This window comes from Leptopilina boulardi, unplaced genomic scaffold (genome assembly GCF_019393585.1).
Source record: "Leptopilina boulardi isolate dan_hultmark-lab unplaced genomic scaffold, ZJU_Lbou_2.1 LbouV2_193, whole genome shotgun sequence".
In the NCBI taxonomy this organism is placed as follows: domain Eukaryota; kingdom Metazoa; phylum Arthropoda; class Insecta; order Hymenoptera; family Figitidae; genus Leptopilina; species Leptopilina boulardi.
This window is the reverse complement of record NW_026137744.1, coordinates 1971724-2100110: the sequence shown is the minus strand read 5'-3', so window position 1 is coordinate 2100110 and position 128387 is coordinate 1971724. Positions and strand designations below refer to the sequence as shown.

At 25.6% G+C, this 128387-nt stretch overlaps 9 protein-coding genes across 12 annotated transcripts; 6 read left to right on the top strand and 3 right to left on the bottom strand.

The window, feature by feature from the left end:
• The first annotated feature begins 32705 nt into the window (after positions 1 to 32705).
• On the top strand, positions 32706 to 34907 carry LOC127278002 (uncharacterized). The gene is made up of 2 exons (XM_051299484.1): positions 32706 to 32968; positions 33116 to 34907. Exons 1-2 carry the CDS (start codon positions 32777 to 32779, stop codon positions 34736 to 34738), a joined length of 1815 nt encoding a protein of 604 aa, XP_051155441.1. The 5' UTR covers positions 32706 to 32776; the 3' UTR covers positions 34739 to 34907.
• Positions 34908 to 34979: 72 nt separating this feature from the next.
• Positions 34980 to 36501, bottom strand: LOC127278003 (uncharacterized). Its single transcript, XM_051299485.1, has 2 exons — positions 36276 to 36501; positions 34980 to 36171 (listed from the first exon to the last, which is right to left on the bottom strand). The coding sequence occupies exons 1-2, from the start codon at positions 36413 to 36415 to the stop codon at positions 34980 to 34982; spliced, it is 1332 nt and encodes a 443-aa protein (XP_051155442.1). The 5' UTR covers positions 36416 to 36501.
• A 17949-nt stretch (positions 36502 to 54450) lies between these two features.
• On the top strand, positions 54451 to 73770 carry LOC127277970 (chitin deacetylase 1). 2 transcript variants are annotated; one of them, XM_051299440.1, is made up of 7 exons: positions 54451 to 54588; positions 58620 to 58749; positions 63666 to 63778; positions 69765 to 69914; positions 70338 to 70778; positions 71462 to 71943; positions 72566 to 73770. In XM_051299440.1, the coding sequence occupies exons 1-7, from the start codon at positions 54540 to 54542 to the stop codon at positions 72797 to 72799; spliced, it is 1599 nt and encodes a 532-aa protein (XP_051155397.1). In that variant the 5' UTR covers positions 54451 to 54539; the 3' UTR covers positions 72800 to 73770. The 2 variants fall into 2 exon arrangements, with proteins under 2 accessions (XP_051155397.1, XP_051155396.1); XM_051299439.1 differs by lacking the exon at positions 63666 to 63778 and adding an exon at positions 63480 to 63610.
• Positions 73771 to 74395: 625 nt separating this feature from the next.
• Positions 74396 to 97623, bottom strand: LOC127277963 (myb-like protein X). Of its 2 annotated transcripts, none has more exons than XM_051299429.1 (8): positions 97484 to 97623; positions 87703 to 91407; positions 87403 to 87475; positions 86815 to 87077; positions 86379 to 86534; positions 85939 to 86252; positions 84761 to 85811; positions 74396 to 82606 (listed from the first exon to the last, which is right to left on the bottom strand). In XM_051299429.1, exons 2-8 carry the CDS (start codon positions 91381 to 91383, stop codon positions 81992 to 81994), a joined length of 6153 nt encoding a protein of 2050 aa, XP_051155386.1. In that variant the 5' UTR covers positions 91384 to 91407; positions 97484 to 97623; the 3' UTR covers positions 74396 to 81991. The 2 variants fall into 2 exon arrangements, with proteins under 2 accessions (XP_051155386.1, XP_051155387.1); XM_051299430.1 differs by having other exon boundaries at positions 87445 to 87475.
• Positions 97624 to 97915: 292 nt separating this feature from the next.
• On the top strand, positions 97916 to 99663 carry LOC127277967 (probable 39S ribosomal protein L49, mitochondrial). Its single transcript, XM_051299435.1, has 3 exons — positions 97916 to 98210; positions 98862 to 99048; positions 99305 to 99663. Exons 1-3 carry the CDS (start codon positions 98109 to 98111, stop codon positions 99586 to 99588), a joined length of 573 nt encoding a protein of 190 aa, XP_051155392.1. The 5' UTR covers positions 97916 to 98108; the 3' UTR covers positions 99589 to 99663.
• Positions 99664 to 99933: 270 nt separating this feature from the next.
• On the bottom strand, positions 99934 to 103506 carry LOC127277965 (elongation factor 1-gamma). The gene is made up of 8 exons (XM_051299433.1): positions 103339 to 103506; positions 103061 to 103210; positions 102305 to 102368; positions 102086 to 102228; positions 101473 to 101775; positions 101095 to 101382; positions 100822 to 100974; positions 99934 to 100729 (listed from the first exon to the last, which is right to left on the bottom strand). The coding sequence occupies exons 1-8, from the start codon at positions 103348 to 103350 to the stop codon at positions 100574 to 100576; spliced, it is 1269 nt and encodes a 422-aa protein (XP_051155390.1). The 5' UTR covers positions 103351 to 103506; the 3' UTR covers positions 99934 to 100573.
• Positions 103507 to 103960: 454 nt separating this feature from the next.
• LOC127277966 (26S proteasome non-ATPase regulatory subunit 8) lies at positions 103961 to 105434 on the top strand. The gene is made up of 3 exons (XM_051299434.1): positions 103961 to 104124; positions 104408 to 104480; positions 104704 to 105434. The coding sequence occupies exons 1-3, from the start codon at positions 103978 to 103980 to the stop codon at positions 105321 to 105323; spliced, it is 840 nt and encodes a 279-aa protein (XP_051155391.1). The 5' UTR covers positions 103961 to 103977; the 3' UTR covers positions 105324 to 105434.
• Positions 105435 to 106118: 684 nt separating this feature from the next.
• Positions 106119 to 111523, top strand: LOC127277964 (protein AF-9). The gene is made up of 3 exons (XM_051299431.1): positions 106119 to 106774; positions 108837 to 109102; positions 109203 to 111523. Exons 1-3 carry the CDS (start codon positions 106636 to 106638, stop codon positions 111093 to 111095), a joined length of 2298 nt encoding a protein of 765 aa, XP_051155388.1. The 5' UTR covers positions 106119 to 106635; the 3' UTR covers positions 111096 to 111523.
• A 5858-nt stretch (positions 111524 to 117381) lies between these two features.
• Positions 117382 to 124164, top strand: LOC127277949 (peroxisomal multifunctional enzyme type 2). Of its 2 annotated transcripts, XM_051299411.1 has the most exons (17): positions 117382 to 117541; positions 117633 to 117747; positions 118303 to 118440; positions 118547 to 118699; positions 118882 to 119154; positions 119439 to 119555; positions 119632 to 119762; positions 119836 to 119892; positions 119972 to 120029; positions 120123 to 120286; positions 120459 to 120582; positions 120689 to 120864; positions 121177 to 121353; positions 122077 to 122194; positions 122746 to 122943; positions 123134 to 123228; positions 123308 to 124164. In XM_051299411.1, exons 2-17 carry the CDS (start codon positions 117690 to 117692, stop codon positions 123425 to 123427), a joined length of 2157 nt encoding a protein of 718 aa, XP_051155368.1. In that variant the 5' UTR covers positions 117382 to 117541; positions 117633 to 117689; the 3' UTR covers positions 123428 to 124164. The 2 variants fall into 2 exon arrangements, with proteins under 2 accessions (XP_051155368.1, XP_051155367.1); XM_051299410.1 differs by having other exon boundaries at positions 117383 to 117747.
• The last annotated feature ends 4223 nt before the right edge of the window (positions 124165 to 128387 follow it).

The following is a 128387-nucleotide window of genomic DNA, read 5'->3' as shown; positions in this document are numbered from 1 at the left end:
CACTTAACAGAATTTTTATTTTCTCGAATTTTCATTTGACATAACTAATAGCAATTTTATTTATGAATTTTTATTAGCGGGCCATCCATAAATTACGTAAGACTTTTTTGATTTAGTGAAAAATTTTATAACTAATTTTCAGTCATTTTTCAATAAAACTTTAGTAAAAAAAAAAAAAATTACTAAATCGAATAGTAATATTTTAAAAATAATTAGTGAAAATTTTGACTAATTTGAATAAGTGAACGAGTTTAATTATCGATGATTATCGACGAATAATCAAAAATTAAAAATAATAAAATTTTATGTAGGGTTATGTTATGGTTCTGTTATGGTTTTGTTATGGGAGTCATAAGGAATAAGAAAAAAATTTGGTATGATTTTTAAGTCTGTTTTTTTTTCAAATGCGAGACAAAATACTGAAATGAAAAAAAATAAAAAATTTTCAATTTGTTCAACTATTATATATCTACTACAAATTTTTTTCAAATTTTTTCATCCCTTAATACAGTAATATACTTAAGGAAACTTTTTTTTTAAACTTTCTTAGAAACTATGCTGTCCCTATTTACCCCGAATTTTATGAAATTTTCTAAATTTTGGTGTAAATGGGGACAGTCAGTTTCATGTGTTTAAAGCTTCTTTAAATTTTTTTTTGTTGCATAAAATTAATCCTGGGAACGGAAATAACAATTTAAAAAAATATAAACCCGCAAATATTACCTTTTAAAGGAAGAAACTTATGTAATTTGTGAAAAATAGCAATTTTGTCCCCATTTACCCCAACTGACCCTATTATGAAGATGGTGGGTTTTTGAGGAATTCGAGGCGCATCACAGTGGTGCAAATCTACAATTTACTATTCAAAACAGGCTACAGCTTTTATTTATTGACAGATTTTCAGATTTTTTTTAAAAATTACTCAGGATAAAATTATTAACAACTCTGTTTTTGGGGTCGCTGATTACGAGTCTTAAATCCATAAATAAAAGCTGTAGCCTGTTTTGAATAGTAAATTGCATATTTGCACCACTGTGCGCATCTTTATAGAATTGTGCGTAGGATAAAATTCCTTGACTGCCTTCAAGAATTTTTTTTTCTTCTTTCTCCATTTTTTTTTTTTTTTAATGTATACATGTCTTGTGATGTTCAGAGCGCCTACGAATTCTCTTTTCGCGGAAAACAATGAAGATTTTGTAATATGCACCGGTAAATCTCGGTCGAGTACGAGTGATGTATGGAGGACGAGTGCCTCTTTCCGGAAACCTCATTGAGCTTGGGCGTTGAAAATGGAGAGGAAGTGAAAAACGTAAGAAAAATGGCCATTAACCGCGGTCACACCGCAAGATTGATGATCAAATGAAAAATTGCGAGCACAAAAATGCTTCCAAATGAAGATAATATCGTTTGAAAAAAAATTATAATTTTCTTTGTTTTAATTAATAAATTTAATTTTTTACTTTATAATATTTTGTCATTTAATTTGAGTTTAATTTTTCATGTTTAAAATTTTTTTTTTTTTTTTAATTTATATTATTTAATATGTTTTTCATATAATTTTTTAAAGCATATAAAAAAGAATAAGAAAAATTTATATTGAATTTTATTTCAATAATGACCAATTATTGAGATGTTGGAAAGAAAAGAAAAGGTATATAAAATGTGGAGCGAATGAAAAATTTCTATTATAGACTTGCATTTATAAGTCGTCTGACTAGCAGATTGTCTGTCTCAATAATAATGAATATATGAAGGCGAAACTTTGAAAAAGAGGACGATGATACGATAAGAAATGCATCATTCCCCTTCGTCCCTCAATATGAATACATACATAGTCTCGCTCTGCAAAGTACGCTTAAAAATCTCGTGTCAGCGAAAGTAGAGAAAGCTGTCGATATAGCAAGGCCGTTTGTAAAACTAAAACAATTTCATCTGCCGCATCTCGAATGAGCGCCAAAAAAAAAAAAAAAAATATCAAGACTCACGTGATCAGTTTTATAATAATCAATCATTAACATCAATATTCATATAAAAATATTCCTTCATCAATTAAAGAACAAAAAAAATACTTATCTTCCTTAAAAAGACCTTGAATTTTTTTTTTATTCAACAAAATAGTATAAATCAAAAATAGCTTGCAGCAACCTTGCGACAAGTTTACCACGCAATATTGCCAACCTTGCACGGCAAACTAGACTCAAGCTAACTGCAAGCTTCAAATGACCCACCTGACCCAAGCTTGCATGGTAAGTTTACCGAAAGATTGCTTGCACGGTAAGCTTGTAGCAAGGTTGCCAAATAACCTTGCTTTGAACTTAAAAAAATTGCAACTTTACACCATCCTTACCGTGCAAGCTTACTGAGCAAGCGATAATCTTATTGTACAATCTTTCAGTAACCTTACACTGCAATCTTGCAGCAACCTTACATTTGCAATCTTTCGGTAAGTTTACCATGCAAGCTTTTTGTCAGGTGAAACGTTTGAAGTTTACGTCAAGTTTACAGTGCAAGGTTGGCAATATTGCGCAACAAGCTTACCGCAAGGTTGCTGCAAGCTTACGTGCTATCTGGGATTTTTCGATTAAAAGGAATGAACTGGGGTAATTATATACACACAAGAACGCAATTTTTCTTAAAATTTCTTACTTAACACGTCATTAAAATTAAGAATTTAAAAAAAAAATTTAACTATTGCGTTATGTTGTTGACACTTTTATGAAGACTTCCTATAAATTGGGCGACAAAAAAATTTTTTTGTCATAGTTACAGAAACTTAAATTTACTGTAAAACAAATTTTTCGAAAAATAATTAATTTTAAAAAAGGTATAATTACCCAGAAAATTCTGGTTTTTCAGTTTTTCGCTAAAGCCTTTCCTGACAAAATCTAAAATTAAAGTGTATTTATTAGTATAGAATTGGAAAAAAGTAAAAAACAAAAAAAAAACAAATGGCGTACTTTTAAAGCAAAAGTTTAAAAAATGCTTTATTATTTTTATAGTTTTTGGTTATAAAAAAAGGGTAAAAAATTAGATTAGATTATTTACAAACGGTGGCACTGCAAAAAAATTAAAAATTTTACACTCTTACTTGTTTGTCACTCTCTGGAAATAATAAAAAAAATAATTTAAAAACACCAGATCTAAAATATTTTGCAAAATCCTAATAAAACTTTAGGAAATTCAGATAGATTTTTGCAAAGACAGAAAATTTTTGAACGACTTTACGAATTTTTTTCTATGACAAAAAATTAAGTAATTACAGTGCACAATATTTACACCAAGTGGCATATATTTAGGTAAATTTTTTTTTTGTAATATATTTCCTTGACAAAAGAGAAATAATTTTTTTTTTCATCTTTAATTGCGTGGTGTCACGATTATTTTTTAATTTTCGCCAACCGGGTAAAAAAAAACATTAATAAAAAGTCACAATTCTTATCATAATAGCTCTCGCAGTTATATGAATAATTCATAATATTAGCTTGATAAGTAGATCGTCGAAATTCATATGCCCGAGGCGCTGAAACGCCTGAATACGTCAGAATAATAATAAAAAAAAGACTCAAATTTTCTTTGTCATAAATCTGATAATAAACTTTAAAAGAAGTCGCCCTATATATATATATATTATAATTATCAAAGAAAGAGAAAAAAAAATATATTTAAAAAAAAAAATCTAAATCTCCGAAATAAACATTTTGATTTAATGAAAGGTTATATTGACAAATATATTTTTTTTAAAAACCAACAAGCCTATCTTTTTCATTTAATAGTCTTTTTGCTTTCACTATTTTTATTTTTCATACTGATGTGTCTCTAATAATTTTGTTCGACAATTTTACGAGCTATTCAACCACTAGTAACCTTTTAGGAGTGACGATATGCCTTCCAAGAAGTCAATCATGCTTGACACACAAAATTATAATTTTACTAATTATCAATCACTGTAATTGGCAAATTTAATGAAAAACATTATTTTGCAAAAAAAAACAAGATAAAAAATTGATACTACTGAAAAAAAATTAAAATTTTTTCCAGTAAATTCAAATAATCAAAATTGACAAGTTTCTTTTTAATTGCTTTTTTAAATTGTAATGAATTTTGTAAAAAAAATTTGTCTCGTGGTTAGACAATTTGTTGATTAGGTTAATAATTATAAAAAAAAATAAAATAGAAAAATAAATAAACATAGTGAGGTAATAACTTTATTTGATCAAAAAGGAAAGATCGGTTGTTAGATGTATAGTTGAAAGAGAAAATGTAATATAACAAATTTTATAAAATTAATTAAAAGAAAATTGTTTTAATTGAAAATAAAATAGTAAAGTCTGTCTTGTAGTTTTAATTCAATTTTAATTTCGCTTTTTGTGCGCTGTGAAAATTAGAATTAAATAGTGTATAGTTAGTTGTTGGTGAGAAAAGGAAGTCAGTGTCTATTAGGTCAGTGGGTGACGGTACACTGAAAGAAATTTCATAGGAAAAAATAACAAAATGCGTATTACATTTTAATATATTCTTTTAGAATTTAGGGAAAAGTGTACTTTTTATTAAAATTCAATATACTTTATATTAAAGTTCCAGCTTAAAATCTTTTTTCAAATATTAATAATTATTGTAGAAAAAACGTAAAAAGATTACCAATATTTGAAAATATTATATTAAATTCTCATAGAGTTGTTGCATTATATGGAATGTAGCGTTCTAATATTTGTAAAACTTTATACGAAAAATTCAGAATGTCGGAAGAAAAGGGAAAAAAAGTGGAAACTCGGACGTTTCCGTTAATTCTCGGGAGGAAGAGGAGTGAGACTAGGAACAACACATTCACACTTACGATACAGGTTAACACACATACTAATGAACACGCACGTTCATTTCGCTTATACATAGACATTACACGATCGCAACGAAACCTACACTTACAATTCTATACGCATAACGATAAATTTCGCTGGGGGTCGGCATATATCGTTTTCTTATATACTAACTACTGAATATTTTTACCACTTGCGAGAAAGAAGTTTACTTATAATAACTTAATAATAAAAAATAGTTTACTAGTGCCAATGGTGTAATTTTATAGAGGTTACGCTGGGTTCATTTTTATTATTAATTGTTTATATAGATTTTTCTTTTTTTTCAGATTAAAAATTATGATTGTTATAAAAATTTTTATTGCAAATAAAAATCAAATAATTGTAAAGATGACATCAAAAAATAATAATTAATAAAAATAATAATAAATTTAATAATTATAAATGTTTTCTGTGGCACTATAAACATTTGAAACACGTGTGTTGACAGTTGATAGGTACGTTCTGCTGGTTAACAACACTTTCGAAAATCGGATCAAATCGGATCAAGTCGTAGAAGTTCGAGTAGGACACGAAGCCGCAAACAGACAGAACTTCGGTTAAATTCGTAGTCTCTCGGGAAAATCCGTGACTTTTAATATAAAGTTTTACAAAATGTGAAATAAGTATACGGATATATGTTATTTTTCTTACTATTTTGTGAAATTATTTATTATAATATTTCGTATTCTGTGAATTCATAAAGAAAATACTAATTTTTAAAATAAATATACTAATTTTTATTTCTTAAAATAATAGTTACTCTTAAATTCATTATATATTTTCATAAAAACTGTAATAGTAATCAGTATAGGTGCACTTTTTCCCTAAATTGTAACATTTATATTAAACTCTAATATGAGTTTAATACTTAGTAGTATGAATTTTCTTTCAGTGTAGGTAAGTAATAAAAAGGTAAGTAAGGCTGTCTATTCCTCATCTTTTTCAACAAGACACGCGTGTATGCAGTTACAAAAAAAAAATAAAAAAAAATAGTGTCATCATTTCTATTCTCACTGAAATAAATTGTCAGATTCACTCTAAATTAATTCATCAATTCTCGTCTTTTTTTTTATTTTTTCATTTACTATTTACCTTTTATCTCTTGCATTCGCTTCATTTCTTCGTCTATTTATTTTATTTCTTCCTTTTTTATTACTTTCTTTTTCTTTCATTATTTTTGAAATTATTTAATTTAATTCATTTTAATTTATTGACAACAAAATATGTTTAAAAAATTATTAATTATCATTCTTATCTTTTTTGTGAAGAAAATTCCAAATTTTAATTACAAATCAACACATTTAATTGCTTCCTTTCTATTCTTTTATCTATTTTTTTCCTATGTATCTCGTTTTTTCTTTTTTGAAGAATTTCCAATTTTCGTCAAATTAATCGACCGAGAGGATTAAAATCTTACCGTATCCATTTTATTTGATCCAATTGAAAACTAATTGTTTTGATAAAAAAAAAAAATTCAAAATTTTTAATTGTTTACATATTAACGGGCAGTAAATATTAGTAAATTAAAGTTTTTTAAAAGAATTTTTTGCAGAATCGGAAAATTTTTTTTCCTTAGGTAATTTACAATGTAATTTACAATATCCACAACGATCAACATAGAAAATAATTTTTTTTTTTTTTAAATAGAAAATTATAAACAAACTTTTATTTGGAAAAGTGTTTTTTACAATTTGCTGTTTAATAAACATTATTGCAAGATAAATATATCAGAATTTCTCAAACGCGCACGGAGTAAAAAGAATTGTTGTGGTTACTAAACATTAAGTCTACACAACAATTCCGGATTGTCTGTATAGAACAGTATAAAATTAAAACTATTTGTTTTTGAAACAGAAAAAAGTGTTTTAAATGGGATTGTTATTAAAACTATTTGGATTGTTTGATGAACAAACAGAATTGTTTAATAAACAAAGAAAATTGTTATGGAACAGTTGAAATAACAAAACTAAATTGTTAAATCGGCAATACAATTTGTTGTATTATTAAAGCTTTGATACGTGTACTCTCTAAATCTGAATTAGTAAAAAATTAACTAATTCATTTAGTAAATTAAATTTTAACTAATGAATTAGTTATTTTTGGAAGTTTTACTAATAAAATAGTAAAAAATTAGTATTTGAACATTACTAATTTAAAATAGTAATCAAATTAATTAATTCTATTAGTTATTACACCCGAGTTACTAAATGAATTAGTAAGTTGAACGTACCCGAGTCGAAATTTAAAGTTGGTTTAGATTCTAATAAAGTATAATAAGATCTTAGTTAATACTTTTAAGGCCTATATAGTCTGTTTAGAATCTACTAGAATTCAGTATGATATATTTAGAGACTTTTTAGTTCTACTATATCTAAGCAGGCAATAAACGTAAGTTCGATTTAGAGTCTAACAAATTCTGGAACAGAATTTGTGGTTGATTTAGAGTCTAACAAATTCTGTGTGGTTGATTTAGAGCCTTACAAGTTTTTCTTTATTTCTTTTTTCGTCACTTTTTTTACATGCGCTTGCGCTGTAAGGTTTATTTTATACTTAGAAAATTTTTATTAAATGATGAACTTAGAATAGTTTCAGCAATGTTTGACATATAAATTTTTTTTTTATAATTATTAAAACATGAACTTTCGCCCATTACTTTTGATTTTAAAAATAAAATGTGGATTTATATAGAAAAACAATTAGCATCTTTATATATATATATATAAATTTATATATATTTATTTCATAAATATAAATTATTTATATATATATATATATATATATATATATATATAAAATTTTTTATTAAACCGTTAAGTTATTAAAATTATTTATTTTCTTCATACGGAAGAACAAAATTTTAACATTTACAAAGAATGACTGAATTTGGTTATTATTAGTAGAGTCGGTAATGGAGAGAGCTATATATATATGTATATTCAGCTCACTACTGCCCTCTTGTGCCATGTAGAGAATGAATGTAAATTCTTATAATTTTTAAAGAAATATTTCTCTATGTTCTGAATTTTTTTCCAATTTAACCTTCGCTGGACGGGATACCCACCCAGGGTGGGTAAGAACGAATGGAAACTGATATACCTTTTAAATTTTTGCCTAAATTTAATCACTTATATTGCATTTTTTATGTGTTTAAACAATTTATTGTTGTTATTTACTAACTTTTTTTGTATTGCACGTAGAAAGACGCAGTTTTTTTCAAATTTTCTATTTATCAAACCGAATATAATGAATGATAGATTTGATGTTAAATTATTAATTCAAAAATTGTTTAAACAATTTATTGTTGTTATTTACTAACTTTTTTTGTATTGCACCTAAAAATACGCATTTTTTTAAAATTTTCTATTTATCAAACCGAATATTATGAATGATAGATTTGATGTGAAATTATTAATTCAACAATTGTTTAAACAATTTATTGTTGTTATTTACTAACTTTTTTTGTATTGCACCTAGAAAGACGCAGTTTTTTTTTAAATTTTCTATTTATCAAACCGAATATAATGAATGATAGATTTGATGTTAAATTATAAATTCAACAATATTGTTTAAACAATGTATTGTTGTTATTTACTAACTTTTTTTTATTGCACCTAGAAAGATGCAGATTTTTTAAAATTTTGCTATTATACATATTATGCTTGTTAAGTTGCAAAAGTAGGAAAAAATTGTAATTTTCTTAAAAAATTATGAAAAAAGTTAATAAATAGCAACAATTATTTGTTTAAACAATTGGTTTAATAGTAAATTCATATAAAATCTTTATGTTATTATATTGTGCTAGTTAAGGATGCTTAAAATTTTTTGCCAAAAAACAAGTACGCTCCTGGAAACTTGTCATTAAAATGACATGTACTAATTGTCTTTTAATGACATTTATACTTCCTTACATTTTCATTTAAGAAAGTGTATCTTTAGTCATTTTTCCTTTCGCAAAGTATCATTCGATTTCAAAGATACATGCGCGCAATAAATTTGTTATTCTAATTGTAAAAAAATAGTAAAAAAAATTTTAATTCTTTTAGAGCATAGACACAGCTGTTCTGCAATTTATTTGTGTTTCTTTAAAAGTTTTGAAGTGAAAGTGAATAATAATTTAGATCTTATAAAATGCCGTACAAAAAATTTGATGATCTTACTAGACGTCAACAGTTAAATAGATTAAAAAATATAAGATTAAGATTACGACTGAATCAGTAAGTATAAAATATTGTTCATAATACAGTAGTCCTTCTAAATTTATTTTATGCCGCTCAAAATATTGTATTTAATCCACATAATATGCATATGAGCACCTGGATATAATAACTCGCACTACGCTCGGCTGTACGCTCTCAAGCTAGTCAAACAAACCTACAAAAAGAGTAAGAAAATTCAAATTCAAAATTTTGATTTTTGAAAAGTACTACCTTGTAGGAAATAAATAGGCGCATCTTTTTTTCCTTTAACATTTTTTAGAAAAACGAATATTTTAAATAAAAAATCCAAAAAACTAAGAAATCTTGATTCACAAATTTAATTAAGTTTTAAAACATAAATCATCGTATCTTTTACAATTATTAACGGATTTGATTAAAAATTAGTATACACACGCTCTTGGGTCTACGGAAGACGACAATATAATGAAAAATTAAAAAATCACTAATTGTTTATTAATTTTTTACTATAAATAGAGACCTGTCGGAAATCACGTTTTCTTACATTCGGCGACAAAAAGTCTGCAGGGAAGTTTACAGTTGAAATAACTTCCAGTGAAACATTTGTTTATTACTATATAAGGAAGTTTTTTGGAAAATTTTAAGCCGATTCATTAAAAACTTTGGAAAATATTGAAGTTTTAATAATGCGCGTGCGGCACGCTAGCGCGTCACCCGGCTCTGTGCATTAAATATAACTTAATTAAATTTGTGAATCAAGATTTCTTAGTTTTTTGGATTTTTCATTTAAAATATTCGTTTTTCTAAAAAATGTTAAAGGAAAAAAAGATGCGCCTATTTATTTCCTACAAGGTAGTACTTTTCAAAAATCAAAATTTTGAATTTGAATTTTCTTACTCTTTTTGTAGGTTTATTTGACTAGCTTGAGAGCGTACAGCCGAGCGTAGCGCGAGTTATTATATCCAGGTGCTCATATTTGGACAAAAGATATATTTCTTTTTTTTTTTGTAACTCATGTGATATTTTTTTGTCAACCAATATAGGTTAGGAGAAAATGAAATTAATAATGAACATCTTAATGACAATGATGATGCGAATGAAATGTTAGAATCGTCAGACGAAATCAGTAATGAAATGCATCATCAGTAAGTAAAACTTTAAAATGAATATACATGTACAATATACAATGTTGGAAATCGCACTAAAACTTAGAATCAGAGGAATTGAAATTATTTTCAATCTCGAAAGTGCAAATGTATACAGTTGTAGTCCCATTTCTAACAGTGTAGCTTCATGCCAGCCCTCGCTCGTGAGTAGAAGTGAGACACCCTTATGCGGAAAATATTTAGATATGACATTTTTACGTTTACTTTCCTAAATATACATGTTTTATTATAAATTTTAGATATTTATAACCGTAATATATTATAGATTCAATATATTTATTTTTTAAAATCTAGTTATTAAAATTGTGTATTTTTTAAGCAATAAAACTCGGGTTAAAATTATAATCCTTTAACAAAGGACTAAGGTTCTATTGTGCAAAGGACGGATGGCAATATAATTTCGAAACTTGACCGAAATTTTCTTCTAAGTATATTATGTTTTTTGCTCTTTCACAAGCATATTGGGAGTAACGGTTTAGTACCACTCTTTTGGCAGGGTATATTTTTTTTTATTAAGTTTATAAACCATTCATGGAAGCTTACTTAAATTCGTTTGTAAGCATGAGTGCCAATTGTTTAACATCAAAAATTTTTTTATTTTAGATTAATATATGAGGAGGCAGAAGATATTGAAAATTTAAGAGGAAATGATGATGATGATTTAAATTCTTCTCAAGAATATGGAAGTGAAGATGACAATGAGGATAACGATGGTTATGAAAATGAAAATGCAGTTGAGGATGAAAATGGCGATGAATATGATATATTAGATGCATTGTTAAATGAAAATAATAATGAACCCTTATATCAAGGAGCTCCATTAACAGTTGTTCAAAGTATGCTGTTAATATTGTCCATATTCTTACATCATAATATATCATTATCCTGCATTGCGGATATTATTGCAGTTATTAATTTTCATTGCCTAAATCAAAATTTAAAAAAAAATAGCTTATATAAATTTCAAAAATTTTTTTCTTTAATAACAAGAAATGATTTTGTTAACAAGATTTATTACTGTTCTACGTGCATGAGGGAATTACAAAACGCATCAATACATTGTCCATCATGCCCGAGAAAAAAAAATTCATATTTTGTCCAACTGTCTTTTCTTGAACAATTAAAAGAAATGTTTAAGCGTGAACATTTCTATAATCAATTGCAATATCGTTTTCATAGACCTAATACTTCAGATATCTATGATGGTTCCGTGTATAATGAATGGATTGAGAATGGGTTTTTATCTAATCCTCATAATATTTCACTTAGTTGGTATACCGATGGAATACCAGTTTTTAAGTCTTCAAAAATTAGTGCATGGCCCGTATATTTAACTATTAATGAACTACCCCCAAAAGAAAGAAAAAGAAGAGAAAATATTTTACTTGCTGGCTTATGGTATGGTGATCAAAAGCCAAATATGAATATGTTTTTTTACTCTTTTTATTCTGAATTTCAAGAACTTAAAAACGGAATTGAGATTTATGTTCCTCAAATAGATACTAATGTGAATGTTAAAGGAATTTTATTAATGGGAACGTGTGATTTACCAGCCAAAGCTGCTTGTTTAAATTTTACACAATATAATGGAGACTATGGATGTCCAACATGTTTTTTGAAGGGTGAATCTTTTCTTTTACCAACAGGTGGTAATGTTCATGTTTATCCTTATAGTAATCAATTTGATTTGAGAACGTTTGCAACATGCGATTTACATGCACGTTCTGCAACAATTGATGAACCTGTAATGGGTATAAAAGGATCTACCACACTTTCCCTTTTAATGCCTGACTTTATAAAGGGAATGGCAATAGACCGCATGCATGGGGTTGAAGGTGGTGTAGTTAAAAAAATACTAACTTTATTGTTTGATACAAAATACAGGACATATGATTTTTCATTAATTAATGCTATAAATGTAATTAATGGTAAATTAACTCAAATTAAACCACCAAAATTTGTTCATCGAATGCCTCGTACTGTTAATGATTTAGTTCACTGGAAGGCTTCTGAACTAAAATTGTGGTTCTTTTATTATTCAATTCCTGTTTTTCATGGAGTAATGGAGCAAAATTTTTTTGAACACTATATACTTTTAGTTACTGCTTTATCTATTTTAAATTCAGATATTGTGAGTTATAACAAAATTGTAGTAGCTCGCAGTTTATTGCATAAATTCGTTAAAGAGTTTCAAGATTTGTACGGTTTAAAATTTTGTTCAATTAATGTACATCAACTGTTACATCTACCTGAAGAAGTTTTAAAATTTGGTTCTTTATGGGTACATTCTTGTTATGAATATGAAAATATAAATGGTAAATTATTACAACTTGTACACGGAACTAATCATATAGATACACAAATAGTTAGGTCACATAACTTGTTTATAAGTATGGTAAATAAACTTGAACAAATAGAGGATGGTGCTATTAAAAATTTTTGTTTAAAAAAAAAGCAACAAGTAAAAATTATAGAAGAACTGTATCCGAATTGTTTTAGTGTAGGTACATATAAACGTCTTTTTGAACTGACTTATGTAATAGAAGAAGCTTGCCGAAATTCTAATATTATGTTGCATAATTTTATCATTTTACAGTACTTACGCTTGCTAAAAAATAATAAACTGTATGTAGCGCATACATACAAAGAAAATATTCAAACCCACTCTTTTGCAGTACAATACATGGATAATAATGTTCTTAAGTATGGCCTAGTACATTGTTTTTTGAAAGTTATTAATTGTTTTTGCAACCAACATATATGTGAATGCCCCCCTCAGAATTATGCGGTAATTCAATTATGTGATAATAAACAAGTTTTTTATGCTAATGGAGAGAATTTTGTATGGGATAGCAGATCATTTTTATTTCAATGCAATGTATCTGATATATATATGTTAATTTCTATTCAACATATAGTAAACGTTTGTATTTACATGAACATTGACGATAAAATATTTATTGGTGTTCCGGTAAACGAAGAAGAACTTGAATAACCCGCGTAAAAATGAAAGTATGTAACAGAGTTGATTATTTATTATGACGAGGAGTTGATCACTGTCGAGTCGCCTCGACGTTACAGACTTTAGTTCGTCTTATTTCGTGCTGACTCGCGTTAACTCGCACTATTCGTAGATACTTGCATTATTTCCTTGATATTGAAAATTTATTTGAAATTGAAACGACAGTGCGTAACTAATGTGTTGTTTATGTCCAAAAAAGGTTTTAAAAGGGGGAAATTTTTCAAAAAACATTCTAAATACTAGAATTTTTATACTTATATGTGACATTTAGGTTAAGTACTCTAAATATCAAATTATATGCATTTTTACAATGTAAATTGATTTTAACCTGTATTTACATGAATATACCAGTTTCTTAAATTTAAGTACTTTATGTATATTAAAACTACGAACATTTTTAACAGTGTACCCAACGTTTATGATCAACGATTTGATATCAATTTTTAATGAAAACGAAAAATTATAAAATTGTTTACCTAAAACAATATTTTTTATATAACTTGTTGATTAATAAAAACTATAAGAAATATTTTGCAGTCAATAAATTATATAAATTATTATTTTCATTCAAAACAATTATTTCTTTATAAATCGTTTATCATAAACGTTGCGTACTTCAGTATTGTTAAATAATAAGAATATGTATTTATTTATAATTTTAAAATCATATTTATATTTTAAATTGAGGAGCTGGATCGAAGAACCGAAGCTTCGCTCGGACCGGACGCTTTCATACCAGTCAGGTAGCAGTGTGTGGCCCAGAGGCGCTCACTGCTAACCGACTGGTATGAGCGCATCCGGTCCGAGCAAAGCTTCGGTTCTTTAATCCAGCTCCTCAATTGATTATTTAATATTAAATTTATTAATATTTTTCTTCTTGATTATTTATAACTTTTATTAATGTAGGGAAGACCGGGGCTGAAAGTAACGAGATTGAGAAAACTAAATAAAATGCTAGTAACATGAGAACTTTTTGTTTTAATTGTATCTATACCTAGTCTATCTATTTTAAAATTTAATGTACTTTTTAAATCCATTATTATTTTTAGATAATTTTGAACAGTTTTTTTGTAAAAAATGATTTTGTGTAGCGAGGCAACACGGCGCGTTGAACTCCGCGCTAGGGAGAGGTGTGCCGACGCCGGGGTCGGTTGTGCTGCTCAGATTTTTTAGTTGTTTCAGTTGACGCAAATGATTTTACGCGTAAGAAATAAAATAATTATTCACAATATATGATTTACTATTATTTATTAATCATTTGTCATAAACTTTTAAAGGTTTTTAGGAACAATCTTAAGATTTCTAGATTTTAGTAAGTAAATACAAATAAACATTTTCTGACTTATATTCTATAATTGCATAGTTAGTCAGTCACTTGAAATATAGTTTTCGTAATAAGTATTTTTATTATAAACATTCAAAGGATTTTTCCAACAATCGTCACATTTATAGATTTTTGTAAATTATTTGGGCGATTTCCAAGTTAGCCTTGAGTGAACAAGGCACCGCGGGGGGCCTGAGCAGCGTTCTCGGGCCTAATGACATTTTCTATTTATGGCCCCTAATGAGTTTTTAATGAAAATTATAAAATTTTTTAATATTAACAATTTTTAATTTTTTTTAACATATTCACATTCCTCATAATTTCACGATTACGAGCATGTGTTGTCCCAATTAAAAATGTTAATATTTAAAATGTTTATAATTTTTATTGAATTATGTCGCCTGAATCTCCCAGTATCGATCTAGTTATGATCCCGAATACCTTTTTTAATAAAAATTAAATATTTTCAAATATGAACATTTTTCCCCCTCATTTTTTTGCGATTCAGACATAATTTTTTTTAAAAAGATGTTAAAATTTGAATTTTTTTTATATACAATTTTCCAAGGCTTAGGACTGGCAGATACACTGAAAGAAAATGTATATTAGATTTTAATTTTAACAACTTATTGAAATTTAATATGTGTTATTTAATGTGTTTTTTTTTATTTTTTGAAAATAAAAAAAAATTATTGTGCTTTTTAAGCGCATTTATATATATATATATATATATATGAATTTAAAAATGACTTATAATTTTTTTTTATTTTTAAAAAATAAAAAAAAACACACACATATATATATATATATATATATATATATAAATGCGCTTAAAAAGCACAATAATTTTTATCTATTTGAAAGCTGGTGTGTGTCCTAAGCCTAATAAAAATTGTGATTGAAAAAAAATTCAAACTATTTAAATTTCAACATTTAAAAAAAAAATTATGTCTGAATCGCAAAAAACTGAGGGGAAAAAATGTTGATATTTGAAAAGATTTAATTTTTATTAAAAAAGTTATTCGGTATCATGACTAGATCAATACTGGGGGATTCAGGCGACATAATTCAATAAAAATTATAAACATTTTAAATATTAACATTTTTAATTGGGACAACACATGCTCGTAATCGTGAAATTATGAGGAATGTGAATATGTTAAAAAAAATTAAAAATTGTTAATATTAAAAAATTTTATAATTTTCATTAAAAACTCATTAGGTGCCATAAATAGAAAATGTCATTAGGCCCGAGAACGCTGCTCAGGCCCCCCGCGGTGCCTTGTTCACTCAAGGCATTAGTTCGGTCCCGGCCGGTAGAGTGGGGGTATAGTGCTTCTGCTCACCGTGCTAACTTGGACACTGCCCAATTATTTGTATCGTTAATTTATTGTAAAAACTCTACTCTATTTTCTGTAAGCAATGCATTGAATTCACTTTTCTCTTGATTTCTGGTTGGAATGACTATTTGTTGTTCTGACAGTTGGCCAAGCCTCACGTCATTTAAGAAGAAGAAGAAGAAGAAGGAATGACTATTCGAACAAACGAGGCAATAGTAGATTATGGTTATGTAGCGATTGACAGCGGCACAACAAGCCCCATATATTGTTGTTGTTTAATAACTTTTTTTCTTCTACACCTAGAAAGATGGAGTTTTTTTCTAATTTATCAATTTATCAAGCCGAATATAATAAAACATAGATTTGGTGTGAAATTATTAATTCAACAATTGTTTAAACAATTTATTGTTGTTATTTACTAACTTTTTTTGTATTGCACCTAGAAAGGCGCAGTTTTTTTCAAATTTTGCTAATTATCAAACCGAATATGATGAATGATAGATTTGATGTAAAATTATTAATTCAACATTATTGTTTAAACAATGTATTGTTGTTATTTACTAACTTTTTTTATTGCTCCTAGAAAGATGCAGTTTTTTTTTAAATTTTGATAATTATCAAATCGAATATAATAAATGACAGATTTCATGTAAAATTATTAATTCAACAATTGTTTAAACAATTTATTGTTGTTATTTATTAACTTTTTTTGTTCTGCCCCTAGAAAGATGCAGTTTTTTTTAAATTTTGCTATTTATCAAACCGAGTATAATAAATAATAGATTTGATGTAAAATTATTAATTCCACAATTGGTTAAATAGTAAATTCATACAAAAACTTTATGTTATAATATTGTGCTTGTTAAGTTTGAAAATTAGAATCTTATTTTTCTGGCAGGTACTTTTGCATATTCTTTATAAAAATAAATACTTGCAGAAAACTCAAGTTCAATATTTTTTTGGGTTTAGAAACGATTTCTAGTTTTTAGAAGTTATAAGCTGTTTATTGATCGGAACCCTCAATTTTATGACAATAATTTTTTCCTCTGGTCCCAAAACACAATTTTGAAAGAGGAAAATAATTTGAAAATATTTTATGGTACTTTAAGGATTTGGTAGTTGTCATTGTCTCGCCACCACATCTGGAAGTAATTTCGAGAGAAACCTGAGCGCGCCTGGCCTTTCGAAGTTTATAAACACTAAGCAATTTTTTTTGTAAGGGTTTTAGGAATCTATGTTTTCTATTTTGTTAAAAATCATAAAATTAAAATGCGACGTTGTCAATTTTATGTCAAAATGAAAATGCCATGTTGCCAGGTCATATAATTTGTATTTCTTTCCTCTGGTTCGAAAACATTAAATCTTTCAGTCATACAAATTTGCTTGTGCAGTAAAGAAGCAAAATAAAAAGTGTGATTTTAAAGCGACAAAAACTAAAAAACGGAGAATTAATTACATTTTTTAATTTAATAAAGTGAAGTTTATTTATAAATTAATTTCATTTTTTAATTTAATTTCAGTACACTGAAATATATATACATATATATATATTTATTTAATAAAATAGTGAATAAAGTGAGGTGTAAAAAACATAAATTCTTAAAATGGCTCCGCGAAAATTAAAAAAAAATTTTGCCCTTATTTGGTGGATGAATACATCCTTGCGAGATGTTGTGCCACTAACAAGTTTTCCAAAGGGAAATAGGGAAGTTCATAGTATTGCGCAAATCCCATGGAAAGATTTCAACACATCGGAAATAAAACATTGTGCTGCTAAAATTCTAGCAATAAACGGTAAGTGACATTAAATAGTAAAAGGAAGAGAACGAAAAGCAATTTAGAATATATACTTGGGACCTATTTTAAAATATTTTATATTTGAATTTAGTATATAATATTCCTGAGATTGTAATATATTCTTTGTACTTAGTATATATTCTTAGTATTTAGTGTATGGGTGATTCTTCGCGTAGCGCACGATTTGGTGTCTGCAACTTTAAAAATATTTTCGAGGTAATTTATGGAAATTTATGCGGTAATTTAAAGAAATTTTATCTAAAATTCATCAAAATATGTAAAGCACCCAACCAAAAATTTCAGTATTATACCAGAGTTGACTACTGGCGCAGTACTGGTTCAATATTGGGTGCCGAGGTTGGGCAGTCTCTACTGAACCAGTACTGGTATTTTCATTGTATCCGTACTGGTGCAGTATCACCCTCCCAGTACTGGCAAACCAATACTGAGCCGATATTGAACCAGTACTGGCTCAAATAGATTTTCTTTTTGATTAATACTAGTTTACAAAAAGTTCTAGAGTGAACCCGATGAATCTTTTTGTTAAAGTATTTTGTACATCAAAATTTTTTCAACTTGATTTTATTTTTCAAAATTAAAATGTAGTTTATTTTGCTTTTCTGTAGGTAAAATTATTTAAACAAAAATTTTCTTGAGACCAAATCTAAAGCATTTTGCAAGATTTTCTTTTTGTTTTCAGATATACAATAAACCAAAAAAAATTTTAAAATATATAAATATATATCATAAAAAATGTCATTTGCAACAGAATTAATGTTTTTTTTAGCGAATACACGAATCTCAAGGGTGCCAATAACTTAAACAGTATGGCCATCTCTCCTAATGTCAGGAGACAAATTGACACAACTAAAATATAATTAAATAAATAAAATTTTTGAATAAATATATATTTATGACAAAGCTTGGGTCATGTACTTTACAGAAAAAAATAAAATTTAAAATTATTCTATAAAATAACATGGCACCAGTGAGAAAAGTAAACTCATCACTTTTTTTCAGAACTAGTCAAAATAATAAATCAGTTTTTTACTTACTTCTTCAATATTTTTCGTGAAGTTTTTTCTTTTAATAGTGTTTTGCGAGAAAATAAAGCGAACTAATCTTTAATAAGCGATACCTAGCAGCAAATTCTATAAAATATTTGAATTGGCCATCTCTCCCGCATGGCCAACTCCCCCGGACTAACCCTATTTCAGTGGTCAATAAAATTATTGTAATTTGTTTCTGGATGTTATTCTTCATTTTTTTTCAAAAGTGAATTATAAACAAAAATTTAATGTTAATTTAAAAATAATTTAGATAATTTTTTTAATAATTACTTAATTTCAGGAATTTAGTATTCATTATTTATAAAAATCATTACCCAAGTAGCACGATATATCAACCAGATGTCACGGTGATATCACCGGGAAATATCACCGTGACATCAGGAAAATGTCAAAATGTCCGCCTTACGGTGACATCGAGGTGATATCAAGGTGATATCACAGAAAAATCACGGTGATATCATGGTGATATCACCGTAATATCATGTTGATATTTTACAGGGACTTAAAATTTTTAAAAAATTATTATTATTTTTATTATTTATTATTATTTTTTAAATTATTAAAAATTTTAAGTCCCTGTAAAATATCAACATGATATCACCATGATATCACTGTGATATGACTGTGATATCACCTTGATGTCACCATGATATCACCTCGATGTCACCGTGTGATATCACCGTAAGGCGGACATTTTGACATTTTCCTGATGTCACGGTGAAATTCCCCGGTGATATCACCGTGACATCTGGTTGATATATCGTGCTACTTGGGTATATATTTGTGATAAATTAATTTGTAAACTAATTTTGTTTTATGTAAATTGAATTGAATTCAATGTTAATTTATTTATATTTGATATAATAATTAATCAATTAAAGTGAATAATAAAATAATTAAATAGTTAATTACATAATTATATACATTATAATTATTTTATAAATATTTTTATTTTTACTGAACTGTTTTTATATATTATAAAAACTTTGGTTTTATAATAAACATATTTTTATATTTATTTTTTGATTTTTTAAAATAATAATTTGCAATATATATTATAAGAAGGAATGAAAATTCTTTGTGTTTTCGATTATATGTAATAAAATATTAATTAGTTAGTTGACTAATTTAATTAATATTTAATTTGTGTTAGGTTACTAAAAATTTCAGACACTTTTTCCTAAGTATACCAAAAAAGTATTATGGTAAGTCCGGGGAAGTTGGCCATAGTTTTTTTTAAAGGCCTGTTAAAATAAGAAGATAGTGATTTATGTATTAACTTTTATTGCTAATTAAACATTGAACATTGAACTTACAAATAATAATAGAAATGATAAATTTTTTAAATGTAAACAATCTTAAAATTAATATTTTTTAAAAAAACACGTTTGGCCATCTCTCCCGGATTGTACGGGGGAGATGGCCAATACTTTAAAATCATTCTTTGGCTTTTCGCTGTATCAGAATTCTTTATTTAAAGTGATTAATACTTCTTTTCTTCTTCTGGCCATATTTCGAACATTTATCATTAAATTCAGTGCAATTTTCATGAAACCAAAAGTGACAATCATTGCACTGAATATATATATATAAAAAAGTGTTATTTTGTAGACCTGTGTTATGATTGTTTATAAATGTTTTTAAGATTTAATTACACAATAGTGATTATTTTATTTGATCATATTTAAATTTGAAAATCTTTGTTGGAGAGTCTTGTTGCAATATATGTCATAAAAAATGTCATTTGCCACAGAATGAATGTTTTTTTTAGCGAACACACGAATCTCAAGGGTGCCAATAACTTAAACAGTGTGGCCATCTCACCTAATGTCAGGAGACAAATTGACACAACTAAAATTTAAATAAATAAATTTTTGGAATAAATATAAAGTTATGACAAAACTTGGGTCATGTACTTTACAAAAAAACATGACATTCAAAATTATTCTATAAAATAACATAACACCAGTGAGAAACGTAAACGCATCACTTTTTTCCGAACTAGTCAAAATAACAAATCAGATTTTTACATACTTTTTCAATTGTTTTCGTGAAGTTTTTTCTTTTAATTGTGTTTTGCCACAAAACAAAGCGAACTAATCTTTAATAAGCGATACCTAACAGCTAATTCTATAAAATATTTGAATTGGCCATCTCTCCCGCATGGCCAACTCCCCCGGACTTACCCTACCTGGAGAGAAACTTATCTCTGTTACAGTTAAAGCTTTCTTTTCGTATACAATAAATTACAAAACTGCCAGTACTCGGCCAGTACTGATCCAGTAGTGGTGACCAATACTGGTGCCAACTCTGGTAGCCAATACTGGTAAAATAATATCATCCCAAAGTTACGCCAACTTTGGCGCCAATACTGGGTGCCAGTACTGCGCCAGTATTTTTCAGTACTGCACCAGTACAGCGCCATTAGTAAATTTTTGATTAGGCATAAATCACAATTAAAAATTTTAACTTTGGTAATTTACGGAAATTTCCGCTGTAATTTACAAAAATATATATAAATTATATATATATATATATATATATATATATATATATATATATATTTAAATAATTCAATGTTTAATAATAAAAAGCAGAATAACACACGAAAGTCCAGTCAAGCATAAATATCAAAAAAAAAGAAAATAATTATTTTTTTGATCAAAGGTTTTTTTATTCAATTACACTAAAATATACAATACTCAAATTTCAATAGTAATTGTATTTATTAGTGCACATTGCAAAAAATATTAACTTTTTTGTTTAAACATCCTGTGGGGACAGGTGAAATTTTGACGTTTTCAGCCTTAAAAACCACTTTTCACGAAAAATTATAATGTTAAATATAAAAGTAACTATTGGTTTTTGTTTGTAATCACAGAAATTACCTTTTACATTGGAATCGAAACATTATGTGAACATTATTTGTGATTTTTCTTTTCAAAAAAGCAAGTTGTGCGCTACGCGGAGAATAACCCATATATTCTAAGCATTTAGAATATATACTTAATACTAAGAATATATTCTAATTTTAAGAATATTACATACTGAATTTAAGTATAAAATATTCTAAAATAGGTCTCCATTATATATTCTTCAGTATATTTTTTTTGGTGTAAAAACTTTAAAATTTTTATTTTTTTATGACTATCAGAAATATTTTTTTTACAGAGGATGAAGGAATACTTGATAAGTTAGTTGTGACTACGTCAGGTGAACTTGTGCCTCCATCAAACAAAATTTTTTCTGAAGAAGTGTTGGAAAAAAAAAAAGTGTTGAATAAACAAAAAATATTTCAGGAAAATGTAAAAAAATCAAATGCTCGCCGAATAAATGAAGTCATTAAAAATGGCGAGTCATTATTTTCAGTTCCATTAAAGCGACAGAAATTAAATGATTTGAACGAAGGTAATACAAATTTTATAATGTGACGCTTCATGAGAAAAGGGACCTACCGCGACAAAACAGGGATAATTTACAGGAAAGGCGAACGTTCTGATAGGCTGAGACGCGTCAGAGAAAATCAGCCCCACTACGTTCCCACTACATCGTTCCTACAGCTCACCGATACAACAAGAATACTAGTAGTAGTGGTGGTGGGGATGGTTTCCGTATTCCACACACACAGAAAAATTTTGATGTGGCAGAAAACTATTTGTTGTGACAACAAATTACGTTAGCTAATATAGGGACAACGAACAAATTTGCTGTGGGGTCAAAAAAGTTTGCAGTGACAGTAAATTTTTAAAAATTAAGATAATACAGCAAAAAATAGTAAATTAAAATATGAAGTTTTTAAATAATAAATATGTTTGCAGTATAAAATTATTTATTATAATTTATTTTACTTTATTATTTTTATTTTTTTTTATTTTACTTTTACTTTATTATTATTATAATTATTATATAATTATTATGGCAAAAAATTTAGCTGTGGTTACTAATGTCGATAGATCCGATAGCAAACATCAGTTAGCATCTGTAAGCAATTCTTTTCTTTCCGTGCATGCTGAAACGCAATTAACATGGTTATGTTAAAACTTTATTACAAAAAATGTAATTAAAAATACAATTTTTGACTTTTTTATATGAAAGAGCAACTTAAATACTATAGATTCGCATATAAAACTGAAAATTAATTTTTTGTAGCTTTAGGTCCCTGTTTCGTGGAGCGTCACATATATTCAATAATTACATTTTTATTTAAAACAATATATCTCTATGAATTGATAATACTTAATATTTTTTAAAATAATTAGAATTGGAAACACAAACAAAGCTTGTAGCAGAAGAAGAAGACGAGGAAGATGAATATGTATCGATTGCGTCACCTAGGGCAGTTGGTCAAAGGACACTACAACCTTGGACACCTAAATCTAAGTCTATTCAATGTGGACTTAGAACAGATGAACCTAGGACATCCCGACTTGGAACATATGGTCCTAAGACAATACATCCTGCGACACTCCAACTAGGAACAAACAGACATAAAACAATTCGCCAAGAGTCAGAAAGATGTACCACAGTTGGACTTAGGGAAATTCAACCAGGGACACTCCTACCACGGAAAAATGAACCTAGGACAATTTTCCCCGAGTCGGTTAGACTTATTAGAAATGGACCTAGGACAATTTTGCCCAAGTCTAATAGACTTATTACAGTTGGACCTAGGGAAATTCAACCGGGGACACTCCGACTAGGGACAAATGGACCTAGGACAATTTTACCCGAGTCAGGGAGACTTATTACAGTTGAACCTAGGGAAATTCAACCGGGGACACTCCGATCAGGGACAAATGGACCTGGGACAATTCGCTCTGTGTCAGATGGACTTATTGATAAATCTTTCGCAGTTGGGCCTAGGATAATACAACCTGCAACAATTCAATCCACTACAAATAATCAAATAAAAGTTGCAGCAGAATATGAGAATAGTAGACCTACTTATTCGCAGTAAGAAAGAACAAATAAATCTTTACCACTGTTTCTCCTCATTTACTTTTGAATAACTACTTTTATTTACGTGTTTCAGATCTGTCGAAATGTGTGATAGAAGTGAAGAAATTCCAGATTTATCTGATGACGAGTCATCAAATACTTCTTCTTCAGAATCTGAAATGGAAGACTTCACCGAAAGCGTTAAAAAAATCTCGTCATTTCTACCTATGAAAAGTATGATAAAAAAATAGTTGTATAAAATATTTGTTATTGAAAACTGTGATTAGTTACTGTGATTTATAAAAAATTCTCTTTTCTTTGCAGTCAAGCGTACTCACATACAATGTTTAAAACTTTTTCTTGCTAGTATGGAGTATTCTTACGAATTAAGGAAGAAGAGCAAGTTCACTTCAAAGAACAAGTTTAAAGTAAGTATTTGTAAATATCTTTGGCTGATACAACGTATTTATAAATTTTCTAAAAATTATTTTCTTTTTGTAGATCCCAGTGGAATTTTTCGAATCCGGACCAGACATGGTAAAAAATAAAATTAATTTTTTAATTGAAATAATGTATAAATACTTTTACTTCTTGAAGTTGGCAAATTTTTCTGTTTAATATTAATTCATTTGATTTTGTATTTAATATGTTTTTTTCAATTTAGGAGGAAATATCACCACTGTGTGGATTTTTCGTCAAGGCAGACTTATACAATTTCATTTTACTCAGTGCAAAGACATGTACTGGGTATGATTGGAAGGAAATTGTAAAAACAACCTTGGTCGAAATATATGGCCAAAGTCTCATCCATTACTCGGCCAGTGGCAAAAGAAGCGAAAGACCAGGGATTGATATTCGTCTTTACAAGGGCTTGCATGGTAAAAGTTATCATTTTACTCAAAGCAAACCCACGTGAAAAAGTTCACGGGAATTGACCACCGGAAATTCTTGCGGAATTTATTGCGGAAATTCCGTTTGGAAATTCCGATACATTTTTTTCATATAATTTAGCACAAGAACTCTGTTTTTCAACATAACTGAATTAAAATTATTGTTTATAATGAACAAACACATTTTGTACATTGCACTTAAGAAAAATTTATTAAAATCGTTTTGTTTTTACTATTTATGAAACTAAACAAACAAAACTTTTAGGTTCGGAACTTGTGAATTGACAGGCCTGAATGCCAGCCATGTATAGATAATGGTGCCAAATTTAAAATGCGTCAAATTAAATGCAATAGTTTTTAAATTTACATTATTTTATAATAATTGAAAGAGCGAAAGTGTATTTCAAAATATTATAAGTTTCCATATTTTTACCTAATATTAATTCATGTCCAGTTTACATTTTGTCAACTTTTTTTAAAATTCAATTAATTATATAATAATATATTGTTATATAATTATAATAATATAATATAATTAATTAATAATTATATAATTATAATAAATAAATTTTGTAAAAATCTATAACGAAAAATTTTCCGAGAGTCAACCTTTATTATGTCACGTTATTTCTTGAAATTTTCTTCAGAGAATATAAAAACTTTAAAATTCAACGAGACGTAATTCAATTAATTATATAACAATATATTGTTATATAATTAATTGAATTACAATATATTGTTATATAATTAATTGAATTACGTCATAAAATTTTTTTAATTCCATGAAGTGTTTTTTCTAACGAATTTGCATCTTCTTATCAATAAATTATTGTACTCATTAATCTTTCACCAAATAAAAAACAGCACAATGGATAAATATCTGGGGAATTCCTAGTAGCAAATTTTTAAAAAATAAGTCAACATGCCTAAAAACGTTAGCGAAAAATAAAAATAAATTGATTTTACAAAATATAAAGTTAAACAATTTGACAAAATAGCATTTATAATATGCACATTAGTTTGATACTCGAGAACTTTCTCGTTGTCGAATTTTAGAGTTTTTATATTCTCTGAAGAAAATTTCAAGAAATAACGTGACATAATAAAGGTTGACTCTCAGAAAATTTTTCGTTATAGATTTTTACAAAATTTGGTTAATTTCTCTAAAAATTTGACAAAAGGTAAACTGGACATGAATTAATATTAGGTAAAAATATGGAAACTTATAATATTTTGAAATACACTTTTGCTCTTTCAATTTTCAAACATTTTAATTCAGTTATGTTAAAAAACAGAGTTCTTGTGCTAAATTATATGAAAAAAATGTATCGGAATTTCCGGTGGTCAATTCCCGGGAACTTTTTCACGTGGGAAATAACTTTTAGAACTTAAAGGGAAACTTAATATCCCCCTTCAAGGACAACTTTTTTTAAAAATATTTTTTACATACTATTATAATTATTAATGTATATTAAAGTATTCATAGTGCAATATATAATTATCTTTTTTATTTTTTTAGGTTGGTCGAATCAAGTTTCCAACGGCGCAGTTAGCCACAAAGTTCTGAAATGCTTTATTAATAAATTAATTAATAATAAAATAAGTAGCAGCAAAAAATCAATTAGACCAACTGCAGGTAAAGGAAAAGTGTCAGGAAAAAGTAAAATCATCGACAAAAGCAAACCAGACAACGACAACCAGTTTGCGGAAATGGTCTTTTCAAAGGAAGATCAATTGATCTTTGATGAATCAATCAATCAATCAAATGATGAACTTGATTCAAATTATATATATTTGGAGAAAAATTATCTTTTATCCAATGAAGAACAAGTTTGAAAATAATTTCATACTTAGGCCGACTTTTAATTTTTTAAGTAATTTAAATTTTTTTTAACATGTCAAATTACATAACTTTTTGTACTTTTATTGTTTATAATAAACATATTTTACGCTTATAAAAAGTTTAAAAATTTTTATAAAATAACTAAAATTACTGTACTTATTAGAATGTCTAACATGATATCACATTTGTTCGGTATAGTCCAAAATTTTACTGAAATATAAATAAAAACAAATATGTAGTACAAAAATTGTTTATCAATATTTAAAAAAAGAATTATTTCTATGTAATTTCTAATATAATTTATTGTAATATTGGAACTTTACGACTTTACCGGTCGAGTGTGACGTCAAGTTATACATCTTTGTAAGTACAATAACTCGCAAAGCGCAAGCGCATATCCTGTAAATAGTAGACTCTACTAGTATATAAACAGGTCTTAATTATGTTCTGTATAAGTACTAAAGTTGTACTAGATCGGAAAATGTAAGATCATAAAAGAACTTACGTAGGTCTTAAGGTAACATGGAGTAAGAACTGCATAAGTACTAATACGTACTACAAATTTAGTACTTAGTAGTTCCTACTCAGACTTTAAATTTCGACTCGGGTAACCTCTATTATTTTCATGACGTATGTCATCTTCCATGGGTTTTTTTTTAAAATATTTTTTTGTTTTTTTTAGTATTATGTGATACTATAGCTTGTACTATGTTCAAAATATTTTGTTTGGTGCTTTAAATATTACTTTTGAAATTATTTATTTTTCAAAAAATTTTTTGATATAAACTATCCGTTAAAATTTTTTTATTAATTTTATTTCACCAAAAGTAACTATGTATGTGTATATCTAAACTGTCTTTAAGTAAATTAATAAATTACTATAAAGTGAAAATTTTAATAAAATCTTTAGTCAAAAAAAAATCGGAAATAATATATCAAATGAACCACCAGAACGTAAAAAATTTTATATGAATTTTGCCAGTATTATGCAATTTAACCCATGAAAACTGACTTTTAAAAATAAAATATTTTTTATACAATCATGAAGAAACTACATGCGAAAAATTTTATCTTTGAAACTCGACTTTTCAAATTTAAAATTTTAGTGTGAATAAGTTGATAAATTTTTATTGATTATTTACGATTTGGCGATAAAATTGTATAATGACTAATGAATTAGTAAACAATTAGTAGTTTTAACTAATCAATTAGTAATTTGCGCCCCCGGGAGCCGCATTAAAAAGTTACTAATTCAATTAGTTAAACCAAAATAACTATTTGAATTAGTAAGTTTTTACTAATTATTAGTGACTCACTTTTTGCTTTTTGAATTAGTAAGATTCTACTATTAATTAGTTATTTTTAACTAATTCAGATTTAGAGAGTAATACAATTTGTTCAGTTTTTTCGCCTTCTAAAATAATCGATAGCAAATTTCCGTAGGTCATATCACCAGTTTCATTAGCATTAAAATCTGTGGAACATTCAGCTTCTGAATCAAATTCTATGACCTGAAACAAAAAGACTTGCACCCCCCCCTATCCCAAACTTTATAAAGCAAGAATTATCATATTAAAGAATTTCATTTTTTATAATTTATTTTTTTCGAATGTTGTTAGAAGGTTATTGTATTTTATAAGAATTTTGATTTGTTTTAATTGTGAATTGAAAAAAAAGTATTTAAGATAAGTATATTTTACTAGATAAATAATAATTAATAATTTTTACTTTGCTGAATGCTTAAATTGTAGAAGTTTAAATTTTTGAAATGTTTATTAATAATATTTTTGAAGGTTAAGTAAAATGGAATGAAGGATTTTTTTTATTGATGGAATTTTTTTAGTATGGATTTTTATTTACATAGGGTCAGCTGGGGTAAATGGGGGTAAAATCGCTATTTTTCATAAATTACGTAAGTTTCTTTCTTTAAAAGGTAATATTTGCGGCTTTATTTTTTTTAAGTTGTTATTTACGTTCCCAGGATTAATTTTATGCAGAAGAAAAAAATTTAGATAAGCTTTAAACGCATGTAACTGACTGTCCCCATTTACCTCAAAATTTAGTAAATTTCATAAAATTTGGGGTAAATAGGAACAGCATAGTTTCTAAGAAAGTTTTTAAAAAAAAGTTTCCTTAAGTATATTACTGTATTAAGGGATGAAAAAACTTGAAAAAAATGCTATTTAATATTGAAAATTAAATTCATTATTTTCAGGTGATTCGTTTGAGAAATTCTATTCCATATAAATGATATAAAAAATAATTTTTTTGAAAAAATGGAAGATAACAGTAAAAAAATTAGAAATTATTAAATATTTATATATTAAATATTAATTAGTAAATTTCAGGGACATAATTAAAAATGTATCAAACATGTATATATATTGCGGTTGTAAAAAAAGAAATTTCTCCTCTAAAGGATCGAATGCTTGTTCGTCTATACATCGACCTTGTTTCTTTTAAAGCGGCTTCTATTTTCTGTGACTCCATGTCTTTGCTTTATTAATAAGATATATATTCAGAGAGAGAGAGAGAGAGAGAGAGACGAGAGAAAGGAGAAACACGATTAAATTAAACTCGCGAGACCCGCACGAGTTTATCCTGATGCAAGAAAGTAGTATCACAAATGATTACCCGGCTACCAGCGTTACACAAACGTCACGCTTCATCGAACAAAATATATTCTTCTCACTCTAATTCCTTCATCTTATTGATCTCCATTGAATATTGACAAGATGAGGTAACTTGATTATATATGATTGTTATGAATTGTGCATTACTTATCAGTTCCTGTCACGTTTTTATCACATTATCCTCTATTTATGACTTTCAATTTTCTCGAGACAAAAAAAGAACCGCTATAATAATGAAAATATCATTAAATCAAGTACCATAATTCATATTTTATTACTGCTTAATGATAGTAATAATATTGACAATATTGCTAATTAATTTCTTTAATTTAAAAATTATACATATAATGAAATTATTTTCATCTATTGGAATCAGCTGTTCTCGACGAACGCCACCATCTTGGTGACTGTTTCCAAGAAATTGGTTCAAGTTATTTTAGACCTAATGGCGCACTCACACCTTTTTGGCTGCCTGCCTGCATGCAGGTTACTATGGCAACGCACAAGTGTGAGTGAGACAGAAAATTTGAATATTCTAATTTTTAAATTTTCTATCGCACTCACTCTCATGCGTTGCCATGGTAATCTGCAGGCAGCTAAAAGGGTGTGTGAGGACCTTAATAGTAATCTTTTATATGAGAAAGTATTTTTGTAATTGAAAAATTAAAATTATTAATTTATTATTTAATTTTCATTATGAATCAAATTATATTAAATAATTAAATTGTTTTGATGTCAAATTAGTAATGAATGTAAGAAACAAAAAAAAATGTGTAAGATATATATATATATATATATATATTGAAAAATTTTTTTCAAAAAAGAAAACCCAATTTTATATAATTTACTTGTAATTGCAAATTCTATCCTGTAAAATGTGCGTTACATATTCTATAACTTTCGAATCCTGTTTCTTGTCCTTATTTCTTGCATATATGAGCGTATCGGGTTTAGTTATTACTCGAGTTGGATATTTAACTCAATCACACGCACGACTTTTACTTCAAATTTAATTCGAATTTACACTTATTCCAACAAAAATAAAAAATAAATTTTCCAAAAATACACAAAACTAAATCAAAAATTTATTATCGTAAACTGTAAACAAATTATTGAAAATATATATATTAAAAATTCAACTTACTTAATGAAAATTAAAATATAAAAAAAAAAACGAAAGAATTAAGTAAAAAGTTATAAATTTAAAAAAATATATCAAATTATTTTTTAAAGTTTAAATAACTTGAAGCAATCAAAAAAATTGAATTAATTTTTCTCGAAAAAGTGGAAGTTGTTATTCTCCGCTATTAAGGAGAAAAGTGAGAAATCTGTGACATATGTCAAAGTAGAACAAACTTATTATCAAATTGTTAAAAACGTTAAATCAATTTATTAAAAAAAAATTGGGAAATTTTACTTTCTTTTTTTTGTTATTTCTTTTTTATCCATCATATTTAAAATCGATACCTAATTGGAAAATATGATAATAAAAAGTAAAAATGATTTATAAAATGATTTATAAATTGAATGAAAACGAAGCTAAAAGACCATTACTTTCCAACCTTAATAAATCATTCAAATTTTTTTTTTTTTTCGAAAACGGTAATACAAGTGGCGCCGACACAGTTTGTCTATTTGATAGGCGTCAAGTAGCATCAGGTAGAGTAATTTATATCCTTCACTATATTATATATATATATATAAAAGCGAGAGTCGTCGACCGCTACCAAAGTAGAGCAAACCTCACCTTTAAGTTCTTCTTTATTTTTATTTTTTGATGACTTACAATTTCCTTTGGCGAACAAAAAAAGAAAGATTATGATCGACTTAACGCGTCATCGCGGGACAAATGAGCCGCCTCTTCGTTGTAAATTTATTTATTATTTATTTTTTTTTTTTTTGTAATTCATGCACTTATACAATTAGTCATTATACTGATTCTATTATACTCTCACTTTTACCATTAAAGCATTTCCTCGAAGGAAGCTTGGGCAAACAGGACCGCACCTTTCAGAACGCCCATGCTTTATACATTCTTTGCAATGTGGAGAGATAAAGAAAATTATTTTATATTCGCATTTATTATTAAAAAAAAAAGTCTCGCGATGTTGATCCTTATATAGACGAGGACTTCCGGGTAAATGTTCCTTGATGTCCTTCAAAAAAAAAAAAAAAAAACAAGGACATACTCAATTTCTTGTCAACTTGATATACCTTTAAACGCACTTATATATAGGGATTTAAGACAATTTTTTTTTATAATAGATTTGAAAAAATTTCCAAGTTCTCTTTCTCTTTTCAAGGCGTCTCACATTCAAGGGAGAATTTAATGGATTTTACTTCTTATTTTAGCGGAAATTTTGTTTTTTTTTTTGCATTCTTTTTGTATTTTTTTTTTTAATTACCAAAGAGTGTTCTAAAAATTTTATAGAGAGACTCATGATTATTCCATAAAAATCATTTATTCAAATTTTCATTTTAAAGAATTATATTAAATATAGAAATAATAGACGAATTTTCAATTTTCGAATTAAAATTTTAAAGAATTTCTTTTTATACAAATTTTTACTTAACAACATTTTTAGCTACCAATTTTTTGTTTGGCAGAATTTTTATAGTAATTTAATTATTTACATGAATTTTTATTTAAGAATATTTTAATTTAACACAATTCTCATTCAATTGAATTTTATGTGATTCGATTTTTATTTATTTTATTTATATTTATTTATCATTGTTGGCTAAAAATCTCGATATATGTTTGAGAGAATTTTGATTCATTAAATATTTTTCGAAATTTTTAATTTTATTTTTTTTGTAAAATTCTTTGAAATCCTAACAAAAAAATTTTACTTAGATGCAAAAACTTCCAACAAGTAAAAATTATTATCTCTAAAAAAATTATTCAAATGACTGTAAAATAAAAATTCTGCTAAACAAAAATTCTATAGGTAAAAATTTTGTTATATCTAAGATATAATTATTTCTAATAAAAGACAAGAAATAAGTCAAGAAAAAATAATAATAATAATAATTAATTTTTTGTAAAAATAGAAAAAAAATTGAAAACAATAGAATAAAATAAAATAAATAGAAAAAATAAAAAATATCGGAAATATTTCTTTTTAATCCATTACAAAAGTAAATACATATATATGTATATATAGAAAATGAAAAACAACAGCCAATGAAAAACCATAATACTGAATTTTTTTTCACAAAAGTAAAAACAATGAAGTTGGTTGCAATAATTCAATTTCTGTAAGAAATTTTCTACTTTATAAACTTATTTAACTAGAGAAATTATATTAAAGAAAGATCCTCTAGGGACAAATGCAATTTCCTCTTAAATTTCTATTTTATGAAGACAAATGAAAATATTGTTTATGGAAGTTTGAAAATTGAAATTCAAACAAGAAACGTATTTAATATATGATCTTTATTATTTTTATTAATAATAGGGAATTTGCATCAATTTTTTTTTAAATTTAAATCGATAGATTAGGTCAGATTTATATAACAAAATTTTTTTCCCATAATTTTTTAGTGACAAATAAGCGCAAAATTAAATAAAAACAATTTACATAATTTTTAAATAACGAAAACGCTCCGGAAAGAGCCGAGTCTACCCGAACTCTGCGTGACGTCACGGGCACGAATTTACAGTAATGTTTTAATGTATGATGGTAGTAAATAGTATTAATTAATTATTATTTATAAAAATGAGCGAGAATAAAACATTCCAGTCATGTTTTGTGCCATTATGTGGAAGCACCAATGTCAAAACACCAAATAAAATATTTTTTTGTGTTCCAAAGGACGAAAAAATGAGGTTAAAGTGGTTTCAATTTGCTCGTCGAAAAGATGTTCCAAAGGATAAGTACACTTATTACTGTTGCGACGATCATTTTAATGTAAGTAGTATATTACAATCAGTTTTTAATTAATTATTTACAATAGTATTAAAAAAAATAAAATATAAACAAATGTCATACTACATTTATCATATATACCAATGTGAATAACATAACCTCAAATTTGATTTGTTTTTTTTAATGCAGATAAAGGATGACATGGACAATTATATTAGATATTGTCTTATGGGAGGACCAAAAAAATTGAAAAAAGATGCGATTCCTCACAAATTTGCTTGTCAGCCTAATAGGTGTAAAATAAATGAAGAATCACGACCAGCTTTTATAAAATTGAATAGAAAGAGAGAAATTCAAGACATTTTATCGGAAACTGAAAATCAAGAAAATTTCACATCAAAACAAAACGATCAACCAGCGTCAAAAAATAGGAAAATTTGTGATGTTATTGAAAAAGAGGCTTTAACTAATTTAACAAATATAGCAGAGTTAAGTAAAATTGAAAGTCCCCTTGACGTCCCACTGTCAAACAATTTGTCCTCTGTAACACAGGATGCCTTACAACCAGGCTTTTTTATGGAAAAAGAAAACGAATCCTCTGTAAATTTACTACCTACAGAAAACTGCGATCAAAATAGTAAAAAATCTGTTGGTACACAAGTGCGGAAAAGTTTTACAAATCCTCATGTTCGAAGTAAGCACACTACATGCAAGCCTGACACCCGTGATGCATCTTGTGAAACTAAAGTAGAAATGGTTGATAAAATGTGTTCACCGATCAATTTTTGTGGAAAAGAGTCTGTAAAATCTACTTTGCTTAATTCCGATTCAAGTGCAATTGTGTCTTCGTCTAACGTTACCAGCGAATATAAATATACGTCAATATCCAGCGAGTATAAAAAATCTTCAACTTGCAGTGAGGAAAAAAATGAAAAACAAAAAGCAATGAAAAAATCAATTCTTGATATCACCCTATATTTAATAAGTGTAGATCCAAAAAAATATGTTGGTATTAATCAGGAATGGTTGTGGATTTTACCTATGTTGAGTTCTTCTACAAATTGCAGCGTTAATAATATTAAACTCACTTTGCAAAAAATTAAAACTGATGACACTTTTAGTCGACTGGGTGATCAGTATGGTATCTCAACTTCGCAGGCAAGCCGAATTTTTGATAAAAATGTAGATCGATTAGCTCACTATTTAAAAACGCTTGTATACTTTCCTGATGAAAAAAGTATAAAAAAAAATTTACCTATTGCATTTCGAGCTAATTACAGTAATGCATGTGCTATTATTGATGCTTTTGAAATAGAGATTGAAAAACCTTCAAATCCAGTTCATCAGGCGCTAACGTGGTCAGATTATAAGAAATGCAACACAATGAAGTATTTGATAGTATGCTCTCCGGATGGATTTATTACTTTTACATCTAAAGGGTACGGAGGAAGGATAAGCGACACCTTGTTATTTGAAGAGAGCAAATTAATAAATATTCTCCCTGCTGGATGTGGAGTTTTAGCTGATCGAGGTTTCAAACACATTCAGTCAGTTTTAAACAAACGAAAATGTAAATTACTTCGTCCGCCGTCAGTTTCGACTACTTCAAAATCGACAAAAGCAGAAGTTTTAAAAACAAAAAGCATTGCAAGTATAAGGATTCATATCGAAAGAGTCATTCGAAGGGTTCGAGAATTTGAAATATTAAAACCTCATTCTTGCCTTGATCTAAATACAGTGGTGAAGTTAGATAGTATTGTAACTATTGTTGGAGGTTTGATTAATTTACAAAAACCTATAATAAGAAAATAAATGTTTGCTAACAAATGAAGTTCATGTACAAATCAAACAGTAGTAATAAAATATAATAAGTATTTGTTTATTATTTATGATTAATATATTTATAAATTTTTTACTTATTAAATATTGTATTTAAAATTCTATCGATGGAAAATAATAAAATAATATATTTATCAGAAAATACTCATTTATTTATTAATAGTCCCAAATAAAATAAATCTTATTTTAAAAAGATAATAATTATTATACATTTTCATCTTTTTATCGAGTTTAATAAAACAGGAAAAATATTTTTTTCCCAGAAATCCACAGAATCTTTTACTATTTGACTAGTGAAATTTTGATCATATTTCACCCACACAAATTGAAATTTTTTATTTCTTTCAAAATTCGGATCTGCAACACAAAAAAGTCCTTTCTTCTTGTCAGTAGCCATCATTTGTAAATTAATTTGAGCTTTGCACTTTTGACTGAGTTGACCATTTTTTAAATAATTTTCTACAGTTTTTTCAGAGCTTGGACATTTAACTTCCAACACAAATTCTGAACTTATTCCGTCTGGTGAAGCACCTATCATAGGTAATGATGGAATTAGAAACATACCGCACTTATTTATTGATAGTTTTAATATTTTCTCAATCTCACTTATGACTTCTTCTTCCAAGTTTTTGCCGCGTTGCATATCAACACTGTTATAAACTTTTGCTGCCCCTATGATTCGATTTACTAAACTACCATTTGGTGTGCGACATCGACTAGCTTCAAAAACATTAGATGCAGTAACCCTTCCGAATCTCAGTTCGTGCCACAGAATATCATTTGATTGACTCCTAGTTTGTTGTTCAGCCTGAAGACATAAATCTTGCGAGAATTTTTGCATTGAAAAATTTAAAAAATTATCAACTGAAATTTTTTCATCGGATTGTATGAAATTAAATATAAGTTGATGTATGGACAAGGCATGAACTTTTCTCTCTTCTAAATCAAATGCATGTCTTGATAATTGGCTATCTAACTGTTTGGCTGCAGCTTGTTCAATTACTTTGTTTAAAAACGTCGAATTATCACCGAAATCTTCAACTGAATCGTTCGATTTTTTTTTCAATTCACTAGTCAAAACAAATTTGTGTGTATCTCCGACTTTGGCTAAGGCTGATTTCCTCCAGTAACATTCCACTTCTGTTGGAGATGGCGATTCATATCTTCTGTTTGCCCACATTAAAAAAGCAATTCCGTGTTTACATCCACCCAATGACGCAGCGCAATCAAGACATTCTACTTTTTTAACTTGTTCGTTAACTTCATCTACAGTTAACGTTACAGTGTAATTTTTACTTCTTACTCGGTGTTCAGGACAAATTCTGCCTTTCAATGTGCATATTGACCCTACACGTTTTACGCAAACATAACCTATTGCAGAGTCTCCGTAATTCTCTCTTGAAGATCTACAATAATATAAACATAAATAGTAATCAACTATATATAAGTTGTTAATTATTAATTATTTAATTAAATAATTTTATTAGTACAAACATTTATATTTACTTACAATGTTGCTTTCACTCCACGAACCTCAGGTGCATTATATCGCTCATTATTTGTAATATATTCATATACCATAAACACATTTATTTTTGGCAAATTAGTGGTATCAGCTTTTTCAAAACCGGGATCTAATTTATTTACCATTTTTAATCAAAACAATGTATTCAATAATTATTGCGAGCCGATTACAAAAATATCACGTATGAATATACACAGCATACACTTCTGCATTTATGCCCGTGACGTCACCAATCTGAGAGCCAATTAAAATCGTTTGCTCTCAGTTGAGAAAATTTCAAATAATGTTAAAGTTTAAATTAATTTTTTAATGTTATTTATGCATGAAAATTGTAAAAAAAATTTTTTAATACTTTTGAAATCGCATTAACTTTCGTTTTATATATAAAAAAACCGTATTTATTTTTAATGCAAATTCCCTATTCTTTTTTTTTAATTGTGTTAACTTTTAATTAACTTTATTGCATAATCGTGAATTCATATCCGATCAAAAAGAGAATATTTAAAAATAATTGCGTATTCTCAATTCATTAATTAAAAGCGTGCTTTTTTCACTCTATATAAGTCTAAAAAAATATTCTCAATCGAATATATAGAAAAATATTTAATTATTCATTATTTTCATTTAACACGATTAGTTATATATTTCAATTATACAAGAATTAAACACATTTTTCTCTTATTATTATAGATTGATAGCTTAAATATAAAAAATTTTAAAATGAAATGAAATAATAAAAGAAATAATAAAATAATACCTACAAATTTAATGAAAGTTATGAAACTTATGAAAAATAAAAAATCTTTAAATTCAAAATTAAAATTGAAAAATTTCGAAAAATATAATCCAACTCACTGCTTCTATAATAATAATCATCATCTTCTATTTATATTTATAATTTCATTGCAATAAGATGATGCATTATATTTCTTAATTGAATTATTTATATTTATATAGATATAAACTTTCTAAACTTCTTTTTGAATGAATACGAACTTTTATAAATTATGCATGCAATATAAGTTTTGACTATATACAAGTATGTAAAACATATGTTTTATACATGTTACATAGTAGTTTCGTAACAATATAAAGAAATTGTAACATATGGAAAAGTCCTGAATCTATTAATAATTATAAATAGATTCATAATAAATTATTAATATGAATTTATTTAAATATAAAAAAAATAATTTAATGAAATTCTTTTTTTCAAATGTGTATATGGTAAAATGTAATGTTACAATTAAAAAAGAATAACATTAAGTGTAAAATTAAAAAATTATTTGTCATTAAAACACTTTACATAAAAAATTTCGGTAATGACAGTTATTCAAAAATTTGCGACTTCTCAAAATTCATTTCGTAATCTGCATACGATGCGTCAACCTTCGCCATTTCATTGGAAATTATTGACATTTGCAGGCAGCATTTATAGATTGAGAATTAAGGTGTAAATCATCTAACACATTCAACAATTTAAAAAAAAAATTATATATATATATATATATAAAGACGTTAAAAATATTCCATGGAAGAATTATAGAAAGAGAAATGTATCTTTGGGCGTGAATTGATCATAAATCAGATGAATATAAAAAAAATCTTGAATGATATTCAAATAGATTTGTTCCTTGCCATGTATATATATATATATATATATATACTTTCTAAAGATAAATGTTACATAGAATAAAAATTATTAAATATATATAGGTACTAATTTTCTTTTCAATTATTGAATATAAAATGAAAAATTTACTTTTGAAGTAGATAAAGTACAGCTTTGTCAAATTAATAGTTTCGTAGGAACTAAATACCTAAATTTAAAATTTTTAGAAAACACAGAAAAAAATAAACTCGGATTAATTTACAATCATTAAAATTAATGGTAAAAATTTAATAACACTTTGCAATTTGTTAAAAATTGAGTTATTTAGTTTCAAACTTAAATTTTTTACAAAATAGTTTATATTATGTGAAAAATTCTTAATTTTAACTAAAATATTTTATTTTCTATTTTTTGCAAAATGATTCTAAAATTTTTACCTTTAAATTTCGCTGAGTAATTTTCTTTTTTGTTATATTTTTATAATTTAAGTACACTGAAAAAAAAATTTATTTATTTAAAATAATCGATTAGGTTGACTTTATCAAATAAATATTTCCTTGAACTAAATAATTTTTATTTGATTCAATTAAATTTTATTTGTTTCAAATAAAGAAATTATTGGTCCAAATAGTGTTTATTTTATTCAAATAAAAATTATTGGGTTCTTTGTCAGACAATTTTCCCATTTTATAGATAAGTTTTAATTATATATGTAATTTGAGGATATATATATTTTAAAAGCAGTAAATTTTATAAAAGTTAATAATTATTTTTCTTTTAAATAATGTCCCCTTTTTTTAAATTAAAAAATTGATGCGACCCTGCATATATTGATGCAAAATTCGACAACGACTTAGGAGCCTCCTGTCATCTATACACATTTACATCTTCGACGAGTCGTATATTATGAAGCATTTGACAGTGAAAGTTATTCAAAGAACCCCGGGGCCAAAGGTAGCATCCAAAATTTGATCACTCGCTTCATAAACGACCACTTTTTGTAAATTTCATTTCATTAATACTCGATTAATCTATATATATATATATTATATTACATAAATATAAATTAATCATAATTATTTCAATTTTTAATCATTTTCATTTCATTTAGTATATAATTATTAAATATTTTTTAAATTTACAATATAATAAACAGTATTACGAAAAATCAAACAATGTATAAACTAATTACTGTAATAATAAAAAAATTTATTTTTATATGAGAATGAGAGATCTGGTAATAAATTAACGTGATCGGTTTGAAGATTATTAATGGGAAATAAAAGAAAGACCCGTGCCTCTTTCTACTCCTTTCATTTTCGATATATTCAAGACCAGTTTGCGCACGTCGTGTTCAGGGAAAGCGAAACAACATACCAAAGTCGCGAAAGGACCGCAGACTCCTCAGGATTGGCCCTGACCTTGCGAGTCACTCGCAACTCCCCATTTACGCGTGTATAATATGATTCTCGCTATATACTTATAACTTCGTTAAGATTTTTTTTTATCAAGTTTTTCTTTTCACATGTGCACCCATCAAAGTGGTCCGATATCACTTGATCCGATTCTTTCGAGCGGCAACTGGTGAAAGTAACATGGGACAAGGTTGCCAGCTACTGTACATATTAACATTACAAAATTGCATATAATATATTGAGAATCAACTTTGTTGGATTTTTTTCATCAAATTATTGATTACTTCTATTATATTATATTTTTTATTTATTTTTTTTTTTTATTAATGTTATCGTCATTTTTTCTAATTTTAACAACCTTCTTTATTAGTAATCTATTTTCCGATATTATTTATTTATTTTTAAATATTATATATTTTTTAAAATACTATTTTTTATTTTTAAATATATATGGGGCATTCTTTGTCAAAAACTCTGTCTAAAATAGATTTAATTAGAAAAAGCTCTACATGGGTTTAAATTTTAGCAAATTTTGTGTAATTTTTGATGCCATATGGCATTTTTTAAATATTAAACATTGGGGAACAAACCTTCAATATTATAGAAAAAAGTAATTTTTTTAATATAAGGTTAAAACTTATTTTTTAAAAAAATCGATTACCGACATAGAAATCTACATTACCGACTGATGGTAAAACAGTAAAATAAAAATATATAAAATTACCGACATAGAAATCTGCATTGCCGACTAATGGTAAAGAGGAACAATTTTTGATTTAGAAATATGTTTTACCATCAGTCGGTAATGTAGATTTCTATGCCGGTAATCGATTTTTTAAAAAAATATGTTTTAGCCTTGTATTAAAAAAATATTATATCCCCCATGTTTAATATTTAAAAAGTGCCATACGGCATCAAAAAATAGACAAAGTTAATTAAATCTAGATGACAAAGAATGCTCCATATATTTCTTTTTAAATATTAATATAAAATAATTTGTAATGTTATATCAATTTAATATTAAATATTATTATAATTCTGTACTTTTACATAGTAAAAAGAATGATGATTGACAGTGTTAAATTTAAGATTTATCTTAAAATAAGACTTTCACTTTACTGTGTAAATCCGTAATTATAGATAATTTATTTAATACATTTTATTAATCATATTATTAATGTTATAATATCACAAAAAAAAAAGAAAAGAAAATTTGCAAACTTGTTCTGCATATATAATATTCACAAAAATGAGATGAAAAAATAATAAATTTTCTTTTTCTTATTATTATAAGTTCCGGAATAAATTCAATTTGACGTCGTGTATTAGTGTTACTTTAATTATAAATGCTGATGAAGAGCTCCATCATCTGGATAATATAATTTCATAAGAATAACTGACTTTATAATTTACAATCTAATCTACCATTGCCGCTTATGTATATAATATCGTGACGCAATCAGACTTTTGTCAAGAAAGTGCAAAGAGAAAGATTAAATACTATGGCAATTTTTTTTTTCCCCAACTGTTGATGTTGTAAATTTTCAGCTAATATAATATTTAAAAATAAAACTCTCTAAACTTTTTTTTAGAAATTAATTCTCAGTCTCTCAGAAGTGTGATATATTGCTTTAGGCGAAGAGAAAATTGAATAATTCCCATAAAAATTTGACATATTCTTTCAAAAAATAAGATTAATAATCCTTAAAGTATGTTAAATTGTTATTAAATATCAAACTAAACAAAAACAAAATTAATTGCGTGCAACAAGAAAATAGACAAAAATAAAATTAACCAAAAAAAAAAAAAATAAAATTGACAGAAATTAAAACAAAAAAATTTTATAAATTTTTTTAAAATAATTTTTTTTTATTATTACTGCTTGATCAAAATTCCCAAACAAAATCTCAAATTAGGTTTTGAACTAGAGATACTCTTATATGCCATTTTTAATGTTGTTCGTGAATATCCTATTCTATTTTTTAAAATGTCATAATTTGAAAATCAAACTGGCTGTGTGGTCAGAATACACGACTTGCGTCTCAAGGGTCATGGGTTCGATTCCCCACACGTGCGAGATTTTTAAAAATTATTCTTTAGTGTTTTATATACTATATAAAAAAATACATTTAAATAAATAATTAAATAAAAATTAGCATTTATTTAAAATAAAAAATAATCTTCCAAATTGAATTCTATTTTTAAAAAAAGGAGATTTTAATTCACAAATTTGAAGATAAGAAAATTTTTCAAGATAATTCAAAAGTTTATGAAAGGATATTGAATACCTCATTTTCTTTGAGACAATATGCATTGTATAACAGAACTGTATGGAAGTTCTATCTTGATTAAATGCAATTTTCCGCATAAAAAGTATAAAACGTAATTGAGAAAACAAAGCAAGCTTCCTGCATTTAATTAAAATCTTGTTCAACCCTTGTCTCGCTTGATTCACCTGCATCTACCTATATATATATCGACTCATAAAACAACCTTATCGTAAAAGTGCAACGACGTGTCTGAAGTGTCTAAGTATAGACAAGCGCTATGCGTCATGAGGTGTACGCCATAATTTTCTCTGCTTGGAATTTGTCTTTGTCGAGGCACCTACACGAGTCAATCAATATTTAACGCTAAATATTTCCATGTGATATAACTCTATCCATATATACAATGACGCAGATGTGTATTTTCATATATATATATTATATATAATTTTCATAAACCTTTCATTATCAATTAATAAAAACATTTATATAATTTTCTTTAATTAAAAAAATTAGTATTGTAATTTTTAAAGTACAAAAAAAAATTTAATTAATTAATTCTTATCTCCCTTTCTTTAGAGAGTGTCACATATTAATAATAAATAAAAATATAAACTAATCCAATAATGTAAATGTTTTTTTTTTTTAATTTGTTAATAATAAAAAAATTAATTACAATAAAAAAATGATGATAATAAATTAAAATTAAAACATAAATCGCGAACAATTTCCATTTATATGCAAAATGCATATATTACAGCAACTAATTATTTTATCGTAATTTCTTCAATTTCGCATTTTGAGCTCTAAATATCATCTTTATAAAATGCGACACCATGAAAGCGTGACACCTTGCATATTATATATGAACTCAAGGGAGAAATGTGTCTGTATGTCTCCAATTTTGACACATAACTTTCAGTATAATAAACTTATAACGAGATCATAACCAAAAAGGAAGACGTAAAATAATATCATTTCTTACATTTATTCTGCAAAAGTTTCAATAAAAATATTTGACAATATTTTTATATATAAAAACAAAACTTTACTTTCAACAATTTAATAATTAATGAAAAAAAAATATAATAAATAATACAATTTTTTTATATTTTTATAATATGTTTTAAATTTTGATTAATAATAATAATGATAATAATAATAATAATTTCAAAATTCAAGATTTGCATCGCACATAGAACAAAACTCAACAATATATCATTTTTATTGTTACTAAAAATAATTAAGTGCAAAATATATATAAATTCAATTGTATAAGTACAAAGATCCATAAATTGCTAGCTTTTTTTTATGATTACAGAATCTATGAGATTTATGTTGGTCGCTTATAGCCATAAAAAAGGGTAATATTAATAAAAAAAAAAGTGATAATAAAAAAATTGTTCTTCACGAATACGTTTAATGGTATTATTTCATGTTTTCAGTGAAATATGGTGAAAATTTCTTTCATAAATATGTATAAAAGTTCTTAACAAAGAGCTCATTTTTTTTTGTATCAAAAAAATATCGATTTACAAAGACAAAAAAAAATAATTTTTCATATATAATGTTAAATTAGCAAATAAATTTTGCATAAAAAAATGTTTACCAAAGAAAATTATTGGCCATTATACAAAATTTACCCAATATATATATATATAAATGAATTCAAATAAGAAATTCAAATCAGAGAAAGGTGACATTTAAAAAGCGTATGAATAAAAAGAACAAAATTTTTCATATTACTTTTAACTATAAAAATATGATAAATACCGGAAGATCAAGTTATTGGACAAGGTGAACTACATTATGTACTTTCCTATAAATATAAAAATTTATATTCAAGCGCATATATACAAATTCAAAATTTAATCGAAATCATCGGTATAAAGTTTATAACGGTTTCTTTGCACGTTTTTATCAAAGAGTTTTAATGAAAAAAACCCATCCAAAAGTTTTCCCCTTTTTCAAAAAGTTCCCATTTCCTGAAATCAGTTACTTTAGAGAAAGTTTTTTTTTTATTAGAAGTCACGTATATATAATGAAAAGTTATTTCTCTATTTTATTATCCAAAAGAGGTGTATAGAATTTAAAAAAAAATTATATATATAATTTTTATAATTCATAACTTTAGTTTATTTTTATATAAAAAAATATATATATGTGTGTGTAATAGAATAATAATGATTCTATTAAATTGTATAATGACTACACTTTTTTTTCGTGTGGCACACATTTGTAAACAAGTTTATAGTGTTCTATTCTTGGAAAGTATGATAGTAATATACTTTCACGTATATATTTATTCACGCTTGATTGTGATCAATCAAAGAATATCACCATATAATATATAAAGTCTACAGATGAAAAGGTCAAATCCATAAAGTTCCTTTTTTCATTTTTGCCACAGGCAATTGTTTCTGAATGAAAAAATTTCTATTTTTTGAAATTACTTTATACGTATATATGCGATATTAAAAAAATAAGTTGAGCAAAAATAATAATTCTTAAAAATATGGAAGTATTTATATCAACTTCTGCACAGGAAGCCAAAAATTTAATGTAGATTTTGTTATCGAATAAACGCAAAATTTGTTACATATAACAATTGATATATAATTATTAGTGAATAGATAATATAAAATTAATCGTGGCATACAAATGGTAAATTTCAGGAGAATTACCAAATATTTCTTATCAACGGCAACAAATTTTTTGTATACTTTGAAAGCTTTTTTTTTTTTTTTTTTTTTGTTCACAAAATATTTCGGCGATTACGACTTATTCCCTTTTCACTTTTGCAGTTGTCAGTATTTTTCACGGATTTGGTAGTTATTATTCCAATAAAAGTGAAAGTGTTGAAAAATTTCTAAGTGAAAGGAAGAAGACACTCTCCTCTTCATATAAGTCGAGAAATTTATTTATACGAGCGAGTTCGAAATTAAATTCATCCGACGACATGAGAAAAGTCGCTATATATGCAGTATATATATATACAATATTTGTGAATCACTATTATAAAATAACTAAAAAAGTAAAAAAAAAAAAAAAAATAAAAATAATTTAAAAATTTTTTAAATCTTGGAATATTTAATGACATCACAAGTCTTTCAAAATATATAATTTTTCTTTCATTTTCTTCATTTTGCTCTTATTTCTATAATTTTCAATATATATATATTTTTTTTTTTTATTTTAGTATAATATATTTTTCTTTCATTATCCTGATATTTTTTTATTTTTTCAACATTTTCATTAATTTTTTGATATTTTATTACTATTTGATTTAGTAGTTTAAAATTTTAGTAAAAAGTGACTGAAAATTAGTGAAAATTCTTAATAATTTAAATTAGTAGCTCACTTTTTACAAATTCAGATTTAGAGAGCATATTAGTTGAAAAAAAATAGAACATATTTCGTGACTTTTTCTTAATTTTCTAAACAATTTTAAATTATAAACATTTTCGATAAGTATTTTTTAGCCTATGCAAAAAAAAAAAAAATTACCGTTACTTTGGTTGATTCTTTTAATGTATTATGCACCTGAGCATGTTTAATAAAAGATTCTAGCCACGTTTAATTGAGAGGGTTCGATTTGTATGACAGACGCGACACTTGGACAAAGTGGTTTTCACCTTGACTGTGTCCAGGTCATTGTCCAGCTTCTGGTTCTCAGCCAAGTCTTTCATTATTTACTACTTTATAATCTATTCTACTCTGCAACGCATCTTCTACGAGTCACGTTTTCTTAAATCTTTTCACAAATTTTTTTTTCAAAAACTTTTTCCAAAAAATGTCGAAAAAAATTTTTCAACATTTTATTATTTTATTGTTATTTCTCAGAATTAGAAAATTTTGTTTTTTTTTTTGAAAAGAAAGAAATTATTTTTAATAAAAACAATATATATTTTCTGGGATGTATTAATTACTTTATGAATATTATATATTTGTAAATTAAATAATTTTTAATCAATGAGTGCATCGGCATACTAAACTACTTATTTATTGAGAACTAAAAACAATATAAAAATTTTGAAATTCATGTTTCGTTTAAATGCACGATTATAGAATAGATTATAGAATAAATGAAAAATATTGAATTATGGGAAAAATGGAAATTTTTCCTATGACAATTCATTGAATGTTATAAAAATTTTTTTGTATACTTTTAAAATTTGATTTAATTTTTTGTTAAAATTAATTTATAACTCCGTTAAAAATTTAATTTATACACAATTTATTAGAAATTCGAAATTTTCCATGTAAATTCAATGTTTTTGCTGAAAATTCAATTTTTGTCCGATAAAGAAAACTGCTTAAATGTTTTAAAAGAAGCACGAAAAGGATAATTTGATTATAAATTCCAATGTTTGCGAATACATACTACGTGTATTAGATAAAGTAGATATGCATATAGAAAATGAGAAGCATCGATAAATTGTATAAATTTTAGCATACAATGTGTATACACAGAATATTATCTACACGAATAAATTTATATTTGAGTTGTTAAATTTAAGTAAATTAATTAAGGATAAAATTTTATTACAAAACTAACATACAAATCAATGATATATATATATATATATATAACTTGAGGTCCTCAAGGTTTCCTTCATTTGTCCGTAGAGGTTAAAGTGTCAAGGGTACAATTGATGGTTGAAACCTCATATATATAAAATTTAGATGAAAGACAGAAATAATCTACAACCCCGGAGATTTATTATTAAATCTAAATCATTACACTGTAAACTTGATGGTATCATTTTGGAATGCAACGTTTTGATTCGATAAAAGGTATCAAATTGATCCAAATATTTGAATCATTTTCAAGAAATGATCCAGAATATGGGATCATTTTTTGATACCTGAATTGGTATCAAAGTATAACTGTCATGGCTGGCATGCTCTTATTGACAAGTTTATTAATTAATTTATTCACTGCACTGAATATTCAGATATTAAAAATACTTTTATTATGAATTTTAAGAAAGAGAGAAACGAAAACTTATAAATTGCGAGCAATTAAATAAGAAAAAATTTATTTCGGAATAAAATGAAATACACTAACCTTTATTTATTTTTATCACATAAGATTTAAGTTAAGTTCACAATCACAACACTTGAAAATTTTTAATTATTTTTGTGTTTCAAATAATTATCAATAATTTATTTATTATAAATGAATAAAATTTAAGTAATGCACGCTTGATAAATATTTCTAATGCGTTGTCAATTAATGCAATTAATAATTTCCTATTACACAATATTATAATCGACATATATGACATTTGTAAACAAACAGGGTTGGGAAACAAGAGCCCAAAATATATTCGTCCAAAGCAGAGTTGGGTAGGATTGAAATTCGCTTTGGACGAATATATTTTGGGCTCTTGTTTCCCAACCCTGTTTGTTTACAAATGTCATATATGTCGATTATAATATTGTGTAATAGGAAATTATTAATTGCATTAATTGACAACGCATTAGAAATATTTATCAAGCGTGCATTACTTAAATTTTATTCATTTATAATAAATAAATTATTGATAATTATTTGAAACACAAAAATAATTAAAAATTTTCAAGTGTTGTGATTGTGAACTTAACTTAAATCTTATGTGATAAAAATAAATAAAGGTTAGTGTATTTCATTTTATTTCGAAATAAATTTTTTCTTATTTAATTGCTCGCAATTTATAAGTTTTCGCTTCTCTCATTCTTAAAATTCATAATTAAAGTATTTTTAATATCTGAATATTCAGTGCAGTGAATAAATTAATTGATAAACTTGTCAATAAGAGCATGCCAGCCATGACAGTTATACTTTGATACCAATTCAGGTATCAAAAAATGATCCCATATTCTGGATCATTTCTTGAAAATGATCCAAATATTTGGATCAATTTGATACCTTATATCGAATCAAAACGTTGCATGAGTTGATCTTAATTCTTGTATCAATTTGATACACACAAGAAAACTGTGTTCTTGCACTTCACGATATAAATAATTATCTATTTAACTATATTTTGTACTTGTTAAAAGAATCATGTTTCTTTAAAGTTTTTCAAAAAAGTAGAAAAATATTATTTTGATAAAATTCTAAAAGACTATTTAATAATTTCAAAAAATTTTAAAATAAAAACTTATGACATGATAAAAATTAATGTAAAAGAATTGACAAAAATTTAATTTTCTCGTGAAGAATCGAATCTCTGACTTTAACTTCCGTTCCCCCTTTTTGGGAAAATTATTTTTCTATTACAATTTTTAATTATTTTTTTATTTAAAATTATTAAATGAGAGTGCAAATCCATATTGTATTTAAATCTGATGAGGCTCGACGCGTACGTTGACGGGCGAAAGCTCATTTAATAAGAATTTTAAAAATAAAATGTGGATTTTTACCAAAAACAACTAACATCTTGACTAAAATTTACATGTTTATATTTTTCAACAAAATGTGAATTTTTTCATGACAATACAACATTGTTTAAAGAAAAATGAATATTTTCTCATTGCAAGACAACATTATCTATATAGGTACTTAAAAATAGAATACGAAAAAATGAATAAATTTTCACTTTAAAAAGTGAATGTTGTCTTAAGAATGAAAATTTATCTTTAAAAAAAAATGTTGTCTGACAAATACGTACTTATTCTACTTAAAAAAAAGATGTTGCCTTGAAAAGACATATATCCTTTATCTGCTTAAAAATAAAATAAACATAAAAATTGTATAAATTTAATAGTTAAAAACTAAATATTACCTTGACAAAATATTTTAAATATTTAAAATTATATTTTTCCTTTTAAACTTTTTTTTTTACTTACAAAAGACATTAAAAAAAATTTTTTTTTTTCCATCAAAGAAGTAAATTTTTAATCTACTTAACAATAAACTTTGACTTACGCAGATGTATATATATAGAGTCTTTGGAAACTGAAAAACGAGAGAGAAAGGAAAGAAAATAAAAACGAAAAAAAAGGGTAGAAAGAAGAAAAGACGAAAGTGTAGGTCAGTGTGCTAGCGGAGAATGGCGCCTGAAAGGCGAAGTATTTTAAAAGCTGCTTGGTTGGCAACTAACATTTATTGCACGATACGAAGACACCCAGCGATCTTTTAAAGATAATCCAGACACCAGAGCTGCCAACCTGTTCCCTCCTTTCAACACATTATATACCGCAAATGTATTTCGCAATGATTTATCAACTGTTTCCTATTTCAAGGCTCGGCCAAACTTTATATACACCTATATAAAATAATATATATATACACACTTATATTCACAAAAACACATCTACCAAAATGCTTCAAAATTTATATAATCATCAAAATGAAAAAAGCAATAATAATAATTAAAAAATACTCCAAAATATAAAACAAAAATTTAAAAAAAAAAAAAAAAAAAGAATCTTGAGAAACTTTTCACTTTAAAATTTACAATAACCCAATTAATAAATATATTACCATCCATTTCTTGGCATCGACTATATAAACTATAAATTATCAAATATTATTTGCAGTTTTCATTTTTTTGTGTTAAACAAAATTCTTTGTATATGCGTATATATGTACAGTGGAAAAAAAGCAGCCCATTAGTATTCTCATTTGCAAAATGACTTGCCCCCTTTTGAGAAATGCAAATGCTTTTGCAAAGCATTAACATTTTCATTCCAAGAATGAGCTGATATATGAGCGAATGTGATAATTTTTTAGTAAAAATGTGGAATCTCTTGATTATTCTTATAGCGAGGCAATGACTTAATATTGATTAAATAATTATGTTTTAAAATGCGAATAATGAAAGTGTAAATGAAAGTGCGGTTTTAATGAATGTTATATACACGTTATTTATATATATATATATATATATTTATACATTATATAGCGAGAGACACATCTGAGGCGTGGGCTAAAAAATGCAAAGGTGTCATTACTCCCATACATATTTTTTTTTATATATATATATACAATGTATGTACATACTTTGTATTACCAACAGTTTATATATATGTATATATAAGTACCGGGTGAATCGCAACAGCTGCTGTAACATCGTGTAAATATCCTCCTAATAATCACCATACAACCTTGATTCAAATTGCCAACATCATGTGTCTTGTGAATGAGGTCATTAACGTAAATCGAAAATCAATCAACACTGCAATCGATGCATTTATTGACATTTTTATACTCTCTAAATTTTAATTAGTAAGAATTCATTCATTAATTCCTAGTAGAAATTGTCACTAATTTTTAGTAAAATACTACTATATGATTTAGTAAACATTATTTTTTTTTTTTTTTACTAAAGTTTAAAAGTGAAAAATGACTAAATATTAGTAGAAATTTATGATACGTTCAGTCAATACCTCCACAAATGAATTTCAAAAAAGAAATTATGTCATAATTTCAAGATAATATGGGGCAAATTTTAGCCGCGAGAATTAATTTTTTTGATCCTTTATTTTTTCAAAAAATCAATTTTTAGATGGAACTGCTAAATGACAATTCAGATAGCACCTCCAATATATAATTAAAAAAAAAAACATCATTTCAGGCTGACAAAATTTTGTCCTACTTCAAAACCAAGAACCCACTAAAGTTAATTTTTTAGAATTATATGATTTAATAGAATTTTATTCTGTAGAATATTATTTTTGCAGAATAGTAATTTAAAAGAATCTTAATTTTGTAGAAAAAACATTGTAAAAATTTTAATTTTACAGAATACAGTAAATCCTCGTTAACACGAACTCAGATTAAACGAACACCCGGTTAATACGAACAAAAATTTCAGTCCTGGCAAAGCCCTATATGTTAAGTTAATAATAATGCTAATCTCGATAACACGAATTTTTTTAACACGAACAGGCAAATTCATTTGTTCGAATTTTCATTCTTTAAAATTTCTATTTAACCGATTATCAAATATACTGCAAAATTGGTATTTAGACGACAATTAATTAGTCAGAAATTCAATTTGATCGAATTTAAATTCATGCGAAACGTTTTTTCGTGGAATATTAGTTTTGCAGAAATAGTAATTCAAAAGAATTTTAATTATACAGAAAGAAGATTAGAAAGAATATATTAATTTAAAAAAATATTCATCTGTTCGAATATATTAATTTTACAGAAAATGCGAATGATCGAAAATCAATTTGAAAGAATTATATTTTGAGATTAAGTTTAAAATTGATTAATCACAATTTTTGTGATAATTTCTGCGAGCAAATTTAAAAATCGCGCCAAAATAGTTTGGTCAAATTGATTTTCGACATCTTATGTATAAAATTAATATTCGAACAGATGAATATAGTCTATTAAATTAATATTCTTTCTAATTGAGATTCTATCAAATTGAATTTCTGGCTAATTAATTTTCGTCTAAATGAAAATTCTGTAACTGTCAGCAATCATCGCTGTACTAATATGTTAAATTTTTAACCGGTCGGTAATATAGAAAGCTATAAAAAATTTCATTTCCAAATTTGACAAAAATAAGTGTGGCATCGAAATTAAACCTAAAGTAATCGAATAACACAAAAATCTTGAAAATATAACTTAGTTTTCGAGTTCTGACCGTCGATATGAATGCCAATTTTTCTAACTGACTTCCTAGACCTAGTAAGACGTTGTCACGTCAAAAAATACAACTAAAATTTTTTATAATAAAATTTTTCCAATAAATTAAAATATTTACCTTAATAGCGAATTTTCAGCTTCAAGAAGATTCTTTCAAACTAAATAGTCCTCGGAGATCCCTACTTTCAAGTTAAATTTCCATTCAGAAAATGTGAAAAATAACCGTAAAAATAAATCGAATTCTAAAATCCTTTTTTACTTTTGCCCTTATCTTTGAATCTGCAAAAAGAAAAATTAAAATACTATTAAAATACAGCATCGGAAAAGTATACAAAATCTGGTTCTTGGTTCTGAAGTAGACCAAAATTTTGTCGACCTTTGTTCTTTTTAATATTATACTTATAGTTATAAAATTTTTTTTCGTTACCCACATGTATGGTCGCATAATATACAATGAAAATTTTAAGTATACAATAAATAAATAAACAAACGAAAATCAGAAAATACAGTTTCATTACAAAAAATTAATTTACTGTTAAGACAAAGGAAAAGTGTATTTATAATGAATATAATTAATCGAAATGTAAACGTATAGGGAAAAACGTAATCAAATCGTTTATTCATAATGTCAGACACGCAGCCAACTTGTATACGCGGAAAGGGGAAAGATCATTCTAGACATATGACATTTTTGATAAGAATCAAATCTTATTCTAACGAAATCGAATATTTTTGTTGTATTTCATTATTATTTCGAATATACATATATGTATATATATATATATATATATATATTTATCAATGTACAATTGGTCGTCGCTTAGGGTTGTCGCACATATAGTTTTGAAAATACAAAAACTGGTTTCTGGGCACGGTTTATTCTCGTGTGAATGTTGTGTGCCCCCATTGGCATTCCTCGTGCATCTTGCGCGCGTCCAAGGACTCACGTTCAAAATGCCATTAGATCTTCACAAAACTTAAAGATAACCAATATTTATGTCCTCTTCACCCAACTTGGCCATAAAATCAATGAGGAATTACATCGATCTTTGACCAATGATCTTTTAATCATTATATATTACATTGCAACTCCAAATAGTATAATATGCATCTTTTTTCTAAATCTGCACATTCATTATTAGGTATACATATCTGTTTTGTATACATTTTTTCAAACCAAAGAAAAAGGGGCAAAGTACCATTTTTTCAGTAATTCTTTTAATATATACACATTGTTCTTACTTTATTTTTCTATATATAATATTCGCATTATTTCCTAATGAAGAAAATTGCATATATAATGTTTATATGCTTGTTTATATTTTGTAACCATAAAGGCGTCAGTTTCACTTATTTTTATACCCCTTTAGTCAACATTTTTTTTTCATTCTTTGGACACTCTCGCTTTCGTGACAGAGTATAAGTTATGTTACTTCCTTTTTTTTTCGCATCTTGCGGTCCAACCGAATTATCTTCATGCGATACGCTTTCGGTTGTTTACGAAAACTTGAATATATTTATATATATATATATATACATTTTATATTCAAATTATAAACTATCATTATTATTAAAAAAAAAAACAATTTCGATTTAATTGTTATTAAATTTTTTTAATTTATAAAAATTGTATTAAGAATATTATTTTGAAAAAAGTAATTATATTTATGTATAATATTTATATTTAATATTTTCATTTATATTTTCAAATTTATAACTATATAATATGTTATGTACAATAATAGATAAATAATTTCTGGAGCTTTTAATATATATTATATTTTATAGCTTGCAGGACGTTAAATTTTGCAGAGATGAGAATTTTCTTATAATATTTCTGTCAAGTAAAATAATATTTATAACACGAAGCTTTTGCGAAGTGCTGCAAAATGAAATTCAATTTAATTTCACATATCAGGAACTATAATGTTCCTTCCAATGACAATGTGAGATAAATTAAATTTTATTTGAAACGCAAGACCATAACAATTTTTATGTTATTATGTTTTAGTTTGCATTTTAATAAAATCAAATTCAATTTTTTATTTTTATTCTTCGCTTAACGGATCTTATTTTTTGTATCTTTTCTAACTTCCTGTACTTTTTTCTACTCCTACTTTTGTTTCCACGCTTCTTCTTCTTCTTCTACTACTTCTATTTTAAATTCAAAATCTACATTTTCTTCTACCTCAACTTTTTCTTAGAATCGATTTCGGTAAAGTTCACAACATTGTAATCAACAATTTCAAAGAAAAGACATTTTTTCATGCAAATTATTATTAGTTTTTCATTGAAAAACGATTTTTCCAATGCTTCTTGATTATAACAATTAAGTATATTAAAAGTAAAAATTGTGCAGGTATATCATTTTCTGCTTGACAATTTTTTTTTTTTTTTTTTTTTTTGTTTCAATCTTTATAGCCACAAACGTTGTGAACTTCACCGATGTCTTTTGCTTAATATGAAAAATTTAGTTTTGTCAACAAAAATATTTTTTAATAACAAAAAAATCATTTCGAATCTAATAACATTTAAAATCCACCAAATAAAATTGATTCAAAGAAAAAGAAGAAAAGTGAAGAAACCAAATTTTTATCGAAAACAAAAAGATGACTTGTACAAAATATTTCTTCAATTTCTCTAAAACGTTATCAAACGTTTTATAAATATATAATAAATAGAAAACTCATATAAAGCTTAAAGCCTTATTGTTTCTTTTCTAAAAGAAAGAAAATGCTACATCCTTGAAATAAATAACTATATTATAAATATCCTTAGACACACAAATCCTCTCAAGTTGATCCTCATCATCAAAATCTCAATTTCCTCAAGAGAACTCCATTAAAATTATATTCTTGGACCATTTCCAACATTCTATATTTTCAAATCCATCAATTTTTCATCATACAAAACTTCTTTTTAAAAAAAAAATAACCATCAATCTTCATGTGTTGAGTTCCAATTGAAACGGAAGATATATTCAATCAAAGAACAAAGACTCATTGAAAATGAAAATGACACGAAACAAAAATTTGGATCTCAAATTATATGTATATAGTGAAAAGAAGAGTGTGATGAAGCTTTCTAATTTCCTATTGCGGGACTTTTTGGTATATGGTTATAACTTTCCCATATGATTTTCAGTTTTTTTTTTCTTCTTTTTTTTTTTTTTTTTTTTTAATGAAGATCTTTATTCTTTAGATATGTATTATTTATAATATATTACTCGAGATAGGTGTCAGCACCATCCGGAAGGTGAAAGTCTTCCACAAGGAATCGGTCGAAGGAGTGGTGGTGCACATATAGAGGGGCGAGAGGGCGCGGCTTGTCCAGACGCAATCTGTCCCGCCGACGACGATCATGTCGCCGAAGTTGATATTTCTCTTTGGATTCATCTGTCTACTTGCCGGTAAGTACAAAAATATCTTGACTTACCGCGTGAATCGTTCGAAAGTTGAATCCACTCACATCGCTCTCCTTTTGACCTTTGACCCCTCTCCACACTTTGATTGCGCTACCACCACCTTTACGAACCCCCCGCGAACCATCCACTGTTTACAATCATGATCCTTTGATATTGAATAGTGATCTTTTTATGCGGATTTTCAAATATTACTTTTTTTTTATAATCTTCAAACTATTTTTTTTATTGAATTAAAAAAAAATATTTTTTCTTATTTTTCATTTGTTAAATTAATTTTGTTTTTCAATAATAATCTTCTGATTCTTAATATTGATTTAAAATCAAAACCTGTATTTATTTGGTTTTTTTTTTTTTTTTTGAAAATTTCATTTGTTTTGCAATAATTTTTTATCTTTTGATAATTTATTGATTTTCGATTTTTTGATGATTCGATGTGATCCTCAATTGGAATTTTTTATAATGAGATCTCTTCATTTTGATTTTTTTGCTTCTTAATATAAAGAAAACAAAATTTATTTTATTTAAATAATTCGATTACTTGACTATTATATCAAATAAATATTTATTTATGAATAATTATTATTTGAATCATTTAAATAATATTTGTTTCAAATGCAGAAATTATTGGTTCAAATACAGTTTATTTAATTTAAATAAACATTATTTGGTTCAAGTAAATATTTGATAATAGTCAAGTAATCGATAATTTGAATGAAATTTTTTTTTGAATATAACGTTAAAGTTACAATTTGTATATATATAAAACAGTATATAATAATTTAGATAATATTAAATTTAACATTAATCTGAAGTATAATATGAATTACGTTGTAAAGTATTAAAAACAGTAATAACTTGTCATATAAAAAAAGAATAAACATTTATCATAAATGATATTGAAAAATTATATATCTTTTCATAAACAGTCTCGATATACTCAATATTTTCTTCACAATTGTTAAATTTAATCGACAATAGTCAAGATCACTTCTTTGTGATATAAATTTTGTTTATATAATTATATGAAGAAGATGGATTTTCTTTTACATATATTTGACTACTTTTTTAGTTTATCATCCTTCCTTATTAAAATAAAAGAAGAAATTCTCTTAAAATCATAAAAATTCTTCAAAATTTGTGAATTTTATCTTAAATGAAATTATAATTCTATATACCAACATGTTCATTATTCATTTTTCTCTTTAAAAAATTTAGACTGTTGCTCGAGAAATTAATTCCGTGTTTAAAAAAATAAAAAATAAGGATAAAATTTTAATTATAGGTCAAGGTTTGAGAACACTATTTTATAAGTATATTCAACAAAAAGTATAATAAATCTTTTCCAATTCAGGTTCAATTATTCGGATATTGTTTTTCATCTTCAAAATAAACGATGATAGAAATTCATCATCAATGAATAATCATTGTTATTTGTTATAAAGTCAAACTATATTTGCAGTTTCCATTGTTGGTTCATTTGAAATTTTGTTAATTGTTCTTTTCAATTTTAATAATTATTTATTCGATTTAATTAATTATTAGGATTGATTATTAAGATTTATTACTAATTAGGACTAATTGTTTATTATAATGATCAATTTATTATTAGAATAAATTAATTATTGCAATTAATTAATAATTAGAATTACTTTATAATTATGATTAATTAATTATTAGAAATATTTAATTATTACGATTAATTCAATATTGAAATCAATTAGGATTCAATCATTATTAAGATTACTTAATGTTTGCGTTTATTATTTATTTATTTATTATTGGATTTAATTAATAATTGGGATTAAATTATTATTAAGATTAATTAATGTTTGTCCTTAATAAATCATTAGGATTATTTAATATTTGTCATTAATTAATTATTACAGAATTAATAAATAATTACAATTCATTTATTTTTCGGATTAATTAATTATTTATTGATAATTAAAATATCCGTTTATAGTTATTTTTATTATTACTTATAAATCGTTTAATGATAATATTGACTAATATGTCTTAAATTGATTGAGTTTTCAACTGTTTATTTTTTTTCATCTTCATTGATCTCTTGAAGTTAAAATTCTAAATTCTTCTTCTTCTTCTTGACTTAATAATTCTTTGAAATTAACTGATTTTTTTATCTTTTTCTTTTCCATATTTTTTTCTCCTGTATAAAATTTCTAAAATTATTCATTTTTTTTTTTTTTTAATGAAGTTTTTCTAATGTTTTTTGGAGTGTTTTCTTTATCATGTTCTAATTTTTTTCTTCTTCCTCTTTTTATTATTTTTCTTTGCCTTTGTTGAATTTCTTAATTGATCCTTTCGTGTTATAAGCTAATCAAAATTTTCAATATTTCATTGAATCATTTCAAGGTTGATTAAGAACATTGTTTTGCAAAATTAAATTATATTTTATTTAAAACTACTTTTCTTGTGGATTGGAAATTTTCTTCATACAATTAATATTCTATTTTTTCTTTTTATCCTTCTTGTTCTTGTTTTTCTTCTTCTTCTTCTTTGAAAAAATTCTTCATCTAGAAGTATCACTTTCGTTCTAGGGTATTGAAACTACAATATGACTGTTATCAGATTGCAATCCTGACTCCTTAGCAAAAATATAAGATAACTACGAGCGGCGCGCGCGCGTTATAATCGCGGAATTCATCATTCACCGATTTCCGCGTGAATGGAAAAAATCTCGCGAGACAAAGAATGATTAAAAATAAATATCAATTTATTTATATTATATATTTACTAAAATAGGAATTACCTTTTTCGAGGATAGCAAGATGGAAAGACCGAGAGAGAACCTACTTTAGAGAACCACTGTTGCTTTCCCCCCTGTTGCCCTGACATTTCCAAGACTTTCTACTTCTATGGGAGTTCGGTGACCTCCGCGTTCCTCTCTTACGTCTTATTTGCAAATCTATGCATATTTCTTATTTTTCAATGCTATCCTCTCGCTTATAAACATTTGTCAAATCATATTATTCTTTTCCTTGTGAAAAAAATCCTTGAATTCACTATATGTATATATATAGGTCATCAAAACCTCTTGCACTTTCTCAACTTTATACTTTATGATTATTATTTGTATACGAGTTTCAAGTATCACTATCTATATTGTTAAAAAAAATATGATCAAAAAATTTTTAATGTTCATGCGAACGAAAAAAAAAGTTTCTATAATAAAAAATTTTCAATCACGTCCCAAAATATATAACAAAATCCATTAAAATAGTCGCTAATTTAATTTCTGAAGTAGTATTTCTAAAATTCAAAATGGAGGATCCAATATGGCGGACTTGAGGGATTTATAATTGATTTAAAAAACTTTCCCCGTACTCTCTAAAATTTTAATTAGTTAAAAATAATTAATTTAATAGTAGAAAGTCAGTTACTGATTCAAATAACAATATTTCTACTAATCAATTAGTTAAAAATTATCTATTAGTTAAATTCACTTTTAGGTTATGACAAAATAACTAAAATTTCTGATAACCAATGTCCACCATTTTGAATTTTTGAAAATCTTTCAATAAAATTGACATCACCCACACAAGAAACATTTAAATTAAGTGAAACCATTCAAAAATAGTTTCGACACTTCTTTTTGTTATGTTCTCCATTTTCAATTTGTTTCTATATAATTTTTTGATTTTTCATTTTCTTACTTTTATTGTTTCTATTTTACTGCAATATTTCAATTTTTCTTCTATTTCTTCATTTTAAAAATTAATCATTGATAAAAAAACCAAAACAATAAATAATATAAATTATTAAATTATTCCATAATTATTAAATAATAATTTATTAATTAACTTTTTTTCAATTGAGTCGGTTTTATACATAAAACAATTTTTAAATTTTACGTAGGGCATGAAGAATCCCTTTGTTTTTATTTTAAAAAAAATTTCGGAATAATTTAATATATATAATTAATTATCCTATTTAGGTAAATAATTAAATATTGATTATTATTGTAGATTCTAATGAAATTTTTATTAAATTTTTAGTGACAGTAAGGGCTCAGGATGATGATGGGGGCGAAGGTGGAGAAGCATCAGCAGAAGAACTTTGTCATGACAGGCCAGGGGATGAATACTTTCGGCTAAGCACAGATGGAGATTGTCGAGATGTTGTGAGGTAAGTTTGAATAAATTTTATAGTGTACTATATATAAACTGAAATATCACTCAAGCCTGACTTGCATATATTGTGTCCCAAATTGCCTTAAAAGTAGACTTCAATTTCTCCTACAAAGTGAAAGAAAATATATGTATATTAGAACTATATTAGCTAATCTAAACTGTTTAACTTTCATTAGAGATTTTGAAATCTCAAACTTAGATCGTTTTTTTTTTTTTTTTTATTACTTTCTTATCTTTTTTAGTGTTTCATATTTAAGTTTCCTTCTTTCATTCTTTTTTATCTTCCTCTTCTTATCCTTTTTATTTTCTTAAAATTCTTTGTTGTATTTTTTTTATTTAAATTTTATTATAATTAAATTTCAGTCATAAAATTAATTTCTATTTAAATATATCCTTTTTCTTTATTTTATTCCAGTCTTTTGCGATATTTTTTAACATATTATATATATATATATTTATTTAATAAACGAATTTTAATTTAAAAAGAATATTTTGGCTCCTTCTTAAGGACATGTGAATATTTTTAAGGGCATAAAAAAATATATTCTTATAATTTAAGAAATTTATTGTTATTTAAAGAATGTTATATTTTAAACTATAAGAATAATTTTAATAAATAACAATAAATTTAATTATTTAATTTTTTTATTAAATAGAAGCCAATGTATTCTAAATTAAGAAATTTTTCAGTCTTTAGATTTTTTTTTTTTTTGAAAATTGATAAAATTTTATTCTCATTTAGAAAAGAAGGGAAAAAAAAATTAAATTTGATTCATGGAATTGCAATCAGAGTTCTTAAATTTAAAAAAATCTCGTAACACTTGGATGTAAGCATTTTCCATTTAACCGAAGTCACGTGAAATTATAATTTCACCGTATAGTTTATATAGTTTGAAAGCGGTAATCCTTACATAAAGTAATAACTATAGGCGAAATTCAGTTGATATAATCGAACTCTATTATAAAATTACTAAAACTCTCTTAACTGGTTTTACGCGCATACATTTTTCATATAGTTTTCTGTTTTCAAGATTTCCTTTCAAATTTTGGTTTTAAAACAATTCCTTTAAAGAAAATATTCGCCCAATTAATTAAAATTTATAATTATTTCAGGTTTTTAATATATGTAATTCAAATTTTATTATAATATCAATGACAAAATAGTGACACGTATTTTTAGAAAACCAGTCTCAGTCTTTCCTTTTAATTTTTCTTTATCAAAATTCATACGTCTTTTATTATTTTTTTGCCTTATTTTAATATTAATTTGACTTCAAAAAAAAAAAAAAAACGAAAAAAAAAAACGAAAAATGAGATTAATTTCTTTAAAATTTATTTATAAAACTAAATATAATTTATTTGAGTTAAATAAACATAATATTTATCTCGAAGCTAAATAACTATTTACAGTGTATTTTATATATTTATACACTGAAAGAAAATTCATACTACTAAGTATTAAACTCATATTAGAGTTTAATATAAATGTTACAATTTAGGGAAAAAGTGCACCTATACTGATTACTATTACAGTTTTTATGAAAATATATAATGAATTTAAGAGTAACTATTATTTTAAGAAATAAAAATTAGTATATTTATTTTAAAAATTAGTATTTTCTTTATGAATTCACAGAATACGAAATATTATAATAAATAATTTCACAAAATAGTAAGAAAAATAACATATATCCGTATACTTATTTCACATTTTGTAAAACTTTATATTAAAAGTCACGGATTTTCCCGAGAGACTACGAATTTAACCGAAGTTCTGTCTGTTTGCGGCTTCGTGTCCTACTCGAACTTCTACGACTTGATCCGATTTGATCCGATTTTCGAAAGTGTTGTTAACCAGCAGAACGTACCTATCAACTGTCAACACACGTGTTTCAAATGTTTATAGTGCCACAGAAAACATTTATAATTATTAAATTTATTATTATTTTTATTAATTATTATTTTTTGATGTCATCTTTACAATTATTTGATTTTTATTTGCAATAAAAATTTTTATAACAATCATAATTTTTAATCTGAAAAAAAAGAAAAATCTATATAAACAATTAATAATAAAAATGAACCCAGCGTAACCTCTATAAAATTACACCATTGGCACTAGTAAACTATTTTTTATTATTAAGTTATTATAAGTAAACTTCTTTCTCGCAAGTGGTAAAAATATTCAGTAGTTAGTATATAAGAAAACGATATATGCCGACCCCCAGCGAAATTTATCGTTATGCGTATAGAATTGTAAGTGTAGGTTTCGTTGCGATCGTGTAATGTCTATGTATAAGCGAAATGAACGTGCGTGTTCATTAGTATGTGTGTTAACCTGTATCGTAAGTGTGAATGTGTTGTTCCTAGTCTCACTCCTCTTCCTCCCGAGAATTAACGGAAACGTCCGAGTTTCCACTTTTTTTCCCTTTTCTTCCGACATTCTGAATTTTTCGTATAAAGTTTTACAAATATTAGAACGCTACATTCCATATAATGCAACAACTCTATGAGAATTTAATATAATATTTTCAAATATTGGTAATCTTTTTACGTTTTTTCTACAATAATTATTAATATTTGAAAAAAGATTTTAAGCTGGAACTTTAATATAAAGTATATTGAATTTTAATAAAAAGTACACTTTTCCCTAAATTCTAAAAGAATATATTAAAATGTAATACGCATTTTGTTATTTTTTCCTATGAAATTTCTTTCAGTGTATATTTACTATTTATATTTTGTTTTGTACAAATAAAATTTTTATTGGAACTAAATAAATTTTATTTGAAATATATATTTATTTTAAGACATATATATGATTAAGTGAATCTAACGGCAGTTGACATGAAAAATATGATAATAACGGTAAAAAGATGTAATCATTAAAGAAAGAAAAAAGAAAAAAAAACACATGAGGAAAAGTAATCAGGATGCAATTCTTTTAGAATATAAGGATATTTAGGTTCAAGGCGATCGACTTTTAGAACAAAGTCGAGATCGATGTTAGATGAGTCTCCCCAATGACTCAGGTACAAGGTCTCTCAATAGACTTTTAAAATAAAATAACAATGTAATAAAAAAAAAAAAAAAAAACCTTCAATGAAATTAAAATGAAAATTTAAGAGAACACGAGAAAGTATACAAAAATGTTAATAACGAGATAAAAACACTTTAAAAAAAATTAACATATGAAATTTAGTATTATAAATTATTATTAAATAAATGTAAAAAATAACTTCTCTTTTGAAACATTTTTTTAAATAGTATTTAGAAAGAATAGCAATTTAGAATTATCTTTAAATAAAAATAGAATAAAAATTTAGAAATATTATCTTATTTTATGAGAGGAAAAATAAATTGAGGTTCAGAATCTTAATTAGAAAAAAGCAGTAAAAAGTTTATCTTCTCTTTTGTATAGATTTTCAATTTTGTTCTCTGAAAATAACGCTTCCATTTCTATATACCGGATATAGCGTCAAGAAACGGATATGATACGCTTTGCATATATATATATATATATATATATATATATATATATATATATATATATATATATATATATATATATATTACTGATATTTATTTAAATAACAAAATCAAATATTATTTTCTTCATTCTTTTAAATTTCAAAGAATTTATTTCAAAATTTTCAAAATATTTTTCATTATCTTTTTTCATTTTTCTATTTTATCTTCACCTTCAATTTTATTTCCATTTTATCTTTGTATTATTTCAATTTTTATTTCTTTTTACTATCTGTTTTTAATTTTCCTAAATCGTAAAAATCATTTTTAAAAAATCCATTAAAAAATTGAATGTATATTTCTGACTGTGGGATACTTTGTAAAAAAATTTTAATTTTTTATCGACATTAAAAAAACAAACAAAATTTCCTTGTTTTAACTAATTCGAAGGTAACTTGATACAATAAAAATAACTTTTGAAACTCGTCTAGAGCCCTTGATTTCAATAAAAATGTAATTTTCTGTGAGATGAAGTCATCAGTCAAGAAGAAAATATATCGACTCGGTTCAAAATCTAAAACCAATACGTTTCCAATTTCCTAAATGTGCTTCCAATATCTTAGGGATGCTTTGATCATTTTCATTCCTCTTTCTATATGTTTATATATAAACAGGGTGTTCAAAATGTAAAGAGGATTGATTTAATTCAGAAAATAATTTTAAAATTATTCCACAAATTATATATAATTTGTTATAACTATCAGAGAAGAAATATATTTATTTTATTTCAAATAAATTTTATTTAACGCCAATTAATATTTCATTTGCCCAAATAATAAAATTTTTATATAAAATTTTTATTCAAAAAATAATAATGAATCCGATTAAATGGAAATTTAGCTAAATAAAAATTTAGTCAAATGAAAATTGAAACAAATAGAAATTTCATTATAATTATAGCAAGATTTAGATTTAATCGAGGTTTTATCGTATTCAAAATTTTTTTTTTACTTTTTAAAATTTATATATTATTTATTACTTCAAGAACTCTGATTTTTTCGTTATTTTCTTTATTTATAATAAAATAATTTTTCAAATAATAGAAAAAAAAATGATTAAATTTCCATGAACTAAATTTATAATTTTCTATTTCCAAACTGAAAAAAAATATGATAATATATTAATTATTATATGAATGAAAGGTGAAATTTACCATATAATAAACGAAATAGTAAAGGTAAGAGTTATGGACTTTAGGTGCGACAAAGCATCTGAGATTGGAATAACGAGGCTGGCCACAGTGAAGTGTCCAACTGGTCTTGCTTTTGATATTGACAGGCAGACTTGTGACTGGAAGACCAACGTCAAGAACTGCGATCAACTTGAAAGTAAGAAGAATTATCATTATTTTGTTAATTAAGCTCCTGCCTTTTCCCCCTTCAGGTGTACAAAATCCGGCCTGAAGCCAATCACGTGTCCCAGTGGATTGGCCTTTGATTTGGACAAACAAACCTGCGACTGGAAGGGCAAGGTCACCAACTGTGACAAGCTCGAGAGTAAGTGACGCACGCGGGGGAACAAAAAAAAAAACCGGCCCTCGTTCTTCAGGTCCTCTTTTATTCGTCTTTTATAGACTCTATTTTTAAAAATGACTTCCCAATCACTTCCGAATTTTACCCTTCGTCCTTTTTTTTTTTTACAAACATCAACATAACAAAGTTTTCATTATTTTATGAAAAATAATTTCTCACTTTTTCTTTACAATAATTTACTATTATTAATAATATAATAATAATAATATTAATAGTGATAATAAATAAAATTTTATTATATTTTATAAAAAATTTGAGTATTAAATTGAAGTAAAAGACACTATTTAATGAAATTAAAAAAATAATAAAAAAAAAAAATTCGAATCATAAACCTCATTATTGTCCAGAGAAAAGTACTTTATTTTTGTGCTATTCTTGGAAATGTAATCAATTTGTGCTTTATTAAAAAAAAAAAATGAAGTCTCCGATGGAGTATTGATTATTTTAATAATAATAATAATATATTTAAAGGGGATAGAAAGAAAAATTAATTGAAAAAAAAAGACGAATTCGTGAATTGGAAATGTCATTTAAATAATAGAAACTGAAAGAAAAGAAAGAAAGAGAGAGGATCGGAAAATTCGGTCCGAAAATTTTATAGACTCGCGCCGTAGCACGCACATAAACGATACCCGACTAACTTCACAGACATCCTAAAAAGGATACGCGTTGGCGACGAGGAAATTAAAAATGCAAATTTAATCCTCGACACTTCGCGATCCTTTTGTAAAATTTCTAAATGGCTTTCCACCAAGGTACTATAAGTTCTATTTTGGCTTTGAGGAAAACAAAAACTCACACAACTAACTAATTAATAATGCACTTTATGCTTCTCCTCGGGTTGGCTTTTTTTTAAATTTCTTATACGAGAATGTTTTTTAGACTAACTGTATATATATATATATATATATATATATATATATATACTCGATTTTCTAAACTAATTCACAAAATTTTCTATATACAAACTAATTTGATAAGTTAAAATTTACTATTTTTAAAATAATGTTTCTGGCATAAAAGAAATAAATTTATTTTTATTTTTAAATCTTATTTTTAAAAATTATTTAATTATTAAAAATAAATATCAATTTTTATTATTAATAAATAATAATGTATAAATAACTATTTTTTATTTCTTTTTTCAATGAAAATTATATATTTTTTATTTATATAATTGAAATTTATATTATAGCTATAATTAAAAAAAAAAAAAAAAAAAATGTTAAAAATGTTGCAATAAAACTAATAATTTTCATAATTTTTCATATTTTTTTCTTTTATAGAAACTTTATGATTTTTAAATGAATATCACTGGGTGATGGGAAAAAATTACTATATATAGTTTTATCACTATTTTACAATATTATATTTGACTTTTTTCTGGACTTGGCAAAAATTACACATTGTTAATTAACTTCTATTCATTTTCACTTGTTTACTCTGTATATACTTTTACATTATCGTTATATATATATCTTTATTGTAAACTTGCGTGAAAGTGAGTCTGGTTGCCTATAATCCGGCTATAAATTTTTATATATGTACATACAGTAATACTTTTTAGAATCTTCTAAATTTTCTATCATCACACAATTATTCCACCAATAATTATGTAATTTTTAAACTCGCAGTATTTTATAAAATTGCCAAAAAAACAGAATAAATTTTCTTCTCCTTAATTTTCAAAAAAAAAAAAAAAATCTCACTCTATATAACGTATCAACCAAAAATCTCTTTGTATCACTCTTTTCATCATATTATAAAAAAGTGGTTTTTTTTTTCTTGCCTCCTTTTTTTTTGCACTTTTTCCTTGAGTAGGATTCTTCTTCAGTGAGATTGAATTGTAAAGTAAGAGAGGCCTTGTGAAAAAGGCACTCTAGTTTTATACCTTTTTGTACTTGATTTCGAATTCAACAGAGTGTAGACCTTTTTCAAGAGTGGATAACTCGTTTCTCGCATCTGCAGTTTCGCTTGGACGATTCGTCCTGGTTGCTCACTGACTCGCTCATATATACACTCATTCCATCATAAAAATTATTTTCCTCGTTTATACGGTCATTCAGTCCGGTCTTGTAACAGGAGAAATACTTTCTGATGTTTGTAATGTATATATTTAAAAGTAAAACTACTTTCGCTTGCTCTTCATCCTTGTATATGCCTTTCGCGCAAAGATGATAACGAGAAGATCCCGGAGGCAATGACATCACTCACACAAGTGCATTTTACAAAAAAAAAATAAAAAAAAAAAAGAAAAATAAAATTCAATATTCCACATCATTATGAAATCAGATATAATCCAAATTCCACATTTCATTTCACTTTTGCGCTTTCTCTGTAACTTACATAAAGCCTTTTCACCATTTAAAAAATTCCACAATTCAATGTTATAATTTTCAAAAAAATTTTTCTTAAAATATAATTTGCCAAATATCTATTTAAATGTAAAATTATTTTTATTCAATCAAATTTTCACATATAATTATTGAATTTTTATTTAAATGAAATTTTATTTAAAACAGAATTTTTAACTGCGAATTTTTGTATGGTTAAAATTTTTATTTCATATAAAATTTTAATTTAACGAACCATTCATTTACCAGCACTTTTTATTTAATAAAAGGATTTTGTTGAATTTTTAAATGACACAATTTATATTTCATCAAATTTTATTTTACTGCGTTCACACTGAAAAAAAAAATTCATTTGATTCAAATAATTGTTTACTTAACTATTAGCAAATAAATATTTACATGAACAAAATAATTTTTATTTGTGTTAAATAAATTGTATTTGAATCAATTAATTGATTCAAATAATAATTATTTGATAATAATCAAGTAACCGATTATTTAGAAATAAATTTTTTTTTCAGTGTGTTTTCGGACAAATAAAAGTTCTATATAATAAATGAAAATTCGATGTTTAAAATTCTTGCAATGTTTATTGATAAAAAAAAAATGATAAAAAACTATTTTTTAGATTACACATTTTATAATTTTCCATTTTAAAAAAATAATTTGTTTTCTAATCATTGATGATAAATGTTGTGGATTTTATTCTTTTAAGTGATTTGAATAAGTAGAAATTGGGTTAAATAAACATTTCATTAAATATAGAAATTCTATTCATTATGGAAATTTTGTTAAATATATAATAATAATAATAATTATCGTTTAACAATATTTAGTCAGAATTTTCAATTACATTATAATTTCATAAAAAATTTATTTAATTAATAAAAATCGATAGAAAAAATTTGATTTAATTTGTCAAATTTTTTTATAGTGAAAAATATACTTATATACAAATAAAAAGGGTTATTTTATTATACATATATGTCACATGCTTTTTTATTGATTGAATCAAAGCAGCAAAAAAAAGGCAAGGTTTCTGATTCAGTCACATATATATGCTTTCTCATGTATCGCAATATCTTTATTCAATACATATATATATATTATATGTGTGTGTCTACTATTTTCTACCTCCTCGGATTGCAATAATGCAACGAAACTATATAAACCAGTCTTACTTCTCTGGCAAATCTAAAAAATTTATATATGCCTCTCGTATCCGCTCTTATATTTACTTACATTTGCCTCGTTTCATTTCTTCTTTTTCTGACCATAGGCGCTAAGAAAAATTGTAAAAAAAACCAATACAACTACTGTCTGACTTATGCAAGCTCAATCCAATATATACCTTTTATTTCCTTTACACATATATACTTTCATACTAAATTTTTCTATATTCACAAATTTGGAACGCAAGAATATTCCCTTCATTAGACTTGACTGAATTGTTGTAGTCTCAAATTAAAAATTATCGAATTTACATTTAGTAAAATTTAAAAAAAAAAGATTTTATAATGAGCCTAATTTTAATAATTAAAAATTTTTATTTAACAAAATTCTGATTTTGTAGAATTTTTATTTAACTGAACTTAGATAAAGCAGATTTTCTAATATATCGAATTTTCAAATAACATTTTCCATTTAACAAAATTGATATCTAGAAAAATTTTCTTAAAAAAGAATTTTTATTTATCAGAATTGATCATTTTTGGCGAATTTCTATTTATCCGAATATTCACTTAGAAAGTATTCTAATTAACAGAATTTTCAATTAAAATAATTTCTATATAACAAAATTCTTATTTAACAAAAGTTTTATTCAAAAAATTCCTATAAAATCTAATTTTTATTTATACAATTGTCATTTAACAGAAATTCTTCTTAGCTAAATTTCTGTTAAATGACAATTCTATTAAATAAAAATTAAATAAAAAAGAAATTTTATTTAATAAAAGTTTTGTTAAATATATAAATTTTGTTATATAGAAATTCTTTTAATTGGGAATTCTGTTAATTAAAATACTTTTAAGTTAATATTCAGATAAATAGAAATTCGACAAAAATGATCAATTCTAATAAATAAAAATTCTTTTTTATGAAAATTTTTCTACATATCAATTTTGTTTAATAGAAATTGTGTTATTTGAAAATCTGCTTTATCTATATAAGTTCATTTAAATAGAAATTCTATACAAAATCAGAATTTTGTTAAATAGAAATTTTTCATTATTAAAATTGGACTCATTATAAAATCTCTTTTTTAAAATTCTACTTAATGTAAATTCGATAATTTTTAATTTGACACCACAAAAATTCCATAAAGTCTAATGAAGGGAATATTCATGCGTACCACAAATTTATTTCCTTTTTAATTGACTCAAAAATTAATAAAAAAAATTATTGTTTTATTAATAAAATTGAGCAAAACATATTTTGACAAGATTTTAATTAATTAATTTTTCATTATCAAACAAAAAATCAAACGGGCTTTGTTTTATTGGTTTTTGCATTTTTTTTTTTCAAGTGCTTTAAATGTTATACTTTATAAAGTGAAATTCTGAATGATTTGTGTTCACTAAACGCGTGCAACGCCGTGAGACAATAAAGTACCCAGATAGGCGTCACAAAAAAAAATAATAATAATAATAATAATAATAAAACATACTCAAAATCAAAATTAAAGACGACACGATTTCAGACTTTTGGTATAGAATTTTGACAGACAGTAGATTGATCAAAAATTTTTTAGCATGGGCAAAAGTTACATGGATTCGGGCCTTGGATATATATATATATACGCAATGAACGTCTCAAGATGTTCCTGTAAAAAGCTTGTAAATTTCTTACCTATAGCCAATATATTATGTAATTCACAAATTTGAGAATGTATCTTTTCTTTTATGTCGTCGAAAATTGCAATCGATTCAATTATAATTGAGAAATGAATTTTATGTTTTTTATAAAAAATATATAATATATTTTTTCATATTCAATATTTAATTTAATATTAATTCTAATGTAATATTTATTATTTACTTTAAAATAATATTCACAATTTATTTTAATTATTTAATATTAATTCTAATTAATATTCATTTCTAGTTGTAATGTATTTTCAAAAATGTACTTGAAATATTATTTTCCAAAAGAAATGATACATTTCCATTATAAGTGACTCCTACTTATCTAATCTCCATCTTTTAATGATTTAATATCAATTTTTAATGTTGATCGCTTTTTGGGAATTTCATTTTCAATTTTAAAATCATTCTCCAAAAAAGTAGAAGTTAATTAAAAAAATATGTAAACTAAAATATGAATTTGAATTTACGATTTATAAAAATAAATTTAAAATGAATTTTTCAAAAAAAAAAAAAAAAAAAAAAAATGTTTAATAAACAAAACTTTTTATAATTACAAAATTCTCGGTAATATAAAAGTTTTAAATTAGAAAATTTTTTGCTTTTTTTGTATATTCGAACAATTTTTTTTAAAAAGTGGATATAAGATAAATGATATGAGAGTGTTGAATATATATATAATAAAAATTATTAGTAAGAAAATGTGTAAAAATTAATAATCAATTTTTTCAGAGCCTAGAAAAGTTCTACCAAAATTCAAAACAGACGAGCCTGTTTGTCCTGATGGAAAATTATCCTGCGGCAATGGTGAATGTGTCGATAAAGAATTATTCTGTAATGGAAAACCCGATTGCAAAGATGAATCAGACGAAAATGCCTGCAGTGCGTATTTTTCATTTCTATAGAAGAAAAAAAAAAAAATCCCTATTTAATTCGATTCTAATTAATAAAAGTTTAAATTTTGAATAGAAATTTTTTACATAAAATAAAAAGCGAAATAAAGAAAGACAATAACAACAATAGACTGTAAAAGTTGAAATAAAATGCAAAAAAAAATATAGATATAAAAATAACAATGCTTTTTAAAAAACATAAAATAATTTCAATAGACAATAGAAAGTTGAAATATTGATTTAAAATAACAAAGCTTCAAAAAGTTGTTCAAAATAATTGCAAAAATACTACAAGAAAATAAAATTAGTTTTAAAAAAATTTGGAAAATATTATATACAAAAGAAAAATTAAAAACATAAATTCTAAAACTGGTTTTTTTCCACAATACTAAAAAAAAAAAATTCCTTTCAGCTGTGGAAACTGATCCAAACAGAGCCCCCGATTGTGATCCAACACAATGTATTTTGCCGGATTGTTATTGTTCAGCAGACGGAACACGAATTCCTGGGAATATTGAACCATCTCAAGTGCCACAAATGATAACAATTACATTTAACGGAGCAGTAAATGTGGATAACATTGACTTGTATGAGGAGATATTCAATGGACAACGAGCAAATCCAAATGGTTGTCAAATTCGTGGCACTTTCTTTGTTTCTCACAAATATACAAATTATTCAGCCGTACAAGATCTTCATCGTAAAGGACATGAAATTTCTGTTTTTTCATTAACACACAAAGATGATCCACAATATTGGAGTCATGGAAGTTATGACGATTGGCTCGCAGAAATGGCTGGAGCCAGATTAATTGTTGAACGTTTCGCCAATATTACCGATGGATCCATTGTTGGTTAGTATGAACCATTTTTTATTTAATTTTTTTTTTTTTAAATTCAAATAAAAAATAATATTGCGAATTTATCAAATTTTGTTGCGAAAATAAAGTTTGCAAATTATTGTCGAACAAGTACAGAAAGGAATACTTTTCCTACTATGAGTTTGAAATTTGCTGCGCGAACATGAAAATCAATCAAACTTATTGAAAAAAAAAATCTTTTATTCATATATACGAGATGCACACGATAATTTATGTATTTAGAAAAATACTATAATTTTAATTATCTTTAGTTATAGGGTAAAATAAAAATTAAAATAAAATAATCTTTACCTTTAATGCTAAATATTGAGCTTTCAACGACAGGCATGTTGAGGTTATGTTGTCCGATTGCGAATTTAGAAATTGTTGTAACACTTATATGACAATCATTATCACTTGTTTGATTCATTTCATTAATCCTGTATAATAATTCAGAAACTTTAAAATTTTAAATGATATTCAAACACAAAATAGAGCAAGACAATTTTGTCAACTATTTGCAAACTGTCTTTAAAACTAAATAAAATATAGTAAAACTTTTATAAAATTGCGCTAGATGGAGCGACACGGCAAAGCCTTGATTTGAGTGCAAAAATAAAATAAAATATAGTGTACATGCAAGTGAAAATAAAGATTTAATTTTTTTTTCTTTATAGGATTGAGAGCACCTTACCTGAGGGTGGGAGGTAACAAGCAATTTGAAATGATGGCTGATCAACTTTTCGTCTATGACGCTTCCATAACAGCTTCACTTGGTCGTGTGCCCATTTGGCCGTATACACTTTACTTCCGTATGCCTCATAAATGTAACGGAAACAGCGGAAACTGTCCCTCGAGATCACATCCGGTGTGGGAAATGGTTATGAATGAATTGGATCGACGTGACGATCCAACATTCGATGAATCCCTCCCTGGTTGTCATATGGTGGATTCTTGTTCCAACATTCAAACTGGAGAACAATTTGCAAGACTGCTTAGACATAATGCCTTCCGTCATATTAATTCAAATAGAGCACCATTGGGATTCCATTTCCATGCTTCCTGGCTCAAGAGCAAAAAGGAATTCAAGGAGGAACTCATTAAATTCATCGAAGAAATGTTGGGCAGAAATGATGTCTATTTCGTCACCATGGTCCAGGTAATATATATTTATAAATTTTCAAAATCTGCTAAAATAATCTCAAAATACAAAATTAAAACAATATTATTAAAAATAGATTTTTTTCTAGTGAAGGTAAATTTTAATATTTCTCTTGTTTTAGGAATTAATTATTTCGGAATGAAAATTTTTTTAGAAATAAATTTTCTAGAATTAATTAATTTTTTTGTAATGAGAATCTTTTAGATTGAGAAATTAATTTTCTATAGAATTTTAAGTTTTTTTTTTTAATCTCAATAAAATAGAAAAGTTAATTTTCAAAAAAATACCTCAGAGATAGCAGTGGTATATATTCTCTAAAATTCCAATTATTTTACGAATTTACATTTTTGAAAGACAAGTATGTAAATTTGTCGACTCATTAACATGAAATTTACAGAATTTAATTGCGTCCATTTAATGGCTTTTTAGAGTATTTTTATTTCAAAATCTAAATTTGAAGAAAATGAAATTAAAAATTTTTCTTTCACATATTTTTCATTCTAAATAAAAAAAGTAGAATAATAATTATATAATAATAATTATTATTCTAATAATTATAGTAAATAATAATAAAAAAAAAGGAAATAAATTCGGCTAAAAAAAGGAAATATTTTTGCAGGTGATAAAATGGATGCAGACGCCGACGGAATTATCGGCAATTCGTGATTTCCAAGAATGGAAAGAAACTTGTGATGAAAAGGGACAACCGTACTGTTCCCTGCCAAATGCATGCCCCTTAACAACTAGAGAATTACCTGGTGAGACCCTTCGTCTTTTCACCTGTATGGAGTGTCCCAATAACTATCCCTGGCTGCTGGATCCAACCGGCGATGGTTTCTCCGTGAAGAAATGAGTTTGGAGGCAATAGACTACGATCGATCGATCGTGCAAAAGCCTTTTTTTCTCTTTCACATTTTCAAGCACACAGCCTCAGCGTCAGTGATGTCCTTACTAAATATTAAACTCGAATAATAAATTTGTTTTTATTTTCCTCCAGAGAGGCACATGGAAACTTTGAAATAGATTCCATTTTTTTTTTTTCTAATTTTATCATTCGAAACGAAAATAAATTTAGCAATAAAAAAGTAAAACTCATCAGAAAAAAAATTCCTAGTTACAGAAACTAATTTTTAATTACATTCATGTTTTTTTTTTCTTTTAATTTAGTTTCCGTTATTAAAGTGGAAATTTTTCCATCACCGAAGTAATATGAAAAAGAAATTAAATTTAAAAACTTTTTTTGATTTTATTTTCGAAAAATATTTGATGTTAAGGACAATATTTCCGAAAAATAAGGAAAAATAAAATTTGCCTCAAAAAAAAAAAAAAAAATTGTAAATCGCTATATTATAACGACTTTACAAGATTTCAATCTAGTTTTTTTTATATATATACATACAATAATTAGTACCGAAAAAAAGTGAATTTTGTATTTTTGATAAAATCACACACAAACATTTTGTGCATATTCCAAATATGAACTTTAAAAAATTTTCTTATGAAAATATTATTTTTCGAGAAATCTCAAAGACTCGTTTTCCTCCTGAAGAACTAAATAATAATTTGTTTTGAAAATAGAAATGAAAAAAAAAATCCGATAGTTATTAAACAAACTATTGAGATTATCGAAGTTTTTTTTAATATTCATGAAATAAAAAGAGACAATGTTTTTTTTTTTTTAAGTCGCAGGAGGATATTATAATGTTAAGTTGATATGTTAGTATATCTTGTGTGAGTGAATGAATGAAGTTAAGATACAATGTCCTAAGATGTGTTGAATTTTTTAAATCCGGACAAAATGAAAATAAACAAGATATTTATTTATCACGATGCATTTTTATAATAATCCATTGATCACATTCCTATTCCTAAGAATTTTTTGTGTTGGAAATTAGAAAATTTTCTAATTATATTTCATTTTTTTCGTATAATAAATATTCTGCTATAACAAAAATTGATTAATATTGAAAGTTTTATCATTATTGACAAAAAAATCGAAAAAGTAAAAAAGTCGAATTTTAGAAAATATTAGATAATTCAAAAAAAAAAAAAAAAGAAAAATAAATAAAAAAAACACGAGAATTTTAGAAATTTTCAAAATAAAAAGATAATTTGAAGGAGATATGTAATTTTGGTCAGTTTTTAAAAAATAAATTTTAGAAATTTCCAAAAAGAAGAATTTGAGGAAATAGAAATAAGGAAATAGAACAAGAAAATCAAATTTTTTTTTTTTGGTATTTTTATTAAGTCCTGCGAGTATATACAAAGGATAGAGAACTAAATAACTAATACATATTATAACTAAATAAACAAAGGTTGTTATAATTGTAGTAACGTGAGTTAATATTATAATTAATTTAAATAACGTAATATTGATAACTATAAGACCCGCGATGCGCTGATCATAATTCAACCTCAATATGATGAAAGATAATTTATTAAAAAAAAAAAAAAAAAAAGAAAAAAAAACATACGTGCCTGATCACATGACACACACAAATATATATATATATATCATTTTCCATGCTCTGAGAGAATCCATCAGAATACTTATTCTCCATCCCCCTCAAAAAAAAACATTATTTCACAAAATGGTTGCATTTCTTATCATGATAAACATTCGCAAATCGTATTATCGATGAACGATTTTTTTTCTTTTAGTTTATCAAAAATTTTATAGGCACTTATTAACACAACGCGTATAGGATTCTTCGAGAGCAAATAATAATTATTGACAACGCTCTATAAACGAATGTATGTATTTATTTCTTTTTATTATTTATCCGCAATTTTTTCAATTGGTATTAATAATCGATTCTTTAATTGTGAAATACGAGATTCGTTCAGAGAGCACCTATTCGCATAATAGACAATAAAAAAAAAAAAAAAAATAGTTCTTTTTCTTTTCTTATTGATATAAAAAGGATACTCTGAGACGAAAAAAAGAACTGAGCACAATAATTTGAGTTCCATTTCGTAAATGAGAAAAGAAATATTTATTTAATTTATTTTTCCTTAATTCTCGTAACATTCAATTAAGAATTATTAAATCCCTTTACAAAATGGATCTCATATCTGGTAAAACAAAAAAAAATGTTCAAAATTGTCATTCTTTTTTTCTTCTCCATTTCGTATACGACACAAGCTTTTTATCGAAAAACCGTCACATTTATTATTCGTAAAAATATCGACGATTGTGTCTCTTTTCTTTTCGCTTGTATATATCAATCCTTTTCGAGTTAACTCAACATTTCATCTAGAATTGATACCAAATATATTAAAAGTTTATGGTTTACAAAAATTGTTGCTGAAGAAAATAAAAAGAGTTCTTGAGTTTAATATAAAATTATATATGTATATATTTATAAATAATCGAAATAGTTCTATCCAAATTTCTATGAAAATAAAATTTTCTCAATCAAATTCATTCGACGAATATTATAATATATGCCAGAGGCCAGAAAAAATAACCAAAGGCTTATATATACAATCGATAAATATTTTACGTTGTTTGATACGTGATTTTTCATTTTGTAAAAAAATATATAAGAGATACATTTTTATATATTCTAAATGCAAAATCCAATAACTTGTTAACATTTATAGTTGAATTTAATTTTTTTTTTTAGTAAATTCTAATTTCTTAATTACTTCGATTATACATTTAATTGAACATTCTTTATTTCTGAATTATTTTTCCTCACATTTTTCTCAAGTCTTGATTCCAAAATTTATTGACTTTAAATAAATTTGTAAATGGTCCCCTATTATATTGAACTAGATAATTGTTATTATAATTGACGCTAAAATAGAAAATTGGGAAATTAATTCAGAAATATTTCTTTTCTCATTTTTACTAAAGAAATTAAACTTTGGAAAAAAGACTTTTAAATGTTAATATTTAATAAGCTTATCGCCTCGTCTGAACACGTATTATATCTTTTGTTATCAGAAAATAGAATTCTTTAAACTTAAACTCAGTTCCCGCTTATTTTTCCTGCACATCGTTTTTTTTTTATAATCTCTTTCTTCTTCTTTCCCAGTCGAAATTTGAACACGATTAGATCTCTGAAGATAATCAACTTAAATTCACCAGATCTTTTTTTTACATAAGATAAAAAAAAATTCATTTCTTATGATAAAAGAATTGTTTTTAGTTTTTTCATTTTTAATTCGTTTTTTTTTCATTTTAATTTCATTTTCATTCATTTCTAATTAAAATGATAATTTTCGTTGAATAATTTATATATAATAATAAAATTATCTTAAATACATAAATGTTGATTAAATAATTTCAAAAAATAATAATTATAATAATAATAATATGATTATTTAAATCTTGAATATTAAATAATCATAATTATCATATCAAGAAACCTAATTTGAAAAAAAGATCTGATGATATCTAAAATTTTTTAATCGGAAACGATATTTTCATTAATCTTTCATTAAAAATAAATTATAAAATTAGATGATTTGATTATTATTGATTAATAAAAATCAATACACAGCCCTTAATTTCAATCGAATAAAACACGGTCATCTGAACACGCTGAAAGTTACTCTCGATTGAAAAAACAAGAGCTACAATTTTCAATCATCAACATATAATGATGAGATGAATTTACTTTTTACAAATAATATATTTACAAAATTATTATTAAAAAATATACACATATTTATATATTTCATACGGGGGACAAGTATGAAAAAAAACTGTCATTTATAGTCACAAATAAAGTATTTCTCAAAAAAAGGAAAAAAAAACTATTTTACAAAAAAAAAAAGAAGAGACCAAAATAACAAGTTGTCAATAAAAAAAAAAAAATTAATCGATTTTCATGGCTCTTTAGAATTAAAAAATTCAAAAGTATACCATATATTCAATTTGATTTTCTACATTGATAAAATTATCTTAAAAATAAAAGTAAACTACTTTAGTTTAATAACGAAAAACCGAAAAAAAAGTTATTTTACGTTCAACTTTTTTTATTCTTTGTTTCCGTGGGAAAAATTAAAGCATTTCAGATATGAATTTTATCATATACAAAATAAAATAGGGTTGAAACGTTTTTACTGGCCAAATTTTTCAAACGCTTAACGACAATTTAACACGCGATATAATGTTATTTTTACACTGAAATCACCGACACCAAATCAAAAATAGCCATCGCAACTGCTTTCGAGAATAACTATCATCGCGTAGATTTAACAAATCTGACGACAACAATATTTTTTTTTTTAATTCATATTCTGTCCTTATTGCTTAATTGAGCACAAATTTCTCAAATTTATTAACGCTTCTTTTCTTTTTTTTTTACAGTATTCAATTTGAAAATTTTACATCGTAGCTAAACGTCGACAAAAGTCCTTCTCAGGATTATTTTTCCCTCAAATAATCGATATAAAAAAATACAATTTCACCAATAAAACAAATTGATGATAATTTAAAGTTAATTAACAATAAAAAACAAGATAATCATTTCTTTTTTAATAATGAAAATCTCAATGATTTTCCAATAAATTTTTATACATTTGAACTTAATTGAAAACATTTTAATATCTTCAAAAATAAAAAAGAAAAAATAGGGGAAAAAATATTTCGTCAGTTCAAAAAATTTGAAAAACTTAATTTTTTTTAAATTATGTCTTCATTAATTTTAACATGAAAATCTACATAGAATAAAATAAGATAATTTATGAATCAACATTTTAAAAATTAAAAGATGTAATAGTATATGTCAAGTTTCCTATTTTTAAAAATTTGCAAATATTTTTTAAATTTTTTTCCCATTCTTTTTTTGATAATTGTATTTAAAAATAATTCAGGTATATACTAAGTCGAAATGCTAATTATTTAAATTTTTATATTTACAAATTTCTTCATTCCATTTAAAAAATAAATGTTTTTTTTTTTTTTTTTGTTTTTCTTTTTATATTTAAAATTATTGGCTTTAACGAAAATCATTCTCATTTGACCATTTATCATTTATCGAGTAAATATATTCCTTCCAATTCAAAAATTTTATCACATAAATTCAAATTTAATGTACATATTTTCTAAAGGTAACTTTTTCAAATATTTAAATCAAAAAATATTTCTCGTAAATATACTTTAATTTAAATTTAACTAATTTAAATATTCCAAAATTCAATAACTAAATTTAAAAATTCAAAAATATTTTTTTTTTTTCTTAAACAAAATCTCGTACGTCGTTCTATTTTTAATCCAATTATAAAAGTTATGGTTTATTATAGAAAAAATCATTTAGATTTGGATTATTTTTATAAAATTTAACTTATGAAAGTTAAATTCAAATTTAATTTATAATTTTGTTCTATTAAAAAATGGATAAAGATTTTTAATCATTTTTGACTTTTTTTTTTCTTGACAACTGAAAAAAATTTTTGTCTTAAAATTAAAAATAATCGAACTAGACAATTTTTTCTAGACTAAACCTATTAATAATTATATTATAATCAGAATTTAAAAATTGAAAAAAAAGAACTATTTTCATGAAAAAAAAAAAAAAAAAATTAATTAATTGAAATCAAAAAGGAAAAAAAAAACTCAAATTTTTTGAGCTGATTTAACGATTTTAAACGTATAATATTTAAAATGTTTGCGCGCTACCCCTTGTTAAGTTAGATTATTTCGCCAGGATTCCAAGGAGCGGCAAGGCGCATTAATCTGGATTCTAGAAAGCATTCAGGTAAAAACAGGTATATACTTTTAGTAGCTTGAGAAGGTCGGGCGTCGGCGTCTCGCTTCGATTAACGCTTTGTTACAATGAGCCTCGCTTCGCAGTAGTAAGAGACCGTCAAACACAGACTGATCAGACAGATATTATACCCAGGTCAAAACTACTGCCACGCTGTAACTACTTACGCGTCCTCTACAATCCACGCGTCATGACGATGCATTATACAAAAAAAAAAAAATAAAATAAAAAATGCGAGTACAGTGACGAACAATGTCATCATCGTCATTACAACTAAAGATATAATATAATATAAATTGATAATATCAACTTCATTCTTTGATGATTCACTATCAACAATTATTATATATATTTCCACTAGGATATTATTTCAAAATTCTCAAAACTTTATTGAAAATTTATTTTTGATATATAAAAAAAATTTCTATTTAAAGTCTAAATGAATAAGAAGATAATGAAGCTGTTACTATAAAAAAAACCAGCAATTTCAAAATTGTAAAGCAAATTTGAAAAATAATTTTGTGTATTACATAAAAAAAAAAATGCCAAAAAAAGTGATATTATCAATTTATATCATCAATATTCGTGAATCGAGTAACGAATCGTTATTCTAAATCATTTGAAATCTTCAAAGCTTTTAGTCACAAATTAATACTCTTTTTTCAACAATTTTTTTTTCTGATTATCAAGCGACTGCATAATTTCACTTTAATTCAATATACATTTTTTTTTTTTTAATATATATATATATAGATATATAAAAAATATCCTTAATAAAATAGAGCATTTATATTAAGGTATCAACGAGTACCTTATGCATGATAATTCATTCGCTATTTTTAAATATTTATATATATATGTATAATATACTATTATAGTTCAACGTATGAGTCATGTGAACATTTCCCTTTTAGGTATCAGCAAAATTTATCATGAGTGCCCTTTATTATATTTTCTTCATCTTTTTCTTCTTTTTTTTTCTCTCTCTCTCTTTCTTTCTTTCTTTCTTTCTTTATAAACTCCGTAACGTTCTTAAGTGCAAAGTCTTAATCAAGATAATGTTCGCAAATTCATTATAAAATTTACCGTTATTTACAAGAATGAAATTTCTACCTATACTAGGTATATTAGCAATCACGAAAAGTAGCAAATTTATTTGATTAACAGTATTCCTAGGGGGAAAAAAAGAACAATTAAAAAAAAAAAAAAAAAATGAAAAATAAAAATGGACAAAACAAAAATGTCATGGTCCAAATCAAATACCAATCAAAACGTTTTTTTTTCTTGCAATCAATCGAAAAAACGTTTACTTCAATATTGACAAAAAATGTATAAATATAGAAGAAATATATATATATATTTTTTTTTTGAGAAAATAGATTATATATTCAAAAGCAAGTAAAAAAGTTATAATTTTAAAAAAATTTGTATTTTATGACAAATTTCTTATTTTTTTTTTTTTTTTTTGATAAAATTTTTCTGTAATTATTAGAAAATAGTAAAACAGCAACGAAATTTAAATGAAAAACATTTATCGACTATCGGACTATCGAGCTCAATGAGCATAATAATATTGATTGAGAAAAACAAATATCTATCACTTTGAAATGATTCCTATTCCTATATAATATTCCTCAACAGTAGAATCATTATTTTATTTTTTTTATATATTTTTCTTATTTTTCGCGCACTCGGGCCCAACGAAATTATTATATTTAAACATTATAATAAGCTATTTACAAAAAAAAAAAAAAAAATCTATCACCCGCAAAACAGCCGTCTATAGCCTATAACCAAAAAAAAAAAATTCAAGATGCTTCGATTTTTTTTTTACATCCTTATTTAACATACAAAAATAGTGCCACTTTTTCAATTTACTATAACTCCTAAAACAGTTTATTTCACATTTTGTTTTTTTAGAAAATAAGAAAAAAAGTTTTCATTTTTAAATAATTATTCCAAAAAATAGCGAAAAATTTAAATAGTTCAGTGGCTCCCATTATAATCGACGATCGCATCGAGTTTTTTTTTTTTTTTATTTTTTAAGGAATTCTTTCTTCAGACCAAAAAAATTACCAATCGACAATAATATTATTGCCTATTTTTTTTTTTTTTTTTTTTTTTTTTTTTTTTTTGAAATTATATACTATTAATCGATAATTCATTATTTATGTACATTGCAATATTTAATAACGTATAATAAATAAGCTCAACGCGATACCTAACGCATAGTACAATAAACGATGTACCTAATTTTTTTCGGGCAAATAATTACAAATGATAATATTAAGTATAATTACAAATGATAATTATTATTGTTATTATTATTACGAATAATAATTATATAGTAATATTAATCATTATGATGATAATAATAGTGTAGTAGTAATATTAATAATAATAATAATAATATTAATTATTTAATAATAAAAAATAATAATTATGATAATATTATACTCGTGTTATCGAGCAATATATATATAAGTGTATATTTATATATATATATATATATACTTTCAGCAGAGAACTGTTTACTGCCGATAGTCTCTAAAAGACTGCAGTCTCTTTGTTTTGTTCGCTGCATTCAAAGATGCAAAATAAGAAAATTAAATCTTCTTGAAAAGAATGCTTTCTCAATGTTCACCAATGAACAATTTCGTCTTTAACGGTTATTTTTGAAAATCGTCAAAAAAAAAAATTAAAAAATAAAAAAAAGAAACTGCTATATATATAATAATAATAGTAATATATATTTTTTTTTTCATATGATATGAATTTTAAACTAAACTATTTCGACGAGTCGTGTTTTCTTCTATTATTTCTATTTATATATATATAAATTTATGTATACAAGCCTATTATCGATTAATTAAGCGAATAAGAATATTATAGAAATTAACGACTACTCACGTGTCACTTATTTTTCTTTTAGGCACTTTTCTTCGAAAATAGATAAATTATATGTTTGTCATTCACGTCAGAGCTTTGGTTACAAACTTATATCGGTATAATAGTTCCACTCCTGTTTTTATTATCCCTCATGATTACTATATGCTCATCTATATAACTATATAGTATGCATTATAGTTGTTAAATCATGAGAAATTTTAAGTTTTTTTTTTTTTTCTTTTTTTTGAGTTTTGGAGCAAACGGCAGAAGTAGATTACTTATTATACAAGAGGCAGCTTGTAGCACGCAGTGACAGAAAAAGGCTTAGCCGAAAAATTACGTCCGACTTTATTTTATTATTTATCATTTTTTATTTGGAAAAAAAAGAAAAAAAAATGTATTTTTTTTTCTCTCTCTCTTTCTCGATAAAATTCTCACTTTTCGGCAGATCTCGGGACTGTTTGTGGTATCACGGTTAAGGACTTTGGAATTTTCGGCAATATTGGAATCGGAATTGATGGTTTTGTTGTTACTTGAATTGATTTTGGTAGATTTAAATTGCCGAGGAAATTTTGCGTCGGTGTATTTTCATTTGAGAGTTGTCTCATGTCACAAACAAGTGGTTCAAAATCACTACGACTCTGTCGATTTAACATTTCTTGTTGCATTCTTAAATGCTTTTGAAATTGTGTTTGTGGGACAAAATGGGCTTTTTGATTTTGTGACACTGGCTTTAGACCCGGTAGTGGACTATTTGCAGTATTACCACCACCTACTGGACCATTATTCAATTGACGCGAATTCTTTTCGGACAATGTTTGTTGCTTTTGTTGTTTATAATTTAATAATCGTTTATATTCAGTTTCACTCATTTCAAAAACCTTACCTCGACGATATTGCATTGGTGATTTCTGAGGATCTTTTCGTTTCGTTGGAGTGATAGAACTTCCACTTCCGCTGGTTGACGGAAAACTCAGTCGTTGAAGAGTCGGTGGTTTTTTCATTATTGACACCCCAGGATTTATTTTCATTGTTCGTGGTGAATTCGTCTTGAAAAAACAGATCAAACATAGTTAGACAAAAATGAAAAACAATAATGTAATTTTTTTAAAAAAAATTATTTTAATTTCTTGAAAAAGTATTTTAAAACAATTTTTTAATTTTAAAGTTACGCAATGGAACAAATTTTATTATTAAATGTTTTTTTAACGAATTTTTTATATTTTCAGTGATTATAGTTACCATTGTTAAAAATTGTGAAAAATTTTCTTTAAAATAGAAGACAAAGAAAAGAATAAAAAAAAATTCCTTTATATAAGATAAAGAAATATATGAAATTAAAAATTTATTTAACACTACAATAGATTTTCGCTCAATTGTGCTGTGAAAAATATTTCAACAATAAAAAATTATATAAAAAATTTTTAAAACTCTTTTCGAGACAAGGAATAATATTTCTTTTAAAGACGTTCTGTTCAAATATTGTTAAAAACATTGAATTTTTTTAAATTTTCTTTTAAATTTTGAAAAAATGTTCCCTTTTTTAAATCCATTAGCTGTTGCAAATTTAAAAACAATTTTGAATAACTAAAATTAAAACTTTTCTGAAATATAAACGAACTGTAAGAATTTATTTTAAAAGTACTTAATATTTTGGGAACAGAATTAAAGATTTACAAAGCATTTAACTTCTTTTCTTCATAATAATGATCTAAAATTTAAAATATACAACACCTGAAATTCTCAGGGAAATAAAAAAATACCTTCGAAAACCTAAACATATTAGAGAAAAATTTTTAATTTCTTAAAACTTTTATCCTTTTTTTTCTTCCTTGAAAAATAGGCAAACAAATTTTAAAAATTTCTAAAAATTTATGAGCCGAAAGTTTTTGAACGTTCAAATGAACAAAATTTTTTTTGTAACTTCTTTAAGTATGAATTGTGCTTGGCCCACTGTTTTTATCTGTCAAACAAGGCACTCACTTTATAAATGAAACCTTCTTTCCGTGTATAAACGATTTTTAAAGAAATAATTTTTTAAAATGAAAAATTCTATAATTTCTTGCCTAAAAAATATTTCTTGTAGTTTTCATTAATTAACAAATTATAAAAAAATATTTTTTAGGCAAAAAATTATAGAATTTTTCATTTTAAAAAATTATTTCTTTAAAAATCGTTCATATAAACGTTGCGTACTTCAGCTTCGTGGTTTTTTATTTTTTTTTTTTTTCAATTTTAAAACATTTTTTTATTCTCCTAAAAATTTCAAGTTTTCTAGGAATTTCAAATATTGTAAACTAAATTTCAAATATTGAAAAAGTTACTTACTCTTCAAATTAATTTTTTAAAATAAAATTTTTGAAACTTTCGATAAAAACTTAGTGTATTTTAAAAAATCTAAATTTTTTTGAAGAAAATTAAATACTTATAAGAAGAAATATAAATTTATTTTCAATAAAAAAAAAATGCATACTTTAAAAAAATTTGATTCTGTTTTTTTAAAAAATCTAGAATTTAAAATACAGCTAGATTAAAATAATTAAGTTCAATTTTAAGAGCTTTTTATAAACTGCCTCTTTTTATAGAATAAAAGTGATTTAAACAAATAATAATCTATTTTAAAAAATTTGAAATTCATTTTGAGTTTAGAATTTCTTTAACATTATTTGAAAAAACATTTTGTCTTGGCTCTTTAAATAGTTAAATTTTTTTAATTGCTCGGAAAACAGTTAATTTAATACATTTAAGTTTTGAAATAATGTATGATAATTTTGTTTGGGAGATGAAATTTTAAATTTTAAAACAGAAAAGAATAATTGACTTTTCTATTTTTTGTCCAATGTGTCTTGAAAAAAATTCAATATTCACGTAAGAATTGTTAATAATATGATTTTAAAAAAATATAGGTTATTCTTTCAACGATATAAAAATTTTCTTTAGTTATTTTTTTTCTAAAAATTAATTTTTTCCATTATAACCATTAGCAAACAAAATTATTTTCTTTTGAGAGATAGTGAAAACAAATTCAAGCAATTTTACAACAAAAAACACAAATGATTGTGCTAGGAGAAAACAAATTTTTCAAAAATCGGAATTTCAAAAAAAAAAAAATAAAGAAACAAACGAAAAATTGTTTTTAAAATAATAGGTGAAAAAAGGCGAATAAATGAAAATTTGTAATCACAATATTTTAAGAAACGAACCTTGAAAGTTTGCGAAGTGCTGGGAAGATTTGGTGTACTGGTAGTGAGGAAAGACGTTGTTGTATTCGTAGGTGGTACACGATCCCTTTCAACTACGAATCCTCCACTTAATCTCCTTGCATTCGTATAGTCAATTGTCACCGGTTCCATAATCGGTTCATCCACTTTCTCCGGGCCCTCATACGAGATCAAACGATTGTGCACCGAAGTCGAATAGTTAATTGCATTTCGCGAAGCATTTGGAGCGAGAACTAAATCTCCAGATCTATAGTATTTCTCCAACAGAATCAAATGTCTCAGGAAGGAACTTTGATTACCATAAGGCCTTTGTAATTCCTGCCAAAGTAATTTTGTATCACGATCATATTGTATCATAGTTGCACACTTTTCCCAACCTTGAGGCGTAACTTCCCTAACATTTCCAAATTCAATGTTGGCATGAAGATTCATTTCCTCTTCGCCTGGGAAAAGTGTTCGTACACTTATTGATGGATTTGCGCCAAGTCTTTGTACAACTGGTGTAATATCATTGCTCGTTCTCATCTTCTTTGGCAGTCTCGTTAATGTAACTTCCTTATCCATAGCGAGAATTTCAACAACATTTGCACCCTCACTAGACTCACTAGTATTTGTACTTGTAAAACTAAGTGCCTCCAATGCTTTACGTTTCTTCAATTTCTCAATAGTCTTTTCAATCGCAACAAATTGTACATCATTTCGTATTGATGATGTCGACTCATTGGAATTACTTGTACTCGCATTTTTAATGTCACTTTTAGCTGATTGTTCACTTCTTTCAATCACAGTTATTGGCGATGGACTTTCTTCCTCCTCATCTTGTTTATTTGTTTTGGCAACTAATTTTTCCAAACTAGGATTTGTCAAATTACTGGCATTATTCGATGATTTTGAATTCAATGCACTGTTTTTCGTTTGTGTTGGACTCTTGACTTTCTTTTGTTTCTCCTTGTCTTTGTCTTTTGATTCTTGATTAGTTGGCATATCATCCATCTCGTTATCCATTCCTCCTGAGAGACGACTACTTAAAATTCTGCAAATAATATTCAATAATTAAATTTACAAAGTTTAGTAAAACAAACACTTTATTAATTAAATGAAAGTAAAGAGAAATTTTTTTTTAAAAAAAGAGAGAAAATAAAATGAAATAATTAACTTACTTTGCTTTGTATTTTTTGCAGAATTCTCTATTGGTTTTATGCATATTGTCGATATCTTTGTATTTAAGCTGAAGGGAAGTAAAGCATCGGCAGAGTTTGCAAACAAAAGTACCGGCAGTTGTGGGAATATCCATTCCTTGAGGTATAAATCGTCGATTCAATTCAATCGTTTCCTGAGAATTGAGAGGGAAAGATTGATTTTTTTGAAGGCGTCGCTTACACAGGCCACAATTTAGGAACTTTGCGACTTTGGGATAATGATTTACGCAAAATGACATTGAAGTGAGTTGATTCGATTCCCAATTAATGTCCACCTAAAAGTAAAATTAAACATTTTTTAATGGATAAAAATTGCAAATGTATAATTTAACAATTACTATTATTTAATTATTAAATAAATACTAATAAAAATTATATATTATGTATACCAGTAAACTTACCTCACTTCGAAGACCAACTTTAACTTTTTGAAGCCAACGACGTCTGACATGATGCCTCGCGGGTTCTACACAGCCACGTGCACAGCATTTTGGTACCAAATATTGTCTATGTTGTTTTTGTGGTTTCGTTTGTATATTTGTTGGACTCTGATTCGCCTTTTAAAAAATCAAAAATTACTTCATTATTATCAACAATTAATTATCATTAATATTATTTATTAAGTATTGAAAATAAAATTTAGTTTTAAATAATTTAATTTTTAAAAATTATATTCTTAAAAGTTTTTTGAGTCTGATTTATGAAAATTATTCTAATTCAAATAATTGAAATCATACTCAAAAATTTCATGAAATAATTGAAATTATCATTCAAAAATTATTTTAAAATTTACGTTTATTTTCAATTAAATTATTTTCAATTGTTGAAGTTTCTTACCTTTCTGTCAATATGACGATAACAAGCATCGCACAGACAAGAATCTTTCGTCAGATGTCTTTCAAGATTCAATATCTTTTGCCGTCTTTCATCTGATTTCATTTGCGCCAAATGCATTGGTGTATCTAACGAGCCAAATTTCCCAAAGCAATAGCAACAAACATCGCCACAACAGCGACCAGGATGAATAGAAAATGATGAGGATTTCTCTGGTATTACCAAAGATTGACGATCCTTTGATTGTGATTCATCATTGTCTTCATCTATATAATATATGAATAAATCACCATCAGGATATAAAGTTCCCTCGAATTTTGAGATATTTATTTTTTTCAAGCAAAGCATAAGACATGCAATTTTTTTTTCGAAATTTCATTAGATTCTTTATCAATTTTTTTTTTCAGAGCCAAAACCAAAGATTTATTATTGTTATTAAGTGTGATAAAGGTAATAAAAAAAAAGTATTTAAAAATTCAATGAATTTTCGTGCATTATTTTCATTTTGCAAGAAAGCATAATTGTGAGATTTTTGATAAGCGTTTGAGGAAAAGGTTCGATTAACAAAGTTATTCCCACAACCAGGATTACCGCAAGAGTGTCTGTGGTTAGTAGTCAACTTTCGGTTCGCACCAGAACTGCTTTCTCCCACACTGGTTCCACACTGAAAACAAATGATGAACAATCTATTAGCGTACGATAATTAGTTTTATTATTATTTTTTTTTTAAAACAGAAATAATAAATGTAGCAAGTGAATCATTTTAAAATAAAATTTTATACAAATATTTGATATATATATATATATATATAAAAAAAAGAAAAAATAAAGGGAAAATATTTTTAAGAGATGATTTTTCTTTTTAAAGTGTAAAAATAAGAAAATACATACCTCCTTTTGAATGGTGTAAAACTCGGGTGAATCCCCTTCACCGTCAGCGCGTCCCTGCTTCAAGACCATCTTCAACGGTGATCGAGATCTCATTTTATCCTTATCACGTCCTTTTGGAATTCTCATTTTCAAACTTCCTGATATTTGCTCCCTCTTAGCTTTCTGATGATTTAAACGTTCAGCAGCTTTTTCCCACGATTCAAGTCCCAATAAACGAAAAACAGTTTCTTTTCTCGCTTTTTCTTCTGGAGTTTCTTGTATTATACTACTCGATGATTCGCCCGATGTTGATGCCTCATCAGAATCTTTTTGCATATTGTCAAGTGTTTTCGTACTTTTCTCATCGTCCAATGTAGAATTTTCATTATTGGAATCCTTTGGTATAAAACTTTCTCCATTACTTGTTGTACTACTTCTCTGTGAATTTTGCATATTTTCTAAATCATTTTCCGATTTACTTCGATTATTTGATGTATTGTCTTGAATTTTAATTGTTTGATTTTTATTTGTCGAAGGTACTGAACATCCACGTGGTGTTTTAGATTCTTCCATTGATTTTCGATATTTATTTTGAAGTTTATTTTCATTAATTTTAGCAACCTCATTGTCAAGTAATGTTTCTTCTTTATTTTGTTGATCGAATTTTTTCACTTCTTTTTTATTATTTCGTTTGGGCTTGAGATTTGTATTATTTGTAACTGTTTTTTTACTCTCTCGTGTACGTCTTGTTCGAACTGGAACTTCTGAACAAATTACTTCGTCTTTAGTGATATTTTGAGCTTTATTCAAAGATTGAGTAGTTTGAACTTCCGATAATATATTTCCATTACTTTGAGTTGTTTCCATCTCACTTTTTTCTTCATCTTTTATTTTTGTATCCACATTATCGTTGGATTGATTTGAAAATTTGGAATCTACTTTCTTTTGCTTTTCTCGTCCTCGTAAAACCCTTTTTTTGTCCTCGACGATCTTTAGATCCTCCTCTTTTGAATTGTTTGGATCTTCTTTTTGTAGACTCTCAGATGATGATAATGATGATGATTCTTTATTACTAACATTCAAGGAACTATCGTTGTTCGGTGCCACTAATTTCTCAGTCTCAGAAGATGAGTGTGTCAATTTTGTTTGTGCACTAGTTGCAGTAACATTATCACAGCCATCAGTCAATAAATGATTATTTTTATTATGTACATGTTCTTTTTCACTTGGTTCTTGCTCATTGTTTAATGAAATAGAATCGCTCTGAGTTTTAGGACAAGAAACGGCCTTGGAATTCGCTTCATTTTTCTGTTCAGAAATTTGAATTTCTGTTGAAGGAACTTTTGTCATACTGACAACATTGTCAGATTCAACTTTTATAGAAATGCTTTCTAAATTTTCCTCTTCATCGGTTAATGAAGAAATATTTAAAACAATACTTGTTTCCGAATCGGCTGTCAAACTTGAAGTGTCCATTAAATTATCCTCAATTTGTAAAGATTCATTTTTTAACATTCCCTCAACTATACAGTCTATTTTCTCAGAAGATAATTCTTCAGTAGCTTTACTTCTCCCCGGTTTCTTTAAATTGTCAGAATTAAGATTTTCCTCTATTTCAATTATTTCACGTGAATTTTTCGAAATTGCCCCATCATTGTTGGATTGCGTAATTGTTAAATTTTCTTGCGATGCTTTACTCGTCGTTTGATGAACTAAATCTTGGATAGTATTCATGTCGATATTCTTCTTTTGCGATTGAGAATCGATCAATTGATTTTCACCCATGACTAGTTTCTCAATTTCTTTGGCTGTATCGGCTACTTTCGGCACTGAATTTTCCGAATTGTCTGATTTTATCTTCTGCTCGGATATATTGGGCATTTCCTCTTCGTTTCGTTCTTCTAATCCAATTTTTTGAACTTCCGTGTTCAATGGAGCGACAACTTCTTCAATTTTTGGCACATCGAAACTTTTGCTTAAACCTTCGAAAGCTTTTCCCTTTTCTTGACCGTAAATTTTACTCTCAATTGATTTAGCAATTGTTAATTTAATACTCTCGATCATTTGATCAATTTGCGATTTTGATGAACCATCATTTTTCTCAGAGCTAAAGGCGAATGGATTTATTTTCTTTACATCGGTATTTAAACTGTTTCTTCGACTTCTCGGTGTATCGGCAATTTTCGTAAAAATTCTTTCTTTCTTTAAAATATCAAGATTCAAGGATTTCTTTGAATCTTCAACAACAGATTCCATCATTTTTACATCTGCCTTTGAATCTTCATTTTTCACATCGTCAATTTGCATTTCGTCACTATTTCGAGTTTTCACTTTTGATCTCAACGTTGGACCAACTTCAACAATACTCTCCACCTGATCGCCATTATTATTATTTTCAATTTCTGAAACAAATTGAATAACTTCATCAAGATGACTAATTTTCTCTTCTTTAGTCACGGATAAATTATTGTCTTTACTCGAAAGAACATTAATTCGAGATTCATTAACACTCGATTCGGAAAAACAGGATTCAGTGTCGATCATCCCATCGGAAGTATTATCTTGTTCCAAAGAATGATCATTAGTAGAATTGAGTCTTCCCCTCAGCTTCATCTCAATGTCCATCGATATTCCAGAGTCTGATAATTGTCGAAGCTTTCCATTTCGTAAACTTCTTTGACTTGGTGTTGTAATTTTTCTCCTCGTCTGAATTGGATTTTGCATTTGAATAATTTGTTCGATTCCTGACGATTCTTCGCTCCTTCCTTCCGTATCATCTTCACAGTCTATTTCCTTTTTAATTTCAATGTCACAAAATGATGATGATGATCTTTCACCCACTAGCATATTCTTATTTTTAGTGGTTGTTGCTTTGATTTCTTCTTTTTCTTCGGATTCTTCAAATTCAGGATCACTCAACATTGAAGCAATTACCTCATCAATAGTTAAATCAATAGAACTTTTGTCCTCAGAAAAGGTTTTTTTATCGGTATTTTTCAAAAGTGATGAATCACCAAATTCTTTATTGGCAAAACATTTCTTGCCAATTTTTCTCACTGCTTTGCCACTATTTTTCGGTGAGTCTGACTGTCGCTTACTGATTTTTTGATTCACTTTACTTGTTTCTTTATCTTGCGATTCACCAGTCTCGCTGTCACCTGGAATTTTAGTTGATTTACTCTTCTTTACAGTTTTAGTAATAATCTTGGCACTTTTAACATTCGCCGTCTCAGTTCCTTTTCCCTCGTTGTCAGTTGTTTTTACATTTAAATTTTCTGTACCACCTTTCACTCCAGTTTCATTAACTTTAGCTTCAGCACTTGTCGATGATTGTTTCACCTTTCTTGGTTTCACTGTTTTCTTCGTCTCGGTGTTGTTAATTCTTCTCGCAGTTTTAATGGGCACAACTTTTTGCTTCGCTTTAATCAGAGTTACTTTCGATCGAAGTTTCTGATTACGCTTGAGCTTCTCGAGCGCTTTTTTACGAGGCAAACTAGCTTCTAACTTTGGTGGGAGTTGGCTACCTGTTGCCACTGCTTCTAGAATATCGCGTGCAATTTGTTGTCTCAAGTTTGGCAGTGTTTTTCCTCCTTTTTTCGTTTTACTATCGGGAGATGATGATGATGATGATGATATACTAGATTCACTCGCCTTCTGCTTTGATTTAGAAGGCGCTAAGGGTCTTTTCTCCCTGGATGCCATCTCACTTTCACCCACATTGGGCTCCTGTAATGACACGCGAATAATTTTTTATATTAAAATAATTATTTTTTCACTGCTTAAAAAATTTAATTTAAAAAATAGTCATTCAAATACATATTAGGGTCGAGATTTAAAATGAAAATTTGATCAAATTTTCAAAAAAAAAAAATATATACATATATAATCCTGATAAAATAAAAATATTGCAATTTTAAAAATATTTTACCTTGGAGAAAAATTGTAATAATTCTATATAAAAATATTTTGTGGAATTTCTACTTGAGAGAACTTTCAATCTTTAAATTCTAAATCTGAAAAAAAAAATTTATTTCACAAGCTTGTCTTTTGTGATTGCGGCACACTTTTTCTAAAAATTTTAATATATAATTTTTATTTTCTAATAATCAAGTTCCATTTGTGTATTTTTTTCCTATGAAATTTTAAAGACGAGCCAAAAGTTTTGAACGTTCAAATGAACAAAATTTTTTTTTTTTGTAACTTCTTTAAGTACGAATTTTATTCCAAAATTATTGTTTGAAATATCTAAAAAGAAGTTATTAATTTAATATTTGTTTAATTTAATGTTTTATTTTACATTGACATTAAAATTTTTAATAATTTATAGATTGAAAAAAAATATTTTGTTCATTTGAACGTTCAAAACTTTTGGCTCATTTTTAAAGACTGAAAGTTGCTTTTATTGAAAATCACACAAAATACTCGGTTTTTCATGCCTTTTTTATTTATTACTTTTTTTTTAAAAAAAAAAATTTACTAATCTGTCATAAATGGGAATCATGTGTAGAATTAAATTATCTATCTAGTGCCTCGTTTTATAGCGATTTTTTCTATTGAATCATTAAAATTTTTTTCCATGGTCAAACAATTTTTAACAAACACATATAGTAGATATAACTTCAAGATTTAGTTACAAAGATGTAAAACTTGGATTTGAAGGTAAACATTTTGAATCTTTTTTTTACATAGCATATTTTAAAAAACTGTAGTCCTAAAAAATAAAAAAAAAATAATTTTGTAAAACATTGTAGAATTTATTTCTAGGCTACTAATTGTCGATATAAATATTTTTTAATTAGTAAAAAGTTGTTATAAATCAAAAGAAAATTTTTCTATAAAATATTAGTTTGAAAAACTTTTTAACGTTAATATATTTTTAATTTTTGAAAAATTAATATTCGATCTTGAAAAATAAAACTAAAAAAAAAAATTTGTTTTCATTTATTTTTTAGATAATAAGAAAAATCAAAATTATAATAATATTGTAAGTATATAATATAGTTTATTAAATATCATCCCTCACTCTTCCCTAAGTATTAATTTTGTTACAAATTTTTGGAAACTTTAAATTCTTATCAAAATTATTTTTATTAACTTTGGATCACGTTACCTGCCCGGTTAAAATTTTTTGGTAACTTTGAACCCAGCTACTTAATCTATATTAAAAAAAAAGAATTCGATGCTCAAAATTCACAACGTTTATGATCAACAATTTTTAATGAAATATTTTTTGAAATGAAAAATTCTATAAATTTTTTGGCTCAAAGATATTTCTTGCACTGTTTATTGATAAAAAAAAAATTATAAAAAACATTTTTTTTATAATTTTCCATTTTAAAAAATAATCTGTTTTCTAATCGTTGATCATAAACGAGGACTTCAGTATCGGAAAAAAAATTTCTTTTAACTTCGAATCAAGTTACCTGCTCTTTTACTCATTTTTATGGTAACTTTGAATCGTGTTATTTTTTTCCGAAAACATGATTTTATAATTAAGAAAAATTTTTATTGAACAAAATATAAATAAATTTAAATAAATTATTTTTTATTTTCAATTTTTTGTTTCAATAAAATTTGCTAAATCAACAAACCATACAATTAATATTGTGATAAAAATAAATTATTTATTAACACAATGTAATGAACATAAGTTTTAAAAATCAAATAAAGTGATTTTTGCGATGAAATTTTTGAATTAAAATTAAATTAAAAAATAAATACCAATGAAAATTTAACATTTAACAGTAAAGCTCTTTATATTATCGTTTTATTAGAATTGTAATTAAAGTATTGATCTCAAAGAAAATAAAAAAAAAACTTTCTATTTTTATACATATATAGCAAGCTTTTTCTAATTTCTAATACAACCAATAACAAATCTATACTTAATAGAATATCAAACTTCCATGATATCCATTTTAACTCTCATAAATTCAAAAATGTATTTACCTATTTAAGGGAACCATTTTGAAATACAGTGACAATATTTTTTTCCTCTCAAAAATAATTAAGAAAAATATTAATTTTTAATTAAAAAATTAATTGTTTTATCATTAAATCAATTAATTTTCAATTTTTATTCAAAAATCTAAATTGCATAATTAATTTTCAACGTTTAGAGCTTAGATTTGTGAGAAAAAAGAGAATTATATACAAGTATATATGTAGTAATCCATCCCTGAGTAATGTATTCTAACCTCTCACTGGAAGCTACAGTTTACACTAGTGCTCTACAACACTCTCTTTCCTTCAATAAAACATGTAAACTACTTTTCTGCTTTCTATAATAAACATGAATACAAACAAAACAGGGAACAACGTTTGTTTAAATTTTTAAATTAATAATAAAAATTGATTCGTTTAACATAAGTTAATTAGTATTGAAACTAATATTAAAGCAGTCATTAACTACATATGTGTAAATAAGATAAATGCCATTTGATTTCCACATTGAATCTGACGAATTTAACATTAAGAGAAAAATGTACTATTTTAAGTTGTTAAAGAATTTCCACTACTGACCTACTTAGACATTATAGATTTTTCATGTAATAGACATATAAGTTTCCATTTTACATGAGAATTATTTAATATTATTCAAGATCATCATATTAAAATTAATAAAAACAATATGCATGGCAAAAATCATGTTAAAATCAATAGAAAATAAAGGGATTAAAACAATATATATATATATATAAATTGTAAAAATACTAAAATGCTTAAAATACAACTAAAATACTATACATAAATAATAAAATTGATAAAATAAATTATAAATGATAAAAATAATCAAATACAATAAATGATAAAAATAAAATTTTAAGTAACGTGATAAAATAATATAAAAAATGATAAGAGATGAAATTTTACAACACATTTTATATAAATACACAAAACAAAATTTCAATTTTTCTTTAAGTACCTGAAATTTCCGTCTAGTTTTCCTAATAGAAAGCATTTTGTGGAAATATTGCCAAAATTTATTCACTGTTGTTAAAAATAAAAGTACGTAAGCACTTTTTCACACGTCAAACAAATAACCATCAAATATTTGTGTGTTTGTACACGCGGAAAAACTTATGGCGGAAATGCAACACAAGCCGGTAGTGGCGTGAAATAGTTTATACACTTCTCAAAGAATCACGTCAATGTTCATTCATTTATTTTTTTTTCTACAAAATATTAATATCACTATTTTCACGATAAACAAGAAAAAAAAATTGAAAAATTTATCACAAACAGTTACAAAACAATTTGCATTACATTTACATCCGTTCAAGTCAAATGTCCTAGGGTTTGTAAGGTGTACAACTCTCATTAAACTTGTGGATCCTTCGAACATCCATTGATGCGAATATACGATACCCGCCCCTTATACTTTATACCTGCGACTCAAACTTAACACCACTCCAACAAACCCATATAGTCAATGTGACGGAAACGAAAATTTGCTAATGAAAATTTGCCTTAAAGGTATATATATATATGTAAATGCACTGTATGAATTTCACGTGAAAAACAATTTTCAATTTCAAAGGAATTTTCAGGTGCCATAATTAATGGGTATTTCACAAATTACAGACATGATTATTAAACTTTTCTATATGGGAAATTTTAAATGGTAATTAAAAATCACTTTTCCTCTAGTAACGAATTTCAAAAGAAATATAATTTCTTAAAGGAATAAAGTAGAAAAAAGGGGGGTGTAAGAAAGTTCACTTTACTTTTCGTGTTCATCAGATTCTTACAAATTTAAACATAAATGAAGCTCTGCTCATAGTTTTTAAAATGGTACTCATATTTTTCTAATCAATTATTTTATAATGCTGCTAATTAAATAATATTATTACTTGTTGATTGATTTTTTTAAATATTACTAATTTTTTAGAATTAATAAAAAAAGAAAATAATAGAAAATGTTTTTACAATGTACAATTTCTAGATGCAGATTTTACTCCAAAATGTAACAGAATCGTTATTAGATACATCATATCAACGTTGAATTGATAAGATGAGATACACGACTTTTCAAAGAAAGAATTACGTGAAACATTTTCAAATTTTCTCTTACAGCAAATTTTTTTTTTTTTTTTTTTAATGGAATACTAGTCGAATTTTTTATAACAGAATTTTTTTTTTAAATTATTCATTATATTTTTATAAAAATTTACATATAAAATGTTTTACATATTTCATAAATCAATTTTTTAATTATTACTTATTTAAAATGTAAATATAAATTTCTATAAGATTTATAAATTAACTTGTATACGTGTTTTGAATAAATTAATTAATTATCTATTAAGTAAATATTTTTTTTATTTTCAAATTTAGAAATTAAACTGAACAAATAAAAGTTAAAATTTATTTTTCTTGTAAAAAATTACATCAACTTTTAAACAATAAGACTGAAAGTTCAATTATAAAAATAAAACCAAAATAGTTTATTTGTTGTAAATAAATTTTTTTAATAAATTTCCAATAAAATTTATATCATTAAATATTTTTCATTATCTAAAGTCCTTTTCTTTGACAAAAACAATAATTATTACAAAACTAGATATTTAAAATTAAGAGTAACTAATATAATTACTAAATTAATTGATTGTTAGTTTATATTCAATATTTTGTCATAATTTGTAAATTATTTTTTAAAAAATTTTTATTGTTTAATTATAAAAAAATAAACAATTCTCCATAACACGATATTTCAAACATAACCTTTAAAATTATTTCCAAACAAATGAATTAACAAATAAAATAAAACAAAACATTATTATAAATGCCATGAGTTTTTTTTTTTCTTTTTTGAAAATATTGACAACTCCAATAACAATCAACAAGTATTTTCAAGTTTACAATCCTGTAATTTTGCCATTAAAAAATGCTTATCAATATTATTTCAAAAATATCAATGGATTGATAAATCCAAACTCAAGTTCACATAGTTTGAAACAATTATGAACGTATATAGTTTAATTAGTAAAAAAAAAAAAAACTATTTCAAAAATAAATTTGTTAAAAATATTGTTCTTTATGTGAGATAATAAATATTTCGAGGAGTGACGCGTACAAGTATTTTCTAAAAACTACAGTAAAAACTGGGTATTTTACCTAGATTATGTGAAAGAAATATACAAATAACTAAGATGAATCATTAAATGTGTTTTCTCGATAAAGTATATCATCTAATTAAAAAAATCTCACGAAAGAAGTCCGACATATTATAAGTAGTAGTAAAGCAATCACAAGTAGTCGAGAATGGCTGATTTCGAACGCTGCTACTAACCTTTTCCTATATCTAACATGGATGGAAAATAGCGTATAAAGAATCTGAACCCCACGAAAGTATGAGAATGCTTCGAAATGTAAAATCTGCACGTCGAGAATATCCGCATAAAAGTAAATACGTAGCTTAGTGGGGTTGATGAATGCGGCCCTGTTAGCCAAGAAAAATTACGTGACAAACTTTGCATTTACACGGATGTACTGTGCGCCTCTTTCCGACTAGGAAAATGCCTCCAAGTATTTCCGGTAATATCTCCACAATGAATTTAGTAATTTGACAAATTTTTGTCCCAATATTAATTTCAATGCACATAGTAACTTCTCGCGTTGAAAACACGTTTTCTAGTATATTTAATATATCGAAAATTTCCCGAGAAAGCTTTGCGAAAAATCGCCACGAATAAACAAAAGGTCGAGTCTGACTTGGGATTTCTCGTGTTAGATATGCCACTCAACACTTATAGGCATGATAAAACATAGGCTTAATAGAAACAATGCAGAATAAACTTACCTATGAGGCTAAAAATCCTGCTGAAAGTCCGTCGTTTTTCGGGGAAAACGGTAAAAATATCCTCGAGAAAAAGACGGTGTCCCGTTGCAGGCAGGGTGTCTGTACGCTATCGCTGTCCTACTGTTTTGACCATGGTGCACAACTCTGCCACCTGGTGACAGATCACACGACCTTTTAAAGTCCCATAGCCTATTTATGATAATTTTCACTAGAAAAATATACAAAAGTTCATCCCCCGTAGTACGATGTCAATCGAAATTTAGGCACAATTTAATTTCTCACGTTGTCCAAGCACTTGGACGAACACAATTTAACATGGACAATTTTTCTTTACACTGATTTTAATCTGAGCAAGGTGGCAACAACGCGGCACATTCCCAAACCTACACGCTATTCATGCTAACTGTCTCAGACTTATTCTATACAAAAAAATTTCCCAATATATTGTCGTAATGCTTGGCGATTTTCTGAAAAAGTTTATTGTACACGTTCCTGAATAACTGAAGGGAACACAAGGTCGCGGGAAAATTGTTGTTACACACGAGGAAAACTCTCCCAGAGCGAGAAAGAAGACGCGCCCGTGCGCACCAATGGCTGACACCGACCCTTATTTACCGAAGTCAAAATGGCCTCCCTTCGAATTTTAACACGCTCGAAGCTTTCCTCAATTCTTTATGCCTGTTGTAAAACTGAATCACAAAGGATAGTTTCACCAGTCATCCTCGAGGTAGTCTTTACTTTTTCTTAACATTTCACTCTCTATAATTTCATTAGAAAATTTGTTCTATTATTTTTTTTTTCTCAGTTTCGAAAGTGAAGGGCCTGACGAACTGACCCTTATTACTTTATTACCAATGATTTCACAAAATGTCACAATTTTACATTATTCATGTGAACAAAGTGGTAGAATGTTAAGGATATTTCTATTATTTTTGCGCACTTAAAAAAATCCCCTTGAAAATGACAATATAACCCTAAAGCACTTGATTGACACTTGAGAAAATACGTCCACGAGGTAGAATAACAATTATGTAGACATAGTATTTGTGAAATTAGTTTTGAAAAAAAAATTATCCATTGTAGTATATATTTTTTTAATGCTTTTTGAAAAAAAAAAAATTGCAAGCTTTCAGGCAAACATAACCTATACATCTGATCAATGTGTGCTTGATAATTGTTGTTTTGATTTTTTTTATCTTTTAATAATTAAATTTTTTCTGACAATGTAATTTATTTTGAATAATAATTATATCATTTTTTTCATTAAGTTCTAAAATAATTAGATATTATTAAGTTATTTCTGTTGTAAATATTTATTTTATGTAAAAAAAAAAAAAAAAAATTTCAAATAAATTTCTATTTTTGTATAATTTTTCAGACTCAAAAAAGATGGAGCTATTATTTAACAGAAGAAAGATACAAGGACCCTTCAAAATACACGAAATTTGAAATTACATCTGATCCAAATGAATGGAAATATGTTGAACGATTACTTCCTTATAAAGTTGTTCCAGTACCTCCAAATAATATTGACGTTACAGCAAGTGGTTGGAAACCACAAAATGGTACATTCTTTTTTACCTTTGAAAATACAGAATAATAAAATAAAAAAAATAATTCAATTAATTTACAATTAATTTGAAAGTAAATGAATAAATTTCAATATTTGTTAAGAAATATTTTTTTTTCAAAACATTCGATAATCATTAGTTAGATAGCAAATAAACATTTTACTTTAATGCATTTAGTAAACAAATGTATTTGATTTCAAGAAACTGAATTTAAACAAAAGAATTAATTTATTCTTTAACGATTTTTTAGCACCAGACACGAATTTGCCCTATTTTGTACCTCGCACAAAGAACTATATGCATCCAGTTTACATGGTAATGTCAAAAAGAGGAATGAAAAAACTGACGTATGTACGTAAAATTCAAGGAGATATTTGGCAGCTTGAATCAGAATTAAAAGAATACCTTCAGAAACGAAAAGTATCCTTAGTAAATGTTGTTTCATCGCGAATCAATGAACTAGCTGGTGTTATTATCTTTCGAGGTGATTACGTTTCACAAGTAAACAGATGGTTGGAAGAAAAGGGATTTTAATTTTTCCACAATATTAAATTTTTGTATATTGAAATATTTGTAATTACTTTCCAATTATATCTTTATATTGATAAATTTGTCTATTATTATTATTATTACTGACCTTACTTAAATTTAACTAATCAATATTTATTTTGATGTACTTTATTTACTTTTAAAAATTTATTACCTAATTTATAGATTTTTGTTTTAACATTTATTTTTAAATTATATATGAATTTTTTTTTAACTATTCATTTGACTTAATAAAAAAAAATATATATATATAAATATTATACGCAACAAAAATTGAGATTTTATTATAAAAATTAATATATGGATATAAAAAAATGCAATAATGCAATATAGAGTAAATGCCATTCAGACTTTTCGATATTTAATTTTTTTTTTTTTCTCACTACTGACATACAAAAATCGCAGATCGATAAAATCAACGTAATATTGTGTCTCACTCGACAAAACGTCCAAATCTCAATAGAACAAAAATTGTAGTTTTCAACAATAAATAACACATTGCACAGTAATAATTGTCTGTTTCTAAGAAATGATCTGTTTTTTTGACTTGATCAGTCTAACAAAATGAACGAACTGTGATATATGAAAAGGAACAAAAAAAAAAAAAAGAGAAAAAAAAGATAATCATAATTAAAGAAGACGTTCTATATTATAGTTATAAATGATACGAGGACATTAGTACTTCGAGCTTAAGTTTTACGCATGACTTCGACAAACTCGTAGCAAAATAGAGAATTCAACATGTATAGAGTTGGACATTTAATGAGGAATAAAATGTTTGTGTGTGTGTGTCTGTCTGTCTGTATGTTGGAAGATCCGTAAGATGGACATTATGTTTTCGAAATTTGTGTTTTTACAGTATTAAGAGTTGAATTTTTCTTTCTATATTCTTTTTCAACAAAATACGGATCTTATTTTTATGAAAAGTCTAAAATTAGACAGCTGTTTTTTTTTTCTTTTTTTTGTTTTTTTATTTGAAAACCTTTCCTTGATTAAATTTACGTCCTTGTTTGTCAGTGCCTGACCAGCTCAAATATTGTTTTACCAAATCCTTCGTTTCTTTCGCGGAAGGATCCAATTTTCTCCAGCTGTATGATTCATAATCAATTTGCCAGTCTGGACACAGCTGTAAAATAGAAATTTAATTATTAAAAAACTGAACGAATATTTTTTTTTTTTATTTCAACGAAATTTGAAATTTATAAAATAGAAATTTACCGAAAAAGCAAGATCCTGACCACGCCAAACCCAAATTCCACTGATAGTACTGTCATTGTCAGTACCAAACAGGCATGCGCTAGCAAAAGCAGCCTTTCTCATTTTATCCAAACGTTGATACATTCCACTAATAAGGTTACAGGACATAAACACCTGAAAATTGACAATTATTATTATTATTGTGTTACAGAAAATAGTAAATAGAAATTAAAAACAAAATATCTAAAATTTTAATACTAAAACAGATTTTTCAAAAACCAAAAAAATATATACCTTCGTCAATTCATCGTTGTATTTGTATTCACCGAACCAGATACTATAATTTGCGGGATCGAATTTCTCCCAGAAATAAGGAATAGATTTTGCTTCATCCTCATTGGAATAGAAACGTTTAAAATCTTCCATGTCAAAAGTACCTTTCGGCATGGCGTCAAATGGATTAGAACTCTTGGGTTCAGCTGCCAATACAGCATCAGCAGCGTCAAGTTCTTCAGCTGGTTCACTCTCCTTCTTGGGTTTTGGTTCCTTGGGCTCCTTCTCTTTCTTTTCTTTTTTGCCAGTCTAAGAATCATATTTTTACAAATTAACAATATTGTCTTTAAAATAGATTTACAAATAATTCAACATATTTTCAAAAAAATCTATACTAACCTTTCCTTGACTTTCGGCGAATTTCTTGGGGTCATATTCCAAAGCTTTATCAGCCAATTTAAAGGCACCAATTACGGCAATGGATTCTGGTTGATAAATAACAGTTTGGAACCAACGATTAACATTCTGATAAGGCTTGCGTTGACTTGGCTCTAAAACGTATTGATAAAGATTCAAGAGAGTCATTGCTACACTAATGTCAGCCAATGTCAAACGTTCTCCAACCAAATATGTGCGCGTAAGCAAATGTGTATTCAAAGCCGTCAATGCTTTTTTCACATCTTCTTTTGCATTATCCACTGCCTAAAAAAAGAAGAATAATTTGCATAAACATAAAATTAACAAAAATTCCAATAAATTTCAAAACAAAATTAAATTAAACAATAATTATTTATACGCAAGCATTAAATAATATCCATAAGAAAAAATTAAGATATTTATTAAGAATGCGTGCCTCAATTATTTTTTCTCCGTTCGTTACGAACGATGAAACGTAATTTTCCATAGTTCGCCTTTGGAGGAGATTTAGTAATACATGTACATAAAAAAAAATTATGAAATTTTCTGTTAAAAATTCCAAGTAAATGCTTAATTAACAAAAAATTAAATATACCTGCTTGTTGTACTGCATAATTCCTAACAAAGGAAATACCCACGCGCAACTGGCTGGCAAAATTTCAGAATCAGCGAATCCAAACCATTGTATAACCTCGGCTCGTTCAAGATCCGTCTTACCTCTAAGTTGCTCGTTTGCAACTGTTACATAAAAAAAAAAAAATTTATGTCAAAATTTTAATAAGAAAATAAATTTTTAAAAAGTATAATAACTTACCGTAGAATGCAATAGCATTACTTTCAGTAAGACACTTTCCATCATTGGTCTCGAAAGCTGGCACCTAAACAAATTCAATTTTATCTTAATTTGACAAAATCACTCGATAGATATTATCTTTACTAAATAATTTATTAAACTTTTTATAAGTTTGTTTATTGATATTTTATTTATGTATTTTTATTACTCGATACGTAACAAAATGTAAAATTGAAAATATTTACTAATAACTTTAATAATCATCCATTTAAATTTTAAACTCCCCCAGACAGTAAATATAAAATGTTAAAGAACATAATAGCCTCGAAATCTATAAATAAATACATGCAGACACATATAATCGATAGATATATAATTATTAAAAATTTCAATTATTATATCCTATAACGGTCAAAATTCAAAGGATCGTTTTAAATAATATGTACATTAACCGTCATATTTTTGAGTAATTTAAAAAAAAAATCTTACTTTGCATATATAGCACGAATCTGACGTAAGTATGCCATGAAATTGAGTGCAATTTTATCGCGAAACTAAACAATCTTTATGAATAAAATTCTATTCAATGAAATAATATCAACTAAATAATGTGAAATTAAAACAATAAATATTTAGAAACTTTTAAACAGTAACATATGTAATGTGTCAATTATTTGAAAAATTACAACTTTATGAAAAACTTTATAAAGAAAAAATAAAGTTAAAAATAATATATTAGAAAAAAGAATAGAATAAATAATAATTTAAAAAAATCACCTTGCCAAGGGGGAATTTTTTCAAAAAATCCTTGGATTTGTTAGTCACACCAAATTCAAAATTATCAGCGATCTTGACCTGGGCCCCAGAGTATTGGGCAGCAATCAGGGCCTTGTAGGCACGGAAATTATCCGGGTATGTGTATAGAGTCTGAAAGAAATAGAAGTCATTTTGAATGTGCTATGGTTCAATTAGAATCACTCATCAGTCCTACATCGATAATGATGCATTTTGATGGCGATGTTAATGGATGAAAAAGTCGCGTGGACTACACTTACACCAGACGCCATTGCAACGTTTACACAGCAGTTTACAGGAAGAGGAAATTGAAGGCCGGTATGAGACTATGAGATCTACTTTGTTCTATGGTTTATTCTTTACTCAATCTGCTTTATCTACTCAAAACTTTCTTTTCCTTTACGACTGCTTAGAGTGACATCTGAATATTGAACGAAAAAGTTAAGTTAAGGAGAGATTTTTTAAAAATTTTGCTACTGTAATTCTTCATAAAAAAATTGCAAAACTAGAAAAATATTTATAATTTACATTATTTGTGATCGTGTATAACAAAATAATCAAACTAAATATATTATTTAAAATAATTAATTAATAATAAAAAAAAAATGAATAAAATAATATACAGCAGATGGCGCTGTCTACTTCTTCTAAAGCTTCAAAATATCTGATTGGTGGAAAAGATTTCAAAGCTGCCAAATTATTGAAAAAAAACAAATGAAATTCAATAGTGAATAATTTCAGATTAAAGAAAAAAATTATAAACAAAATTTTTAATCAGTTTGTTATATATTTATGAATAATTTAAAAATACAGTTAACGATAAGGGTTTTTTCTTTTTCAAGAAAATGAAGAAATTAAGAAAATTATCCTGTATTGGTAGCATTGGATCTAGTAGAAGAATGGGAAGTATACCAAAAAAAGAGACAGAAATATTAAACATGGCGGCATTAAAAGATGTAAGTTCTTTATATCAAAATTTAAAACAAGAATGGACGAAAACTCCGTGTAATTTAAAAAAATGCGGAGAATTACTTAATCAATTAAAGGTATGTCATTCTATATATAATGTTATTTTTCACTACAAATATTATTTTATGTCAAACTAACCTTACTTTTTAGACTGTCAAAATGAATTGTCATGTTCCATTAAAGGCATTTTCTTTCAGTAGACAATAATTTTTATATTTAGAATTTAAAAAATTGTGAATTTATTGTTTAAATTTTGATATAAAACAAATTGAAAATATTTTTTAATGTAAATTTCATTTTAAAAAATGATCGTCATTGTCTTACGAGGTTTAGGTATTTTATAAGATATTTTTGTTTCAGGTCGGATTAACTCATTTAACATTTCTACCTACTTCAAATAATAATGCGTCACAAAAAGAATTACTTATTGCACGTTAGTATTTTTTTTAAATTTATATTTCTAGGATTAAGTTTTATTTTTTTGTTACATTTAATTTTGTATACAAAACATTAATCATGAAAACATAAACAACTTATTATCTTCAAATTTGTTTAAGAAATCATTTTTAAAATTACAATTAAATTCAAAAAAAAAAAAAATAAATAAAAAATGAAGTTTTAAATATAATAATTAATTGAAGGAGTTTTTTTTACAGGTGACATTCTTGAAATTGGAGTACAATGGAGTATAGCAATGGAAGATATTCCATCGTTCGAGCGTTACATGGCTCAATTAAAATGTTATTATTTCGATTACAAATCAAGATTATCCGAATCTGCTTATAAATATCAATTGCTTGGTTTAAATCTCTTATTTTTATTGTCGCAAAATCGAGTAGCTGAATTTCACACAGAATTAGAACTTTTGCCCTCTGACCAAATTCAATCGAATGTCTATATTAGACATCCATTGAGTTTAGAGCAATGTTTAATGGAAGGTTCGTATAATAAAATTTTCTTAGCAAAAGGAAATGTACCGGCGACTTCATATAATTTTTTCATGGATATTCTTCTCAATACTGTACGTGATGAAATTGGAGCCTGTATGGAAAGTGCATATGATAAAATATCCGTGAAAGATGCATCGAGAATGTTAAATTTAAATGCAGAAAAAGATACAATGGCATTTGCGACTAAGAAAAATTGGAAATTATCGAAAGACGGACACTTTCATTTTAGTACTCCAAGTGAAAAGAAATCTGAGGAACCAATACCAAGTTCAGATTTGGCAACACTTGCAATAGATTATGCCAGGGAACTTGAAATGATTGTATAAAAAAAAAAAAAAAAAACTAATGCTTTTTTTACAGTAACACAATTTTCTGATTTCATCTGTTTTTATTTTCTGTAAGTTAAAAAAAATAAACATCTCATTTATGTAATCGTATTTCGATAATAATGACAAAAGTTAAATCTTTTTTTTCCTACCGTTTAACAACTTAATTTTCATAATTTATTACATATACTTATTTTAAGGACAAGATAATTATTGTTCATATGAAATTATTTAATTGCTATATAATTGTTTTAATAATTTATAGAATTACTTTTTAATTTGAATTAAATTACTAGAAACATTTCTTTATTCCACAGTTTTAAATTTCTACAAATTGAAAATATTTTTAAACTTCTTAATATTCTTTCACTGTTTTCTTTTAATTTTTTTTTCTTTCTTTTTGAACTAATGAAAATTAATAACTCGACCAATTGCGCCAAAAAATAAATAATTATGTCTATAATTAATTAATTTTTAATTGCGCAAGCGTGACATAAATGACGAATAATTCTAATTAGTTGAAAATGGCGCACTTTATATAAAATCACGATAAACAATTATTTAAATATTAAAAAATTAAGTAAACAAAATATTCTATTTTTGACACAATATTAATATTTTAAGATACTTTAAAGTAATTGTCGAATAATTGTTTATTAATATTTTTAACTTTCTTTATCTTTAAATTAACAATAAAAAAAATGGATATTTTGATTCGCGATTGCGCAGTTATAAAATGCGTTTCTTTTGACATTCGCCACTACTATCAGGTTTACAGTGGCGCTGCGATCGTTCATTATCAATCAGTCATAATTTAAGAAGCAGTGCGATGGCGGCTGATTCTTGCTGATAAAAGTTTACTTGTTGACATTCTTGGTCGATTTGAAACAAAATATTACGCAACTCGTGCTAGTCTCGCTCTTTTGAAATCTTCTAATGAACGCGTTTCGTGAAAATACATTATCAATTAATTTGCTAAACACAATTTTCATACAGGATTCGTGTCAAAAAGAAAATGTACTCACAACTCAACGACACTTAATAGAATCAAAAGAGCGCATTATGTCAGCTTGTTTGTACTTTAAATGAAGTGCAGTGTTGTTTTTATTTTTCTCATTAACAAGATTAATGGATATAAATATTGTTTGTATAAAAAATTCATGTTTTAATTGTTGAATTTGACAGTTGAGTGATTTATGTAGATGAATATTTTGTGCTTTATTTGTGATATGGAAAGAAACTTTTCAAAAACGAGTTCACGATTGTTGATTTGATTTTTAAGTATATAATTAATTCACTATTTTGAGGGAGAATGGCAATTCGTATAACTCTCGAGTGTGGCCATACATCAGAATTACGTGCCCAAAGGACTCCAGAAGGTTATACGCACGATTGGCAAGTTTTTATACGAGGGGTTGACAATGCTGAAATTCATCAATACATTGAAAGAGGTACAGTTTTAATTATTGTTTGTTTATTTATCTTTCTATTTTTATATGGTAACAATGTATTTTATTATTAATTTATTTATCTGTCAATTTAAATATTTTCCATTAAATAAAGAAAATATTTAGGTTAATATATTTTTACCAAATAATTGAAATTTTCATTGAGCAATTAAAACATTAATTATCTAATATTCGTTTATATTTTAGTGCCACGTTTTATTTCAATACACTGTAACAATCAAATAGGAAATAATTGTGAAATTCTATCTTTACATTAATTTGTTCTTTTTTTCTATTTTAATCATTGATTTCGGAAACATATGGGTTAATATTTAATTTATGTGAATTAAGTAAATATTTTATCATTTTATTAACGTTAGTTTCTTAAACTTTTTAATTTATGATAATAAGAGAGTAAAGATTTGCTTTATTTTTTATTTTTTTTTTACAGTTTTTTGAATTACAATTTAAATGTATATATGAAATATTTATTTTATTGATTTAAAAACAAATTTATGTTTATAGAATTTTATGTTTTTGTTTATTTATTTATTTATAGCAAAAAATGTTAGTCATATTATACTATTGAAAAATATGATATAGTTTGATTTCATTAAATCAATTTAGAATATTTGTTTAAACTGCTTTTAAAATTTTTGTATGCATTTATCAAGTTTTATGCCTAACATTGTGTTGTTTATTTCAGAAAAATCGATTTTAAAAATTAAAAAATAAAATTTATTTTCAAAGACTTATGTAGTGACGACACATTACTTTTTATGATTTCATAATTATTTATTTGTTTCCGAATTCAAACGTAAATAAAGTTTAGTCAATTTTTTAGTAACTTTTGTGTCAACATTTTAAAGTACAAAATTAATTTTAAGTAACTCCTAGAACCCGTTTGCAGTAGTTGAAACAACACAAAAAGTAACATTGAAAAACTACTAATAACTTCGTTCAACACTTCATAAATAATAATTAAAAGGTATTTATGTTTGTAATTAAAAGATTAAACAACAATATTTTGGAGAAAATACGCGTGCAAATGTAACTTAAATCTGATAATACTGTATGTATTATTTATTACGATTATTACTTTCTTTTTTTGCAAATTTATATATTGATTTTTAAATTTTATGGTTTAGTAACATTTTGTTATCAACAAAATTTTATGAAATTCAATTCTTTTTTTTTTTTAGAAAATAATTTTCCTTTTTCGATTAAAAAATTCAAATGCAAATGTGGGTCAAAATGGAAATAATTGCCACCCCCTGGATCGAGAGATAAATATAGTTTCACTCTACTCTTCCTTCTTTTTTTTCTATCATTTAACTTGCCTAAAGTTTCAGAGGCTATAAAAAACTAAATTTTTTTAGATACGTTAATTTTTATATTTTATCATCTATCAGATTGAATTTTTATTTAAATTTTTTTTTTATTTTGTAATTTATATTATCAGATTTAAGTCATACGTTTTTCACATTCACTTTTCACGCATTTATTAGTTTTTTTTTTTAATCAATTTTTGCAATAAGTGTGATTAGCACAAAATTGTATTTCACTTTATGATGTGACACAAAATAAAATTTAAATTAATATAATTTGAATTTTTGCACATTTTACGTTTCTTTTTTTAAATTAATTTGTATTTTTTTTAGATAAGAAACTTAAAAACAGAAAAAAATTAATTTTATTGTTACAAAAGAAACATTATATTTAAAATAATGTTTTACTTATTTTATTTTCTTCTAATCAACTGATTGTGTGTGTATGTGTGTGTGTGTCAATAATAGAATCGAATTGTTATCAAGTGAATAAATATTTTAAGAATGTAAAATAAACGCTACTTTTCTTCTAATAAATTTTCTTTTAAGTGATTTACAATAAAGCGACAAAATTAATTGTACAATTTTGTATTCGTTTACAAATTTTCTTTGTGTAAAAAAAATATTCTGTTATTTTATAAATATATAAACTCATCGTCAGCAGGAGTGTGCTTTTTTTTAAGGTACATTCTTGATTGTGATATATATTTTTATTAATTTTACAATTTTCTTTTCAGTTGTTTTTCACCTTCACGAGACATTTCCTAAACCAAAAAGGGTCGTAAAGGAGCCTCCATATGTAGTGAAAGAATCGGGTTATGCCGGATTCGAAATTCCAATTGTTGTTTATCTGAAAAACAAGGATGAACCAAAGAGATTCCATTTTTCTTACGACTTGAATCTTCAACCCAGTGGTCCAGCGATAAATAAAGTCGTGTTACATAGCGAAAATTTTCCTAATCCTAATGATGAGTTTAGAAAAAAACTTCTTAAAGGTGGAGCCGTAAGTTTCCTGTTCTTTTTTTTATCAAATTATATAACATAAATTAAAGATTAATATTAAATTTATATTTTCTTATTCAACAATTATTATTTATTTTAAGGTCATGGTAACTAATTCAGAAGGAACACCCGAAAAAAGTAAAGTTACTCCTCTAATGGTAGGTAAACCTAAATTAAGTGGGACCGAGGGGAAGAAGTATAGAATGTCAGAGCCAAAGGGATCAAATGCTTTTGCTGATTTATTTGGACCTCCAATAAAGACTGCGGGGACCAAAGTTTCCCCTGACACGAAAAAGCCTTCGTCGTCAACATCATCATCATCTTCATCATCATCATCGGATAAAACTAGCAGTATAAAACTCTCGTCCTCGGAAAAAATCGAGAAAAGTGACAAAAGTTCAAAGGCAAAGCATAGTCCGCACAAGGATGGAAAGAAGGAGAAAAATTCCGAGGAGAGAAAAGAAAAGAAGGATAAAGATTCATCGAAGGAGAAAGAGAAGAATAAAGAAAAATTAAAGAAATCTCAAAGTCCAACAAATAAAAGTAGTCACACAAGTAGTCCAGGAACTAAGAGACCGGCTTCACCCTCGCCGATAAAAAAGCCATCGACTCCTCCACCATCACAGCCATCGAAACGGCCACCTTCTCCAAAACCACGTGACAAGGAATCGAAGAAAATCACTCAAGAAAAGGACAAAGAGAAGGAAAAAGAAAAAGTTAAAGAAAGTTCTAAAAATACATCAGATGATTCTCGAACCGAGAAAAAGAAAGATAAAAAGAAACACAAAGAGGAAAAAGAGAAGGAGAAGAAAGATAAGCACAAGGACAGAGAACGCGACAAGAGTAAAGATTCAAAAGATACGAAAAATATTGAGAAAAAAGTCATTGATAAATCAGAGAAACCCGAAAAAATTGAAAAGGAAAAAATAACACAAGAATTCAAACAATCGAAAGATGGAAGAAAATCACCGAAACCTATAAAAGAAATGGAAAAATTATCTAAAGAAGAAAAACCACCAAAATTGGAAAAAATGGAAAAAACAGAAAAAATTGAAAAATCAAAAGATTCCAAGGACTCTAAAGAGAAACACAAAAGTAAGCACAAAAAACGTGAGAAAAAAGATAAACGTGATGGTAGCAAAGAAAGAGATAAAAAAGAGAAACGCGACAAAAATAGAAGTTCAAGTGAAAAACCCAATAATAATGTTTCCATTCCACGAGTAACACCAGTGACAACGAATCCACTTTCAACTCTCTTGGCAGAAATGCCCGATAGAGATAGCAGTGATTCTGCTCCTTCTCTAGACGATGAACCCATAATAACAGAACCAAAACCCATTACAACAATCAAAAAAGAACCACCCGCATTAATAGCAACGGCAGCAGCAACCGTTTCTAATGAATCAAAACCAATAATGTCCCCACCACCTGTTAGTGATAAGAAAAATCGTAGCGATCGAACAAAACGTGAAAAATCCTCAAAGGGCAATCGCGAAGAAAAGGAGACAAAAAAACGAAAACGAAGAAGCGACAGTAAAGGTGATGATGAACGAGCAATTAAAAAAGAGAGAGATCAATCTGCTTCACCACTCGTCGAGCCAGTGTCATCGAGTCAATCACCAATTGCTGTTGATATGGAAAATGTTCATCATCAAAAAATTAAAGAAGAAGGTGCCTCAAGAAAACAAACGACAGCAACAACAGGCAAAGGAAGTGAAGGCGAAGCAGAACAAGTTGCGCCCGATTCAACAAATAGCACACTAGTTGAACCAGAAACAGCTGATACTTCCTCATTTTCACAGGAATATGTATCACAATTAAAAGATCTACAACATAAAATTATGACGATCGAGGACAATCAGGAATTGCAGAGACTTGTCGAGGTTATTGCAGAAACAGGCCAGTATGAAGTTACAAAGAAAACATTTGACTTTGATCTTTGCGCATTGGATCGAAGGACAGTGCAACGTTTGCAACAATTTTTCGCGTCGTGACCACCCATTTCACGTTGAATGGATGTGTGTATTATGATGTACTGTATAAAAAGCTATATAATATATTTGATCACTAACATTGTTTAATAATAATGTTAAAGATTGTATTGCGTCAAAGTGAACACGCGCGCGTTTGATTATGTGGCATTCCTTGCGAAAAGGAAGAATCTCAAATTATATTTGGTTTATTTATTATTATTATAATTATTATTTTTTTTATCTCATTGCATAATCTATTTAATAGTAAAACTTGGAGATGAAACATTCTTAAAATTTTGTTTTGAACAAAATAGTAAAAAAAATTTATTTTCAGCAAAAATTAAAACAATTAATACATTGAATATAGACTTTATATTTATGTTAATCTTTTAAATTAAAAACTACATTGTTAAAAAGATTAAAATAATTTTTTTTACTAATTAAATAAGTTTCTTAAATTTTTTTTTTTTAATTAATATTAACATATTGTCAACAAAAATTCAATGATTTTAAAAAATTAAAAATTTTATTTTTAATTCAATTTTTTTTTGTATATAATTAATCATTTTAAGTAAGAAAAAATTAAATATTGTATTTTAAAAAAAGATAAATGTAAAAAATAATTGAATTGCAAATTAATTTTTATTTAGAGTAATTGAATTTTTAGTCGACATAATGTTTTCTCTATTTCATTTTAAGCAAATAAAAAAATTGTTTATTTTCAACATGAGTTGAATTATAAATTGAACATAATTATATTATTAATATTTCAAAGTAGAGAAAATAAATTTTTATTAGTTTATCACGTTTTTCCAAGTATAATTTATAAATCTTGTAAATTAATTTCAGAATTAAAATTTATTTTTAATTTTTTGTAAATTCAAATATTAATTTTAAATTAGAAAAAATAATTCAATTTGCATCATAATAAGTAAATTTAAAAAAAAATAGGTTTTTTAATTTAAGTTAAAAATAAAATTCTTTTATTATATGTTCAATACAAAATCTCAGATTACACATTAATAATTTCATTAGCAATCTTCATCTTTATTTTTCTCTATTAGCCCTAGAAGGAGTAACTGAATTTACTCATCCTCTAAGGGGTAACTGCTGTATATACTATATACCCCCAACTTGAAACTTGTGTAAAAAGGTTTATATTTTACGTAAAACAAATTTTATACAGTCTTTTTATATTGGTTTTTTAGTCAGGAAAACAACGGTTTCATTCATTTTTTAATAAAGTAAAAAAATTGTAAAAAAAACTTGTAAAAACAAGAACAAAAAATGGGAAAAATTAAAAATTTTTTTTTTTAGTTATTCTTTCTAGTGGTAGAACATTGAAATTTGACTACATTTGAGTATTATTGAAATAATGTTAGATTTTGCATTGAAATGCTTTTTTTATTTTTAATATCGTTAACTGAATATAATATACTGAATTATGCAAATATCGATTGATTTCACGTTTGCATGTTTGATTTTCTTATTGCTTGCAAAAATGCGTTAAAAAGCAAATTAAATTCGCTTGCGAAAATTGAAAAGATTTTAAAGAACCTTTTTTTTCATATATTATATTAGTATTTTGAGGAATTTTACAGTAAAGTAAAATGAAAGTTTGTAAAAGTTCAACACTGATAAATTTTGTTTTTGAAACTATTCACACACATTCAGAAAATATTTATTAAAATGATATTTTAATAAATAAGAGAAATATTTCTCAAACACTGCGCTGAGAATTTATTGTTTAAAAATACATTTAATTAACATTATAATTAAACTCAGTAAATTAAAATAATTTTATTTAAATTCTTAAAATACATTTTTTTTTGCAATGATATCAAACAAAGAATACAATGTTATAAAAAATATATTGTGATATCATTGTTCAGAAAATTTTTCTTTAAAAACATATAAAAATACTGATCAATTTTGAGAGTTTTTTTTTAATGAGAATAGTTTCAAACTTTTATAGTAATAATTTTTTGAAAATTATGAAGTTTCTTGTTTAGAAAAAAAAAAAATTTTATTTGGAAAATGTGTTTACAATTTCAAAACTAAAATATTGTATGTCAATAAATTTGATGTACAACTTTTTGTGAAAAATAACTTCTCGTTTTTTGCAACTTTTTGAGAAAAAATAACATTTCAGAGTACAATAAAAATTATTTTAAATATAAGAGGCAAAAAATTAAAAATAAACGAAAATTGAAAAAGAAAATTTTTAATCGCGCATGAAATTAGAATTCTATTCTTTAAAATCTTTTCGATTTCTACGATATTTTAACAGAAATAATCACAGATTAATTCGAAATAATATTAAAAGTGAAAATAGACCAAATTAGAGAATTGAATTTTCCTTTTCAAATGTAAAGCTTCATAACGGTTATTTTGCTCTTATTATTTTTATGATTATTATTATAATTATATATATATATATATTAAAAAAAATTTGAATACTACTCGTTATTACTGCCAGGTTTACTTTAAAAAGTAAGGTTTTAAAATTGCGTATAATATATTGTTTTATTGTCATTTACACAATAATATTACGTGTACTTTGTTATAGGAATTACAAAAAATGCAATTGTATGTTGAAAATATTCAAAAGAAATAGATATTTCGTTATTTTTATTATAAAATACGAATTTCTTAATTTTTTATTTGTAATTCTTATATTATTATTATTATTTTTTTGTTTTGTTTTAGTAGTGAATAAGAATCGAGAATCATGACTTAAAAAACTCTGATTTAAATTAGAAATATAATTATATTATAGTAACTTCGAGTGATTAATCGCTAAGATTAGATAAATTTATAATAATCTATATTTTTCCTTAATTTAGAAATTCAATTATATTTCAAGTCGAATAATTAGCTTTCTCAAATGTATTTATTTAATATATTTTCTATCACATCGAATGTGATAATTAGAAATTTATTGACTTCACAATAATAATAATAATATCAAATAGAAGAATTTTCAAGATTCACATTCTTTTGTACAAAATAACTTAATTTAATTCATTATAATTCTAAATTTTGTACGATAATATTTTTGCAAAATTTAATTTTTATTTTTAAGAAATGTTAATAATGCATCTCCAGTGATTCAACTGCTATATTACATTTTTTGTAAATCTACAAAATGTAAATTTATAATATTGATGAGAAATAAGTCACAGACACGTAGTATTGAAATTTTAAAACCCTTGTTAAAAAACACAAAAAAACACTTTTTTCCGTTTATTTTCAAAATCATATTATTGAACAATTTACAATAATGGGATAAAAATCTCCAAAGATATTTATGTCGTGCACGAGAAAGCGGGTGTTATTATTATTATTATTATTATTATTTTAATTGCAAGCAAATTAATAATAAAAAATATTGTGAAATATTTTGTCGTGATTCGTTTGTAATTTTCCTATAATCAATTTGTTAACACTATTTTGTAAAATGAGCATACATATGTTAACAACAAACTGTTGCATTAAAAGAGATTGACCAAAATCAAAAAATGAAGAGTACTTAGATCTTCTTGCGTATAAATATGTGAAACATAATTTGGACAAATTTTTGCAGTCTTCTAAAATAGCGCCAAAACAATAATTATTTATATATAAATAAATATGACTAGAAGGCATTAGATAGGATCAATCTTTTTAATACAAAAAAAAAATAGAAAGTATAATATTGTATTGTCAGTGAATATCGATTTTGTACATCTTCTCAAAGTTTTCTCACGAAACTTTATTTTATAGAAAACTTTTTCCTACTAAATGATATTATATATAATTAATTTTTTTTTTTTTTTTTTTTTTTTTTTTGAGAAAAAAAATGATTCCTTATGAAATTATTTTTAAAAAAAAATTATTTGTAAACATGGTGTCTAACGGTCAAGGAAAGTCAGGGAAACGTTAGGGAATTTTGTTGGTCAGGGAAATGTCAGGGAAATTTCTGTAAATTTCTACAAAAATTAAAATTTTTTGTGAATTTAAAAATTTTTTAATCTAAAAAAACTTGAATGGTTTTTATTACCATTTGTTACTACTATTAGAAATTAATTTATTTTTAATAAATGGGAGGAGTCATGGAAAAGTCAGGGAATTTTTTTCTCAATCCTTGTTAGACACCCTGGTAAAACAAATTATTCTTAAATGAAACGAATTTAATAATTCTGATATATATATATATAATATAAATAATTAATAATGTTTCCAGTGATGATGATTTGTTATAATATAGAAATGCTATAATGTCCATCAATTTTATATTAATTTAACAGAATTAATTACAGGCTGTGATATAGTTAAAAAAAAAAAATGTTTTTCACTCTTTGCTTTATATTCTGATTCGAGATTTTCTAATTGCAGCAGTCTGTGCGTATCATCAAAAATAATATTATTAATACATTTTACACATTATATATATATATAATAGTGATCATCATTTAACCAAATTGTTGTCATGTGTTTTTATCACAAAAAGAAAATGATTTCAATTGAAAATATTGTTTCTTACTCCATAAAATGTGATTTACTTGCTTTGTAATTACAATTATTATTATTATTATTATTATTATTATTATTATTATTATTATTATTATTATTATTATTATTATTATTATTATTATTATTATTATTATTATTATTATTTCTAAAATCATTTATTATATCCATAATCCTCTGAGGTTTTTTTTAAATATGCTTGAGCTTTGAATTTTGTGAGAATATTTTCAGTTATAATTGTTTTAAAATAAACGTATATCTATATATTATGTACGTAACGAATTTGTATACGTATTTTGTTAACAGTAAAAGGCAAATGGCTTTTTTCATTTTAATGAACAAATTTTTTTAATTAAAAAAAGAATAACTTTTTATTTACAAATTTCTTTACAATAAACTGATTTGTTTGGAAAATGATCTTAATAGCAAAACTGGATTCAAATAATGAAAAAGTGAAAGTACTTTTTACAAAGTAAATATGAAATAAATAACATATCAGATCATCATTGTTAAAATTGAAGAGAAAATGACAAGAAAGAAAAAAATACGAAAAACGTGAATAATTATAAAATGCATAATGATAATAATAATATAGTAAATATTAATAATAAAATACAGTACCTAAATAATAATAGTACATAACAATTTTTAATACATTCAGTATTCTATATTGTAAAATTTTTTCTCAAATAAAAATAGAATGCTATTTTTACAATAAAAACCATTTTTGCAATTAAGATTTTTCCATATATATATTGTAAATGTAATAATTAAAATATCATGCGATTGATTCTATGTATTGTGAATCACTGTTTATATTTATTTCTGTTCATGTATAGTAATTTATACATATACATATATATAATAAAATTGTAAAATTTTTAACTTAATGTATGAAATCATAATCAATTATAATTTTTCTAAATTATAATATGCGGATATATATTATAATATGATTTTTATATTTACAATTTGTTAAATATGTTATAATTTTATAACTAGTGTTTTTACAGCAAAGTTTCGTAAACATTAAAAATAAAATCACAATAAGTTTCAATCAAAATATATTTTGACATTTATTATTATTATTATTATTATTATTATTATTATTATTACTATTATTATAAATCTTAACCAAGAAGATTTTTAAATACTTTTGCAATTTTCGTCAAAATGATATTATTGCTTCTCTTGAAATAATTAATATACTTAATGCGGAATTGTGAATTATAAATTAAAAAATTGTCTTTAGATGTAATTTTATAAGAAATTTGTGAAACTTATGGCTCTTTAATAAAAAGTGATAATGTAGTGACATTTTCAGAGATTTAGTTTTTCTTTTCTTTTAGTTTATATATAGTTATATAAAAATTAATTTTATATCTATTATTTATTTCTTATGTAGCGAAATTTTTGTAAATATTAGTAGTCAATTTTTTATAATTATTATTTTCTATTTAATAAAAAAATACAATATTTATTTTAAAGTACAAATAGAATTTTATAAAATTTTAATTTTTGGTGCTATAACTTTAATGAATTGAATCATATTTGCGAGCAGGTGGCGCTACTTGTTAAAGTCATTTTAAAATATATTCTTATTAATTATTATCTATTTAATATTATTAATAAAATTTGAAGTAAATAAATTTTTTTAATTTATTGTCTAAATAATATTTCAATTTAAAAAATGCAAATAATATTCCATAAGTAGTAAGGAATAAATATAAATAGAGAAAAACTGTCATGGCTGACGTGTCATCACTAACCTAGTTTAACCTATCAGCTGTCACTTTCAAAAAAGAAATTTTAAATGTCAAAATAAAAAATGTTTTATGTTATAGCAGTGTAGATTATATTAATTATTAATATTAATCAGTCAACAAGGATCGTTATCTTTAATTAACATTGTTGTTTTATAAAAACGAAAAAAAGTATAAATGTGTCAATAAGAAGTGAATAATTTATCTTTTTATTTTTTGTTTTGTTGACCTTTGCTCAGATAAATTTAACATTTTGCTCAGTCATTTATAAATTCTTTTTCAGTTGATAATTAAGTCTTGTTTCTGAAAACATTAAATCTTAGTTAGAGAACTTTTGATTATGTCCAACAAAGTGAGATTTGATGGTCGTGTGGTTATTGTAACCGGTGCTGGAGCAGGTATAGTTAATAGTTAATGATTTTAAGTTTATTCTTTACTATTTATTAATTTAAATAAATTTTACATAACATTAAATAATTAAAGATAATAATAACTTTTTATGAATATAGGAAATCGTTGCGAATTCCTCAACATAACCTTAATTTGCTTTAAAAATGAAATATGTATTTATATGTTTAAATATGAGTAATAAAAAATTCTTATAATTTAGATTGATTAACGATTTTTTCTGAATATTATATTATTAGATGCATTATGTTATTAAAGAATATAAAAATATATTTTTATCATTTTTTAAGTATTGAATTGTATTTGTAAATATATTCTGCATAATTTCGAGATAGTTTTCTTTTTTTATACAGGTATCCTAGGTATTATATTATTAATCGTTCATTTATTTCTACATTACTTTTAAATATTGCAAAAAATTGATAAGATAACAATCATCTGTTGACTTCGAGAGAGTATAAATACATATAAATAAATATATAATCAGTTAAATAATTGACATTTTTTCGCTTTTATAAATTTGTTATGATTGCTTATTTTTTCAGGACTTGGACGAGCTTATGCATTATTATTTGCATCAAGAGGTGCTAGCGTTGTTGTTAATGATTTAGGTGGAGGTCGACATGGCGATGGAAGTAGTACAAAAGCTGCTGATGTTGTCGTTGATGAAATACGAAGAAATGGTTTGTTTTTTTTTTAATTCTGAAATAAAAACATAAATAAATTTTAAAATTATTGAAATTTTTTTTAATTAAGTTTTTTTTTATTAATTTTTAAAATCTTCTGCAGGAGGCAAAGCTGTTGCCAATTACGATTCTGTGGTGGACGGTGAAAAAGTCGTGAAATCTGCAATTGACGCATTTGGACGCGTTGACATTGTCATTAACAATGCTGGTATCTTACGAGATAAATCATTCATGCGAATGTCAGATACTGATTGGGGTTTGTATTGAATTATATAAAAATTTTGATGAACTACAATTAATTTTTAAATTAAATTCATCGCTTTAATGAAATAAAATTGAATTTTCAATTAGATAGTAATTTTTCATAAATAAATGTAAAAATCTGTAATTTTTTTTTCTTGATAAAAAATTGAAGGATTAAATTAAAAATAATTATAGATCTCGTGCATAGTGTTCATTTAAAAGCTGCTGCAAAAATAACTCAAGCTGCTTGGCCCTATTTTCGAAAGCAAAGTTATGGTCGTGTAATAATGACATCAAGTCACAGTGGAATTTATGGAAATTTTGGACAAGCTAATTATAGTTCAGCAAAAATGGGTTTAATTGGTTTAGCAAATACTTTAGCACTTGAGGGAGAAAAATACAATATTCATACAAATGTCATTGTACCAACAGCCGCTTCACGTCTCACCGAAGACATTCTTCCTCCTGGTAACTATTCATTAAAATTTATAATTTATTTACGTATCGTTAAAATTTTTTTACCAAAGTCTCTGAAATGAGGGATTTTTAAAAAAAAAAAAGAAACTGTAAATTAAATATCAAAATTTTATTAGCGAGTTTTTAAATAAAAAAGAAAAAAATTATAGGCAGGAAAAATAGAAAATTAATAATTAGAAAAATATGAAATTATTTACTTTTGGCAATTTAGTTATTTATTTTAATATAAATTTAATAAAAACATTACAACTTCTGAGTATAATAAATTGTCGTAGATTTATTTACGGCTTTGAAACCAGAGTTGATTGCACCGGTAGTGGCATGGTTATGTCACGAGGATTGTTCAGATAATGGATCTATCATTGATGCAGCGGCCGGTTGGTCAGGAAAAAGTTAGTTAATATTTTTGTTTTTATATCTTCGACAAAATGAAAATAAATTCATTGTTGTTGTTTTTTTTTACCACAGCTCAAGTAATTCGTTCGTCGGGTTGTATTTTGCGCAAGAATTTAAATGAAATGGTTACACCTGAGAATGCCCGAGATAATTGGGAAACTGTCACCGACATGTCTCAAGCGAAACATTTGAATTCAATTGGAGTAATTTCATTAGAAATATCAGATAATTTTTTAATTATGAATTATATGACATTTAAACGTTTCTTTTTTTTAGGAAGCCACAGGCGAACTTATAAACGCTCTCGACGAAATGAGGGAAGGAAAAAGTGGTGTAAGTTTACTTTTTTTCGCAAATTTTCTTTAGATGAAATCTTTTTTTTTATTAAAATGAAGAATTAATAAATTTACAGGGTCCAATTCATAGATGTCATTACGATAAACGGGATATTATTCTTTATGCTCTTGGAGGTAAAATTTTACAGAAAACATTAAAAAGAACTTAAAAGAAGTTAATTGAATGGGTATATGAAACAGATTGTCAATAATGAAAATTGTTTTTAGTTGGTGCAACTACACAAGAATCTTCGGATATGTGTTACCTCTATGAAAATCATGAAAATTTCTCTGTTTTACCAACATTTTTCGTTGTTTTTGGAACATCTGGTTCAACAATTCCAATATTTGAAAATGCTCTACCTGAAGGAGTGCAACTTGATCCATCCAGGGTTTGTTTATCATTCTTGTATTGAAATTTATTATGTATTTTATTTATTCAATTTAATCTTAAATAGAAATAAATTTAAACAATTTTCAAATATAATTAAATAATAATGAAAAATATAGTTTAATATTAAATTATTTTATAGAAATGTAAATAGTTTGTTTTCTTCATTATAGATTCTTCATGGAGAACAATACTTGGAGGTTTTTAAACGTATTCCAACAGAAGGCAAAATTGAGTCACGTTTTCGTTTGCAAGATGTTCTCGATAAGGGAAAAGGAGCTGTGGTTTTAATTGAACGTAAATAAATGGATTTTTTTTTTTCAAATAAAAGTAGATTTTTGTCAAAGTAATGAATTATATATTCTATAAGATTCTATGACAAAAAAAAAATTATTTTTTGCAGAGGAAACTTATGACATGGAAAGTGGAGAGAAATTAGCGAAACTTCAAATGTCTGTATTTATTGTCGGAGCTGGTGGTTTTAATGGACCACGAAATTCATCTCATATTATTCCAACTCTTGAACATCCAAAACGTAAGCCCGACATGTCAGTTCAACAAAAAACCAATGTTGATCAGGTAAAAATATTTTATTCTTTTTTTTTTAAAAAATCTATTTGTTAAGTTTTTATTAATCAAATTGTACTTATTAGAGTTAGAATTAATATTTTAAACTAACCAAGAGTTTAATAGTTTTCTTTGCTTATTGTAAAGTTTTTTTAGAAAAAAATAAATGTCACTCGATGTTTATATTAAACTTGATTGATATCAAGGTTTATCTTGTATAGAATGTTATAAATAATTATGAAATGTTAAAGATCAATACTAATATAGAAATATGTTGTCATTATTATTAAAATAAATTGATATAAAAATATTGTAATCTTACAGGCTGCACTGTACAGATTATGTGGCGATTATAATCCACTTCATATTGATCCTATGATCGCTAGTTTGGGCGGTTATTCGCAACCTATTTTGCATGGATTGTGCTCACTTGGATTCTCGACACGCCACGTGCTTCATACTTATGCTGGCGGTGATTCAGATTTATTCAAAGCTATCAAGGTAATGTTTTTCTTATCTCATTATAACTATTTGCAACTATTTTCAATTATTCAATATAAATATCGAAGTAAATTAATAAAAAAAGGAACTTAAAATAAATAATAAGAGTTAAATTGATAAATAGAAATTAAAATTAAGAAAATAAATCAAATCATAATAATTTAACATTATTATTAAATTTAATTGTTAATTAAAATAAATCAATTATTATTAATTGAGATCCAAAACCAGAAGAAGAGTTAAACGGTATTCAAGTTTGTGAATTAAATTTTGATTAACAAAATTCCGAATTTATTTTTAATTGATATTAATTTATTTATTTATAAATTATTATTTATGTTATTTATTTATATTTTTCATACAATATAATAATAAAATAATAATATGAGTTGAAGGAATAAATTGTGGATTTTTATAACAATCACATGTTTACCTGAATTATAATATTGAACTTTGACTTATATTTAAAATATGAAATTTTTTTATATGTAAATAAATGACAAAAAATTATCGATGTCGGCATTACGCCATTGATAGTACATATTACGTAATATATAATGGACACGAAGTAGAATAGTAGTGGTTAGTAAAGAATCAATGAATGATATAGCAAAAAGACAGAGAATTTTGTTGAGTCAGTTCGTTTTTTTTTCTCTTTAAATAATCTTTGATTTAGCCTCTTATTGGTTTATTAGTAGTTTTAATTAATTTTAATTGTTATAGGTAAGATTTTCAAAGCCTGTTTTACCAGGACAAACATTACGTACTGATATGTGGCAAGAAGGAAACAGAATTCATTTTGAAACAACAGTAGTTGAAACTGAAACTCCGGTCATTACAGGTCGGGTGAATATTTTAATTATTTTAATATTTAATTATTTTATCAACTATTTTATTTCGCTTTGATAATTTAATACTTATTTTTAAATCATTGGATGACTATTATTTTTTGTAATATATTAAACAATCCAGAAATATTTACATACATTAATATTTAATTAACAATGATTATATTATAATAATTTAAATATAGTGTACTATATTTAAATTTTGTATTTTTTATTATATTAAACATATTAAAATTTTATAATTTTTTTAAGAAAATTTCAATACTGCAAACATAACCTCAAACTAAAAACACTTTTGAGCAAAACATTAAAAACAATAATAATTAGGCAATTTCTATATGTTTTAAAAGAGTCAGTAATGCAATTTTGAAAAATTCTAGCTACAATTTTGTTTGTTGAATTTTTTTTTAATTAATTTATTGAATCTCCTTAAATTATATAAATTTAATTTAAAAAAATATATTATTTATAAAAATTAATAATATTTCTCGAACGTAAAAGATTAAATAATAAATTGAATTTTAATTTATTTTAATAATGTTAGGTGCTTATATTGACTTGAAACAAGTTCAACAGCCAACAGTCATGAAGAATTTGTGCTCGGGAAAAATAAATCTCGAAAGCGATGGAGTTTTCGAACAAATTAATGATTACGTCAAGTCACACACTGAAGAAGTTAAAAAAATAAACGGAATATTTTACTATGTGGTGACATCGAAAGGCGAGCCAACAGCCCACTGGAGTAAGTATTCCCAAAATATCGAAAAAAAATAATAATATGAGAATAATTGTATTTTTCAATATTATCATTTTATAGTTAAATATTTTAATAAAATTCCATAATTAGTTTTTTTTAAAGTGAAATTTTTCAATTAGAAAAATTAAATTACTTAAAAACCAAATATTAAAATGAGAAAATTTTTTTTTCACAGCTATTGATTTGAAAAAAGGAGAAGTATATAGAGGTGAACCCAAAACAAAAGCGGATACTACTCTCACTATAGATGATAAAGATATGATTCAAATGGTATATTTTTTTATTATATCAAGAGAATTTTTTTTCACTAGCTCTCTTATTGATATTATTATTATTATTTTTTTCACAGGCTCTTGGAAAATTAAATCCTCAAGTTGCATTCATGCAGGGAAAGCTCAAAATCAAAGGCAATATTATGCTGACTCAGAAATTGAAAACTTTACTCGATGCCAATCGACCAAAATTGTAAATTTATTTAAGTTCTGCCTCTTTTGAATATATATATATATATATATATATATATATATATATATATATTTGTACTATATATGTAAGTATCTACAAAATAATATGCCGATAACATTTTATATTCTTCGATTTAAATTTGAAATTTATAAAAAAAAAAACATCAGCTAAAGGATGAGTGCAAAAGGGTCGTATTTTTCAACAGAATTTTTTTTTTCTTCGTATTTATTATTTTTTGTTTAATTTAACAAAATTGGGTAGACAATTTACAGGATTATGTCTTTGAATTCAAATTTTTCACTACTGACGGAAAATATTTGTTTCTCGTAAAAATTTTGTAGCGGGCAATTGAAATTTAAATATTTTTTATTGCCTTTCTTTTTCTATAATTAAGTGTTTGTGAAAAATATCAAATTATTATGCCCTTGACTTTAGATATTAATTTTAACCAAGGGCTAACTTGTTACTAGATAATATTTCTCCCTTCTATTGTGAATAGAATGTTTATGAAAAATATTATGATTATAGAACTACGGAATAATGAAAATTTGCCTATTGACACTTGTCCTTTAGTTTTATAATAAAAGAAAAATAAGAAATTATAGAAATCAATTTATGAATGAATAATCAAGAATATAAGTTATCAAATGTTCGAATTATATTAATTGTTTATTAGGGTTTTAAAGCATTTATAACGGGAAATTTTTATACACAATGAAATAAAAGAAGATTTATAATATATACATATAAAAACTTTTTTTTTATTATTCTTATATAAATACAAAAAATTAAGAAATAATAGTGAATATCCTTTAATTCCATTGTTCATTATTATAAATTGTAATTCATTATTTTTTTAAAATAAATTTAAAAAAAAAATTGTCAGGATTTAGTTTTTGACATTAAATTCGTTAAATTAAAAAACTTAAATAATTTTAATCGCATTCCGAGGATTAGGCAATTTCATTTAATTAAAGCGCATTAATTAATTCATGTTTAAAATGATTATTATATGGGGATTAAGTTACTTATAAATCTTCTATAAAGTGAATTTTAAAGAATGAAATAACTAGAAATTAAATTAGTAAAGAAAAAAAAATGGATATATTATATAAATATTCCTGGGCATATTTTGACCAGGGTGAATTCAGGCTTCGTTCTGTTGGTAAAATCAGTCGCTAATTACGCAAAGCGTTCGAGCGTATTGCGTTGCAGTGCTAAAGGTACACCATCCGCGTAAGTTTTGTTTTCTCTCTTCTTTAAAATTACCCACAAAATCTCTCGCTCTTTCTCATATATATTTATATGTACATAAATAAATACACGCACTCATACATAAATTGTGTATTCTTTTGTAGAATTAACACGCATAAAAAAAAATGCGCGCGTCATATTACATGCTTGCTGAACTTGCTTCAATTACTTTAATCCCCTCTAGACCAATTGCTGATTAGAAGGATTTATACCGCTTACGGGTTGCTCTTTCAAAACTATGCAGAGAATTTAACAAAAAAAAATTTTTGTTTTGAATTTCAAAAAAAAAAAAGTAAAGACAATAATATTAATATGACAAACAATAAATAATTTTCTAATGTTATATGTAGCTAAAAATGATCTATTTTTATAGAAACTGTTTTATTTAAAACATACTCGAATATATTTGCAAATATTGGTTGATTTAATTATTTTCTTTGTCATTTTTAATTGGCAATTATAATAATTAAATGAAAATTAATTACGATAAATTTAATTAAATTTAATTTAATGAAGCTTCAGCGAAAATATTTTGGAATTATTTCCTAAATTATATACTGTAACTATATTATTGTGTCATTTATTATTATTTTCGTTTTCTTTTCTTGTAGGGAATGCAATTTATTTTTATATCACACTTTTTTTTACATTATATCTTTATAATAATTATAAAATTTGACATTATTTTCAGTAAATTTAATTTTTGTTAGGGAGATTGATAATATTATTGTCATAAAATTTCGATAAACTAAAATTGAAGATTTTTTTTTATTAAATACTTTATATATGAGTGAAATAATATTTAAATTATAAATTTATCGACGTGATTTAGGAATTATTTTAAACCTACATTTCAAGCTATTTGTTTACATATTGAAGAACAAGGGATATAAACTTAAGGCTGAGGTCAAAACAATGGGTATTTAGATGAAAAATCCCAAAAATAATATTCAATCAGTTGAAATTCGTGTATTGACCTGTTAAGACGTGATGAACGTCAGTGTAAATTTTTTAATTTTAAAAGAAAAATATCTGTTAAACGTAGTATGTTTTTTCATTTTTGTTTATTTTATATATTTACATTTTAAATTAGTGAATAGCTTCGCGAGAGCTATAGTGTTCGAATAATTCGTAAACGAACACATTTTAAGAGTTTTAAGGTTATGTAATTTGTCAAAAACTTATTTTTAAACAATTTCATATATTGAAGGAAAATTTAATATGTCGACAATACAATTTTTTGTAATTTCCACAAATATTCAATATTCCATGAATGTCATCGAGGAATATTCCCTCAATGTCACTGGAATATACCCTGAATGTCACTATGGAATATTCACATAATGCGGACATTTTGATTTTCCTAGAAGATCATGAGAATATTCCACTGTATGGTATTCAACGGATATTCAGGGAATATACCGTGCTGCTTGAGTTGTGGTTACTATTTTATTAGTTGGTTTAACTAATTAGTTTGTTGGAATAACTATTTAATTAGTTATCTTACTAACTAAATGATTAGGCTGACTAACTAAATGGTAACAGTAACTAATATAAATTAGTAAAAATACTCTTACAAACCAAATGGTAATTGCAACCAATCGTTTCTCTCAGTGTATAATATACCTAAAAACTATTAGGTGAATGGTAAACAGATTTTAGGTTATGTTTTTGATTTGTGAAATGAAAATACACAAAACGAATCAACCCAAAAAGCACGTAAGCTTGCAGAAACCTTGCCGCTCAATATTGCCAACCTTACACGTCAAACTTGCCACAAGTTTACTGCAAGCTTCAAATGTCCTAACCTCTCGGTCAAGTGGGACATTCGAAGCTTGCGACAAATTTGCCGTAATATTGCTCAGTATTAAGCTTGCCACAAGTGTGCTGCAAGCTTACATGCTATCTGGGAACTCTTAATATAAAACATTTGTGACGCTCTGCGACAAAAGGTACCTTAGTTTCTAAAAAGTTTAGGTTATGTTTTAGTGATTTAGCTCAATAAAAATTTTTTTTTTTAATAGGAAAAATGAAAAATATAGATGATTTTATTGAATATTTTGGATGTAATGTAGATTTATACACATCAATGGTTTATAGATAAAGTATATAGTTATATGATCCTCTTTGTGTATTTTCAGTCAAAGTAAAACTATCACTAAACATAACCTATGAAATTTCTCTACCATAAGGTCCCTTTTCTCGTAGAGCGTCACATATGGGCCCTATATATAGACTGCCAAGAGGTTAAAAAATGCCATTGAAGAATATGGCTTATTCTAAATACACGAACGATTTTATATGACAATGGAAAAAAATGATAGCAATATATAGAGGTATAAACTGGTGCGCACATTATAAATATCTTATAATGAAGCATTATTGGATTTAAATGAATTGGCATATTCGCCGGATTAAAAGAGCCCATCAGAGGCTACGTGAATATAGTGATATTATTTTTGGAAAGAACAACGAGTTTTCATCCACAGCGAGAGAGAGAGAGAGAGAGAGAGAGAGAGAGAGAGAGTATGAGGCATACTTAAATTACCTTATATAGGAACCTATACGTGGCATATAAGCATTGTGAACTCAAGGGATTGTCTCCCAGACACCTCATACTGGCACATGCTTTATTGCAGAAGTAGAAGCCGAGGGGAGAATTGGGACCTTTATTAGGTAGATAAGCGAGAGATTCGAGTGCGTATATAGGCGCCCATCCACATCGAGCTACCTCGTTTTACTCACTTCAATGCCTAATGGAATTGAGTTCTTGTAAGCGCCCACCCCTCCTCCCACCAGCATCCGCCCGTCCCTTCCAGCAATGAGAGAGGAGAACACGAAATAATTGGTATTTTGTCTCGCCGAATCCTTTGTCACCTAGAGTTTTAATTGACTTCGAGATTTTTTTTCAGTATACTAATTTGCTTCCATTCTATTCTCTCTCTCTATATATATCAAATTATTATATTCGCTCTACTTCGATTCTCTTCGAATAAACATTGGATCTCAATTTTCATTCCGTGTTGATCATTTTTTACGATCATTTTTTTCTATTATTCATATCTGTTTCATCTTCCGTGCAGAAATTTGCTAATCTGTCCCTAACTTGGATGATATAGGAATAACCCCGACCGCACAGCTAAAAATTCCTGTACAGGATCCCTAGAGGTTCCTACATAGGATCCTTAAAGGTTCCCTGAGAGATTCTGTTAAGAATCCTATACGCAGAATCCCACTAGGATCCTTTGCAGAATATTGAAACAGGGTTCCTGTACAAGATCTCCTGTAATCAGTGAAATTTTCACTGATTCAGATTTAGAGTGTAAAAATACATGAAGAAACAGGATTTGTTATAAATCTAATAACAGTATTGTTAATAAATAAAACTAACAAATTTGGTTTGTCGTGAAAACAAATTTTCATAATAATTTCAAACGAAAAATAAGTTGCTCAACAAACCATATTTGTTAGTTTTATAATAATAATCCAATTGTCAGTGTCCTACCAGGGCCTGTTTAAAATTTTTGTTGAAATTTTTTCTTGTGATAAACTATAAATTCATTGTTTCACTATATTTTAATATATCTATTATAGTCGTATTTTTATTTTTTGTTTAAAAGCTTCAAAATTCCCGCCTTTTTACAATTCTTATTATAATTATATAAATAAAATTAATTTTCTCAAGTATTTGTAAGATTCAGTTGTAACAA

Coding starts and splice junctions, on each gene's coding strand:
- LOC127277966 (XM_051299434.1), top strand. CDS start 103,978: ATGGGAAGTATACCAAAAAAAGAGACAGAAATATTAAACATGGCGGCA. Junction 104,125..104,407: donor AATTACTTAATCAATTAAAG/GTATGTCATTCT, acceptor TTTTTGTTTCAG/GTCGGATTAACTCATTTAAC. Junction 104,481..104,703: donor AAAAGAATTACTTATTGCAC/GTTAGTATTTTT, acceptor TTTTTTTTACAG/GTGACATTCTTGAAATTGGA.
- LOC127277967 (XM_051299435.1), top strand. CDS start 98,109: ATGGCCTCCCTTCGAATTTTAACACGCTCGAAGCTTTCCTCAATTCTT. Junction 98,211..98,861: donor TTTCACCAGTCATCCTCGAG/GTAGTCTTTACT, acceptor ATAATTTTTCAG/ACTCAAAAAAGATGGAGCTA. Junction 99,049..99,304: donor TGGTTGGAAACCACAAAATG/GTACATTCTTTT, acceptor ACGATTTTTTAG/CACCAGACACGAATTTGCCC.
- LOC127277964 (XM_051299431.1), top strand. CDS start 106,636: ATGGCAATTCGTATAACTCTCGAGTGTGGCCATACATCAGAATTACGT. Junction 106,775..108,836: donor TCATCAATACATTGAAAGAG/GTACAGTTTTAA, acceptor TTTTCTTTTCAG/TTGTTTTTCACCTTCACGAG. Junction 109,103..109,202: donor AACTTCTTAAAGGTGGAGCC/GTAAGTTTCCTG, acceptor ATTTATTTTAAG/GTCATGGTAACTAATTCAGA.
- LOC127277970 (XM_051299439.1), top strand. CDS start 54,540: ATGTCGCCGAAGTTGATATTTCTCTTTGGATTCATCTGTCTACTTGCC. Junction 58,750..63,479: donor GATTGTCGAGATGTTGTGAG/GTAAGTTTGAAT, acceptor TATGGACTTTAG/GTGCGACAAAGCATCTGAGA. Junction 71,944..72,565: donor ATTTCGTCACCATGGTCCAG/GTAATATATATT, acceptor ATATTTTTGCAG/GTGATAAAATGGATGCAGAC.
- LOC127277965 (XM_051299433.1), bottom strand. Junction 102,369..103,060: donor AAAAATTCCCCCTTGGCAAG/GTGATTTTTTTA, acceptor GAATTTGTTTAG/GTGCCAGCTTTCGAGACCAA. Junction 100,730..100,821: donor GTCAGGATCTTGCTTTTTCG/GTAAATTTCTAT, acceptor TCTATTTTACAG/CTGTGTCCAGACTGGCAAAT.
- LOC127278003 (XM_051299485.1), bottom strand. CDS start 36,415: ATGGTAAATAAATTAGATCCCGGTTTTGAAAAAGCTGATACCACTAAT. Junction 36,172..36,275: donor CGTGGAGTGAAAGCAACATT/GTAAGTAAATAT, acceptor ATATTATTGTAG/ATCTTCAAGAGAGAATTACG.
- LOC127278002 (XM_051299484.1), top strand. CDS start 32,777: ATGAGCGAGAATAAAACATTCCAGTCATGTTTTGTGCCATTATGTGGA. Junction 32,969..33,115: donor GTTGCGACGATCATTTTAAT/GTAAGTAGTATA, acceptor TTTTTAATGCAG/ATAAAGGATGACATGGACAA.
- LOC127277963 (XM_051299429.1), bottom strand. CDS start 91,383: ATGGCATCCAGGGAGAAAAGACCCTTAGCGCCTTCTAAATCAAAGCAG. Junction 85,812..85,938: donor TGCAAAAAATACAAAGCAAA/GTAAGTTAATTA, acceptor TATTATTTGCAG/AATTTTAAGTAGTCGTCTCT. Junction 82,607..84,760: donor GCACTTCGCAAACTTTCAAG/GTTCGTTTCTTA, acceptor TGTTTTTTCAAG/ACGAATTCACCACGAACAAT.
- LOC127277949 (XM_051299411.1), top strand. CDS start 117,690: ATGTCCAACAAAGTGAGATTTGATGGTCGTGTGGTTATTGTAACCGGT. Junction 120,030..120,122: donor TATTCTTTATGCTCTTGGAG/GTAAAATTTTAC, acceptor AATTGTTTTTAG/TTGGTGCAACTACACAAGAA. Junction 122,944..123,133: donor CGAGCCAACAGCCCACTGGA/GTAAGTATTCCC, acceptor TTTTTTTCACAG/CTATTGATTTGAAAAAAGGA.